The sequence below is a fragment of the Oryctolagus cuniculus genome, chromosome 3, assembly GCF_964237555.1.
Source record: "Oryctolagus cuniculus chromosome 3, mOryCun1.1, whole genome shotgun sequence".
NCBI lineage: Eukaryota > Metazoa > Chordata > Mammalia > Lagomorpha > Leporidae > Oryctolagus > Oryctolagus cuniculus.
Window position 1 is genome coordinate 20,497,607 of NC_091434.1, and position 116,112 is coordinate 20,613,718.

The 116,112-nt window shown below is 55.2% G+C and overlaps 3 protein-coding genes and 2 long non-coding RNA genes across 8 annotated transcripts; all 5 read right to left on the minus strand.

Annotated features, from left to right (window-relative positions):
- Positions 1 to 8,821: 8,821 nt before the first annotated feature.
- Positions 8,822 to 11,262, minus strand: CDK5R2 (cyclin dependent kinase 5 regulatory subunit 2). Its single transcript, XM_008259172.4, has one exon. It carries the CDS (start codon positions 11,070 to 11,072, stop codon positions 9,960 to 9,962), a length of 1,113 nt encoding a protein of 370 aa, XP_008257394.2. The 5' UTR covers positions 11,073 to 11,262; the 3' UTR covers positions 8,822 to 9,959.
- A 10,440-nt stretch (positions 11,263 to 21,702) lies between these two features.
- Positions 21,703 to 51,633, minus strand: LOC103348881 (uncharacterized). Its single transcript, XR_011387644.1, has 6 exons — positions 51,627 to 51,633; positions 49,244 to 49,442; positions 44,469 to 44,563; positions 42,743 to 42,973; positions 34,749 to 35,162; positions 21,703 to 21,713 (listed from the first exon to the last, which is right to left on the minus strand). It is a non-coding gene; the product is annotated as an uncharacterized lncRNA (long non-coding RNA).
- A 3,698-nt stretch (positions 51,634 to 55,331) lies between these two features.
- On the minus strand, positions 55,332 to 61,540 carry LOC127491561 (uncharacterized). 4 transcript variants are annotated; one of them, XR_007920279.2, is made up of 4 exons: positions 60,513 to 61,540; positions 59,974 to 60,215; positions 58,062 to 58,227; positions 55,332 to 57,948 (listed from the first exon to the last, which is right to left on the minus strand). It is a non-coding gene; the product is annotated as an uncharacterized lncRNA (long non-coding RNA). The 4 variants fall into 4 exon arrangements; XR_011387568.1 differs by having other exon boundaries at positions 59,974 to 60,064; positions 60,513 to 61,532; XR_011387567.1 differs by having other exon boundaries at positions 59,974 to 60,064; positions 60,490 to 61,532.
- Positions 61,541 to 62,394: 854 nt separating this feature from the next.
- Positions 62,395 to 73,994, minus strand: WNT10A (Wnt family member 10A). Its single transcript, XM_002712483.5, has 4 exons — positions 73,392 to 73,994; positions 72,150 to 72,412; positions 65,620 to 65,999; positions 62,395 to 63,424 (listed from the first exon to the last, which is right to left on the minus strand). The coding sequence occupies exons 1-4, from the start codon at positions 73,502 to 73,504 to the stop codon at positions 62,927 to 62,929; spliced, it is 1,254 nt and encodes a 417-aa protein (XP_002712529.1). The 5' UTR covers positions 73,505 to 73,994; the 3' UTR covers positions 62,395 to 62,926.
- A 7,005-nt stretch (positions 73,995 to 80,999) lies between these two features.
- On the minus strand, positions 81,000 to 93,800 carry WNT6 (Wnt family member 6). Its single transcript, XM_051848156.2, has 4 exons — positions 93,301 to 93,800; positions 83,757 to 83,977; positions 83,171 to 83,505; positions 81,000 to 81,779 (listed from the first exon to the last, which is right to left on the minus strand). Exons 1-4 carry the CDS (start codon positions 93,378 to 93,380, stop codon positions 81,318 to 81,320), a joined length of 1,098 nt encoding a protein of 365 aa, XP_051704116.1. The 5' UTR covers positions 93,381 to 93,800; the 3' UTR covers positions 81,000 to 81,317.
- Positions 93,801 to 116,112: the final 22,312 nt, after the last annotated feature.

Below are 116,112 nucleotides of genomic sequence, written 5' to 3' on the forward strand. Positions count from 1 at the left end.
TTGTCACCCTAACAACAGTCATATTGTCATTCCTGCGATAGGCATCTGATAGACACAACACATCTGAGTTCCTTTCTTTCTGTCTCTAGATGAGAAATGGAAATTCAGAGAGGAGGAATGACTATCTCAGAGCAACAGCCAGTAAACAGTGGAGGAGATATTAAACCTCTGACTCTTGTTCTGTACATCACATCACACTGCCTTTCTTTTTTAAAAAAAGATTATTTATTTATTTATTTGAGAGGCAAAATTACAGACAGAGAGGGAGACACAGAGAGAAAGGATCTGCTGGATCACTCTCCAAATGCCCGCAACGGCCAGAGCCGGGCCAATCCGAAGCCAGGATCCTGGAGCTTCTTCCGAGTCTCCCAAGGGGGTATAGGGGCCCAAGAACTTGGGGTGTCTTCCACTGCTTTCCCAACCCATAGCAGAGAGCTGGATCAGAAGAGGAGCAGCCAAGACTCGAACCTGCACCCACATGGGATGCCGGCGCTGCAGGCAGAGGCTTAGCCAACTAGGTGACAGCACCAGCCCCCATTTCTTTTTTTTCTTTTTTTTCTTTCTTTCTTTTTTTTTTTTTTTTTTTTTTTTTTTTTTTTTTTTTTGACAGGCAGAGTGGACAGTGAGAGAGAGAGACAGAGAGAAAGGTCTTCCTTTTGCCGTTGGTTCACCCTCCAATGGCCGCCATGGCCGGCGCGCTGCGGCCGGCGCACCGCGCTGATCCGATGGCAGGAGCCAGGAGCCAGGTGCTTTTCCTGGTCTCCCATGGGGTGCAGGGCCCAAGCACCTGGGCCATCCTCCACTGCACTCCCGGGCCACAGCAGAGAGCTGGCCTGGAAGACGGGCAACCGGGACAGAATCCGGCACCCCGACCGGGACTAGAACCCGGTGTGCCAGCGCCGCTAGGCGGAGGATTAGCCTAGTGAGCTGCTGCGCCGGCCCCATTTCTTATTTATTTATTTACTTATTTATTGATTTAAAAGGCAGAGTGATAGAGAGGGAGAGACAGAGAGAAAGCTTTTCCACCTGTTGATTCACTTCCCAGCAATAGCCAGAGCTTGGCCAAGACAAAGCCAGGAGCCAGAAACTCCATCCCGGTCTCTACTCCTGTGGTAGAAGAAATCCAAGTACTTGGGCTGTTCTCCTCCCACATGGGTGCAAAGGTCCAAGCATTTGGGCCATCTCCTACTGCTTTCTCACAACCAGCCGCTCAACTGACTGCACCACAGCAACAGCCCACACACTACTTTTAAATTCAGGGCATGAAAAGAAGTCCCAGGGAGACATCCAAGAGATTCAGCTAGAAAACTGAGCTAAGAATATTCCAGCAAGGTATAAGATCAGCACACAAAGGAACCTCTGCTTCTCCTAGAACACTGTAAAAGCAAGAAAAGTAATTGCAACCAGCAGGAACCCACACTGTGGTGAGGCAAGGTAAGCTGCTGCGTACAATGCCAGCATCCCACATCAGAGTGCTGATTCAAGTCCTGGCTGCTCCGCTTCCAATCCAACTCCCTGCTAAAGCACCTGGGAAGGCAGTAGAGGATGGCCCAAGTGCTTGGGTCCCTGCACCTACATGGGAGACCTCAATGGAGTTCCTGGATCCTAACTTTGATCTGGCCCAGTCCTGTGAGCCATAGGATGGGATCTCTTTCTCTCTGTCTCTCTCTCTCTCTATGTGTGTGTGTGTGTGTGTGTGTGTATACACATATATATCCATATCCATCTCTATCTCTCTTCTCTCAAGTAAATAAATGAACATTTTAAAAAATAATTGGGACTAACAGATTTACAGCAATAATAAAAATATGCTCCCAGATCAACCTAATGAAAAACATGGGAAACACCAAAATGAAGAAAACTCTAAATCTCCACTAAGGAGCATGAACGACCTGACAGTGTGGAGAAACAGCACGCTCTTAGGTGGAGTGACTCCAGATTGCAAAGCTATCAACTCTCTCCAAATCTGTAACACTGGTGCAGTCCCAGTCCAGGTGCCAAAGGAAGTTTATGGAACTTGAACTAAAGTTCTTGTGGAGTGTGATAAAGATGGAAAAGATAAGGTGAGCAAAAGAACAATGACCATGCTGCAAAACTAATTATCAAAGGTTTGGCACAGCAATAGTCTAGCAGGGCAACAGAGCAGATTCAAGCCTTGGAATAGATCTCTGTGTGTTGAGAATTCCATAAATAATAAGATGACATTCCCTGGGGAAAAGGAAGACTGTTCAAAGGTTGGCATAACTGCGGTTCATTTGGGAAAATGGTTATATCTCTACTTCTTACCACATAGAAAACTAAATCCCCAGATAGATTAAGGAATGAAATAAATACATTATGAAAGTACTGGGATAGAATTAGGAGCCAGCATTGTGGCACTGTGGGTTAAGGTGACACCAGTATCCCAAATGAGCTCTCGTTCAAGTCTTGGTTGCTCCACTTCTGATCCACTCCCTGCTCAATTGCCTGGGAAAGCAGTGGAAGATGACCCAAGTGTTTGGGTCCCTGTCATCCATATCGGAGACCCAGATGGAGTTCCTGGCTCCAAGCATCAGCCTGGCCCAGCTCTGGCTGCTGCAGCCATTTGAGGGGTAAACCAGCAAATGGAAGGCACATCTCCCACTCTCTCTCTCTCTCTCTCTCTCTCTCTCTCTGTAGCTCTGCCTTTCAGGTAAATAAAATAAATGTTTAAAAAAAAGAAAGTACTGGTACAAATTTTTTTAAAAAACTTTAATGTAAAAAAATCCAGAACACCTGTTCCTGAAACCCAGCATAAAACAAGAACACTGGCAAAAAGAACAGACAAATAAAAAACTTAAGAGTTAGTTTCCATAGCTTTGTCCTAAAGATTTAGCTGGACTCTTGTTAGCAAGGGAACCCAAGCATGGAAACTTTCGCTTTTTATTCATTAACTGAAAGCAGTGGGGCAAGGTCTGACACCTGGATGCTGCTAATGAGGTAGCTTGCACTAATAATCAAGATACAACCTGAGTAAGCATCAGCTCTCATCTCCTGGTGGCTCACTACATACAGGCACTATTCTGCTTCTCGCTGTTTACAGGGCATAAGCAAGTTAATACAAAGAGAAAAATTCCCCCAGCTTTATTAATGGCACTTATGAAAAAGAAGGGTCGTGTGCACCAAAGGCTGCTTGTAGGGGTGTGTGCTTTCCTGTGTGTGTACACACACACGCACACACACAGTGCTTGTCAAGTTAGATAGTGCCTGCATCCCTTATCCAGCATCGGACATTCTTACACCCTAGGGATTAGCAGGGGAGGGAGCAATGGGACTTGGGAGATGTGTGGGACGGGAGGGGGGGCGTCTTCCACTGCTTTTCCCAGGCCATTAGCAGGGAGCTGAATCAGGAGTAGAACAACCAGCACCCATATGGATTGACGACGTCACAGATGATGGCTTTACCTGCTACACCACAATACCAGCCTCTCTCAAATCTTGTTTTTATTGAGGGGAAGCAAAATTAAAATGTACCAAAAATAATTAGGTGGTGCGAGTGTTGTGGCCCAGCGGCAGGCTAAGCCACCATTTATCGCACCTGCATCCCATGTTGCTGTGCCTGCTAATGAGCCTGGGAGGCAGCATTAGTTCAAATGGTCAGGGCCCTGCCACTCATGGGGATATCTGGATAGAGTTTCAGACTCCTGGCTTAGGCCTGGACCAGCCTTGCTGTTATGGGCATTTGGGGAGTGAACCAGTGGATGGAAGATTCTCTCTCTCTCTCTCTCTCTCTCTCTTTCTCTCTTTCTCTCTCCCTGCCTTTCAAGTAGATAAAAGTAAATAAATAAACTTTAAAAAAATTTTCAGGCAGGGACAAGTGCCATGAAAAAAATAAGGGTATGTAATAGAGGGTGGCTTTTTTCTTCTTAATTTCTCTGATGTTCAAAAGCTTAGATGGAGTCAGACCAGTCAATGTTTTCCTTTCAGGTCTCTCTCCCCACAGAAAGATGCTCTCCACCCACCCAGGATGCAACAACAGCAGCAGCAATAGTAATAACAACAGTAAATAACCGGGGGCCGGCGCCACTTGGTTAATCCTCTGCTTGCGGTGCCGGCATCCCATATGGGCACCGGGTTCTAGTCCCGGTGGCTCCTCTTCCAGTCCAGCTCTCTTCTGTGGCCCGGGAAGGCAGTGGAGGATGGCCCAGGTCCTTGGGCTCCTGCACCTGCATGGGAGACCAGGAGGAGGCACCTGGCTCCTGGCTTCGGATCAGTGCAGCACACTGGCCGTGGTGGCCATTTGAGGGGTGAACCAATGGAAGGAAGACCTTTCTCTCTGTCTCTCTCTCTCTCTCTCACTGTCTAACTCTACCTGTCAAAAAAACACAACAGTAAATAACCTTATTTTCCTCAGGCCTTTTTATTATTTAATCACTGTCATATATTAATTACTATATTTCAATTATAGAAACAATATACCAACACATTTTTATGACAAAAAGTCAAATTGTACAGATAAAGTGAATGTCCTCTGGACATCAATCCAAATTCCTTCCCTGAAGTCATTTGTTGAGTGATGCGAGCTTTGTTTTTCTCAAGCTTCTATAAACACACACACACACACACACACACACACACACTGGAATTACAGTTTAGCTTGATTTGTTTTGCTTTTGCATAAATGCTATTGTACTGTGTGTATTGTTATGCAATTAGCTACATGTTTTGGAGCTCTTTCATGTCAGTACATACAGTATAACTCATTCCTTTTAACAGAATTCTGTAGTATTCAGTCATTTAAATGTATCAAATTTATTTAACCCTTCACCTACTGGTAGATACTTAGGTTGATTCCAACTTTTCTCTTTCCAAATAAAAATCCAATAAAAAATATTTGTCATGTCTCTGTACACATATTTAAGTATTTCTTTTTTTAAGATTCATTTGAAAGACAGAATTACAGAGGGGGAGAGAGAGAGAGAGAGTGAAATCTTCCATCTGCTGGTTGACTCCCCAGAAGGCCTCAATGGTTGGGGCAGGGCCAAGCCTAAGTGAGGAGCCAGGAGCTTCATCTGGGTCCCCCACATGGGTGCAGGGGCCCAGACACTTGGGCCATGCTCTGCTGCTTTCACAGATGCGTTAGCAGGGAGCTGGTTAGGGTTAGGGTTAGGGTCAGAAGTGGAGCAGCCAGGATTCGAGTTAGCACCCATATGGGATGCTGGTGTGGCAGAGGCATCACCCAGTACACCACAGCACTGGCCTTCAATTGCTTATTTTTTTAAATGTACGGGGCCAATGTTGTGGCATAGTGGGTAAAACCACCACCTGCAATGTCGGCATCCCATTATCCCTTCAATCTCTCTGTCTTTCTCTCTATCTCTGTCTTTCAAATAAATAAATAAATCTTAACAGAAAAAGAGAAGTATCCAGGAAAACAAGACAGAACCATGAAATCCCAACTGGATGGAAAGTTTTTTTAAAAAAGATTAATTTGTTAAGTCAACAACAGGAGTCACTGTGCACTTACTCCTCATGTAGGATCTCTGTCCTTAGTGTGCTGTACATTGAGATTTAATGCTATAACTAGTACTCAAACAGTATTTTTCACTTTATGTTTCTGTGTGGGAGCAAACTGTTGAAATCTTTGCTTAATGTATGCTAAACTGATCTTCTGTATATAAAGAGAATCGAAAATGAATCTTGATGTGAATGGAAGGGGAGAGGGAGTGGGAAAGAGGAGGGTTGTGGGTGGGAGGGACGTTATGGGGGGGAAGCCATTGTAATCCATAAGCTGTACTTTGGAAATTTATATTCATTAAATAAAAGTTAAAAAAAAGATTTATTTTATTTAATTGAAAGTCAGAGTTACAGAGAGAAAGGAAGAACAGAGAGATCTTCCATTTACTGTTCCACTTCCCAGATAGTTGCTACATCCAGCACTGGCCAGGGTGAAGCCAGGAGTCAGAAGCCAGGAGCTTCTTCTAGGTCTTTTACATGGATGCAGGGGCCCAAACACTTGGGCTATCTTCTGTTGCTCTCCCAGGTGCATTAGCAAGGAGCTGGATCATAAGTGGAGCAGCCAGGACTCAAACTAGCACCCACATGGGATGCTGGCATCACAAGCTATACCACAACACCAGCCTGTTTGTTCATACTGAACTAATCATTTTTTCTACCCCTCATCTAATATTCCTATGTCATGTGGGTTTATAGATGACCTCCTATGTAGGCGTATGGTAAGGTTCTATGAGGGACGGTCCTCATAGTCTTAAATGAAGATTTTTGACATGTTAATTTTTGCTGTCTTGAGGTCACTTAGAGCAAATGTTGTCTAAGATGTATAAATCGGTCAAGAACACCACTTAAAGGGGGTATTTTCAGATGGACAGGCCTGTAGGCGTGGTTTCCAGCTATCCCTGGCTGTGATCTGCCAGCCCTTGTAGAAATCCTCGGTAGGTGCCCATCTGGGTGCTTGAGGGAGGGTCCCAGTGGGGGGAGGCCAGAAGGTGTCCTCCTAGATACAGCCAGATGCTCTGGTTGCTGGGCACCCAGCCTGGCAGGAAAAGCGGTCACCATGACAACTCCCCGATCTGTGATTTTTTTTTTTTTTTGCATTTCTCTTCTTCCAATAAATTCCAAGGTATTCTAGGGACAGGCAATGATGGCTTTCAGGACACAATGTCCTCTGCCCCAGCAACAGGGGCAGGAAATGGGGGAGCAGAGATGTGTGTATGGTTGAGTGAGTGAACCCTTGTCAGTACAAGTGCATTTGTGCCTACTTCTGGGTTGAAACGTGTGCCTGTTCATGTGCCATGCATGTATCACGCCAAGGGATGAATCACTGTTAATCTGCCCCTTTTGCCCTCCTTCTTCTCGCCCCCTCTCTACTGCCCCTGTGCTGTGAGAGCTGCCCCAGCCCTTTGCAAAGGGAAGTGCTGAGTCATGGCTCCGGCTGTTTTCTGTCTCCTACCCGGCATCTCCCTTTTTCCCTCAGTCCACCCTTTGCCCTGCTGGGTCCTCTTGACCACCTTGTCACCAGTAGGACTCACTCTCCCCAGGTTCATTCCCTGGCAGTAAAGAGAAGGCACCTTGCGGTCTGTGCACTGTTCCCCCCGCCCTCCCACCCCTTGCCTTGCCTTCTCAGAAGACTGTTCCCGACCCTTCTTCTTTCGCCTGTCTTCCTTCTCAGGAAAACAGGACTCACCGAATTTAACTGGGGAGGCTAATTCTTCCATGTGTTCACGCTGAGCCTCCTCCAGTCTCCCTGCCCCTAATCGGATTATGGCAGCGGCTCATGCCTCGGGACAGGACAAGGAAAGTGAGATTTAACTTGACACCACTCACTGAGATTCACTGAGGCTTTTTTTCCTCCTCGTTCCAGTTCTCCAGTGCAGACCACAGGCTGTTGGAGGCGCGTGCGTGTGTGCATGGGTACTTAGTGCACCTGGAGGGTGCCGTGTCTATAGGGCAGGGAGCTGGATAGGGGCTTCCAAGGGCGGGATGCTTGGAGGTCTCTATAGGCTTTCGGGTCTCTTTCCCACTCCCTGTAGACTCCTCTAACTCAGAAACCTCCATCAAGTAGCTAGTCTCTAACTAATGCCAAACAAGGCGGACCAAGACTGTTTCCTCAGCCAGAGGTGAGGAAGCAGGGAGACAGCCCCGCCCGCGCGGTCTGGTTACTATGGCGACAGCCGCGGGGTGACCCGAGTGATCCTCGCTCCCTCCTCCCAAACCCTGAGAGATGACGGCACCGCGCTGACTGCGCCAAATTCCAGCCAATGGGCGGCTGCTCCCGCCTTCCCTTCCGCCAGCTCTCCCCCTCCCCCTCGAGAACTCGATTCACAAATCTGGACAGGGATTTCCGGCTCCCCGCCCGGTGCTAGGGCGCTGGGCCTTAGGCCAGGTTGAGAGCTGAGTCCGGTCCTCCCGGCACAAGTGGGAGCCGAAACTCCTGGGTTCTCGGACCAGACTTTGTAACTCGCCGCCAAGACAGAGCTCACCCCTTCCCAGATTATTGGAAGGCTTGGTTGAGGCCGAATCTTCAAGGTTCCCGCACCTGCAAAGCCCCTACCCTGCCCGAGCACGCCCGTCAGCACCACGGACAGCGTGCCGGGGGCCTGGTTGTTGCCGGCCCCTCCGGGTTCTCCCTGGATCCGCGCCGCCACTGTGGCGAACAGGGCCGGAGCCGCGAGCGCCCTGCTAAGGCCAGGCCTCCTTGGGCAACGAGATCGTAAACGGGTCGCTTAGCCATGAGGCAGAGAAAGCAACGGGGACGGAGAAGGGGTTCCATCTCCCTCAGCGACCTCTGTCCATATAGGGCCAGGGTCTGAGTCTCAAGCAGGATCGGACCTCCCAAGAGTATCCCGGGTGTGTGTGTGGCCCAAGAAGTCCAGTGCTGGTGGTAGTTGGGTGCTTAGGAGCGCCAAGTGTGGCCGTCAGGCCCACCTGGGAGTGGTAACCACAGACTCAGGCTTGGCTGGATTCTTGACCAGAGCGATGGTGGGGAGAGATGGAAGGGGACTAGAAGAGCAGCAACAGTGACCACTGCCTAGCTCTGCTACAAGGGGTCACACCACCAAAGAGGAACAACCAGTGTCCTCATCGCTCAGCCCCTAAGTGGCCTGGGCACTACCAAGGAGCTAGGAGGGACAAAATGGAGGTGGGGTGGAGGTTGGATTGAGTCTTATCAAACCTTGAGCTACCTCGCTTCACTCCGTAAAATGGAAGCCAATGGGGGTCAGGGGAGGGAAGAGTGGCAGTTCTCAGGGACTTGGCTTTGCCCACCACCTTGCCGTCCCGCACCCTCCTGCCAGTTCCACTCCCTTTCCCTCCCTCCCGGGACCCAAAGAAATGCCGGCGCAAAACCATCTGCAGGCGCTTCCAGCGCTTTATAGCTCTCTCCGGGACAGACCGACGGACAGACAGACAGTGCGGCCCGCGCCGTCGGCCCGCATCATTGGCACCTTGGACATGGCCCCAGGCCCAACCCAGTCCCCGGTACTCTCCTTGGAGGCTTCCGGTCGCGGCCAGCTCAGCACCTCGGACAGATCCCTGCCCACCCTCCCCTCCCCTCCCCCCTCCCTCCGGAAACAACCAGATAAATTAAAAGGGGTGTGTGTGGGGGGTGACAGAAAACCTAAGGATAGGAAGAAGGGCGCCCCTCCTCCTGAGTAAGGAGAGTTTTCCCCTCCCACCGGCCGCTGTGGTGCTGCCGCTGGGGTGGTGTCCTAGGCTGATTTTGCCCCCAACCTTAGGCTCCTGCAAGAAGCCGCAGCCCCTTCCCCCACGACTCCCGGCATGCAACACGTTGGAAAAGGTGGGGGAGAGGCGGTGGGGGTGGGGCGAGGTGGTGCCTGGGCGCCTGGGGCTGCAGTTTCTCGTCGCACCTCAAGCAAAAACTGATGTTCCTTTTGATCTGGGAGGGGGCTGCAGGGACGCCGTCAGGGGAAGAGATTCGGGGCGACACAAGCAGAGGGGAGAGGCAGACGGGAGGGGAGAGGCTGACACGTGGCCGGGAAAGGGAGCAAGAAGGGGAGGTAGGGACACAGGTGCAGGAGGAATGGGGCCCGGGGTGCACTCAGTCAGCTGGAGATGTTCGGTAAGCGGAAAGGTGGAGGGAGAAGGGGTGGGAAAGCAGGCAGGAGGAAGAACGAAGACACGGGAGAGGCGAGGAAACCGACACAACCACGGGGAGGCGGGCCTAGAGACACGCATAGCAGGGCAGGGGGCGACGCGTAGAGATGGAGATGGGGGCGCGGGCACGGAAAGGGGGAGGCGGGGGTGCCCTTCCCGCGCTCATCCCTATCCCCACCCCACGCCCAGCAAAATCCAGACGCTGCGGCCTCAGGCGTCCTAGCCTCCACCTTCCGGGCAGGGGCGGCTCCTCCTCGGCCGGGCCGTGGCGCGGAGCCGCGGTACCAGCGGCGGTGGCTGGAGGGTCCCGGGGATCCGAGTGTGTGTCGGGGGCTGGGGCGGGGGATGGGCGCGGTCCCTGGGTATCCCTAACGGTCCAGGTTCATAGTCCAGTGCTTGGGTCCGGCCGCGCAGCTGTCCCTGGCGGCCGAGGGGGCGGCGGGCGCGCCCCCGCTGGGTGGACCCCCGGCGCCCGCGGCGGCCTCGCCCTCGTTCTTGAGGTCTTGAAAGACCTGCGTGAAGAAGTGAGGGTCGGCGTTGAGCCGCAGCATCTGGGGGCTGAGCCGCTGGATGAGGCGCAGGCAGCGCTGCCAGAAGCGCTCCTTGTCGGGCTCCACGAGAAAGGGCTTCAGCGGGTAGGAGATCTCGTTGCCCATATAGGAGTAGGCGAGGTAGAGGCAGGTAAGGAAGGCGGCCTGCAGCTCGGCGGCCGACGCCAGCTCGTCCCCGCGCAGCGACTCTCGGCACAGCAGGTACACGAACACCAGGTTGGCGGGCGTGATGAAGGCCTGGTCTTGCCAACCCTGCAGCAGCAGCGAGCGGTCCACGCCGCGGAACCAGCCCACCAGCTCGCCGGGGCTCAGCTCCTTGAGGCGGTAGCAGCGTCGGCACACGAAGTCGCCCAGGCAGCGCAGCAGCTCGCCGGTGGACGCCTGCACGATGACCCGCCGCGGCGAACCGCCGGGCACCGGCGGCGCCGCCTGCGGGGCTAGGGGCGGCGGCGGCGGCGGCTTCCCCCCGCCGGAGCCTGGCGGCGGGGCGGCCGCACTGCCCCCCGACGGCGGCTCGCAGGTGGCGGCGGCGGCGGCGGCCGCGGGCACGGTGGGCACCGGAACGGCCAGGGGCTTGGCGGCGCCGCCGCCGTCGGGGGGGTCCCGGCCCTTGCGGAGAAGGTTCTCGCGGTTGCGTTGCTGGACCAGGGGGTCGGGGCCCGCGGACGCCGGCTTGGGCGTCACCTTCTTGCTGCCTTTCTTCTTCTTGGCGGACGCGGCCACCAGGCGCTTCCAGGTGAGAGCGGAGATGAGGACGGACGGCCGCTTGAGCCGGCTCTCGCCTTTGCCGCCCTTGCCCACCGGCGGCGCTCCGTAGCCCCCCAGCGCCTCGTCCCCCGCGGGCGGCGCCTTCTTCTTCTCCTCCGGCAGTCCGCCGGGCCGCCGGCCCTTGGCCGAGGAGGCAGGGGAAAGGGACAGCACCGTGCCCATCCTGCAGAGCGGGGCCGGCGCCCGGGCCCCGGCGGGAACCGCGGGCCGCGCCGCTGCTGCTGCAGCCCCGGGGGACCCGGCGGTGGGGGGCCTAGCCCCGGCCCGGGCGCGCGGACCGGCGGCGGAAGGAGGCTGCTCGGCTGCTCAGCGGCGGCGGCTCCGGGTCTGAGCTGCGCCAGCTGCAGCGTCAGCCCCACCCCTTGGGCCCCTTCTTTCGCTGCGCCGCGCCCCGCCTCGCGCAGCCAATCCTCGCCCGAGCTGCCCTCCTGACCGGCAGCCCTCCTGGCCAATAGAGTCTCGCAGGCTGAGGGACTCTCTGAAGTCCCGCCCAATCCCTCGCCCTCTGCCCGGGGTCCTTTCCCTTTACCCGAAGGGGGAGAGGGGGAGGAAGGGGCCTTCGTTCGCGGGACCCGCTGTGGATCAGAATGGTGGGCGGGGACGTGGCTGCTCCGTCCCATCCTCTTGGTCCTAGGGCCCTGGGTCAGCTTGTGTTGATGTACTGAATAGCAGAGAAGCCATGGGAACCTTGGAGCCGGTGTTGGGGGCCGCGTGGGCAGCGAGAACACTGATGGGGACGCCCCGGGCCCAGCTGGGTGGCGCTGCCGTGGTTCCTCTAATCTGGCGGGGGGGGGGTTGTCTCCCCAAGAACTCCGTTCCGTGTTCCTCCACTGTGGGGCGGGAGGAGGGGGCAGCCAGACCCTCAGACAATCCTGTTTGCCGGCCTGATTCTCTGCCACAGAGCCGTGGGGCAGACCCTGGGCGCGGGTCCTAGTCAGCTCCTCCCGGTTGGTTTTCGCCTCCCACGCGCACAGAAGGCGCACTTGGGTGGGTGATGGATGATGGCTGGACGAGGGCTCGGTTGGTCTTTTCAGGCTTGGACAGTGGGCGGGGCCTTCTTGTTCGGAGGAGGCCCAAGGTGGTGGGCCTCAGCCTCCCATACATCCTCGGGTCCAGGTGGAGGTGGCTTTCCATCGTGGAAGGCTTCCTTTCTCCAAGATCTCAGCTCTTCCCATTCCCAGCTCTAAGCCGTTGGGCTGGGTCTTGCCCGTTTCTCTCTGGGTCTGTTCCTTCCTCAGCACCCACAAGGTACAAGACAAGCTGCTACCATGCTCTTAAAATCACACCTCCAGGGCCGGCGCTGTGGCATAGCCAGTAAAGCTGCCGCCTGCAATGTGGCATCCCATATGGGCGCCGGTTCAATTCCCGGCTGCTCCACTTCCAATCCAGCTCTCTGCTATGGCCTGGGAAGGCAGTAGAAGATGCCCCAAGTCCTTGGGCTCCTGCACCGTGTGGGAGACCCGGAAGAAGTTCCTGGCTTTGGATTGGCGCAGCTGCAGCCGTTGCGTTCATCTGGGGAGAGAACCAGCAGATGGAAGACCTCTCTCTCTCTGCCTCTCCTTCTCTCTCTGTGTAACCCTGACTTTCAAATAAATAAATCTTTTAAAAAAATCATACTTCCTCCAAGAAGCCTCTTTGGGCTGTTTGGAACAGACCTGGTCCTTTTTTTTTTTTTCTTTTTAAGATTTATTTAATTTATTTGAAAGGCAGAGTTACAGATAGAGAGAAAGAAAAATATTTCCCATCTGCTGTCTTACTCCCCAGTGACCGCAATGGCCAGGGCTGGGCCAGGCCAAGCCCAGGAGTCTGGGACTCCATGCAGGTCTTCCACAGGGGTGCAGGGGCCCTAGCACTTGGGCCATCTTCTGCTGCTTTCTCAGGTGCATTAGCAGGGGGCTGGATAATCCTTTGGGCCTTACTGCAGCCTAGCTGATTCTGTGTGTCTCGTAGGGTATCTTGACCCTTCTTGGGGCCTATCTGTGGCTCCCTCAACACAGGAACCTGCCAGCTAGTTCTTTGGACTTGGGTCGTGGATATGGGTTTGGTCAGGGAGAGAAGTCCCTGTGTTGGATTCACAATAAAATCCTCAGAATTGCCCCTGGAGTCGCTTCCATGTGCCCCACAGACCAACACAGCCTCAAGGGCCCATTGCTACGAGGACTGGTGTATGCACACGTGTGTGTGTGTGTGTGTGTGTGTGTGTGATTCTAAGCAGAATGTTCCAGAAGGCACTTGGGCTGTGCCCCAGCTACCAGCACCCCCCCACACACACGCACACACACACTTTCTCAGCAATCCCACAGTCCCCACTCACTCACGGCCTCCTGGGGCCTGCCCTCTGTCTTGACTCCCCACCACCCTACCATAGACAGCTATGGCCACACAGGGACTTGTGCCTCCCACCTGGGCCCTTTCTCAGTAGGGTCCCTCCTGCTCCCTTGGATCCGAGCTCTGTTCTCCTGCAGCCCAAGCTGACCTGCCCAGCCTCTTATTCTTCCTGTCACTGCGGGGACATGTTCCCTCTTTTCAGCTCATGTAATTGCCCCCCCTGCCTCCTACAAGGCCTTCTGAGTCAGCCTTTATCTGACACGCGAGGAGCAGTCGGATCGGGGTCGTCAAGGACAGGCCCAAAGAGACTGAGCCGTGCTGGCAGGAACACCGGGCATGTGTTGGTCTGAACAGCACGTGGGTCCTCCCAGCTCTGTCCCCGGGAGTCCCTCAGTGACGTGAGGCCTATTGCAGGTGTCGTTTAGGACAAAATCCCCTATGCAGCACTCACGGACGTCACCATCACGGCACCTGTACGACCAACCCAGCTGTGACCTCCTGTTGATGTCTTGGTCAGAATCAAGAATTGCCTCCCCTACTCCAGGGCCCCCAAACCTGGTGCCTTTGAGGGTCTCACTCCCCCTTGTCATGGCCCCTCTGTCTGGCTCTGGTTATCCCTGCTGAATCTCTGAGCTCCTGCCACCGGGGCCAGAACCCTCCCTCAGCGCCACTCTACCTGCTGCCATGCTCTTAAAATCACACCTCCCCCAGGAAGCCTCTTTGGGCTCTTTGGAACAGACCTGGTGCCATTCTTTTTTTTTTTTTTTTTTTTTTTTTTTTAGATTTATTTAAGTTATTTGAAAGGCAGAGTTACAGAGAGAGAGAAAGAAAAATATTTTGCATCTGCTGTTTCACTCCCCAATGACTGCAATGGCCAGGGCTGGGCCAGGCCAAACCTAAGAGCCTGGAACTCCATGCAGGTCTCCCACAGGGGTGGCAGGGGCCCTAGCACTTGGGCCATCTGCTGCTGCTTTCTCAGGCGCATTAGCAGGGAGCTGGATACTCAAATCAGTGCTCATACGGGATGCCAGCATTGCAGGGGGTGGCTAAACCAACTGTACCACCACGCTGACCCCTGGTGCTTCTTCCAACATCAGCCTTTCTGACCTCTTCCCCTCAGCAGCAGCATCTGTGGAATAATTCGGTTACGGGCTGGTCTCTGGATCCCAGGCCCAAGATGAAAAGATGGGTGTGAGCTGGCTCTGTGGTGCAGTGGGTTAAAGCCCTGACCTGCAGCACCGGCATCCCATATGGGCAACAGTTCTAGTCCCAGCTGCTCCTCTTCCAGTCCAGCTCCCTGCTGGTGCACCATGGAAAGCAGTGGAAGATGGCCCAAGTCCTTGGGTCCCTGCACCCACGTGGGAGATTCAGAAGAAGCTCCTGGCTCCTGGCTTCAGATCAGCCCAACTCCAGGCCATTGTGGCCATCTGGGGAGAAAACCAGCAGATGGAAGACCTCTCTGTGTCTCTACCTCTCTCTGTAACTCTTTCAAATAAATAAAATAAAATAAAAAACAGAAAAGATGGTTTGGATGGGATCTTAAGGGGCAAGCAGACAAAGCAATCAAAGCAGATTCGTGAAGAGTGACAGCCTCGCTCTATACATGAGCAGGAGGCATCAGGGGACAAGGGAGGGATATTTTGTTCCGACAAGGTGGAGGCCAAAGGGGATAAATGTAGCGCAATGAGGACTTCCTGGAGGAGACAGGCTTCAAAGGGGTGGTGATTTCCCCTCCGCATCTGCAAGGCCAGGGTCTCTGTTCTCAGATTCATGTATCCATATCAGTTGCTCTATGTTGTTTCTTGTCTGTCCGGTTCCTGTGTGTTCCCTAGGGACAGCGCTGGTTGTCTTAGGTTCCCCGGGATGGGAACCTTCCCCCCCCCCAACACAAGGCCAGGCTCCTTGTCTGTCTCCATCATCCTATAGGTTTTGCCTAGAATGGCGTGTTGTGTAGATAGCTGGTTATTCCTGAAGGCTCTTTAAGGCAAGAATTTCTGGCTTTGATCAAGAACTGGGGGACCCAGAATGAGAATTTAGCCTGGATAGGATTACATTCTTTTCTTAAATATTTCATTTATTTATTTGAAAGGCAGAGTTTCAGGGGAGGGTGGGAACACCCTGATGGTTCACTCCCTAAATGGCCGCAATGGCTGAGGCTGGGCCAGGATGAAGCCAGGAGCCTGGAACTCCATCTGGATCTCCCATGTGGGTGGCAGGGGGCACAGCACTTGGGTCATCTGCTGCTTTTCCAGGTGCATTAGCAGGGGGCTGGGTCAGAAGAGGAGCAGCTGGGACTCGAACCGGCACCCATATGGGATGCCAGCATCCCAGGTGGCAGCTTAATCTGCTGTGCCACAAAGGATTAGTTATTGATGACGATCACCACCAGTTTCACCTTAGATGAGCCCACACTCCTCGACCTGGGCAAGTAGGCCCATTTTAAGGGAACGTCTCCAAACAATGCACTCAGACACTTCCTCTCTGTGGCCACTTGCTGAGAAGCCACAGCCTAAGGAGGCAGAGACAGTCTAGTCCATTGCCAGTTGCATGACCTTGGGGAAGTCATTTCATTTCTCTGGAGCCTCTGTTTCTTATTAAAATGCAGGGGTTCTGTAGATTTTACCTCTATTATCAGATTAAAATGACTATTTAAAACATTAGATAACATTTTAGGAATTGGACTGAAAGAGCATCCCTAAAGCCTGTTCCAATTCTACTGTTCTGATTCTAAATCAAATCTGTCCTGTGAATCTGTTTCGCTCTCGAGCTGCAGCCCTGTCTGATTCTCCCTAATCTGCGTCTGTCTGACAGGCTCAGTCTTTGTGTGCACAGCATTCGTGTGAGGCCCACACTTCCGCGGTTCAGCCCGGGAGACGAAGGGGAGAGCAGCTTGGGCTCTTAGCCGTGTAAATCTCCCTAGGATCTGCCAAGCTGGAGCTGGGGTTTCTGAAAGGTGAAGAAGCATAGGAAAAGAGGCCAAGATGAGGTCTGGAGCCTTCCCAGTAACACAGCAAGGCTGGAGGTCCCAGAACCCAAGGTCATTGCACTCCATGTGTCCAAGAGACTCCTTCCAAGAGGTTAATGACAATGCAAGCTCTTAAAGCAGCCAGAATGGAGACCCAGCCTAGGCATCCGGGTGCCTGCTCCCTGCTGCCCTCACGCCAGCTCTCTCACCAATCTAACACCCTCACCCCAGGGTCTCAGCTCCTGCAGTGTACAAAGGCAAAGAGTACACAGCAACCCAGCCCTCCCTCCGTCTCCTGGGGCCCTCACCCCAGGGAGGCTGATGTGGGGAGGAGTAGGCCCTGGGGAGGCTGGGGACAGACCAGAACCCCCACTCCGCTGGACTGCGGAGCATGGGGAGGGGGGAGCAAGCAGGAAGAGAGGAAGCTGACAGAGGAGGGCTATCTGCTGTCATTCTGTCAGGTTCCTTGTTAGAAGGACCTCATGTGGTGTCCCCAAGACAGGTTCTGTAGAAGACAGGTTAGGGTTGGGCCCAAAGGGAGGAACAGGATGCCCTGGGGCAGGGAGAGGAGGGACCGATGGGGAGATGAAGGAGATGGAGAAGGACAGACTCCTTTCCCTGCTGTAAACTCTGCTTCCTTCCTTGATGGAAGGGGGGAGGGGGCGTGTCTCCCTTCTGAGTTACCCAGGCCAGCCCTCCCCATCCCCCCCCCCACGCCCCCTGCCATCTATCCTCTCCCATCCTCATCACTGATCTTGGTTGGGGCTGCCTGGCTGCTGCCTCCACCTCCCTGTGCCGCCCCCTGAGGGCAGCTCTGTCTGCCCAGTCCCCCTGGCACGCGCCAACACCTTTATTTCTCAGTTCACTTTCTCCTGCCCTTTTTATGCCTCCTCCTCCTCGTCCTGCACCCCAAGTGTCACCCCCACCCGCCCCCTGCCTGGCCCTGCTGGCGCCCAGCATAGCGCTACAGATGCAGGAGCAGAGCAAGAAGGACGGGGGCGGCGGCTGTTGCTTTGCTGGGATATTCTTAGCCTGTCTGGGGGCTGGAGCTGGAATCAGCGTTTCCATCTCAACCAGGCAGGTGGCGGCCGGAAGCTGCCACTGTGACTTGGTCTCCGTGTAGCTCCGTGTCTTTCACCCGGTTCCCGGCCGCCTGTCTCTGTTCCACTCTGGGAGCACAGACCCTCTGAGAGTCCTGCCTCCCCACCCTTGAGTCCTGGGCTAGGATTTGCCTCTGCCCCTGGCCTAGCCCCAGGGGTGGGGGGGCTGCACACCCCAATCCTGTAGATTCTTTGTGAAAGAGAAGGGCCTTTGAGAACTCCAGCTGGGATGCTCCCTGGGGCAGAGCGTGGCCTCCTCTCTGCTCCCAAGCAGTTTTGTCTGCCCCCAACCACCCCTCCCTCTTACTCGGTCTCTGCACTCCAGCCGGACCGCGAGGGCCTTTTTTACATTTACTTACAGGAATCACACATGGGCCCTGCATTCTGGGAGCTGTCTCCCGACAGAGGCTGAACCCTGGGGTCCTGTCCTCCTTTGGGACTGAACAAGGGGTTTCCATGGAGGGCCCAGGAAGAAATCTGGCTCATCCACAAATAGCACAGCTAGCGTTGTCATCTTGAAAGAGACAAATAGTGTGGGGGTTCTTGTGTGGGTCCTGGGGTCACTTGGGTCTGAGTTCAAATCTAGCCCCTCCACTTACAAGCTGTGGACCTCAGGGCAAGTTTCTCAGTTCTGAAGTTTATCAAAATGACCCATCATCATAGCATGGTTGCAAGAGTTTATTTAATCGCAATGCTCACCAATGCATGCGTGTTACATATACATGGTGCTTGGTGTTTAAAAAAATGTTGTTATGAATTACATTGTAATTATTTTTACAGAGTGAGAGAGGTTTGCTTGGCCTGAACCATTAGCTTGCTGCTTGCTGATGCTGTTTTAATCTCATTAGTACACCCTTCATTAAAGGGCCAGGGTGGAGGCCAGTGTTGTGGCACAACAGATTAAGCTGTGGCCTGTGATGCCCGCAGTCTAGTTCTGTGTGCCAATTAAAGTCCCAGCTGCTCTGCTTCCAATCCAGCTCCCTGCAGATGTGCCTGGGAAGTTAGAAGATGGCCCAAGTGCTTGGGCCCCTGTACCCATGTGGGACACCTGGAAGGAGCTCCTGGCTCCTGGCTTCAGGTTGGCCCAACTCTAGCTATTGCAGCCATCTGGGCAGTGAACCAGCAGATGGAAGATCTTTTTGTCTCTGTCTCTCCTATTCTTTGTGTCACTTTGACTTCCAAATAAATAAATAAATCTTTTATTTAAAAAAGTGGCCAAGGCAATACTGTCATCTCTATTTTTTCTTTCTTTTTTTTTTTAAGATTTATTCATTTATTTGAAAGTCAGAGTTACATAGAAAGTTGAGAGGCAGAGTGAGAAAGGTCTTCCAACCATTGGTCCACTCCCCAGATGGCCGCAATGGCCAGAGCTGGGCTGATCCAAAGCCAGGAGCCAGGAGCTTGTTCCGGGTCTCCCACGTGGGTGCAGGGGCCCAAGGACTTGGGCCATCTTCTACTGCTTTCCCAGGCCGTAGTAAAGAGCTAGATCAGAAGAGGAATAGCTGGGTCTTGAACTGGCACCCGTATGGGATGCCGGTGCTTCAGGCCAGGACATTAACCCGCTGTGCCACAGCGCCAGCCCCTTTCTTATTTTTTAAATATTTATTCATTTATTTGAAAGTCAGATTTACACAGAGATAGAAGGAGAGGCAGAGAGAGAGGTCTTCTATCCACTAGTTCACTCCCCAATTGGCCAGAATGGCCAGAGCTGTGCAGATCCAAAGCCAGGAGCCAGGAGCTTCCTCTGGGTCTCCCACGTGGGTGCAGGGGCCCAAGGACTTGGGCCATCTTCCACTGCTTTTCCAGGCCATAGCAGAGAGCGGGATCACAAGTGGAATAGCTAGGACTCGAACCAGCGCCCATATGGGATGCTGGCACTGCAGGCGACGGCTTTACCCACTACGACACAGCGCTGGCCCCTGTCATTTCTTTTCATTTGGTTTCTGAGCTCCAGTGGTTACCGTGTGGAAAGCCACTGCTACTCAGACTGTTCCAAGGGTTGCTTGATTTTCTTCCTGAGATCACGAAGACCTCAGAGGATCAGGCACTGGTCGCCTTCTCTGGCCTCACTCATTTGGGAACCTCTGTGTGCCCGTGCCGTACGGGGCCCCGCGCTGGCCCCACGTTCTGACGGTGCCTTTCAGGAGGCGGTCTCTGGCTACCCTACCATCTCCCCAGAGCTCCAGAGACGCCGGGCAGCCTTGAAAGGGCTTTGAGAAACGTTCCGGGAAGTTACAAAATCCATGTGAGAAAATGCTATTTGAGAATCCATAGCTTGCGAGGTACTGGACTAGGAGCTGGGAACACAAAAAGGCACGCGCTCCAGCCTTCCACGAAGCTGCAGTGTAGATGACAGAGACAGAAAAGGAATAACAGTGGTAAAATGACCAGTGCCCTAGGATCAGTTACAGAGAATGGGATTGGACAGTCGGCTAATCCCTCCCAGCCCCCTCCGCCTCCCTCCGCTGCAGCTAATCCATCTCCAGCGTGTCCTAAATTCTCATGCACATGGAGCTAAAATCAGTTTTCAAATGAGGTCCAGTTTCTTCACCTGGTACTGTGTCCTCTCCATGTCCAAGTCCACAGTCTTCCTTGTCCGATGCCAAGCTATGCTGTGAGCACCTTTCCCAGGGGAGAGCCAGGCCCCAGCAACCCCCTGCTCACAGGTGTGCGGACTAATGGATCAGCCCTGTGTGCCGAGCCTGTTGGGCTCTTCTTACTGAGATGGGAGCCACTTCCAGTTTCCTCCTATTTGTCTAAGATTAAGGACAGGTGGAGGCTGAGTTTTTTTTTTTTTTTTTTAAGATTTATTTATTCATTTGAAAGCCAGAATTACAGAGAGAGAGGGAGAGACACACAGAGAGATCTTTCAACTGCTGGTTCACTCCCCAAGTGACTACAGTGGCCAGGGCTGGGCCACGTCAAAGTCAGGATCTCCCACAGGGGTGTAGGGGCCCAAGCACTTGGGCCATCTTCCACTGCTTTCCCAGGTGCATCAGCAGGGAGCTGGATCAGAAGTGGAGCAGCCATGATTCAAACCGGAGCCCATATGGGATACCCGCACTGCAGACAGAGGCTTAACCCGATGTGCCACAGCACTGGCCACCAGAGGCTGAGCTTTGAAACAATCCATTAATTTAGAATTTTTCTCTCTGGTTCCAAAATATAAATATAATTCTGATTTTTGTTTTTGTTTTTGAGAGAGAATAGAAATGCAGAGAGCTCCTGTCTTTTTTTTTTTAAGATTTTTATTTTATTTATTTGAAAGACAGTGTTACAGAGAGAGGTAGAGACAGAGAGAGAGGTATTCCATCTGCTGGTTTACTTCCCAGATGGCCGCAATGGCCGGAGCTGCGTCAATCCGAAGCCAGGAGCCAGGAGCTTCCTCTGGGTCTCCCACGTGGGTGCAGGGGCCCACGGACTTGGGCCATCCCACTGCTTTCTCAGGCCACAGCAGAGAGCTGGATCGGAAGAGGAGCAGCCGGGACTAGAACCGGCGCCCATATGGGATGCCGATGCTTTAGGCCAGGGCTTTAACCCGCTGTGCCACAGGGCCGGCCTCAAGAGCTGTCTCTGATTCACCCCTTCAATGCTCTGGACCTAAGAACTCCATCCCAGTAGCCCATGTGACTGGCAGGTACTCAGCTACTTAAGCCATCATGTGCTGCTCCCTAGGGTGCACATTACCAGGAAGCTGGATTCCTGCTAATGCACCTGGGAAAGCAGCAGGGATGGCCCATGTCCTGGGCCCCTGAACCCATGGGGGAGACCTGGAGGAAGCTCCTGGCTCCTGGCTTCAGCCTGGCTTAGCCCCGGGCCATTGCAGCTGTTCTGGGAATGAACAGCAAATGCAACACCCGCCCCCATAACTCTGACATTCAAATAAACAAAATAAATCTTTAAAAAAATAAGGGGGGGGGGTCTGTGTGTACTGTGGCATGGCAGGTAAAACCACCACCTGCAGTGCCAGCATCCCATCTGGGTGCCAGTTCAACTCCCAGCTGCCCCACTTCTGATCCAGCTCTCTGCTGTGGCCTGGGAAAGCAGTGGAAGATGGCCCAAGTCTTTGGGCCCCTGCAGCCGTGTGGGAGACCCAGAAGAAGCGAATGGAAGAAGCAAATGGAAGGCCTCTCTCTCTTTGACTCTACCTCTCTCTGTAACTCTGTTTTTCAAATAAATAAAATAAATCTTTGAAAAGAATAAAAATTAATAAATAAATATTTAAAAAAATAAAATAGTGGCTATTTCTGATGAGCGGCCTTGGCGGCAGGAAAGGGGAGGTTGTTGGGAAGGAAGGATGAAGGGGATTCCACCACACAGGCTGTGTTTTACCACTGAAGCACTCACATCTTTTTGTGCGCATCACGTATTACATAGCAATCTTAAAGGACCCTGACCCTCAGTAACAGCCTAGAGACAGAGGGAAGGCGGACTTTGAGGGCCCTGTGCACCAGGACGATGGATTCCCCCGAGGGCTGTGCTGCAGATCTTCCTCCGTCTTCTAGAAATATTGCGTAGCCCTTGGGAGGGGGACAGAGTCCCCGTGATAGCTAAGACAGGTCATCTCCACCTCGAAAGGATGAGTCTAGAAGTACGGTGCAGCTTAACTTAAAAGAGAAGTGAAAAGACACTTTCTTGCACACTCAGATCTGCATTGAATGGACGGTGAGTGGATGCCCTACCCACAGAATCACACAGAGTGGGGTAGGAAGATGGCATCCCAGTGCAGAATAACCCACCAGCTACTCAATAGTAAACAGAAGGGCAGGCATGATCACGTTGTAAGCAGGTTTTATTGCAGCCCCCAGGCACTCCCTGAGGAAGCTTCCCAAAGGCAGGCCAGGCAAGGAGTCCTGGAGTTCCCGGCAAGAACCCTGGGACAGGCCGGTGCTATGGCATATCAGGTAAAGCCGCCGCCTGCAATGTCTGCATCCTGTATGGGTGCCGGTTCCAGGCCTGGCTGCTCAGTGCTTGGGCCCCTGCACTCACATGGGAGACAGGGATGAAGCTCTTGGCTCCTGGCTTCAGCCTGGTGGCCCTAGCTGTTGCAGCCATTTGGGGAGTGAACCAGCGGATGGAAGACTTCTCTCTCTGCCTCTGCCTCTGCCTCTGCCTCTGCCTGCCTCTCTCTCTCTCTAAGTCTTTCAGATAAACAAATACATCTTTAAAAAAAAAAAAAAAAGAACCCTGGAACAGCTTCAAGTTCATCCTCCCTGCTCCCTCCTGCCCATTACCCCTCACTGTGCTGATAGCCCTGGTGGTGACCTGTGGCTCTGTGTGGTCATGGCTGCCTCTTACACTGGACACTGGCTGGGGCAAATGTGGTTCCGACACGTGATGGAGGATGAAGCCTCAGATTTCTGATCTGAGCAGGAAACTGCTACGGAAGGAACGCATCCCAGCAGCAGTGCAGGGGACCTGACTTCTGCACGGGCTGTAGAGAGGCGGCTTTTCCACTCCCTGCAAGGTTCTCCCTTGGAGGAAGGGTCGCTAGGAGCTGATGCAGAATTCCAAACACCAGCCGTGGTTGGGCCAGGGAGGTTTGAGGAACCCAGAGGAAATAGGCCTTGGAATCTGAACGCAGACTGTGGCCATCAGGATCACCCCTGGCTCAGTCATTCACTGACACCTGGATGTAAGGGATTCCTCTCCTTAGCCATCAAGGCCAAACATCGTTTCTCTGAAGTTACACATTTCCAGAAGGAAAATTTGGGGGTAGAAAGTCCCACCTGGTTCTTTTGTCCATGCAAGTATTTGGTTTGCAACTTGAATCACCTTGAGATTAGGGGAAAGGCCATGCGAGGCATTTATTGGCTTATAAGACTCCATGGGGTCCAGCTGGACCAGGGGCTAATACTGTTAGTAATTTTCTTTCCCTCTGGATTCTGCTTTCCTTCAAGTCACCTCTTTCTAATCAGTCCCCAGCAGCTCAAGGCCAACTGGCTCAGCAACTTCAGAGAAGGAAGGTGTTTGTCTCCCAGTAGTCCTAGTAAAACTCCAAGGATCGGGTGGCTTGGGTCTCCAGTCCACTCCAATCGCGAGCAGGGTGAGAGCTGACCAGGTCCATGTCGTGAATCTCCCTGTGTGGTTTGGGGGCAGGGTTAACCCATGTCAACCGCATAGGTGGAGACGGTGGAAGAAGCAGTACCCAAAGGCAAATGAAGGTCTTCTTAGCATGAAGCCAGGGGCCCGGTTCTTGGCCAACTGCATCAGAAGTGTTGCCCTCCAGAGAGAGCAGGTGGGACCCAGTCACCTCCACAGTTTCTGTCTAGGTTTTTCTCACAATGGTTTCATCTTGAGCCCACCTGTAGAAAAACCAGGATTCCATGGGTGCGAGGTAGAGCCCTGAGATGATATGCCTGCAGAAATCCCCCAGTGGTTGTGCTGGGCAGATTTGGAAACCAGTAATCGAGGGGACAGTCTTTTCACTTTCCCACTCTCTCCTCTAAGACTGAAGAGTGAGTATTTGTGGAGCTCCAGCTTACACAGTTAGCAAGGCCTTTCTACCAAAAATAGGTCAGCATAAAGAATTATCTTTGGCCTAGCAGTTAAGGTGCCAGTTGGGATCCCTGCATCTCTTATCATAGTGCCTATATTCAAGTCCCCTTCCTCCTAATTCAGATTCTTTTTTCTTTTTAACACTTATTTATTTGAAAGGCAGAGTAGAGAGAGGGAAGGAGGGAGAGGGAGAGGGAGAGAGAAAGTCAGAAAGTTTTCCATCTGCTTGTTCACTCCCCAAATGGCTGCAACGGCTGGAGCTGTGCCGATCCGGAGCCAGGAGCTTCTTCTGGGTCTCCCACGAGGGTGCAGGATTCCAAGCACTTGGGCCATCTTCTACTGCTATCCCAGGTCACAGCAGAGAGCTGGATTGGAAAAGAAGCAGCTGGGACTAGAACCGGTGCCCATATGGGATGCCGGCTCTTCAGGCCAAGGCTTTAACCCACTGCGCCACAGCGCCAGCCCCTGTCTACTTATTTTGAAAGGTAGAGTTCAAAGAGGAAGAGAGAGAGAGAGAGAGAGAGAGAGAGGTCTTCCATCAGATGGTTCACTCCCCAGTTGGCTGCAATGGTCGGAGCTGCACCCATCCAAAGCCAGGAGCCTGGAGTTTCTTCCAGGTCTCCCAGGCGGGTGCAGGGGCCCAAGGATTTGGGCCATCTTCCACTGCATACCCAGGCAATAGCTGAGAGCGGGATAGGAAGTGGAGCAGCTGGGACCTGAACTGGTGCCCATATGGGATGCTGGCACTGCAGGCAGCGGCCTTACCCACTACGCCACAGCGCCGGCCCATAGCCAATATTTTAAATGCGGTGTTTATCCTTTACAAAGATCTCTTTGTTCTCTGCCCACATACGTAGCTATCTGTGTAAGCAAACGTGCGTGTGTGTGCTTGATTGCTACAGAGCAAGTACTAGACCTGCACACGTGGAGACTTAGAGCAGCATCCGCTTGGTAGCTCACGCGCACGGCCAGATTCAGGTGGGCCTGACTCGGTCCTCTGCGTGGGATTTCACATGGCTGAAGCCAAAGGCAGGCCGTGTGTCTGCGGGCTCTGCTCACCAGGAGCGTCAGCAATCCCTCATGTTGCAGGGCTGAGATCCCCGCTTCCTTGCAAGCCATCAGCTGGGGGCACCTCACAGTCCCCGGAGGCTGCCCACACACCTCAGCACTTGGCCCCTCCACCTTCACGTCAGCAGCCTTGCACAGTTTGCCTTCTAAAGTTTACTCCCACTCTGCAGCCCCCAGGAGGAAACCTTTGGTTTGTGAAGGGCTCCTATGAAACGCTGTCGAGGCCCACCTTGCTGACCGCCCTAGTTCAAGGGCAGTTGATTGCTAACTTCAACTGCACCTGCAAACATCCTTTTTGCCAGATAATGGAACCTAATCACAGGAGCACATGGGGGTCAGGAGGCCTCTGGGATTTTATTTATTTGCTTGGGGGAGGGGGTTCCTCTACTGTGAATCATCTGCTCATCTCTCTTACTTATTTTCTACTGACCAATCTATCTTCTTTTTTAAACAGGTATTTATTTGGGAGGCAGAGAGAAAGAGCCCCAGTCCACTGGTTCACTCCCCAGATGTCTGCAGCAGCATGGGCTGGGACAGGGCAGCAGGCAGAACTGAAAACACAACCGGGTCTCCCACTGGGTGGAGGGAACCCAGTTACTGAGCCATCACGGCGGCCTCCCATGATCTGCACTGGCAGGAAGTCGCTGTCAGGAGCCAGAGCCGGAAATCAAACTCAAGATTTCCAATACAGGATGTGGGCATTTTTTAAAATTAAATTTTTTTTGGAAAAAAATTAATTTATTCATTTGAAAGGGTGATGTGGGGGAGAGAGAAAGAGAGAAGTCTTCCATTGTCTGCCTCACTCCTGACATGGCCACAACAGCCAGGTCTGGGCCAGGCTGAAGCCAGGAGCCAGGAACTCCATCTGCCTCCCCATGGGCAGCAGAGGCCCAAGCACTGGGCCATCTTTCACTGCCTTCCTGGCCTCATTAGCAGGGAGCTGGATCAGACTCTGGGCAACCAGGACTCAAACCATGGGCATGAAGAAACAATTCTTCCCTCACATCCAACAGAAAACAAGACCTAAAATTGAGCAGATAAACTCTAAAACTTTGGAGAACCTTCACTGTTTTGGGTTTAAGAGAATATCAATTAGAAACTTGTATTTATCCAAAGATAATTTTTTAAATGAAGTCAACAGAAGCCTGGGAGATGATATAAACTACGTGTAATTAACTAGCGAATGTAGAATTTATAAAGGCATTTTAGGGGGCCACTGCTGTGGTGTAGTAAGTTAAGCCTCTGCCTGTAGAGCCGACACCCTATATGGGAGCCAGTTGGAGTCCAGGCTGCTCCTCTTCTGATCCAGCTCTCTGCTATGGCCTGGGAAAGCAGCGGAGAATGGCCCAAGTGCTTGGGTCCCTGCACCCACATGGGAGACCAGGAAGAAGCACCTGGTTCCTGGCTTCGGATCAGCTCAGCTCCAGCCATTGTGGTCATTTGGGAGTGAACCAACAGATGGAAGACCTCTCTCTCTTCTCTCTCTCTGCCTTTGCCTCTTTGTAACTCTGCCTTTAAAATAAATAAATAAGTATTAAAGAGAGAGAGAGAGAGAGAGAGAGAGAGAGAGAGAGAAGGGGCCAGCGCCGTGGCTCACTTGGTTAATCCTCCGCCAGCGGCGCCGGCATCCCATATGGGCGCAGGGTTCTAGTCCCGATTGCCCCTCTTCCAGTCCAGTCTCTGCTGTGGCCTGGGAGGGCAGTGGAGAATGGCCCAAGTGCTTGGGCTGCTGTACCTGCATGGGAGACCAGAAAGAAGCACCTGGCTCCTGGCTTCAGATCGGCACAGCACCAGCCGTAGCAGCCATTTGTGGAGTAAACCATCAGAAGGAAGAACTTTCTCTCTGCCTCTTTCTCTCACTGTCTATAACTCTACCTGTCAAATCAATAAAAAACACTAAAAAAAGAGAAAAGTAGAAGGCAAAATGGAGGACAATATTAAAACTTGAAATGAAATTTTAAAAGGGCCAAAAAAGGAGTCAAAGAGAAAATGACTAACATTGAAGACATACTGTAACTATAGATCCCTGAAGGAGAAAACAAAGGCAAAGGCAGAGAAGGGACACGGGGGGAAGGCCCTGTGGTGGAGGATTGAGAACCACCAGCAGCAAGGAACTGAGGCCTCCTGCCAGCAGCCGTGTGGATGAGACGCAGTCTGGTCGTCAAAAGACTGCAGGTCCTGCCTTGTGACCTTCACTGCCACCTTGAGGGGGACTGAGCTGGGCCTTGCAGCCAGGCCACTCCCACAGTCCTGGCCTGGAGAGCAATCAACAGTCCTTGCGTAAGCCATTCCGTTGCATACTGATTTTTAAAGGTTTGTTTATTTATTTATACATCTACTTGAAAGGCAAAACCACAAAGAGAGAGAAGAGAGATCTTCTACCCACCGATTCATTCTTCAAATGCCCTTTATAGCAGAGGTGGACCAAGCTGAAGCCAGGAGCCCAGAAGTCCATCCAGGTCTCCCAGGTGGGTGGCAGGGACCAAGCACTGGGACCATCATCTGCTGGCTCCCAGGGTTCATTAGCAGGAAGCTGGATAGGATGTACAGCAGCAGAGACTTGAACCACAAGCTAATATGGCATGTGCCGCATTGCTTGCCCCTAGTTTTGGAGTGATTTTTAAAATTCTATGTATTTATTTATTTCAGAAACAGAGACACACACACACACACAGATGATAGAGAAAGAAAGGAGGGAAGGAAAGAAGAAAGAAAGGAGGCGGGAAGGGAAGGAAGGGAGAGAGGGAAGGAAGGAAAGAAAGAAAAAAAGGAAGGAAGGAAGAACTCTCCGCTGATTCACTTGTCAAATGCCAGCAATGTCCAAGTCTGGCTGGGGGCCGGACACTCGGTCCCATGTAAGTGGCCGGAACCCCATCATTTGAACCATCACTACTGCCTGCCGTGCCTGCCTCAGCCGGGTGTTGGAATGAGTAGCAGAGCTGAGTATCAAACCCAGGTACTCCAGTCTGCGATGCGGGTGTTTTAACCACGAGGCCACAGGCCCATCCCTGGAGTGAGTTTTTTAATGCAGCAGTAGGTAACTGATACAATTGGAATTAGCGTGGGCTGCTTCAAATATTGCTGCTATGCACATCTTGAGATATATCTTGTGGGTGAGTATGTGTGCGTTTCTGTTAGCTATAAACCTAGGAGTTTATACTGAGCTGAAGGAACCATGTTCGGCCTTAAAGGATACTGAATAGCGTTTCCCACAATGCTGATGGCAATTTCCACCCTCAGCAGCAGCATACGGGAGCTTGTATTGCTTACATTTTCCTCAACACTTGGCCTTTTTTTTTTTTAGATTTATTTATTTATTTGAAAGTCAGAGTTACACAGAGAGAAGCAGAGACAGAGAGAGGTCTTCCATCTGATGGTTCACTACCCAGAAGGCTGCAATGGTCGGAACTGCGCTGATCCAAAGCCAGGAGGCAGGAGCTTCTTCCAGGTCTCCCACATGGGTGCAGGAGCCCAAGCACTTAGATCATCTTCCGCTGCTTTCCCAGGCCATAGCAGAGAGCTGGATCAGAGTGGAGCAGTCAGGTCTCGAACCGGCGCCCAAATGGGATGCCGGCACTTCAGGCCAGGGTGTTAACCTACTTCGCCACAGCACCAGCCCCAGTAAATTTTTTTTATATTAGCCATTTTAATGGGCTGTAGTGGAATCTCACTGTGGCTTTAATTTACATTTTTCCTAATGTCTAATAAAGTTTGGTAGTGTTTCAGAAGCTTAATGGCCAGTTAGATGTCTCCATCTATAAAATACTTGTTCAAGTCTTTAATTCATTTAAAGAATAGAGTTGTCTTTTTTTTTCATTGATAAATTATCTTTACAATTCTGGAATTCTTTCTATGTTCTGAGTCCATCCTTTGGTAAATATTTCTTCTCCACACTTTTCCTTTCACTCTGTCAGTTGTGGCTTTTGGTAAACAGAAGTTTTTAATTTTAGTTTAGTCCAGTTTATTAATAATTTTCCATACAGCTTGTGGTTCTACACCCTATTTATTTTTATTTATTTGAAAAACAAGAGTTACAGAGGAGAGGTAGGCCAGGGCTTCAACCCACTGCACCACAGTGTGGGCCCCCTTTGCATCCTTTTTAAGAAATCTTTACATGGCCAGAATTGTGGTATAGTGGGTAAAGCTGCTGCCCAAAATATCAGCATCCCATATGGGTGCAGGTTTGCACCCCAGCTGCTCCACTTAGAATCCAACTCCCTACTAATGGACTAGGAAAAGCAGCAGAAGATGGCCAAAGTGTTTGGGGCCCTGCCACTCACATGGGAGAATCAGAAGAAGCTCCTGGTTCCTGGCTTCGGCCTGGCTCAGCTCTGGCCATCACAGCCATCTAGGGAGTGAACCAGCAGATGGAAGGTCTCTGTCTCTCCCTCCCTCTCTGTAACTCTTTCAAATAAATAAATAAATCTTTAAAAAGAGAGAAATCTTTGCCTACTTAAAGTCATGAAACTATTTTCCTAGGTTATTTAACTCTGCCTTTGGAATAAACAAACATATCTTTTAAGAAAAGGAGAAGGAGGTTCATTCAGTCTTCAGCCCATTTAGAACGAAATTTGCTGTATGGAGTGTGCGGCAGAGAGAAAATTTACAGATTACTCCACCACTATTTATTTTTATTTTTTCTTATTCATCCCAAATGGGATGCCAGTGTTGCAAGTGGCAGTTTAATTTGCTGCTCCACAATGCCAGCCCTTAATGTGGGCTGAGCTACACATCTGCTGCTTATCTTCTGTTTTTATCCCTAAAATTTCTTTTTTTTTTTTTTAAGATTTATTTATTTGAGAAGCAGAGCTATGGACAGAGAGAGGGAGACAGGAGCCAGGAGCTTCTTCCAGGTCTCCCACAGGGGAGGCCCAAGGACTTGGACCATCTTCCACTGCTTCCCCAGCCCATAGCAGAGAGCTGGATCGGAAGTGGAGCAGCTGGGACTTGAACCGGTGCCCATCTGGGATGCCGGCACTGCAGGCCGCGGCTTTACCTGCTACGCCACAGTGCCCGCCCCTCTACTCCTCGTAAGGCATTATCTGCCATGTTAATTCACTCCAGTGTTCTTCCAATTTAGTCTTCCTTGTTAAAATTGCTTTTCCTTTCCTTTTTTTTTTTTTTTAAGATTTATTTATTTATTTGAAAGGCAGAGTTACAGAGAGAAAGAGACAGAGAAAGAGAGAGGGAGAAGGAGAGCGAGAGGGAGAGGGAGGGGATTGGGGAGGGAGAGGGAGAATTTCCATCTGCTGGTTCACCCCCCCCCCCCCCAGATGGCCTCAACAGCCAGGGCTGGGCCAGGCCAAAGCCAGGAGCCAGGAGCTCCATCCAGGTCTCCATGTGGGTGCAGGGGCCCAAGCACTTGGACCATCCTCCACTGCTTTCCCAGGCCATAGCAGAGAGCTGGATCTCAAGTGGAGCAGCAGGGACTCAAACCAGCACCCATATGGGAGACGGGCACCACAGGCAGCTACACCACAGCACCAGCTTTTCTTTTCGTGTCAAATTTTTTTTCTGATTTCTATCACTACATTTCAGAGTTTTTCAAATCTGATCTGTGTTGTTCTTTCATGTCTTGTGTTATTCTTAACATCTCTCATATTTGTTTAAAACCGTCAGGGTTAGTTGTTATCTCTTCTGTGAGCATGCTTTCTTTGCTATGGATAGTGTTTCCTTATTCTCTTATAATAACTGCACATGGACCTTGGACTCGAGATTTTCCTGTTGCTTTTTAGATTACTTTTTTATTTATTTAACTTATTTGAGAGGGAGAGAGAGAAAGAGAGAAAGAGAGGTGTCTCCCATTCACTGGTTCACTTCCCAAATGCCCACAGAGTCAGGGCTGGACCAGGCTTGAGCCAGCAGCCAGAAACTCAATCCAGTCTCCCACATGGGTGAAAAGGACCCAACCACTTGAGAATCACCTACTGCCTCCCAGGTGTCCATCAACAGGAAGCTGGGACTCAAATCTAAGCATTCAAATATGGGATGAAGCATCCCAAGCGGTGTCTTACATGCTACACCAAATGCCAGCCTATCACTTACTTTTACATGAGATTGACTTTTCTGAACTTTGAGCACAGCTGTGGTTCAGGGTACTTTTTTTTTTTTAAAGATTTATTTGTTTTTTGAAAGGCAAAGTTACAGAGAGGCAGAGAAAGAGAGAGATAGGTCTTCCATCTGCTAGTTCACTCCCAAATGGCCAGAATGGCTGGAGCTGCGCCTATCTGAAGCCAGGAGCCAGGAGCTTCCTCTGGGTCTCCCACGTGGGTGCAGGGGCCCAAGGACTTGGGTCATCTTCCACTGCTTTCCCAGGCCATAGCAGACAGCTGGATGGGAAGAGGAGCAGCCATATGGGATGCCGGCACTGCAGGCTACTACACAGCACCAGCCCCCAGGGTTCCTCTTCTAACTTAGAGAATTCCCCCTGCTGTTACTTCCATCTGCTAATAAACAGAGCAGCTTTCTGAGATTTCTTAGCTCTACTTCCCTCCCCAGGCCTTGGCTCTTCTTTATCTTTGCTGTCCAATACCAATGCCTAGACCATGCAGGTCTTGCCTTGTCCTTATGTGGGGGTCTTCAGAAAGTTCAGGGAAAATGTGTACCTTCAAAGAATTGCACTGGAGCTGGTGCTGTGATGTAGTAGGTTAAGCCTCTGCCTGCAGCACTGGCATCCCCTATGAGTGCCAGTTCAAGTCCCAACCACTCCACTTCCAGTCCAGCTCCCTAATAATGAGCCTGGAAAAGCAGCAGAAGATGGCCCAAGGCTTGAGCCCCTGCATCCGTGTGGGAGATCTGGAAGAAGCTCCTGGCTCCTGGCTTCCGAAAGGTGCAGCTCTGGCCATTGAGGACAACTGGGGAGTGAACCAGCAGGAGGAAGACCTCTCTCTCTCTCTCTCTCTCTCTCTCTCTCTCTCTGCCTCTCCTTCTGTAACTCTTTAAAATAAATAAATAAATTCTTTTTAAAAAAGAAAAAGTCAGAGTAGCTGTAATTGTGCACCTGTTGAACAACTATTTAACTCATTGCCAGCTCCTCCTCGAGAATGTAAGTCCATAAAAGTGAGATCACTTCAGTTTTGCTGCCGTATCTCCAGGACCCAGCAGAGTACAGGGACAAGTATTTATGGTTCCTGGATGAACGGACAAGTGAGTCCTTAAAATTTAGGACAAGTGAGTCCTAAAAACCCACATGGGAGACCTGGAGGAAGCTCCTGGCTCTTGATCAGCCCAACTCCAGCTGTTGTGGATATTGGGGAATGAACCGGTGGATGGAGGATCTCTCTCTCTCTCTCTCTCTCTCTCTCTCTCTCTGCCTCTGTCTCTGCCTCTGCCTCTCAAATAAATAAATAAATATTGAAAAGAAAAAACTGTACAGGATACTAAGAGGACAATATGGGCTGTGTGGCAAGGTCTGAGACCATATGGTTGAATGCAAAGCATTCTCAGATTCACAGTCAGTGCAGCAAGTCTAGATTATCTGGGTCCTCCTTAGGCAGAGTGGGTGGTTCAAGTTCTATATTATAAGGTTTGATTCTGGCGTCTGTGGCATTGTCCTCCTGTGCCCTGACTGCAAATAACATCGTGCCAGGCTTTTAAGCTTGTGCTCTGATGAGGTTGTATGTTAAAAAGAAGCCAGGGGGCCAGCACTGTAGTGTAGCAGGTAAAGCCACTACCTGCAGTGCCAGCATCCCTCGGGCCCCTGTACCCACGGGGGAAACTCGGAAGAAGCTCCTGGCTCCTGGCTTCGGATCAGCGCAGCTCTGGCCATTGCGGCCAACTGGGGAGTTACAAGTGGATGGAAGACCTCTCTCTCTCTGTCTCTCCTTCTCTCTCTCTGTAACTATTACTTTAAAATAAATTAAAAAAAAAAAAAGAAGCCAGACAAATTGTATCTCTTCCCTTGTTGCGTGGTGTGTGAGCAGCCGCTGCTCTGCAGTTCCCAGCGAGGGACACCAAGAGGGGGAAGCATCTGGGGTGCCCACTAGAGTCACCATGGGGCAAACAGGAGAATCCCACAAGTCCAAGAGCTCACTCCTTCTTATGCATTATTCTGGGTCTATACACAGAGGCGACCCCAGACCCCAGGACCGCACAAACCTTCAGCTGCTCTGACCACGGCGGCACCAGGGGGCTGTGCTGACCACAGGTGGATGAGGCTCCTGCGCTTCCTCGTTGCTCTCCTGCCTGGGTTATCTGAAGATGCTTATTTCTCCCATCACCAAAGTGTTCGCTCTGACCCATTCCCGAGAGCTGTGGGAGCTTGGATTCGGGAAACACAGAGCAGCCCATCTCCCGGCTCGTGTCCCTGCCCCACATCCAGTCCGTGGCTGCCCCTCCTGCCTGCCAGGTGCCCCTGCTTGGATGAGGCCCAAAAATGTCCCATGGACTCACCCATGCCTTTGCCCCATGAACTCTCAGGGAAAGCGAGGTCACCCCCAACCCCAGAGATTCTGTCTTCTTTTTATTTATTTATTTACTCTTAGGCAGAAGGCCCTAACTATCAGAGCTCAAAAGTGCAAAGGGCTTCAGTTATCGCATGTTGTTTGCCAATATTTATCTATTTATTTGAAAGGTAGACAGAGATCGCTCATCCACTGGTTCATCCTCCAAATGTCCCCAATAGCTGGGGTTGGTCCAGCTCAAAGCCAGGTGCCAAGAATTCAATCCAGATCTCTCACATGGGTGGCAGGGACCCACGTACTTGAGCCAACGCCTGCTGTCTCCCAGGGTGCACATTAAAAGGAAGCTGGAATTGGAAGCAGAACCAAGACTAAAATCCAGGTACTCTGATATGGGATGTGGTCATCCAAAGCAGTATCTTAAAAAAAAAGAAAAGATTTATAGGGTCATTGCTGTATCATGGTGGGCTATGCCTCTGCCTGTGGCACGTGGGAGACCCAGAAGAAGTTCCTGGCTCCTGGCTTCAGATCAGCTCAGCTCCTGCCATTGCGACCATTTTGGGGGTGAACCAGTGGATGGAAGACCTTTCTCTCTGTTTCTCCCTTTCTGTGTGCCTCTCAAATAAATAAATAATTTTAAAAAAGATTTATTGACTGATTGATTTAAAAGGCAGAGCATCAGAGAAGGAGAGATAAATGATAGATAACATAGATATATAGATGGTAGAAAGATGATAGACAACATAATATATAGATGATAGAAGATAGATATATAGATAATTAGATAGATAGATGATAAAAAATATATTTCCATCTCCTGGTTCACCCTTCAAATGGCTACAGCAGCCAAGATTGAGCCAGGTCAAAGCCAGGAGTCAGGCACTCTATTCTGGTCTCCCATGTGAGTGGCAGGTGCCCAAGTTCTCAAGACATCATCTGCTGCTTCCCAGGTACATTAGCAGGGATCTGGGCTGGAAGCAGAGTAGCTGGGAGCAGGTCAGCACTCTGATATGGATTCTGCCATTCCAAGCAGTGGTTTAACCCACTTCACCACAACATTCCCCTCTGGCCAAGTAGTATCTCAACCATTAAGCCAAATGCCCACTTGAAACTCTGTCATCTTACCTTCTCCTGCTGGAGCCAGTGCTATGGTACAGTGGGTTAAAGCCCCTGTCTGCAGCACCAGCATCCCATAGGAGCGCCGGTTCGAGTTCCAGCTGCTCCACTTCCTATCCAGCTCTCTGCTATGGCCTGGGAAAGCAGTAGAAAATGGCCCAAGTCATTGGGCTCCTGCACATGCATGGGAGACTAGAGGAAGCTCCTAGCTCCTGGCTTCACACCAGCGCAGGTCTGGCTGTTGTGGCCATCTAGGGAGTGGACCAGAGGATAGAAGACTTTTCTCTCTCTCTCTCTCTCTCTGTTCTGCCTCTCAGTAACTCTTCCAAATAAATAAATAATTTTTTTTTAAAAAAGTAGCTACTGCTGATATACACTCTCCTTACTGAATTCATTTTGTGCACATTATAAACAATATATGATAGAGGAATCCAGAGTGTTGAAATTGTTTTTAAAAAGACTAGAAGAGGGCCGGCGCCACGGCTCACTAAGCTAATCCTCCGCCTTGCGGCACCGGCACACCGAGTTCTAGTCCCGGTCAGGGTGCCGGATTCTGTCCCAGTTGCCCCTCTTCCAGGCCAGCTCTCTGCTGTGGCCAGAGAGTGCAGTGGAGGATGGCCCAAGTCCTTGGGCCCTGCACCCCATGGGAGACCAGGAGAAGTACCTTGCTCTTGCCATCGGATCAGTGCAGTGCGCCGGCCGGGGCGGCCATTGGAGGGTGAACCAACGGCAAAGGAAGACCTTTCTCTCTGTCTCTCTCTCTCACTGTCCACTCTGCCTGTCAAAAAAATTTAAATAAAAAATAAATAAAAATAAAAAAATAAAAAATATTAGAAGATAGCTAACATAGAAGATAGCAGGAGGTTGGCTCTCTGGAGGAAAGGGATATAATTGTAAGGGCCTATAGGGTATAGGACACTTTCATAATAGTTGCTTCTTTTTAAAAATTAATTATGTATTTATTTGAAAGGCAGAGAGAGAGAGAGAGAGAGAGATCTTTCATCTACCAGTTCACTCCCCAGATGGCCACAACAGCTAGGGCTGGAACAAGCTGAAGCCAGGAGCCTGGCACCCAATCTGGGTCCCCCGTGTGGGTGGCAAGGACACATCTACTGAGCCATCACCTGTTGCCGTGCAAGCTGCAAATGAACAGGGAGCTGGATTGGAAGCAGAGCTTGACTCAGGGACTTGATATGGGATGTGCACATCCCAGGTGGCAACTTAACCCACAGGCCAAACACCCAGCCCAATATTTGTTTCTTAACCTGAGTAGTGTGAACACAGATGTTTATGAACTACAGATATTTAAACTGTACATATATATTTAATACACTTAAGTGTACATGATGCATTTCATACTTTTTCCTTTTTTTTAAGATTTATTTATTTATCTGAAAGGCAGAGTTACAGAGAGGCAGAGGCAGAGAGAGATCTTCCATCCTTTGGTTCATTCCCCAAATGGCTGCCAACGGGCTGGAGCTGGGCCCATCCAAAGCCAGGAGCCAGGAGCTTCTTCCAGGATTCCTATGAGGGTGCAGGGGCCCAAGGACTTTGGCCATCTTCTGCTGCTTTCCCAGGCACATTAGCAGGGAGCTGGACTGGAAATGGAGCAGGACTCAAACCAACACCCATATGGGATGCTGGCACTGCAGGCAGTGACTTTACCAGCTATGCCACAGTGCCAGCCCCCATAATTTTTCTATAAAGAAAAATATTGTAAAAGAAGAAGGAGGGGAAGGAAGGAGAGAGGGAAGGAAAGAGAGAGAAAAAGGAAGGGAGTAAGAGAGGGAAGGAAAGATAGAGAAAAAGGAAGGGAGGGAGAGAGAGAGAGAAAGAGAGGACTGGACTATTTAACAGGAAAGATTGTATCAATATGCAATCCCACGTGTAGCTGGCGTTATCCAGCCTCCAGAACAATCATCTCAACAGTTACTCAGTGGATTCGCTGATTTCATTTAGGAAATGTGCAGTTAATTCATGGTCAAATCAAACATTATAAGCTACTTTCCTGTGAATCCCTCCCAAACCCAGATTATCTACGTCACAGTTACAGGGGACAGAATTTTCCGGGGACTCCTGGCTCCCTTGTTGGGACAAGAAGTGGGGCAACCATACGTCAGGCCGGGATATGAGCCAGTTCTTTCATTTCATCTTAAAACTGGCTCTATCCAAAAGAAAAGGGGGCAGGCACTGTGGCACGGTAGGCTAAGCCGCCGCTTGGGTTGCCCACATCCCATATCAGAGTTTGAGTCCCAGCTACTTGGCTTTGCAGCCAGCTTCCTCTAATATAGTTGGGAGGCAGCAGAAGACGAGCTAAGTCCTGGGTTCCTACCACCCATGTGGGAAGCCTGGATGGAGTTCCTGGCTTCTGGTTTCAGCCTGGCCCAGCCCCAGCTATTACAGGGATTTGGGTAATGCACCAGCAGACAATATCTGTTTATTATCCCTCTCTCTCTCCCTCTCTCCTTTCAAATAAATAAATCTTTCTTAAAAACTCAAAACAAAGAAAAATATTAACTCTACCACCTATAGGACTCATTATTTCAAGTAAGAGATGCTCTCGCTGACCAGTAACACAAACTGTCGCTCCCTTAGCACCAGGATTCTCAATTTTGAATTATTTTCAACCGTTGCTAGACAAAAGCCTCGAAACAAATGGTACCCCCCACCCCAACGCCAAAGCTTAGAATCCATGGTATGTCCACTGCTCCTTCCCAAGGCAGTTTCTTAAACATGGATCTCCATCTCCATGCTGTTTGTACACTACTCAACCTTGCCCTCCACACTCCTCCCCAGGATCGGGCACCTACCCAGTGGGGACAGTCTAGCAGGGGGCCAGTGGCCTGTGCACAATTACTAAGTCAACAAGCAGAGGCTGTGAGGTGGCCCACACAGGACACCGACCAAAGGGACGGTGTCTGAACTGAACCAACCAGATTCTCTTTCTTGTGGAGCTGGAAGTGATATGAGAGGTGGGAAGGTGATGACAGGGGAGGAACTGAGCGAACGCACAGAGAGGTGGCAGGTAGAAGACGCCGTGAGGCTGTGACAAAGCAGAAGCTCCGAGTAAGCAAAACCAATGAACAGGCAAACAGCATTTGGAGAAGAGGGTGAATGGGGGACAAAGTCTGCCAGCAGGAAGATAAGAGAAAGACCCTACTGCTGAGTAGCCATCATGGCGGGGAGGTTGGAAGCTCTTAGGAAGGGCTGGAGAGGACAACACAGCCCAGTCACAAGTTCTATCTCCACACCTAAACCACTGTTTAGTTCTCAAATTATGTCCCAGGCTGTGTAAGGATTAGCTATCCTGTGTCACTGATGAAATGTATGCTACCTCTTTGCCTTGGAATAAACTGCTACCATCATAGCAAGCCTTTGTGTTTGGGGGGAGGGGGGAGGATCTTGCCTTGTCATGGGTTAAGCCACCACTTTCAATGCCCACATCCCATACTGGAAGCGCTGGTTGGAGCCTCAGCTTCTCCGTTTCCCATCTAGCTCCCTGCTGATATTCCTGGAAAAGCAGCAAAAGATGGCTCAAGTGCTTGAATCCCTGAACCCATGTGGGAGACCCAGAAGAAACTCCTGGCTCCTGGCTTCAGCCTGTTGGAACCCTAGCCATTGTGGCCATTTGGAGAATGAACCAGTGAATGGATGCTCGCTCGCTCTCTCTCTCTCTCTCTGCCTTTCAAATTAAAAAAAAAAAACTCTAAAACAAAGAAGGGGGATCATAGGAAGGATATGCCTGTCATTGAGCCATCTCACAGATGTAGGAGGCGCTGCACTAGGTGTGGGAGTCTCTGGGAGTCTGGCCTAGAGGAAGGGCACATGTTATAGAGCAGTGTGACAAGTGATGCCACAGAGGGTCACCTGGGGGCACAGGTGGAGGTACAGGCTCAGAAAGCATGCCAGGGGAGTGGGCAGGAGCTGAGACGGGCCCCAAATGACTGGCTGTGTTTAGGGAGCCATCCTAGGTACACAGAGAGAACCAGGCATGTGGGAAAGACGGAAACGGGCACAGGAGCTCTGCTATGATGGAGCGCTTGGATCACAGCAGCCTCCACTGAAAACAAACACGAAAGCGAGGTGAGCAGCACCCCGCGGTCTGCCTCCCTGCCTCCGGCTCCAGCAGGGCTTGCACGAGCAGCCCCGGGAGCCCTGCCCGGCAGCCTCCTCTGCCCTCCACTCTCCACTCCAGCCCCGCCTCCAGAACCTCCATCTCAGCCACCTCCATGCAGACCAGCCCACACCCTCCCTATCTCTGATCCGCCAGGAGCTTTCCCCGGTTCCTCAGAATTATTCCCCCCAAAGTGGCGGCCACCCTCCACCCAGGGACAGTTTATATCTCTCTCCCTGGGCTTCTACCTGGATGGCCACCACGCAGCTCCGGAGGGTGTGGGCCACTGCCTCCAGGGAGGCCAGGCGAATGTCCCTCCCCAATGCCCCCTTGCAGCACGACTGGGAGCCTGTGTTTTAGTCACCCTGGAGCCTTCTCTCAAGCCTTGGAACAAATGGAAGTAAGCTCTTTTCAGGGGAAAAACAAAACAAAAACCTGGATAAGATATTAAATCACAGTTGTTGGACAACACACAAGAGCAACCAAGGCAAGCAGGGCCTGGAAGGCCAAGTTCCCAGGGAGACACGTAGACAGAACGGAAAGCACCAGAAAGGGTAAGCTTGCAGGTAAACGTCAATAATAACTATTAAGGCAGACTCTGGGAGGCTGTAAATGTTGGCTCAAGTAGTTGGGTCCCTGCCAGCCACCTGGGAGACCTGCACTGAGTTCCTAACTCATAGCTCCCAGCTTTGGCACAGCCCAGTTCCAGCCTCTGGGAAATCTGGGGTGGAAACAAGTAAATAATCTGTCTCTCCCCCCACCCCACTGCCCACCATCAAAAAAAAAAAAAAGTAAAAGAATAGAAAAAAAAAAAATATATATATATAGTACTATAATAAAAGAATTCCCAGGGCCAGCATTTTGGCACAACAAGTTAACTCACTGCTTGGGATGCCAGTATCCCATATCAGAGTACCAGTTTGATTTGGGTTCTGGCAGCTCCACTTCCAATCCAGCTTCCTGCTAATGTACCTGAGAAGGCAGTGCAGGATGGCCCAGGTGATTGGCCTCTGCACCCACATGGGAGATCAGGATGGAATTCTGGGCTCCTGGCTTTGTTGTAGCCATTGGGGGGGGGGGGGTGAACCAGAGGATGGATGGATGCTCACTCGCTCTCTCTCTCTCTCTCCTTCTCTCTCCTTCTCCCTCTCTCCCTCTCTGTCATTCTCCCATTCAAATGATTCTTATAAAAAATATAAAGAGTTCTGGAACGGCTATTTATAATGGACAAAATAGATTTCAGAGAAAACAAATACAATCAGGAATAAAGAAGGGAATTTTACAATGACAAAGAGATGAATTCATCAAAAAATATAATTATATGCATTGTGGCATAGCAGGTAAAGTCTCTACCTGAGACACAGGCATCCCATATGGGCTCAAGTTTGAGTCCCGGCTATTCCACTTCAGATACAGCTCCCTGTAATTCACCTGGAAAAGCAGAGGAGGATGGCCCAAGTCCTTGGTCCCCTACACCCATGTGGGAGATCTGGAAGAAACTCCTGGCTCCTGGCTTCACCTGGCCCAGCCCTGGCCATTGTGCCATTTGGAGAGTGAACCAGTAGATAGAAAATCTTTCTCTCTCTGTCTCTTCCTATCTCTCTCTGTAACCCTACCTTTCAATAAATAAAATAAGTCTTTAAAAAATGGATATAAATCTAAATGTTTATGCTTCTAAAACCAGTTTCATAACTCATGATGCAAAAACTTATAGGACTCAAGGAGAAACAGACAAATCTGCAATTATATTTAGAGATTTCTGTATCCCTCTCTCAATAATTGATGGGTACAAGTAGACAGAAACTCATAATGCCATGGAAGATAGGAATGACCCTATCAGCCAGCTTTGAAGTTAGAAAGTATTTTAAGTTAATAAAAATGAAAACTCAGGGGAGCTGGCATTTAGCTAACAGTTAAGGCACCACGTCCCACATCAGAATGCTGGCGTTCAAGGCCTAGCTCCCTTCCCAGTTCCAGGTTTCTGCAAATGCGGACCCTTGGAAGCAGCAGTTAATGGCTACAGTAGCTGGGTTTCTGCCACATGGTGAGAGACCTAGCCATATGACCTAGCCATAACCACTGTGGGCATGTGGGGAGTGAACCAGTAGGAGGGAGTCAGTCTCTCTCTCTGTCTCTCTCTCTCTCTCTCGCTCACCTTCAAATATATACATAAAAACTTTTTTGAAAATTAAAAAATACGACACATCAAAATTTGTGGAATGTTAATAGCAGTACTTAAGAGAAATGCTTGCCTAGCACCTAGAACCTATATTAAGAAAGAAGAGCCAAACAAGTAGAATTGACTTTCAGTTTAAAAGATTAGGAAAAATGGTGCCGGCACTGTGGCGTAGCAGGTAAAGCCGTGGCCTGTAGTGCGGGCACTACAGTCTCAGCTGCTCCACTTCCGATCCAGCTCTCAGCTATGGCCTGGGAAAGCAGAAGATGGCTCAAGTCCTTGGGCCCCTGTACCCACATGGGAGACCTGGAAGGAGCTCCTGGCTCCTGACCTCAGATTGGCCCAGCTCCAGCCATTGCAACCATTTAGGGAGTGAACCATCAGAGGGAAGACAATCTCTACCCCCCCACCCCCCCACCCACGCTGTTACACTGCCTTTCAAATAATTAAATAGATCTGTGGGGAGCAACTCGGACTAGACTAAGTTACTGGAATTAAGACTTATTCTATGCATCTGCTCTCCCACAATATGGCGCTGAGAAGGGAGTAACAACTTCTATGCAGCTGCCTCTCGCCAACTTGAGTGATGACCTGCAGGAGCTGATCCTGCTCCTGATTGGAGGAGAGCAGCATACTCGGCGTGTGGGTAGCAGAGTTGGGATTGGTGGAAGAGGACTATAAAGGAGGAGAGAGACAACATGCACCAGGAACACCTGAGGAACATCTGAGCAGCCCCTGAGAGAGCCAGCCCGCGGTGTGCCACTCCCCCGCGGAAGTGGGGAAAGTGGCAGGGGGAACCGCCCTTCCACGGAGGTGGAAGGGTCGTAGCCAACCCGGGAAGAACCAGCAGCAAACCCGGGGAGGGCAGAGCAGACAAAAGAACAGCGCAGGGTCCTGTGTCGTTCCTCCGCGAAGAGGGGGAGCGACAGATCTTTTTTTAAAAAAGTGAAAATGCATTCAAATAGTTTCAATTGATTATAAATTCAGCCAAAATTTTTTAAAAGCAATAGAGCAACCCAAAGAAACCAAAAGTTGTTTCTTAGACACAATCCTTGAAATCTATTCATCACCAAAGTTTTCTAAGAAGGAACAGAAGACCAGAGTCTCTCTACAGCTATTAAAGAACTTGAACGTGGGGGGTGGATGCTGTGGCCCAGCAGGTTACACCACCCCTTGGGACACTCACATCAGAGTGCCTGGTTCAAGTTCTGGCACTCGGTGCTTCCAATCAGCTTCCTGCGCACGCACCTGGGAAGCAGCAGATGATCGCCCATGAACTTGGGTTCCTGATACCAGTGTGGGGGACCCCAATGGAGTTCCTGGATCCTGACTTCCATCTGGTTTGCCGCAGATTGGGGGTGAACCAGCAGTTGGAAGATTCTCATTCTGTCTCTCCCTCTCTCACTGGAACTCTTACAAATAAATATATGTTTGGGAATGAACCAGCTGATGGAAGACTTCTCTCTGCCTCTGCCTCTCTGTAACTTGGCCCTTAAAATAAATAAATAAAAATTAAAAATAAAAATAATTAACAATCATTATCCACATTCTCTTTGCTTCCATTACCCAAGCTTTCATTGATATATTATTTAAACTGATGACTCTTTTTTTTTTTAAAGATTTTATTTATTTATTTGAGAGTTAGAGTTACAGACACAGATACAATGACCAGAGCTGTGCTGATCTGAAGCCAGGAGCCAGGGGCCTCTTCCAGATCTCCCATGCATGTGCAGGGGCCCAAGTGCTTGGGCCATCTTCTACGGCTTTCCCAGGCCACAGCAGAGCTGGAAGTGGGGCAGCCGGGACTGGAACCAGTGATCATATGGGATGCCGGCACTGCAGGTAGTAGCTTTACTCACTACGCCACAGCACCAGCCCCAACCCATTTTTTTTTAAATAAGCAAATTATTTAAATAGATGGTCATCCAAAGAGGGCATCCAAACAAGCACGTGAAAAGATGCTCAACTTCCTTTGCTTCAGGCTTCACACCCAGCTGGCTGCTTACAATAATTTTTAAAAGATGGAAAATAACAAGTGTCAGAGAGCAAATTAGTTTGCTAAACCTACCGTAACAAAGCAGCACCAACTGAGCGGCTGATTTACTTAGTGTTCCATGGTTCCGGAGGCTGAAGTCCAAGATCAAAGTGTCCGCAGGGCTGCACTGCCTCTGAAGGCACAGGGCAGGGTCTCCTCTGGGCCTCTCTCCAAGCTTCTGCTGATTCCTCGGCTGGTGGCAGCTGCTGGAGCTCAGCAAATGAGCGTCCAGACAATGGCACCGTGGCTGCTGAGTGCTTTGAACTGAAAGAGAGTGTTAGGCGTCAGAAAGTTAAGTCTCTCCCTGACTTTCTCCTGCCCCTCTTCATTCTATCCTCAAGGCAAGCCACAGACACTAGAATTCCTCTTCCCAAGGTGTGTTACAGAAACTAGACCCCCTTTTCCCCAAAGCAAGCCATAATGCCTAAAAATATCACTCAGACCGTCCCCACCTCCTTTATCTGTGTGACAGCTGGCCATAAAGAAATTAAGACCCTCATTCCAGAGGAGTCCTGACCTATACCTGGGAGGAGAAAATGCTGTAACAGGCGGCCAGGGAGAACCTGGACAGACATGCATTAGCTCAGATCCTTTTCATCCAATCATATTTCCACCTGTTGTCCCTACTTCCTCAACTTAACCCTAAAATTAGATAGCTTTTTCCTCTGTATCTTTGAGTCTTCATTCCGAAGGCTCCTATGTCGTGTAAAAATACGTTATGCTTTTCTCTTGTTAACTTTTTTTTTTTTTGACAGGCAGAGTGGACAGTGAGAGAGAGAGAGAGAGAGAGAGAGAAAAGTCTTCCTTTGCTGTTGGTTCACCCTCCAATGGCCGCCGCGGCTGGCGCGCTGCGGCCGGCACACCGCGCTGATCCGATGGCAGGAGCCAGGCACTTATCCTGGTCTCCCATGGGGTGCAGGGCCCAAGGACTTGGGCCATCCTCCACTGCACTCCCGGGCCACAGCAGAGAGCTGGCCTGGAAGAGGGGCAACCGGGACAGAATCCGGCACCCCGACCGGGACTAGAACCCAGTGTGCCAGCGCCACAAGGTGGAAGATTAGCCTAGTGAGCAGCGGCGCCGGCCTCTTGTTAACTTCTTATTGTGGGTGTGTGCTGTGATCCTTTGGATGGCTGAGAGAAGAGTCTCATCATCTCTTTCCTGCCCTGCACAGTGTAACTTCCTCCTTCAGATGGCCTTCTTCCTGCACGCCCCTCTGCATCCAAACTTCCCCTCTTTAGAAAGGACACAGTCATGGGGCTGGCATTGTGGCATAATGGGTTAAGCCATGGCCAGCAGTGCCGACAGCCCATATGGGTACCGCCAGTTCAAGTCCTAGCTGCTCCACTTTGATCCAGCTCCCTGCTGGTGCGCCTGGGAAAGCAACAGAAGATGACCCAAGTCCTTGGGCCCTTGCACCTATTTGGGAGACCCGGATGAAGCTCCTGGTTCCTGGCTTCAGCCTGGAGCCCTGGTTGTTGTGGCCATTTCAGGAGTGAACCAGCAGATGGAAGACCTCTGTCTCCCCTCTCTCTATAACTCTCCCTTTCAAATAAATAAATCTTAAAGAAAAAAATATGGTACACCAACTGACTCCAGGATGACTTCATCTTAACGTAACAATTCTATCTGCAATGACCCTATTCCCAAATATACTCACCTTCTCAGGTTCTAGAAGTTAGGACTCAACATACAAATGGGGAAGGGGGGACCCAATTCAATCTGTAACAGCAAGAATTGGGGTAACTGGAACTCTCCTACCTTGCTGGTGGGAATGTAAAATGGTGCAGGCACTTGGAGAAACAGTCTGCCATCCCTCGCGATGCTGAACATACGTAAGATCCAGCAACTCCACTCTGAAGTACATACCCAGGAGAACAAAAACATGCACAGGCACACTATAGGAGCATAATTCATAATGACCAAAAAGGAGAAACAAACCCGCATGTCCTTCCATGGCTAAATGGATGAGCCAAACATGGTATATTAGATATACCACGTGTATATACATGGTACATCATACCACAGGATATATGTGGCAGTAAAATGAGCACAGAGCAGCAGCATGCGTCAACCTTGCAAACGTCACAGTCAGTGAAAGAAGCCAATCACCAAAGACCACAAATGCACGACTCCACTTATAGAAGTATCCAGATGGATGGACTCACAGAGACAGAAAGAAGATCAGGGACCAGTGCTGTTGCGGAGCAGGTTAAGCCGCTGTCTGCAGTGCCAGGATCCCATTTGGGTGCCAGTTGGAGTCCCAGCTGCTCTACTTCCAATCCAGCTCCCTGCTAATGCACCTGGGAAAGCAGTACAAGATGGGTCAAGGGCTTGGGCCCCTGCACCCATGTGGGAGACCTGGAAGAAGCTCCTGGCTCCAGGAGTTATTTGGGGAGTGAACCCAGGATGGAAGATTGATATCTCTCTCTCTCTCTCTTTCTCTCTCTGTAACTCTGCCTTTCAAATAAATGAATCTTTTAAAAAAAAGATATGATCTTATTATTAAAAAAAAAAGAAGAAGAAAGAAAGAAAAGAAAGTCAATTAGTTGCCTAGGGATGGGACGATTGGGGAAAAGTGGAAGTGACTACTAATTGGTACAAAGTTCTTTCTGGGATAATAAAAAGTACTCTAAAATGTATCATGGTAATGGTTATAAAACTGAATTTTTTAAGATTTTATTAACTAAATAAATAAATCTTTAAAAAAAAAACTTTTAAGGGGCTGGCACTGTGGCATAGCAGGTTAAGTGGCCACCTGCAGTGCTGGCATCCCATATGGGTGCCGGTTCGAGACTCAGCTGCTTCACTTCGATCCAGCTTTCTGCCATGACCTGGGAAAGCAGTAAAAGATGGCGCAAGCCCTTGGGCCCCTGCACCCACGTGGGAGACCTGGAAGAAGCTCCTGGCTCCTGGCTTTGGATCAGCCCAGATCCAGCTGCTGTGGCCAATTGGGGAGTGAACTAAAGGATGGAAAACCTCTCTCACTCTCTCTGCCTCTCTTCTCTCTGTGCAACTCTGACTTTCAAATAAATAAATAAATCTTTAAAAAAAAAAACTAAAAAAGATTTTATTTATTTATTTGAAAGGTTGTAGTCACAGAGAAAGAGAGAGAGAGACAGAGAAAGAGGCCTTCCATCCACTGGTTCACATCCCAAATGGCCACAATGGCCAGAGCCAGGTCAATCCGAAGCTAGGAGGCAGGAGCTTCCTCCAGGTCTCCCACATGGATGCAGGGACCCAAGGACTTGGGCCGCCTTCTACTGCTTGCCCATGCCATAAGCAGAGAGCGGGATGGAAAGAAGAGCAGCCAGGATACCAAGCGCTGTCCATATGAGATGCCGGCACGGCAGGCAGAGGCTTAGCCCACTATGCCACAGCGCCGGCCCCACAACCCTGAATATTCTCAGTTGAGTCGTGTGTTTTATATGGGATAAAGTCTAAGGTATATGAATTATATCTCAATGACACCACTATTTAAAAAATAATAAATAATCCCCAACTCCCTATCATTCAAAAACAAACAATGGCCAAAACAAAACAGAGTAAGATGCCAGCAAAAAACAGCTGCTAGAAGGGAGCCACAGCATGGCAGGGATTTTTGCCTGCTGTGGTCGCTTCTGCTGTTGGCCTCTCAGTACCAAAACAACATCTAAAATCGTGGTGAAGCAATATACATGCAAAGGCGCATCAGAAAAGAGCACTGGCCATCTGAGAGGAAAAATTAGCACATGTGACCTCAAGGACCTGGTGAGGGCTGGGTCCCACTGCTGAGCCTTAATCCCCACTGCAAGGAACCACTGAAGGAGTTTAGGCAGAGGGGTCAGGTTCACACTTGCAAAGACCACTGGTGGCTGGGGAGAGCCGATCCAGATGAGAGCTGAAACGTTGGATTTAGCCACAAAGAAGTCATTGGTGACCTTGGAGAAGTCAGTCCAGGTGGAGGGACGAGGTGACTAATTTGGGGAATTGGAAAGGAAGTGGAGCTGGCAAAATTATACTACACTTGGGAAGGCCTCTCCCGATTCCCTATAAGTCTCCAGGGAAACAAGACCAAAAATACACTTGGCTTGAGCAATAACCAAAGCCATGTTCCCATGCATATTCACACACAGCCGGCTCCCCAGCGGCTTCTGTCTCTGCTCAAGGACCGCGCACACCTGACACAGACGGAGGACCCAGGGCTACAGCTGTTCAGGGGTCACTGCCCACCGCTCGCTGGCCCTCTTTTGTCGCTGGGCGAGGAGCGGGTAGGAAGACATCAACAAGGCTTTACCAGGCCTCTCATCTGGACCACGCACAACTCAGAACTCAAGGCAGGCCAGCCTGGCACACCCAAGCCCTGCCCATTGAAGACAGTGAGAGGTTTGGGAATAGGGCACTTGCCCCTGGTGTAACCACATGTCTGAAGCAAGAACCAAAAGAGCTGGGTTTTAGTTCTCTCTCTATCACAGTAGCAAGGGTATGGGCAAGCGACAGTGTCTCAGGGCTCCCAGCTCCTCATCTCAAAAAGCAAGACAGGCCAGCATCCTGGCTCACTAGGCTAATCCTCTGTCTGCGGCGCCAGCACACCGGGTTCTAGTCCTGGTTGGGGCACCGGTTCTGTCCTGGTTGCTCCTCTTCCAGGCCAGCTCTCTGCTGTGGCCCGGGAGTACAGTGGAGGATGGCCCAAGTCCTTGGGCCCTGCACCCCATGGGAAACCAGGAGGAAGCACCTGGCTCCTGGCTTCAGATCGGCACAGTGCGCCAGCCGTAGCAGCCACTTGAGGAGTGAACCAACAGAAAAAGGAAGACCTTTCTCTCTGTCTGTCTGTCTCTCTCTCTCATTAACTCTGCCTGTTAAAAAAAATAAATAAATAAAATAGAAAACAAAAATAAAAAAAAGGAAGACAGACCCAGTGTTGTGGCACAGCGGGTTAAGCCACCACCTGTGACAGCAGCATCTCCTTGAGATGCTTGAGACTCGGCCGCTCTGCTTCCAATCCAGCTCCCTGCTAATGCACCTGGGAAAGCAGCGGAAGACGGCCCAACTCCAGCCCCACCTGCAGCCATGTGGGAGACTTGGGGGGAATTCCAGGGTCCTGGCTTCAGCCTGGCCCCGTCAACCCATCATGGCCATTTGGAGAGCGAACCAATGGATGGAAGATCTCTTGTTCTCTCTCTCTCTCCGTGTCTCTCCCTGTCTCTCTGTAACTCCGCCTTTCAAATAAATAATAAATAAATATTTTTAAATTAAAGAGAATTAATATACACCCTGCCCTGTTCAACAGGTCAAGGAAGAGATAATAGGCATGCAAGGGCAGGTCCAGGTTTTTCAGGCCTGAGCACATACAAACATCATTTCATGGGGTTCCTTAAGAAAAAGATTATAAAATTTAAAATATATAACGAGGTCCAAATGTGAAAAAGAATTATATCCAGATACAAAATTTCAAAAGCTCATACATACCAAGAACATGACACAATTCTTTAAAAATAGTATATTTGTTAACTTAACTAGTTACTAGTGCTAGTCAGTTTCTCAACTCTATTTTTGGATGGTTGTCAAATTTGGGAGAATCTCTATCAAGCTTCTTTACGAGCTATAAGATTTCAAAGAATTTCACACTGTCTTGTGCAGTGACTAATCTTTAGTATCTCTCAATCTAGACAGGGGAACATCTGAGGATGTTGGTTCACTCCCTAAATGCCAGCAATGGCCAGGGCTGTGCCAGTCTGAAGCCGGGAGCATAGAATTTCATCCCAGTCTCCCCCGTGGGTGGTAGAGGCCCAAGCACTTGGGTCATCTTCTGCTGCTTGCCCAGGCACATTTAGCAGGGGGCTGGACTGGAAGTAGAGCAGGCAGGACTCGAACCAGCGCTCATATGGGGCCCTGCTGTCCCAGGTGGTGTTAATCCCGTGAGCGGGACTCCCACACTGGGAAAGCTAGCAGTAACTTGGTATACACATGCATAGATGCCACTAAATCACAGAAATACACGGAACCACACGAATACACCCCGCTAAACCCCTGAGAACCCTCTGCTCCCAAATGCTTAATGTCCACAGCCACTCCGGCTTAGCAAATTTAGGGTGAAATAGCTTTGGTTTTTGCTAATTTTATACAAACACAATCATGTGAACACGCCGGCAAGATCCCTTCCGGTCTGGCCCGCCCATAGTAGCTGCCCAGTGAATGGGGGCGGCCAAACGCCAAGCAGAGGCCTCTGCTGACCCAGCGCACCCCTCCTGCGACCCCCGCCCTCCGCTGGCCTCAGTCTCAGGTTCCAAAACGAGCGCGCTCCCTCGGGCCCGCGCCGCACCTGGGGCCTGGAAGCCCGAGGTTTCGCGAGATCTCGCGACAGCGCGAGTCTCGTCCGCCCAGCCGACCCCGGAAGACAGTCCCGCCCGGCTGCTAGCGCGGCGTCCTCTCGCGGTGTTTGGGGCGGGGCCTGTACGCCTGACCTTTCGGTGGCGGCGGGGACCCAGCTATGAAGGCATACTAGGGTATTTAGTCTGCCCGACTCTGAAAGTTACGGTCGGGAGGCGAGGGACCACCTGGAAGCCGGCGCCCGAGGCTGCGCGGGCCCTGGCCGGGGTCTGCACACGTGGGTGATGAGGACCCAGCAGGGCCAGCGACTGCCGGTCCTAGGCTGTCGCTCCGGGCTCCGGGCTCCGGGCTCCGGGCGCCTTAAAGGCGTGGTTGTCCTCCCTCGGTGTACAAATGGAGAAGCAGGCTCAGGGGGAATGGAGGAGCCTGCGGAGCGTCACAGGAGAGGGTGTGGCCCAAACTATTCGTAACCCGAGTAGAGCAATCTGTCTACAGGTCCTTCCACCCCAAGGTTCCTGGAAGACCCTGGGGCTCAGTGAAAAGTACCTAGGCTTTGGATCCACAGAAGCAGGTGCATATGAAAAAACAGACATTTTCTTCGCTGTGTGACCTTAAGCAATTTGCTAGCCTTTCTGAAACGCCTTCAACTGACATTTGGGGCTAATACCAGGGTTATTGTGAGGGTGACAGGGGTGTTCAGTGCCTACTCCACACTCAGCTCTAAGCAAATGGAAACGGCTGTAATTAATAACAATCTTTGTCCCTGTCGGTGAGTACAGTGTTCAATATGGAGGGAGTTGTTAAACGTTAAGTGAATTAATGAAGGAATATGCAGGAAGAAATGAAACGTCTAGCCAGAAACCAGGCAGTCCTTACCCCCAGCCCACTAATCTCTTGCCCACTCCCCCAACAGAGGTGCCGTCTCAGAGGGCGTGAGATGGGAAATAACCATTCACCCTCGATTTCCCAAGTTGTTGGGTGTGAGTGTGTGTGTGTAGATTTATGTATTTATTTATTTATTTATTTGAAAGGCAGAGGGCGGGGGTGGCGGGAAGAGATCTTCCATCCACTGGTTCACTCCCCAAATGGCTGCAATAGCCAGGGCTGGGCCAGGAACTCCATACTGGTCTCCAAAAAGCCTAAGCACCTGGGCCACCTTCCGCTGCTTTCCCAGGCGTGTTAGCCACGACCTGGATGGCAAGTGCAGCAGTCAGGACTTGAACTGATATTTCAACATGGGACGCCGACCTCACAACTAGCACTTAAGCACTTAGACCACTGTGCCACAGTGCCAGCCCCGTGTGGGTGTGTGGGGGGGGGGGGTAAGTTTTACTTATTTACTTGAGAGGCAGAGTTACAGACAGGGAAACAGAGATCTTCCATCCACTCCACTCCCCAAACGGCCGCAACCAGCCGGAGCTGAGCCAATCTGAAGCCAGGAGCCAGGAGCTTCTTCCAGGTCTCCTACATGGGTACCAGGGGCCCAAGCACCCAGAGCATCTTCCACTGCTTCCCCAGCCCATCAGCAGGGAGCTGGATCAGAAGTGGAGCATCTGGGAAGAGAATTGGTGCAGGTGGATGCCACAGCGCCAGCCCCACCTTTGTGTGTGTGTGTGTGTGTGTGTGTGTTTTGACAGGTAGAGTTACAGACAGTGTGAGAGGGAGAGAGAGAGAGAAAGGTCTTCCTTCCTTTGGTTCATTCCCCAAACAGCCACAATGGCCAGAGCTACACCGATCCGAAGCCAGGAGCCAGGTGCTTCCTCCTGGTCTCCCATGTGGGTGCAGGGGCCCACGCACTTGGGCCATCCTCCACTGCCTTCCCAGGCCACAGCAGAGAGCTGGACTGGAAGAGGAGCAACCGGGATTAGAGCTGGCACCCATAAGGGATGCCGGCGCCGCAGGCAGAGGATTAACCTAGTGCACCACGGTGCCAGCCCCCCCCCCCGAGTTCATAAGTGTTTTTTAACATGTAATTGAAGTAACAGGAAAGTGCACAAACCTTCAGTTCACAAATGAACACAGTGGTGAGAGCAGGCCCTGGTGAAGAAGGAAAATGTTGCCAACCCCCAGGAACCCCTGCGTTTCCTTCTAGTCGCTGGTTCCCCTGCACAGGTGCCCACCATCCTGCCTTCCAATGGCATTAATTTGTTTTGCCCGTTCTGCACCAGGTGCAACTGGAAGCAGACAGCGCGCGTGCTTCTGTAACTTCCCCAATCCCCATGTGTCCGTGGAAACCTGAGTAGCAGCCTGGCAGTTCCGTCCAGCCACATGGTCAGGACTGCTGCCTGAAACCACCCATCTCACCATCACCTGCTGCCTCTCAGCCTGTCCACAGGCCCAGGGGCCCCCATAGCTTCCTGGCCCACCTGTCTTTCCTCCTCTTCCCTCTCTGATGGGAAAGTATCTTCTGCTTCTTATTCTCAGCTCTTTCCCCAGGAGACCCCACAACAGAGATGTCTGGGTGCTTACCTTGCCCTTACAGTGCCCCAGATCTTTCCTTCTCCACTGGGAAGGCCCTGAAAGCCGAGGAATGGATGTGCCCTGAGCCACAAGACGGTCCTGCCCAGCCTCTGCTCTATTCCATGCCGTCTCAGCCTCTGCTGTTCCTACCTGCCATCTGTCACCACGTTCCCAGGGCACTAGGCTTGAGCCCCAATTGTGGACATCCTCAGGATCCTGATGCCATGCCAGTTAAGCGACACGGCCTAAGGGTCTGGACATTCTACCTTGAGGGGACAGTGCTGCATAGCACCACAAAACCGCCCAAAGAAACCCCATTACACATGCTACTTGGGAGGCCAGCAAGGCCCAGAGATGAAGTTATTTGTCCAAACCCATAGAGTTCATTAGTGTTGGGAATAGGACCTCAGGAGAGCCCTTTGATGCAAGTCTACATGTCCTGTATCAGCTAAAGACCTCCCACCCATCCATGAGACAACATGGACCAGTCACAGATATTTTACTCTAGGAAATGGGTGTTTTTCTTTCCATTCAGCAGATGCAGAAACTGAGGTCTAAAGAAATCAATTAATTTGCCCAAGGTCGCAAGGATAGTGAGACTAAAAGAGGATTCAGCTCCAAGCCTAACTCTCTCCTCCACACTGTGCCACCCTCAACATACAGATTTTGACAAGTGAAGCTGTGGGTGGGCACCTGGCTGGCATCGGACAGTGGGGGACACTCCAGAGAGAGCAAAACATGAGCTACGAAGGAGGCTGTTTGAGTACTGCGTTGCTGAACAAAGCACCCCCAATGCGGTGGCATTGAACAACAACTTATTACCACATCTCACAGTCCTAGGGAGGCTGCCCTCGGCCGGGTGGTTTGCACATGGGAGGCTCTCAGGTGAGATTACAGTCTGACAGGGGCTCGGGCTGACATCACCTGAGGGCTCAGTTGGACTGGAAGTCCAAGATGACTTTTCTAATCACAAGTCTGGCACCTCATCCCGATTGGCTGGGACAGACAGAGACTGGCCAGGCCTGCCTTCTCTCCATGCGACCTTCCCATGTGGCTTGTTAGGTTTCCTCACGGCATGGTGGTGCCCAGGTGGACAGAGCTCCTCCATGGTGGTTGGCTTGCCCCAGGGGGAACATACCAGGAGACTGAGGCAGAGCTGCACGACTCCTTCTGGCCTGTCCTTGGAAGTCCCGCAGCGCCACTTGCACAACATGCTGTCAGTGAAAATAAATTGTGGGACCAGCTCAGAACAAAGGGGAAAGGACAAACCCCGTGGAGCAGGGGTGTTGCTGAAGCCAAGACAGGAAGGAGCAACACTGGACAGTGTACAATTGTGCTTCAGGATAGCGTGGTGTGCTAGCGGGAAAACTAGACATGACACGCTGTGGCAGGTGGTGGAGGGCATTGGTGACATGCTCAGGAACCCGTATGTGGAGGTGCACTAGGGTCTTTAGTTGCCCTGCCTCTGAGCCCTCTTCCTATGTTGGTAATCCTCCTCAAGCCAGTCTTAATGGAAAGTCAGAAACCTGGCAGGAAGGTCAAGTTCAAATCAGTGCTCCTGCTCAGCTCTTTGAATCTTCAGTAAGGGACCCAAGGAGAAGGGGATTGTTTGGAATCCACCCCAGGGGAAGCAACAGCCAGTGCGCAGGGAGACAGCCCCCAGAGCCAGAGCAGCAGCCCCTAACCAGGCTGCTCTGGGACAGGGTACGATGGAAGTTCTGACCATCTCGCTTCTCTTGGTTCTTGCCTACTAACCGAGCTTATTCCTAAGGCTGTCAGTTCTGTAAGCTGCCCAATATCATCCCTGCCAAACTCCTCTCCTACTTAAGTGAACCAGAGTCCACTTCTGTTGTTGGCAATTTAAAAACCTAATTGGTACAAAGATCCATTGAAAGCTTTAGTCAGAGGAAATGACATGATTAGAGCACTTTATCGGAGTTAAAAATATAGAAACCTGATAGAGATGAATCGATTTAAAAGGGCGAAAATGTGGAGCTGGCTTCGTGGCATAGTGGGCTACACCGGCATCTCGTGTGGGTTCTGGCTGCTCCACTTCTGATTCAGCTCCCTGCTAATAGCCTGGGAAAAGCAGAGGAAGATGGCTCAAGTGTATGGACCGCTGACACCCATGTCAGAGACCCTAAAGAAGCTTCCTGGCTCTTGGCTTTGACCTGGCCCAGACCTGGCCATAGCAGCCATCTGGGGAGTAAACAGTGGATGAAAGATCCCTCTGTCTCTCCCTGTCTCTCTGTAACTCTGACTTTCAAATAAATGAGAGAGAGAGAGAGAGAGAGAGAGAGAGAGAGAGAATAGAGGGGCCAGATGAGGGCTGGCACCGCGGCTCAATAGGCTAATCCTCCGCCTTGTGGCACCAGCACACCGGGTTCTAGTCCCGTTCGGGGCGCCGGATTCTGTCCCAGTTGCCCCTCTTCCAGGCCAGCTCTCTGCTGTGGCCAGGGAGTGCAGTGGAGGATGGCCCAAGTACTTGGGCCCTGTACCCCATGGGAGACCAGGAGAAGTACCTGGCTCCTGCCATCGGATCAGCGCAGTGTGCCGGCCGCAGCGGCCATTGGAGGGTGAACCAACAGCAAAAAGGAAGACCTTTCTCTCTGTCTCTCTCTCTCACTGTCCACTCTGCCTGTCCAAACAAACAAAAAAAGAGGGGCCAGATGGGAGGCTATTGTGGCATCTGGGATGGATGCTGTATGCCAGGCACTGTGCGAGGCATTGAAAAAATTGCAATGAACAAAGAGAGTCCCAGTCCTAAAACTAACATATAGACACATAAAAGGATGACTCAAGGTAAAAAATCTTTAGTTTGTGGGGCACAGACACATGGCAAAACACGTCTAGTTGGTAGCCAGAATGTCAAGAAAAGTTGTAGGAAGGAAGGCTGAGCCTGAAGACAGAGATGGGCAGTTGTTCCCATGGACAATCATGCATTCATCCATTTATAGTTAGTTAATGCCTACAATGTATCACTACCATTTTGGGCATTAGAAATACAGAACAAACCACAGTCTCAGCTCTCATGGAGTTTCCATTATAGAGCACAAAGGCAGACAGTAAACAAACACACAAATATGTCAAGTGTGTGACACAGACTATAAAGAAAAATAAAAAGGAAGAGGAAGTTTGCCATTTTCTAAGAGTTGTTCTGTAAAGCTCCCTCTCATAAGGAAATATTCTAAGGAAGGAAAATCTATTGAGGAAATCTATTTCAGGCAAAGGAAATCATACTTGCAAAGGCCCTGAGGCAGGACGGTGTTTGGCTTATTCAAAGATCTCCTGGAAGGCCAATGTGGCAGAAGCACAATGGATGAGGAGGTGAATAGGAGATGAGCTGAAGGGGACAGCAAGGAGGTTCTGTGTAAATCACTGTCAGTATGTGGGCTTGTGTTCTGAGGAGATAGGAAGACTTTGGAAAATCCTGAGCTGAGAAGGCAACTTCATGGCTGACAGTTCCAAAGAATCAGACTGGGGGGTTGGGTGTGAGGGCTCAACTTGGAGGCAACTGTAGCCAATCAAGGCAAGAGAAGACAGTGGCTTGGACCAAGATGGTAATGAAGGGGCTGATATATGATCAGATTCAAGATCTACATTGACAAGGAACAAACAGGTGGATTGGCTATCAAGTATCGGAGAAATAATAGAGTATGAGGACAGGGACAACCGGAAGAGCTATTGCCACTTTCGGAGGAGAGAGTAGTGAGAAGTGTCTCCGAAGCTCCAAGAGTAAGTGAAAGGGGGGAGGGAAGTGGCGGCGGGGGCGGGGTGGGGGGTAGCCACAACAATACAAAAGTTGCACTTTGTAAATTCACATTTATTAAATAAAAAAAAAGAGTAAGTGAAATTGTTTCCAGCCTTCCTACCTGCCTGACTTCCTTTCTGAATAATGTCATTCAAAGGCCATCATGCAGGGTCAGGCGAGGCAAGACATCCCTCCAGTCAGGCTGCCCTGGGCTATATCAGAGACAAGAAGGAGGAAGACAGTGCCTGCAAGGAGAGTGTGGACAGTAGCAGCATGAGTAGGGGTCGGTCACATAGAAAGAGATCAATCCAGAAAGAAAGGAGAGGTCTGGAGGCAGGAACACTTCAAGAACAATGAGCACATCCTGCACTCAGATTTTGGTTTCTAAGTATCATTCTCCATCCAAAGAAGAGAGAAATGGCTGATGCCAGGGCTGGGGCAGAGGAAGTACAACACCAGCCTGAAACATCTTGCTGTGCCAGACAGCAAGGAGGTGCTCAGAGAACTATAGTGACAGAAGCCAGCTTGCCAGGTGGACCAAATCTGGGAAAACTTGAGCATCAGGATCAATAATGTGACAAGGAGGAAAACAACATCTGTAATATTGCTGCCAAAACCACGTAACACAAACCTAGTCATGAGGGCTGAAAAATAAACCCAAATTGAGGGACATTCTGCAATATAACTGGTCTCTTGTATTCCAAATTTCCCTGGTTGTGAAAGTAAAGGCTTAGGAAACATCTCTGATGGAAGGAGACTGGAAAGACCTGATAATTGAATGCCATAGAGAATTCTGAGCTGGATCCTTTTGTTGAAAGGACATCCTTGGACCAATGGATGAAAATCCAATAAGGCCTGTGGGTTAGCCAGGGCTAATGCAGCAATGTTAATGTCCCAATTGTGAGCATTGTATTAGGTTAGGGTGGAGAATGTCCTCATTTGTGGGAAATGCATACTGGAGCATCCTGTAGGCAATTAACTCAAGTGGTTCAGGGGAATGTGGACTTTCTGTGTCTTTGAAATTGTTTCAAAAGAAAAAGGCAAGGAACGAGTGAACGGAATCTCTGCAGCACTGTGAATGGGAGGAGGACCAGGCAGTGCACCATCAGCTGTCAGCCACCCAAGGGTGATGTGTGCCCGAGGGGAGGACAGTTACTCAGATGTAGGGTTGCAGAGACTGAAGAGGATGAAGACTGGGCAAAAGGTAATAACCTTTATACAAGCTTTCTGTATGGTAGATGATGGCAGCGTCTTCATCCATATGAAAAGCAGTGGAAAATAAATAACCTACTCCATTCACAAACAATACTGAATGCACACATGGATTTCAGGACCCTTTTAACAACCTTTTGGCTTCTCTGAGCTCTGAGAGTCAGAGATTGGAAACCCATTCTTACTGTAAACCACTCCAATTCTGAACAGAAAATCCCAACAACAGTCATATTAATGCTTGTCAGGAGACAGATCTCCCAATTCGTAGTTTTAAAAAGGATTCTTTGTAAAATTTAGTATATTTGGTGTGAACACTTGGCACAGTGCTTAGGACACCACTTGAGGCACCTGCATCCATTCAGAGTGCCTGGTGTGGAGTCCGGCTTCTGCTCCCAGTTCCAGCTTCTCATCAGTGTGCACCCGGTGGGGCAGCAGGTGATGGTTCCAGTAGTTGAGTCCCTGTTTCCCACATGGGAGACCTGAATTGAGTTCCTGGCCCCAGGCTCATGGCTTGGCCTGACGGTGGCAAGCATTTGAGGAGAGGACCAACAGCTGAAACCAATCTCTCAGGGCTGGCATTGTGGCACAGTGGATACAACTGCTGCCTATGATGCCAGCATCCCATGTGGGCACTGGTTTGAGACCCATTTTGAGTCCTGGCTGCTCCACTTCCAATGCAGCTCCCTGCTAATATGCCTGGGAAAGCAGAGGAAGACTTGGGACCAAATACTTGGGCCTCTGCACCCAGGTGGAAGACCTGGAAGAAGCTCCTGACTCCTAGCTTTGCAGGCAGCTGGGGGTGAACCAGCAAATTGAAGATCTCTCTCTCTTCCTCTTTCTGTGTAACTCTTTCAAATAAATAAATAAATATTTAACAAATAAAGGAGTCAATCTCAATCTTTCAAATAAGTACCATTTTAAACATTTTAAATGTAGTATATTTGTATTGTATAACTCAATGCTCACATTGAGGTCAAAATGGTCTGAATACTGGATTATTACCATGTCCAGCTAACACATGTTCATTATAGAAAATGAGAGATGCAGATTAAATTGAGAACAACTTGCAAACCACCTGTAATCCCCCACCCAAAAATACCGTTAGCATTTCAATGCCTGTTTTAGACTTTTGAAATTCAAATCACGTCTATACATTTTCGCTGCAGTACAAGAGGGCCCCTTCGCTGCGCTGTGCTGTTCTGTATTTTCCAAGATCCCTCCCCCACGTAGAACAAACACTGCCTCAGTCACTAAATATACCTCAACCACCTCATTTTTAAGGACGCGGCGAGGAATTCCATTGAGCAAATGGGCGGTGATTTATGTAACCGTGTTCCTTATTTAGGACTTCTACATCGGGCGCTGAGAGATGGCGCCGCACAAGCAGCGGCCGCGCTCGGACGACTGGCCATGAAGAAAGTGGGGACAGCTAGGTCGCCGTGCAGGGTTTTAGGAGCAGGGCGACGGAGGGGACAGGGTCAGCAAGGCAGCAGCCGGAGAAGAAGGAACCTGTGGAGTGAGATTTGGGAGGAATGCGAGACCGAGGGCGGGCGGTATTCACAGGCAAAGGGTATCGAATGGGTGGAACCCAAGACCCACCCAACCGGGGCGAGCCCCCAGACCTGATGTTGCGGCGGGCAGTGCAACCCGAAGCCGGCGTTTCGAGGCTCTGCACCAACAGAGGGCGCCGTGTCCTCAGCAGTTTGCGGTGGGCGGCTCCCAGCTGCTGGCCAGATGCGGACAGCTGGACTGCGGGAGGCGAGAAGCGCTCCTTGAGCTCCGGCAGACCTGCCGTCCGCGGGAAAAGCACGAAGGGACATCAGGGGTCGGGGAGTGGTAGTGGATCATCGCACTCGCAGATCGCCTTCCCTTGTGGGCCAAAAAGGGGGAGCCTCCCGCCCGGAGGGGGCGCCGTTTTCTGTTTCCCACAAAAATGCAGAACGGGCTGGCTCAGCAAGATAGATCTGGGGCCACGGGGTCGGGCGCAGGGCCAGGAGAGACCCACGAGGCAGCCTGAGGCGGGAGAGAGCCGGCCTCGGGGGCCTTGAACTTTTTGGAGTACCCTGTTGTCCACTCCAGACACTGCAGCGCGCGCGCGCGCGCGCGCACACACACACACACACACACTCCTGCAGTCTCTCTGCCCCAGGCGCACTGTGCGTTCGAGGAGTGAGAAACTGAGGCACAGCAGGAAGAAGCACGAAATAGACTCCTCCCTGTAACCTCCAGAGCCGGGAAAAGACGAAAGGGCCGCAGCCGAAGCTCCAGTTAAAGACCCTGGGGCCAGGGACAGCCCTTGCCCTGCCGGCTGTCCCCACCCCGGCTGCTCCCCGGCTCCGAGGTAATCAGCTGCTACGCGCGGCTGTAATTGCCGGTGCAGACCCGCCTGGCGGAGGGCCGGCGGGCGGCACAGGGGCGGGTGAGGGGCTTAATTGCAGGGCTTCAGCCTGCAGTCTGGGCTGCAGCTCCTCTGGGGGGAAAGGGCGCGCCCCTTAAGTTCCGTGGGTCTGGCCTTGAAGAAAGCCAAAAGCCCTTCAGGTCGGTAGTCAGGTCCCTTCTCCGAAATCGGGGGCTGGGGGGTTGAACCCCAGAGAACGGTGGGGGCAGCTGGAGGCCCCGGGAAAGCTGTTGGGGACCGGGGCGGGGGGGGGGTCCTATTCCTAACTCCTCACATCCACCCTAGAAGCCTTGGTTCGTCTGGTCCGAAACTCCTCCCATGTTCTGACCAGCACCCACCCCCTCCCCTGTCTGCCGCCCCCGTCGCCCCCCTTCTCGTATCCCCAGGGCGCTCCCACCCTGGGGAAGAATGTGCCCTCCTTGCGCACCCTTGCCATGGTAACGGCACACCCCCACCCCCGCGCTCGCAGCGGCGAAAGGGGGGGGCGCCTCCCAGCCCTGCGGACACACCTCGGCTGCCCTGGTTGCCACAGCAACGGGGCTTTTCTGAGTGCGCAGCCGTGAAGCGGCGAAGGGCTCTCCTCGCCATCCCTAACCCCTACAACCCACCAACCGAGGACCCTGCAAGAGTTACCCGCACCCCCCCCCCCGCCCCGCGCGCCGACTCCAAGGACAAGGTCCAGAGAGGGATCGCGAGGCCATCTCTGCTCCCACGTGGGCGAGCCTAGGGAGCCAAGGCGGCCGGAGGGCCCCCGGAGAGCACAGATCCTGAAAAGGGATGCCCCTCCCCCAACAGAGCCCAAGGGGGGCGCTGGCAGCAGGAAGCCGGGGAAGGGCCCGGAGGCGTGCAGGCCCCACAGCGGAGCGGTGATTACAGGGACCTGTCCCTCCCGCCCCCGGCTCCCACTCTCATTAAGTCATTTTTTCCCCTGTTGGAAAGTCCCCGTGCCTTGAGCACAGGGGCTGCGGCGACCGCAGGCAGCTGCCGGCAACCACATAAGAGGGGGGGTGCTTCTGGGAGAGGGGAGGGACCGCGACTGGGGCCTGGCCACTCTCCAACGTGGAAGGCCCCCTGCCGGAGGCTAGCTGGGGGCGAAGGAGGAGGAGTGGCCAGCTGGCCCTGACCCTTCTTCTCACCCTCCTCCGGGGCACTCCTGTAGCTCGTTGGTCCACCTTTGCACGCCTGCGCCTCTGCTCGGCTCGCTTCCCAACTTCGGCTCCTGGGGGACTGAAAAGCAGGATGCCTGGGTTCTGACCCCACCCCAGCCTTAACCTGCTACTGCCTGCCGATCTGTCCACCGTCCTCATCCCGTTAGCTCCTCGGCTTCCCGCCACCGTGGGGCCACGAGGGTTCCAGTAGCGCCCAGCACTTCTTCCCCCTACCAGGAGGTAACAGGTGACCTTCAGGTGAAAGACGTTGGGGGTGGGAGAGGCCCTCTCCTCCTCCCAGTGACCCCTGCGCACCTTCTGTTCCCTTGCCTGGCCCCTGGTTCTCCCCTTGCTGCTGGCAGCTTCCCCCACTCCCACCTCCTTTCAGCCCATTTGCCCTACTGCCAAACAGCAGGTTCATCAGGCTTCAGCCAGTGTGCATAGCCCAGTGCCCCTTATCATCTCCACATGTCTATGTAGGGCCTTTACCAAGTCCCAACACACCTCTTTACAATTGTGGGTTCTACCTTTGGTGCCAGCACTCCGGTCAGTTTCCGGCCCAGGGAGAGGACAGTGGGTGGGCGACCCCTTTCGCTCCTTCCCCACCTTTTCCTCCCCTCCTTTGCAGGTCGGATGACCAGGCCTTGACTCACTAAAATGTGTCCCCTCCCCTAGCCCAATCACCACCCCCTTCTCTCCGGAGACAGCCCTGCTCTGCAGTGTTGCTGCTCCACCAGGGTGTCCCGGCTTCATCCTGTAACTCTTCAGTCTCCCCTCCGCCGGCTCCATCCTCTTTAAGCCTAGAAAGCAGTGCGGGGGTGGGGGGAGCCCAAGGCTAGTGCTGTAGTGGACAGTGCTGGGGGGTGGGAGCACCCCCCCCCCCTGCATTCTCTCCTCTTCACTGGAATGGGAGAGGGGAAGGGGGTAGGGAACCCAGCCCCCACAGCTCTCTCCCGGGTGATCAAGAGGAAAGGAATGAGGCAGGTGTGTCTGGCTGCTCCCGCTCACCCCTCCTCCCCAGGGACTCTCACCCGCCCGCCTATGGGGCTGTCTTTTGGGGGATGGGGAGAAAAACCCGGTTCTAAGTGGAGGCAGCCCAGCCAAGGATTTGCAAGGTCCTGCTGCCCCAGGCATGCCTGGGAGCGGCTGGGATGCAGGCAATCAGAGGGAGGGGGCTGAAGGCAAGCCAGTGGGGACAAATCTCCCAACCGTTGGGTCATCCCGGGTGCCACCCTTGGAGGCCTCCTTTCTGTCTCAGCCCCACCCAGGAGTAGGGGGACACAGGACAGGGGAGGGAAAATGGAATTCGTGCAGGTGGGCAACTGGGGACAGGAACAAGAACTTTGTCCTTGTCTGGCTCATCCTGACCCCACCTCCCTCTCCACCGCCCTCCTCCTAGGGGGTCTGTTTCAGGAAAAACATCAGGTCTGGAAGCCAAGGGGAATGCAACCCTGGGCCCAGACCGCCAGCTCCACAGTGTCCCTATGGGCATGTGAGGGCGCGGTGGGATCACTGACCTGCAAGGGGGCTCCCCGAGCTGGGAGCCTACAGGCACAAGAGGCCCAGGAAGTATGCCCCTTCCCCCCAGCCTCACTTGCCTGCCCTGCCTGTCCTGCCTGGACTCAGAGAGACCAGAATCCAGACAGTGAGTCTCCGGGCCCTCCCCCGCCCCCTCTTCCCAGCCGCACCTCCTGGCCCCACCTGCTCCCCGGGGCGCTGGGCTGGGCTGAGCTGGGTCTTGCCCAGGATTACTCTTCTCAGAGTGCCTGCTGTCTCTGCCGACGGTTGCTGCTGGGCAGGGCCACTCGTCCTGGCTTGTGGCAGAGGGCTCAGGCACAAGGTGGGCGGTTAGAGAGTTGGCACCGAGGGCGGGGGCTCCAGCCCCTTCTAGACTTCGCCACTGCCTCCACCCAGTTCAGGCCTCATCTCTGGTTAGGTGGATGGTGGTAACCCCCTGCCTGGCCTTCCAGTGGTCATCTCGTCCCGTTCAGCCCGTTCCACCTGCAGCAATCCATGGGGGAATCCGACCAGGATTGTCCCCTGCTTAGGACATTCCTCTTAAATAACACCCCTACCCCCTTGACCTGCAGGGACAGTAGGTGTGACCCCTGCCCACCCTCTGGGCTCCGCTCCTGCTGGCCAGCCCCTGGTGGCTTCAATCACAATGGCTTCTTTGCTGTGCCTCCCAGGAGGCAGAGCTGTTTCTCACCACAGCCCTTGCATCCGCTTGGCGTCAGCCTGGAAAGCTGTTACCCTCAATCCCTCCCTCCCATCTGACAGGTCTCAGCATGACTGTCACAGCTCTTCGAGGCCTTCCCTGACCAGTGGCTTTATCCAAAGCGCCCCCTCCCCGCAAAACAACTCTACATCCAGAGTCCTGTTTTATTTCCTTCACAGCACATAGCACCGTTTGAAATGACCTTGCGTGTTTACTTGTTTATTTGTCCCTCTTCCTCAGCAAGAATGTAACCCCCCAGTGGGCAGGCACTGTGTGTGTCTCTCCAGTATCCACATCAGGGTTTTCAGTGCCCCTCATCCCCGGACAGAGGGCCACGAGAGTGCAAAATAAATATTTGTTAAATGAACCATGAGGGGAATGTTTATGTCCATTTCTTCTCTTTCCCTCCGCTGCAGGGGAAGGGGCGGGGGCGGGAGACTGAGGCTGAAAGGAGACAGGCTCAGGAGCCACCTGCCTGACGCATGTGCGAGGAGATAGGGCCACCGTTGGCCCAACTGAGCTGTCGCAGAGCCCACAGGAGTGAGCAGTCCTGGGCTGTCCCGCGACTGCAGATCCGCAGAGCCAGGAGGGTCCATGTTGGTCCAGCCTCCTCTCCAGGAGCCAAGAAGGGGGCTGCCCTGGCCGAGCTCGCTGCGGAGGGCCAGGGCCGGGGCTCTCGAGGGAGGCGTGGGGTGGGGGTGTGCCCGGGGAGCCCCGGGCGGCTCACTTGCAGACGCTGACCCACTCGGTGATGCGGCACTCTTCGCAGACCACGAAGCAGCACCAGTGGAAGCGGCAGTGGCAGCGTTCGCTGCGGGTCTGGCGTAGGATGTTGTGGCCGCGGCCGCAGCACATGCTGCCGCAGCCGTCGGGGCCCGCGCTGCTCTTGTTGCACAGGCGGCCCACGGTGCCCGCCGAGTCCAGGCGCGGCTCGCGCTCGCAGAAGTCGGGTGACTTCTCAAAGTAGACCAGGTCGGCGGGGCTGGCCCGACGGCGCGGCCCGGGGGTGCCCGGCGCTGGGGACGGCGCCCCCGCCGGGCCGGGTTCCAGCTGGCCGCCGTTGCGGTTGTGCGGCCGGATGAGCGTGGCGCGGTGGAAGCGGTTGCGCAGCAGCGCCCCCACGGCGCGGAACTCGGGCGTCACCTGCCAGCACGTCTTGAGCTGGCAGCTGCCCGACGTGCCGTGACACTTGCACTTCCGCCGCATGTTGTCCATCACCGCCTGCGGAGGGAGGCACCGCCGTGAGGGGTGGAACGCTGGCCGTCAGCGCCCCCCTGCCCGCCTGCCCGCTGAGACTAGCCAAGCCACTTCCACCGTACAGAGGCAAACGCTGAGGCCCCAAGCAGAAGCGGGGACCCCACGGCACCGGCGCCAGGTCTTTCCTCCGGTAGAATTCCTCTGCCTGCTTACTGCTGTGCCCCCATCCGCCTCCCACCAGGGTCGGCCCCCTCGGGGGAATTCCCTCCTTCCGGCTCCCCTAGCCTTTTCCGCCGCCGCAGCTGCAGGGGGCTCTTGGGACTGGAGGCTCTTGCTTCCTGAGGGGGGATCCCAGATCTCCAGGGGAATTCCCTTGCCTTCCATCCGTCCCAGAGGGACGAGGAGCAAGGGGGTGCAGGCTCTGCCACAACGGTCCCAAAGCCTCTGGCCTCGCTCCAGGCTGTGAGCCCCCGCTCCGCCAGGGGTGGAGGGGTAGGGGGGTAGGCTGGGAGCCAGTCCACCACTCCCACTCCCACTGGGCCTTGCCGTCCTTTCTTGGGGCTGGGGGTGGGATTCCTCCAAGGAAGTGAGCACCCACTAGGGGCCAAAGCTCTACCGGAAGACAGAAGATAATGAAGTCCAGAGGAGGCCAGGGAAAATGGCAAGGGTCTTCACCCCATACCTAGCTCTCAGCATGCCCTAGGACTGCTGCCCAGAACCCCTTTGGCACTAGCCTCGCCACATAGCCCACAGGACACTGCACGCTGCCTCCTTTTCCCCCAGTCCGTTCCAAAGACACACACTGGATCAGAGGGACCAAGGACAGGGCCCTCACAGCTGGGCCATAGGGGCTGGAAGGGAGGGATCCTGCCCCTCCAGGTCTTAAAGGGCTGCGCACTCCTCTGCACAGCCTGTGGTGTCAGCACCACGTGGGAACCAGCCTAGAGCCTTCCCAGGCCCACAGCTCCAGAACATGTGCTTCCCACAGGCAGCAGCCATTAATTAACCAGTTTAACGAGGAAGAGGAGGAGGAGCAGGCGCAGGGGGTATGGGCCAGAATGGTATCTTGAAGTTGGGGGAAAGAGTTGCATAGACAAGGGCAGGGCCCGGGGGCTGGGGGAGGAGTTGGGTGATCTGAGGGCAGGTGTGCCTCAGTTTACCCCACCTCTAAGTCAAGAAGGGAACAGCTGCGTTGGTCTTTGTGGAGGAAGAAGATGCAACAGTGGGGGCTCAGAGGCGGAGAGAAAGGGGAGCGGGGAAGGCACCAGCCAGAGTGAAGGGAGGCCAGGAACGGGGCAGGATTAGGAGAAGGGATGTGCAGGGAGTCAGAGCAAGCAGGGCCTGAGTGGCCGTGAGGGCCAGCAAGCATCGTGGTGCAGACCAGACCGGACCTCGGGTGCTCTGTGGGGGAAACTAAAGGGCCCAGGCTCCGAGCTCAACCGCCTCGGGGCGAACGCTGCCTCCACCACTTTCTCCCCCTTGCAACACCTTGGGCAAGCTTCTTAGTCAATCTATGCCTCAGTCTCCACATCTGAGCATGAGGTTAATAACAGCATCCACCTCGGAGCGAGTTGTCGGAACTAGATAGGCTGAGAGGTGGCGCAGCGGTCCGCACAGGGCTGAACGCCCAGTAAGCACAAGGCTGGCGCAGGCTGTGGTCCCCCACTCCTCCCCGCCCCCCTAGTCTTCTGATTTACATATGCATTTACTTCTTTTGCATGAATGACCTTTGAAGTAGCAGGAGCATTTGAAGGAGGAAGGTGGCAGGCAATGGGACAACCTTTCCAGCATGTCCAGTGGACGGCACAGGAAACCCAGGGGAGGAGGTCACAGAATCACTGGCCAGGGGAGCTGGGAGGTGGAGATGGGGGGGGGCTTCCCCTGATCCAGTTCAACCTTCTTGCTCTACAGGGGAAGAGCAGGGCGGACGCCTGAGGTCCTGACTGTCAGCCCAGCCCTTTCTCTGCCATCGGGAGGAAAAGGAAGGAGCAGGTGGCTCCCGCAGGAGGTGGTGGTAGCCCAGAACCAAAGCCCTTTCAGCCCCGGGGGTCCCTGGTCTTAATCTACTCCCTGGTACTTGATGCATGTTTGTTGACTGAATTTAGAGAGGGCAATGAGATGGGGGAGCCCTGTGGTCCCCAGAAGAGAAGAGGCGTGGGGAATGGGTGGGCCCCCCCGGGGGGGGTCTGGCGCAGACCCAGGGGTGATGGGACTCTCACCTGCCTACCGACCCGGTTGTTGTGGAGCCTCATGCGCGCGTGGATGTCTCGGTGAGGCTCCCGGGAGTCCAGAAAGTCCTTAGAGAAGCGCTCGCCGAAACCCACATCCGGGCTGCAGCCGCCCCACTCCCAGGAGTCCTGCAGGCCCGGGCTGGCGGGGGGCAGGGCGGGGTGCTCCGGGACCCCGTGGCTCAGGCCCTTTCCACGTTGCAGCGCGTCCAGCTGCAAGCGGTGCAGCTTCCGACGAAAGGCCTCCTCATCCCCGCGCCGGGACGCGTCGCAGCCGCACGCCCGCAGTTTGCCCAGGGCGCACGCGTTGGACACGGCGTGCACCACACCGGCTGCCGCGATGGCATAGGCGAAGGCGCTCTCTCGGAAACCTGCGGTTAGAGACCCAGAAAACACAGACTCTGAAGAGGCCTCGATATCCCATCGCCCTGGCTGCCCTCCCCACTTCTCAGCCCATCGAAAGGAAATAGAGGGGGCGGGGAGGAAGGATCAGGTTCAAGGGTAGCAGTCAAAGCAGGGCAGGAGTCTGGCCAGCGCACTACCCTCCCAGTTTGATTGACAGCATCCTGAGCCAGCTCTCCATCTCTCCTGTAGGGCAGCAAGTATCCACTAAACCCAGATCCCTCTCGAAGTGATGCCTGAAATTTTAAAAATATGCCTCCAGATAGGAGACATTGGTTAACCTGAAGAGTGAATGACCAGTGGCCGGCGCCGCAGCTCACTAGGCCAATCCTCCGCCTTGCGGCGCTGGCACACCGGGTTCTAGTCCCGGTCGGGGCGCTGGATTCTGTCCCGGTTGCCCCTCTTCCAGGCCAGTTCTCTGCTGTGGCCGGGGAGGGCAGTGGAGGATGGCCCAGGTGCTTGGGCCCTGCACCCCATGGGAGACCAGGAGAAGTACCTGGCTCCTGCCATCAGATCAGCACAGTGTGCCGACCGAAGCGCGCCGGCCTTGGAGGCCATTGGAGGGTGAACCAACGGCAAAAAGGAAGACCTTTCTCTGTCTCTCTCTCTCACTGTCCACTCTGCCTGTCAAAAAAAAAAAAAAAAGAGTGACTGACCAGTGATGGAATTCTGGGCTGCAGGAGCTGTCCGTAACAGGAGGAGGTAGTTTGCTCCTAAAATTCTCTACCTGCCTGGTGTGTGCCCACCACAGGTCTCCCTGATGACCAGGCTCCAGAGGCAGAACAGAGAAGCAGCAACATGTCCCTTTCCTTGTCCACATGCCTGAAATGGACACTCTGCCTGTGGCCCCCCTGGGTCAGTGGCACAGGTTGTGTGAGGGATGCTACAGGTGGGTCAAGCGGTTTGCAGGGAGTACGGCATATCGTATTTTGAAAATTGAGAGGGAAGGTCAAGCGGAGGCAGACCCTCCCCCTAGATTCTCAGGAGGCACAGAGCCTCACCCGCACCCAGCCACAGTCAGGGACCCGCACCTGTGCCAGCCTGGTCACTGACTTATCTACCCTGCCTTCCCTCGTGGTGCTCCTGACTGAGCTATCTTCTGGGCCTATGACAAGAGAATCCATCTGTGGCAAGGGCTCTCGTGGGAGAAGCCCAGACCTAGGAGGAAGCTGATGGCCTTGGGGGAGACCAGAAAGTGACAGCAAATGAGAAGTCTGGGCCCTTCCACCCCAGTATCAAAGTCAGATGTCAGAGGGGCACAGACCCAGGAAGGCCAACCAGGAGTGGACAGTGACGCCAGGCCAACCAGGCCAACCAGGCCAAGTGTACTGCAAATCCTTGCTCCCAGTGCCACAGATCCCTGTCCACCACTTCCTGCCCTGGCAAAATCATAAGAGGAGGAGGAGGAGGAGGAGGAGGAGGAGGAGGAGGAGGAGGAGGAAGAGGAAGAGGAAGAGGAAGAGGAAGAGGAAGAGGAGGAGTTAAAAATCTAATCTTGGGAGCCAGGTTGCCTGTGTCCAAATTTTGGCTCTTCCACTTCCCAGCTGTTAACAGCTATGTGGACCTTGGCCAAGTGAGCGTCACCACACTGTGCCTCGGTTTCCCCAAGATTACTACTCTCTGCCTTGCTGTAGTTCCAAGAAGCAAACAAGTCAGTAAATGTGAAGTGCCTGGAATAATGGCCCAGTCAGTGCGCACTGCGTACCCATTAGCTGTGCTTGATCCTCCCTCCTGACAGATCCGCTGCATTTTCAGGCCTGGCTTCTTGTTTCGCTCTGGCCAGGGAGAGTTCGGCTTATGACTCATTCTAGAATAGACCATGGAGGCCGCTAGAAGCCCAGGAAGCAGACTGTCCTTCCTTAGCGTCTCCTTGCGCCTCAAAGCATCTCAGCACCTTTCCCATAGGAAGCCCCGCTATGAGCAGACAAGAAGCCTGGGGATGGCACCTGAGCCTTCAAAGGGGATGCTGGGAACTGGCAGGGGCAGAAACTGCTCGGCTGATGGGGCCTCTGGGGAAGGAGGGTTGACCCAAGTCCCTGGGAAGTGCACCTTGCTTCTATCCCTGGCCTCTTGAGCACTTCTCTCATTGCTGGCAGAGTCTCCAGCCTGCTCCTAGGACACATGGCAATACTCAGTCCTCCAGAGGCAGCCCAAGCCTCAGAAATCACCCGCCCCTACACACGCACATGCACACACACACATGTACACACACGCACATGCACACACACAGTGCAGAAGAGGGGAGCCCGCGGTCACTGGCCTGGCAACTTCCTGCTGCAGGACATGTGGCTCTAAGTCACCCCACTGCTGAGAAAGACACCCTGGTAGTCCAGTGTCCAGTTCCCAGGGCCCTGTCTGCACTTGACAGGAGGAAAGAGCTAGCCGTGGTCCAGAGGGAAGCACAAGACCAACCGACCGACCACCATCTGCCAGGCTCTGTCATATTCGGGGCAGTCTGGTGAGTCTGGAGACATGTAAGACAGCACCCCTACCCCAGGCAGCTAAAGATGCCTTCCCCTGCGGCATCCCATGGCCTCTGACAGCTGTCACAGGCACGTGTCAATGAGGGCAGGGCGAGTGTCGTCACCCTCTGGTCCAAGCATCCAGGCCTCAGCGAAGTCCAGCCTACTGGGTCTGCGCCGGCTCCCGTTCAGGGCCCCAGTTTCGGTCCTGGCCCCGACTGTCTGGGGTAGACGCAGGCACTGTGCCATCTGGCCAGCTGGAGGGGGAGTAGGGCGGGGCCGTGGCCAGCTGGGCTGCCCCCGAGCAGGGTGGGGGGGGCTCGTTAAGACGCACAATTAGCCGCTCTGCCTTTGATCTGGGACAGGGACTGCCAGCCTCTAAGTGGAGTCAGCTGCTGCTACAGGCCACAGCCAACGACCAGGAAGGGGCTGGGAGGAGGCTTGGAGGGCAGGGGGGTGTGGAGGAGAGAGGATTCAGGAGCCAGTGGGAACTAGGAGGGGCTAGAGAAGCCAGAGCCCAGTCAAAGAGAGAGGGAAGGGGAGAGGCCTGGTCCCCATTCCCTCCATGCACGTAATCTGTGTGCCTAAGCAGAGAATTGTGTCCATGTGGAAACTCTTCAGCATGACACTGGATGGGGCCACACATGTGCACAGACATGTGTAGGTGTGTGCATGTGTGCATGTCAGCTTCATTGCTTGGCAGCCATGCCCACTGCACCAGCTCACCTCTGGGCACTCGGGGGGAGCTGCTATCAGCGGTGTAGCAGGGGGTTGGGCGCAGGCTCTGAAATCAGCAGACCCTATTTAATTCCTGGCTCTACTGCTCACTTACAAGCTGTGTGACTAATGGCAAGTTACCCAACCTCGCTCAGCTTCATTTGTAAAATGAGGATAATAATAGGACCTGCCGCACGGGGACTGTAGAAGGAGGCTAAAGCATGGGTAAAGGGGCTGTAGAACGGTGCCTGACATAGAGCAAGTGCTGGCTGATTTACTGGGTGTCATTAGAATAGCAGGGACTTAGGTGATCCTGGATATGATGGCCTGTGCCTCAGTTTCTCCACCTGAGTGCTGCTACAAACTCCAAGCCCTGGAGGCCTAGGTATAAAACCAAGACCCCAGGATGAATGTACAAGGGGGCTGGGAGAAGGCGCAGGGCCCTGGAGGGCAGAAGCTGCACACCGAAGCTGCCAGTTTCTGCTGGCTTGCTCAGGGCCTCACGCCCCCCCTTTCCTTCCACTCCAGTTAGGTCTGGGCCTTAGGAAGGGTAGCACCTGGACCATGGGGGGCCTCCTAGGTCTTGCTTCGTGAATCCACTGCATGCCCCGCCTAGCCTCTCACCTCCTCTCCACTCCAGTGCCTGGGCCCAGCGCCCAGCAGCCTCTTCCTCAAATCCAAGTGGGAGAAGGAGGGGTCCTCATTGCAACAGATGTCTGCCCAGGCACCAGCCACCTGGGTCCCTAGCACACACAGCTGGGGTTACCCCAGTGCCCTGGGCACCCAGGTCCCTGCAGCTCCTGCGCTGGGCAAAGCAGTGAGCCTGGGCTCAGGGCCCTCCCCCAGCTGATTCCGGGTGGTCCCTAACCCACCTGTAAGAGAAGCCCCTGGGAACCCTGGGTCAGAAGAGATATCAATCCACCATACTCCATTTGGGGGGCAGGGAACTGAGGTCCCTGACCATGCGCAGGGAACAACTAGGGGCTGACTGCCACCAGGAGTGGCTTCGTGGAATTCCAATTCATCTAGTCTTGGAGGAGATGGGCCAAGATGGACCAGGAAATGACCCCGAAGAAGAGTGACCCCGGATGTGTGTGGGGGAGGGGCGCAGGGGTGACCAGCGGAGGAGGGAGCCGTGGCTTTCCCTCCAGAGGTCCAGAGTCCCCTCCAAAGGGGGAGAAGCCAGCTGTCCTAACTGGGGGCACAAGACACAGAGGGTAGGGTAGGGTGGTGTGCCCAGGCCCGGGAGGGAGCCCCGCCCCCGCCGCAGCCCCGGAGCTGCGGTCCCGCCCCCTACAGGCGCTGGGCACCGCCCCGCCGCGGCTAGCCCTGGCAAGCCTCCCCCTCCACCCCTAACCTCTCCCCCACCCGTCCCCCCAGCTCACCTCCCGCTTATTAAACTGCAGGTGAACCCGGGAGCGCCTGGCGCCAAGCCAACCCCGCGTTGTTCCCCGCTCCCACCTCGCCCCCAGCTGCAGAGAGAGACCTCGGGTCCTTCACCCCAGCCGCGCTGGCCGGTCCCGGCGCCCGATCAGGACGCCTGGGTTCGCTCAGACTGGAGGGCACCGGAAGACGGGAGGGGACTCCGGGGCCGGGGAGCGGGATGGAGGACTTGCCCTGCCTGGCTTCACCCGAAGCGCGGGGTGAGAGCCTCAGCATCCGCCTTGGCCCCCAGCAAGAGGACACCGAAACGAGGACCTTGGGCTTGCGGGCAGTGCGGGCTACCTGGAAACCCGAGGGTGGGAGCAGGCTCGCGCGGCGGGGAGCCCCGGCCCGGCCTGGCCAGGGCCTGTCACTTGGTGTCGCCGAGCGCGCGGCGGGGCGGGCGGGGCGCACGGGGCGGGAGGAGCGGGTGGGGCGGGCGCGCGGGCGGCTGGGGCCGGGAGGCGGCTGGCGGCCCGCGGGGATTAGCTGGGGCTGCAAGCCGCCACACGCGCGGGCTGCGCTCGGCGGGCAGAAACGGCGCCCCGGGCCGGCGCGCGGGGGAGACGGGAGGGAGCGCGCGGGCGGGGCGGGCAGCCGACGGAGGCTGGGGTGGCCCCTGACTTGGGGGCCCCGCAGGGGTCCTGGTGCAAAGGGAAAGGCCCTGGCCTTCTGAGTTCTTTCTGAAGTTGGGGTGCCTTGAAGCCTGGCTCCCCCAGAAGCCATGTGCCTAAAGGCTACAGGGGATATGAAGACCCCTCCTCCTGCACTGTGCACCGAGGACTGGACATGTCTCAAGGGACCAGGAGACATACCCAGAGAGACCTATCCAGGAGGCAGGACCAGGTCTTTTCCCAAAGACCTGAGCACCACGGCCTGAGATACCAGGTCAGGAGGCGGATAGGAACAGAAGGGAGTGACCAGGCCTCCTGCATCTCCAGCCTCTCTAGCCCAGGCCACTCTAGGGGTTGTCAGGGTGAGCCCCGAGGTCACCCCAAAATCAGGTGCAGCTTCTCTGAGCTTTTGGGGGCAGAAGGGTGGGCAGGGCCTGCAGGCCTGCTGGGTAGGAGCCTCCAGTATGGCTCAGGCACGCGCACTCCCAGTGCCTCTGATTCAAAGAGGGCTTTTGGAGGTGGCAAGGATGACACAGACCTGGTGGTGTATCCTCCCCACCCCCCAGCCCCCAAAGAGCTTCAGCAGAAGTGTCCGTGGTTCACCCGCCCACGCTCTGGCAAAGTCCCCAGCCCCTTCTAGTGGCTCTTCATCCTCAGTGTGGTTCACTAAGTGGAGGGTAAACTGAGGCAGGTGACGGACATGAGGGTTTCCTGGGTCTGAGGGGGGTGGTGTCAGTGTAAGAGCACAATAAGCCAGGAGCGCCACCCTCATGCAATCCATTTCTCTGTGCCCCACGGCCTTTCTGAGCCCAGGAAGAGGCAGAGAAATCAGTGTGTGCAGCCCCTGGGGAGGAAGCATGGCTGTGGTGGAGGTGGGGGACCAGGCAGGGCTTGGGGCGACTACCTCTGCTGAAGATGGGGCTCTCGTAGGGGATCTTGTTGCGAGTCTCGAGGCTGGAGCAGTTCCAGCGCTGGTCCCGGAACTGGTGTTGGCACTCGTGGATGGCGATCTGAATGCCCTGGATGGCCGAGGCGGCCACGTCCGGGTGGCGCACACACACCTCCATCTGCCGCCGGCTCAGGCCGGGCAACGTCAAGCACACCGTGTTGGCGTTGAGCACGGGCTCCGGGGGCAGGCGGAGGCCGAGGATGTCGTTGGGTGCTGACCTGCGGGCACGAGGGGCGGGGTGGGTAAGTGTTTGGGGAAGCTGGGAGGGGCCTGTCTAAGAACACAGCCGTCCCAAGGCCAGAGGCCCTCTGGGTTCCAACCCTTGCTCTGAAGTTGGGGCCCATCTGTACCTCTTAAACCTTTTTTTTTTTTTTTACTTCCTTACCAACATCCCCTCCGATGCAACTCAGCCGGCTACACACACACACACACACACACAGGTAAGCCTGCACCAATGCATACATGTCCACCAGGCCTGCACACACAGGGTCTCACCCGTACCTCTCTGGGCACAGAGGCCACAGTACACACGGGGTCCGCCACGAGCCCACTCACAAAGGCACATTGGAGACCATCACATTCACACAGACGCATGCACACCGCGTGGGGGACAGACAGACCCAGCAATGCGATCCACGTGCACACGCCATCATAGTTACAGACACACGTGCAAAGACACCCGCACTTATGCCGGGATTTGTCTTAACACGCAGGGACCCAGGAGCTCTCACATCCACGCACACAAGCACTCCAGGGCCGCTCAGCAGCACAGCTGGCTGGGCTCGCTCAGTCACACACACACCGAGCCTCTCCAGCTGTCTTCCCTGACCTCACCTGGGTTCCCCACTTCCCACCCCTTCCCAGGGGCTGGGGTGATCTCAGAGGTGGAGGAGGTCTCCTGGGGGTGGGGTGGGGGTGCACTTTCCCAGAATGGCAGGAGCTCCAGGCTGGTCCCGCTCCCTCCACGTCTGCCTCCCCTCCTGGTTGCCATCACTCTCCTGGACACTGCCCTACCTTCCAGGACTTGCCCAGGTTTTGTCACCAGTCTAACCCCCTCCTGAGAGGGAAGCTCCCTGACTTTCCATGTCCCTCCCTCCCTCCCGGGCCCCCTTGTCCCAGCGGGAGAACCAGAGGCCCCCCGGGGCTCCCCGGGGGTCCCAGCGCTCCAGGAGGGCGGAGCATGAGGTGCAGGCTCACCTGGGCACGGCAGCAGCCAGCAGCAGTAGGAAGAACAGGAGCGCCCAGAGCGGGGGCCGCGGCTGGGGCCGGGGTCGGAGCCGCAGCCAGGGGCGAGGGTGGGCGCTGCCCATGGCGCGAGGGCCGGGACGGCGGGGGAATGGGGGGGCTCACAGTCCGGTGGGACTGGCGAGCCGGGGGTCGCGGCGCATGATCGGCGGGGGTCGGGGCGGCTGCGACACACAGCTCCGACTCGGGTCACGGCTCCCGGAGCAGACGGCGCCCGCCTCCCCGCTCCATGGGGCAGCGCCCCCGGGCACCGCCCTCGGGGGTGGGGTGGGGAGCGGGCGAACCGGGCACCTCCTGGCACAGGGGTCCGGGGAATTTCCCGAGGCCCCCCTGCGACAACTCCTGGTGCCTCTCGAGGGTAAGGGGGGCCCAGAAGTGCAGCGGGCTGGGGACTCGGGGCTGGGGTGCCGGGGAGCCCCCCCAGCGCCGTGCTGCGAGCCTGCGCTTCCCGAGGGCTTGCGAGACGGCCGAGGGGGGGGCGGCGCTGTCTGTACCCGGCCCCACAGCCCGGAGAGCGAGTGACTGTCCCAGCTCGGGGAGCGCTGCCGCCTCCCCTTTCCTCCCCCCCCCCATTTGGTGTCTCAGGGCTCTACCCCACGTGACGTCACACGGGGGTGTGGAGGCGTGTGCGCCTCCCGAGGCGCCGGCCACTGCGTCCGCTCCGGACTGGGTGGGAGCGATCGTGGCGAGGGCGGGGGAAGGAGAGGTCTCTAGGTCTGTGCCCCTGAACAGGGGCGCGCTGGTTTGTGTGGGCAAAGCGTGTCGAGCGAAGTGTGTGTACCCGGCGGCTGAGATGCAGCTGTTGGCGAGCGCGCCCCCACCCCAACACATGCACGTGCAAGGGAAGAGCTGGCCCCTCTACCTGGGGCGAGGGTGGGGTTGGGGGGGGCTTCCCTGGGCCTGCCTAGTGAGGGGGCGTGGGGTCCTGCACAGGAGCTTGGTAGTCTCTGGCTCTTCCTCACTGTTGCTGGGTGCCCTTAAGCAGGTGCCTCCTGCTGGGCAAGACAGCTCTGCCCCTTTATGAAATGTTAACCGAGCCGCGTCCCATCTGGTCATCTAGCCAGTGAAGTAATGATGGCCAAAGTGCCTGGCTCCGGGCAGGACTTGCTATGAAGCTTGGCACCCTAGGGTGGCCCTCTTGGGAGGAGGGCGTAGAGGACCTTTGAATCCTCGAAGTGGATTTTGAGGTCATTTCACTGAAACCCCCCCTTTTTTTGACAGGCAAAGTGGACAGAGAGAGAGAGACAGAGAGAAAAGTCTTCCTTTGCCGTTGGTTCACCCTCCAGTGGCCGCTGCGGCTGGCGCGCTGCGCTGATCCGATGGCAGGAGCCAGGTACTTATCCTGGTCTCCCATGGGGTGCAGGGCCCAAGCACTTGGGCCATCCACCAAAAGAAAGAGGCTTCCCACAGGTCAGGACTGGCTAAGGCCACACAAATTAGTGGAAGAGCCGGAACTGACCCCAGCGCTCCAGACTCCCTGCACGGCGGCTGCACCCCCACCCCGAGTGCTGAGTGCCGCCTGCCTGTGCACACGGATGCTGCGGGTCTCGCCCTGGCTCTACCCTGGCCCTGCGTGCACATGGCCTCCTAGGAGGTCCTCAGCACCACTGCCCTCTGGGACCCCTTCTTGTCCCTCCCCTGCTGAACACCAGACTCTCCCCTCAATACAGGGCGAGTGCATAGTCCAGGCAAGGCTCGGAGAGCCAGCGGCTTAGGGCATAGAGGCTCTGGCTTCTGGTTCCAGTTCTAACCTGGGGCCAGACAGTGAATGCTATTTCTGCTGTGGCCTCAGCATCCCCCTCTGCGAAATGGGCACGGGCCTCCCGCGCTGTACACACGCATTCCTCCAACTCCTCTTCTCTCTCTCTCTCTCTCTCTCTCTGAAATGAGCCCCTCTTGGCTAACAGAACTTCTGGAGCCTCTGGGCTCCGAAACAAAAGGGGCCCATTCCTGGAATCGCCCATCCCAGGGGAACTGGAGGAGAGGGGTGGGACCTTCCTTGTCCCCAGACTGTCAGGTGGTGGGGGTGGCCCGAGCACTGAGGAGGCTGAGGCATAGCCCCCGCCCCTTTCCCCCATCTCTGCCGGCAGCCACCGCAGCTGTCAGGAATTAAGGGCTTGAGGCTGCTGGGGGTGGGGGTGGGGCAGTGGGGGGGGGCAGTCTGGCTGGACAGCAGGAAAACAGCCGGGGGCAGGAAGCAGACTGCGTCAGCCAGAGCCTTGTGTGACCCCAGCCACCCCCTGGCCTCCCCACTCTCCCCGTCCACGCGCAAGCACAGGGACAGCTTGAGAGACTGGAGTTTGGGGTGAGAACGGGTAGGCACAGGGCAGGATCGCACTCAACACAGGAAGGAAGCAGAAACCCGGGGTGGGAGAGGGCACCAGCGGGGCAGAGTCTCACACTCCCATTGGCTTCTGGGGGAAACTGAGGCCCGAAAACCTTTTGGAACAGGCTCAACTCAGCACAGGAAATGGGTTCACAGCCAGGTTGCAGGCCTCCACTGCTCCCTGTCTGGCGCTCACACGCGTGTTTCCCACGCTTGACGTATCCCATGCATCCCCTGGGGGTGGGCTGCTGTGAGAAATACGGGTTCCAGGTCGCACACACTGAGTCAGCCTTCCCCAGAACAAGGCCTGGGGCTCTGCATTTCTGACCAGTGGCCCCGGGGTCTTTGGCACTCGGGAATGCCCACCTAGTGGGGAGGCTGATGGCTTCCTCTGGCCTCTCTCTGATGGGGGCGGGGGGGGGCCCTTTGCTCCCCACCTCCACTGTTATGAAATAGAGGGGTGCCAAGGGGAGAGGGCGGGGGAACCCTGGAAAGCCCAGGAGGCAAACAGTGATTCTGCAGGCTGGCACTGGGGTGCAGGCCTCCTCGGCCCCCGGCATGGGGCCCCTCTCCTGGGGACGTGGACGCAGGCACAGAGCCTTGGCACGGATGAAAATGAGGCCCAGAGGGCACAGCTGCAGCTGCAGCCCCAGCCCCGTCTGACCCACGCCAGGGCCAAGCCCCTATCAGCAGCCCCCAGTCCCCGCCCTGGACCTGCCCTGGGCCCTGGCCCTGAGCCCAGCCCCAGCCCCCGCAGCCGCCGCCCGAGACCACAATTACAGGGGCCACTGGGGGTGGGGGCCGCACCAAGGATGAAAGGCAGCTTGGAGAATGGTTCCAGCTGTGGCCGCTTTGGAGGCGGTCGCAGGGAAGGGGGCTGGGGGAGGCACCGGGGTGAGAACAGGTGGGACTCTCATGGCCCAGTCTGGCTCAGTGCAGCCCCGGCAGGGCCCTGGTGCTCAGCGGGAGGCGGCTGCTTTGGTGGAGAAGAGAAGGAAGGCACCCCCGGCCAGTAAGGGGGCTCCTTGTCCTGTCGTCCAGCTGTCAGGGACCACTGCCCCACAGCCAGGTAAGGGGCGGTGCTTCCCACTCCAGGCTCCCTGAGCCCTTGATGTGCTTGGTCCTTGAAGGGAAGGCGATGTTCTCTGAGGCTGTGGCCTCGGGCTGATCCCAGGCCTTCTCCCCGGCCTCCTTACCCCTCTGCCTGCATGCTGCCTGTTCCCGACGTGGTCACATACACACACACACACACACACACACACATCTAGGCGTGGCTGTGCGCCTGCCCGTCTCCCCACTCCTACATGTCCCCTGCCACTCAGCCAGCGGGAACCCTGATGGTTCAGACTGTGCCTGGGGCTGAGCAGCCAGGCATGGGGGTGGGTGGGGGCCACTTCTGGGCTCTGCTTCTGCCTCCTTTCCAGGCAGCACTGTGAGAGCCCAGAGCCATCTCTGGGCTCAGACAGGACGAAGCCAGTGGTGTTTCCTGGGCCACTGCTGTCACTCTTCATGGAAGGCAGTGGCCAGACCCCTGTGGGACTTGGCCACAGAAGATGGGCCTCTAGCGCATGACCAGAATTTTGTAAAAGTCAAGTTCATTCTCACAATGTTCAAAGAAGCTACCAGAACCCCCTCCCCGAGACTGAGGCCCAGACAGATTGACCAAGGTCAAGGCTTTTTGCATTGTAGCACATGCTTCCCGTGAGCTCCTTGTAACCTGCTTGGTCTGGTATTGGCCATGCCACTGCCTCAGTTTCTCCCTCTGGCACCAGGCGCTACCATCTCAGCCCCAACTCAAACCCGGCAGCAGAGAGACCAGGGACTGACTTCCCTAGGTCTGGGCCAGCCCAGAGGTCCCAGACAGTCTGGCGCCCTAGCAGCTTGACCCAAGCTGTCCAGAGGTCTCCCTGCTCCTCAGTCCCACCCTCTGCTGCCCACTGCTCTCTCTGGCTCCAGATGTTGCCAGGTCCTGTCTGTAGCTCTATTACGGGGAAGTTGGGCTCTGCGCGCTCTCTGGTGGTCTCTTTGAAAACTGCAGGCAATTTTTCCCCCAAAAGGTGAGTGCACAGCTGTTGGTTAGGCGGAACTGTGCATATAAACCCTGCCTTCAGGAAGCTCCGATTGTCCACTGTGTGGCCTACAGTGCCACTGCCGCTGTCCTGCTCGATGAGTTAACAGACTCTCCTTCGGCCTAGAGGCTCTGAGTCCAAACTGTCCATGGCAATCCCTGAAGCCCAGTGTTGGACCTGAGGAAGCTGGGAGCAGGCAGAAAACCCCAACTACCCCTCCCTGCCCACTGCAGCCTGACACCTCCTCCCACTGTGGTCCTGGAGGACTGAGCCGGGCTGGGCCACAGGATGGACCCAGGGGCCCTGGGGGGTGGAGGGACAGAGGCCTGGAAGCCAGGCTTGGGATCTGCCCTCCTCCCTGTGTTGTGCCCCCATTCCCTGGGGGTGCTGGGAGTTGCAGTCCCAGTCATGGCCAGACGTCACCCTGGACACAACTGTTGGCTCAGGGTTTGGCACGTGACCACGGTGAACTAATCCAAGTGGGCTCCGGGGCTTCTGCTGCAGGTAAGGGGGAAGCCATGGGTTTTAGGATCAGCAGCACCGGGAATGCAGGAACAGGGCTGTGGTGTGGAGGTCCTCAGGAGGGGCAAAGGAGGGCAGTGTGCAAAGGGGCAGAGGTTGGCAGGGAGGACATCGTCCTAACCCTGGGTTCAGCTGTGCCTGACCTTAGACCTGACCCTGGACCTGCGAGCCTGACCTGACCTGACCCTGGACCTGCGAGGGGGGTCATTCATTCCCTTTAGCCTAAGCTAAAAGGGGGTGCCTGCACTTGAATTAAGGACCCGCCCACCAAGCATCATCGCCTCACTCCCATTCTCACAGCAACTACCCTTATCAAACACATTCTTTTTGTGTCACATGCTGTGCTGAGTGCCTCCTCCCCACCCCCAAAGATGTCAGGTCTCTCTTAGGCTTTGCATTTGTTTAAAGATTTATTTATTTGAAAGGCAGTGCTGGAGGGAAGGAGAGTCAGAGAGAAGGATCTTCCATCCACTGGTTCACTCTTCAAATGCCCTACAACAGCCTGGGCTGGGTCAGGCTGCAACCAGGAGCCAGGAGCGCCATCCGGGTCTCCCACATGGGTACAGGGACTCAAGTACTTGAGCCATCGTCTGCTGCTTCCCAGACACATCGGCAGGAGGCTGGATTGGAAGTGGAGCAGCCAGAACCCAAACTGGCCCTTTGATGTGGGAAATCAGTGTCCCAGGCACTGACTTAAATCACTATGTGTCACAATGCCCACCCCAAGTGGTGCTTTTCCTGTCTCACAAGGAAACCCCGCCCTCCTCCTCCATGCCATGGGGATTTGAAGTGGGTTGTGCTGTCTGAGTGTTCTTGGCCACTCTCCTCCCTTGGAGGGGTAGCCTGGTTCCCCACCCACTGAATTGGGGCTGGCTCTGTGATGCTGTGTGGCCACCAAGGCTGGACCTTAGGAAGGCTTCTGCCTTTAGCCTGGGCACTCGGGGAACGCAGGAATTCCAAGCTTCCTCCCAGGGGCACAGCTGGTAAGGCGTTCACATTCACGTGGACGTGAGCCCGCAGAGACTCTGAGACCCTGCACGTCAGGATGAAGCCTGCGGGGCCGTCCAGCTCAGCCCAGGCCAGCCCAGGCCCCCGCAGATCGCAGCACGGGGATGACTGCAGCCCCCATGGAGCAGACCCAGCCAGCTGAGTCCTGAAAATCCCTGTCATAGAAGTCCAAGAGTTGGGGCCGGCCCTGTGGCTTAGAAGGTCAGGCCTCCGCCTGCAGAGCTGGCATCCCATATGGGCACCTGTTTGAGTCCTGGCTACTCCATTCCTGATCCAGCTCCTTGCTAATGGCCTGGGAAAGCAGCAGAAGATGCCCTAAGTGCTTGGGCCCCCACACCAGTGTGCGAGACCTAGAAGAAGTTCCTGGCTCCGGCTTTGGCCTGGCCCAGTCCCAACCATTGATGCCATTTGGAGAGTGAACCAATGGATGGAAAATTCTCTCTCTCCTTCTCGTTCTGTATATCTTCCTTTCAAAAAAATAATATTTTTTAAAAAAGACTTCCAAGGATAATGGGGATTATTTGTTACACAGCAGTGGATGGCTGAAGCTGGGTTACATCCCCACTATACAGGAAGGGAAACTGAGGCTGGGTTGGCCCATGTTGTAAACTAAGCAGCAGCAGCAGCAGCTTCAAGCCTAGAGTGGCTGAATTCAAAGCTCACTCTTTGTTCTGCCTCCCTGGACAGGAGGTCATGCCCCACTGGGAGAGAATTCCAGCCCATGGACTCTGCCCTCTCTCATTTTCTCTGGAGGGAGAAGGAGGCAGGAGCTTGGAGCTGCCTCTGTGTCCCTTGCCCTCACTGTCAGCTTCCCAGAAACCACAAGGAAGTGGCTGGGCACCAGGAGAAGCCCTGGGACAACCTTGCTCCCTCCATCAGGGTAATCAGCAACACTGGCCTTGGGGTCAGCTGCCCCACTTCCCACCCAGCCCCTTGCTAATGCGCCTGGGAAAGCAGAGGAGGATGGCCCAAGTGCTTGGGCCCCTGTACCCACACAGGAGACAGGGATGGGGTTCAAAACTCCTGGCTTCAGCCTGGACCAGCCTCAGCCACTGTGGCCATTTGGGGAGTGACCCAATAGATGGAAGAGTGCTCTCTCTCGCTCTCTCTCTCTCTCTCTCCCACTCCCTCCCTCCACCTTACAAATAAGTAAATACATCTTAAAAATAAAAAGTACTAGACTAGGTAGTCCTTTTTGTGTTAATGGGGTGAAGTGAGTTTTGGTTGCTAATTACACATTCTGTCACACTCTACAGTTTATAAAGTGCTCTAATCCTAGGCACTTGGGGTGGCCCTGAATTTCCCAATGCCACGGAAACAGACACAATCCCCTAAACATTCAGAACAGGGCTAGCTGGAGGGTGGAGCCCACCGCCCCAGCTTCTAGGGGAAGTTAAGCGCTCTTCCCCAGCCTGCAGATCCAGGCCCTAGATGTGTGACAAGAGCGAGCAGGAGAACGCCAAGGAAGGGGGGGAGGGTCCGAAGAGCCGGTCCTGCGGGAGAGGGGGACCCCTGCCTGATGACCCCTTAGATGTTTGCTTCTGCCAAAGCCACCTCCCTCCGTGCACCCTCCGGGAGCCTGGCCCTCGGGAATCCCGCAGCGGGCCAGCCCCTCCCAAACGGTGGGCCCAGGGCTATTGGTTTAAATATCTTTATTGATGCTAAATTCACCCCCCAGCCAGTGGTCCACAGTTCTGAGCAGCCTCACCTGCAGAGGCTACAGACTGGCCTTCTGGGTACCAAGGAGAGGGAGGGCCTGTGTTGTCTGTCCCATCAACGGCCGGGGCGCCTTGCGGGGTGCTGGCCTGCTCCCAGGCCTTCGTGGGCGGGCGTCCATCCCAGGGCCGGGACCTCGCAGTCCCGAGAGGCCCGGAGAAGGGCTTTTTTCGCAGGGAGCGCCTGGGCCGGCGCAGCGCCCCCTGCCGGGGGAGCGGCGGTTCTGCGCAGTCGGAGTCAGAGGCAGAGGCTGAGCTCTTTGCGCACGCGGCAGCGGTGGCACTGCACCACGCAGCACCAGTGGAAGCGGCACAGGCAGTTCTCCTCGAGCTGCACGCTCTCCTGGCGGTGCCCGCGGCCGCAGCACAACAGGTCGCAGCCGCTGAGGTCCGGGGCACTGCTGTTGCAGGCGCGGCCGCGCGTGCCCGGAGAGCCGGTGCGCCGGTTGGGGGCGCAGAAGTCGGGCGAGTCGGCCGCGTAGAGGAGGTCGGCGCGGCCCGGGGGCTTGAGCGTGCGGACGGCGGGCAGCAGGGCCTTGCCGTCGTTGGTGCCCATGACGCGCGAGGCACCGTGGAAGCGCTCCAGCAGCCGCGCGCCCACCTCGCGGAACGGGGGCAGCTTCTGCCAGCAGGTGCGCAGGGCGCATGAGCCGGACAGCCCGTGGCACTTACACTCGGTGCGCGTGTGGCTCCGCACGGCCTGCGGGGAGCAGAGGAGAGGGCAGATGGCGGAGACCGTGGGGGTGAGGAGGTCCCAAAAGTAAGAATGGGGGCTTGGGGGGGGGAGAGAAGGGATAACAAAACAGACCGGAAAGTTTGAGCGCAGGGTGGGGAGGAGGCCACGAGGGGCGCGCGCGGCAGCTGGGAATGGAGGAAGGGTAAGGACAGAAGAGTCGGAGAAGCTGGGGGTAAGGGGCTCAGTGTGCAGCACAGATTCCAGGGTCCAAAGCCAGAAAGCAGAATGGCGCTCAGGGGCGTCTCCCTGGAGGGCGGGGGGGGGGGGTAGGGGAGCGCAGGGCGGTGCAGGGAGGCAGCTGTCGCAGCCCAGCCCTGCTGCCAACCCGGCCTCCTCACGGCCCCCCGGGCGGGCTGCGAGGAGAGGAGACGAGCCGCAGAGCCAGCCGCCTGGGCGTCTGTGGCAGCCACCCCTCCCCAACCCTCTCGACAGGTATGTGGGCCTGTCCGGACATTCCTCCGCCGGCCCCCTCCTCCCTGCCTGCCCGATTCCTCAGGCCCAAACCCTGGAGGACACAGGATATGTGTGTGTGCGTGGGGTGGGGGGAGGTCCCTGGAGCACGCGGGGCAAGGGGTGCAGGAGGGCCCAGGAGAGCCCACAGCTGCCGGCAGCCCAGGAGCCTCGCCTCAGTCGCTGTTGGAAGCCTGGACCCACTAGAGATTTCAGGGTCAGATAAAGCAGGAAATTCATCTCCAGTCCAGGGGTCAACTTGACCTAAAGCCCTGTGTCCACTTTCCACCCCCTCCCTGGTGTCTCCCCCGCCTGTCTTTCTGGAACCTTCCACCTGCCCACCCCACCACCCCCAGCCGCGGGCTTCGTGCCCCTGCACCGCAGCTTCTGGGTCCTTCCTCATTGCGGGAGGGAGAGGAGGAGAGGCTGCCATGGTTCTGGACAGGTGATACCTGCCCTGGGCTAGCTGGGCATCCAGTTGGTGACCAGGATCAGTCAGAGCTATCCTGGGCTCAGCCTGACACCCTCGGCCCCCTGCCCGGATGGGCCCCTGGCCCCTGTGCATGTCTGTGGCCCCTTGGATCGGCTCACCCCATTCTTTTGTTCCCATTTCTGTTCTCTCTTCCACCCCAGCGTTGTCTCTCTCCCTGGCACCCAGATCTCTACCAGCCTCCAGCTTTGCCTTACCTGTCCTGTGTCACGGCTTTGCCCTGCCTACCTGGGGCCCCTAATGGCCCTCCATCCTGTTCCCTGCATGTCCTCACCCCCATGGGACCATGCAGCTTCAAGCCCTCCCAGTTCCCCAAGCCACTACCTCTCCTAGGCCCATCCTCCCGAGTGCCCTCCCAGGGTAGCCCAAACACGCTCCTCCACCACGCACCACGCCTTCCCGCCCCTGCACGCACCAGCCGGCCCGCTTCGTTGTTGTGCAGCTGCACCAGCGCGCGGATGTCCCCGCGGCCCCGCTTGTGCTGCGCGTCCATGAAGAGCCTCGATTTCTCGTCCCCGAAGTCCACGTCGTCGCCGCAGCCTCCCCACTCCCAGGCGGCGCTGGCGTCCGCGGGGCCCGCGGGACCCGGGGGGCCCGGGGTGCCTGGTAGGCCGGAGGGCCGAGGCGGGCCCCGCCCGCGGGGGGCCTGGCAGCCGCATTGCAGCAGCTCGCCCATGGAACAGGCCTGCGTGACCGCGTGGCTGGCACCTGCCGCGGTGATGGCGAACACGAAGGCCGTCTCCCGAATGTCTGCGGGGGCGGGGAGGAGCGGTCAGCGTGGGTGCCCGGTGGGGGGCGCGGAGGGGGCTGGCGGTGGGCCAAGTGACGTGGCACCGGGAGGGGCTTGCAGGGCAGGGTCTGCGCAGGGGGCAGAGGGTGGGCCAGGAGACTACTGAACGCACGCACGGGGAGGTAGGACTCACCCAGCCTAGCTTCCCCCCCACCGCCCGCCTGCGGGGAGAAAGCAAGCCCCCTCCCGCTGGCCCCCTCCGCACACTGACCCTGCTGCAGGATTCGGCCGAAGGCCTTGCTGTGGCTGGAGCAGTTCCAGCGGCGGAAGCGGAACTGGAACTGGCACTCTCGCACCCCGAGTCGGGCGCCACGGGCTAGCTCTGCCACCACTTCCGGCTCGGCCTGGCACAGCTCTGCCTGCCGCCCTGCCAGCCGCCGTGCCTTCCTGCAGATGCTGGTGGGGTCCATGACCAAGGGGCTGCCCACGGCCCTGGGGAGCAGAGAACAGCAGATGAGGGGTGTCACTCAAACCAGGCTTGGTGTGGGCAGGGAGCCGCCACCTGCCCCCACCCACCCTCCCCTCGGCTGAGATGGACATTGTCCTGTCTGGGCTACCATTCCAATCTGTGTCCCCTCTTAACTAGACTAGGCAGAAAGTTGCTACAGAACACATCTTCCTTAAAGCGCCCCCTATAGGAAGTCAACTCAAGGTGCAGCTGGCACTAAGTGGGCCTAAGTTCAAAATCTTCCGGGTCAGCCCAAAAAGAGAGACAAGAAAGAGATCCGCAGAATGATCTAGAAGGCTGCTAAAGAGAGCAAGTGTCAAAACAAGCAGTACCAGGGAAGGGTCGACGTTGCACCAGCTGAGCAGCACTGATGGGGGGGGTGGCGATCCCAGGGGCATGGACACCCACGAGATGCTGAACTGGCCAGGTAACAGCCTCCCTGATGAGTCGCACCCCCCACTCCAGCCCAAACTTCTGCAAGCCGCGGAGGCTGCACTCTGACCTTTGAGGTGAGTCCTTGCACACACTTCTATCGCTTCCCAGAACTGGGCGGCAGGAGGAAGGAGCTGGGGACTGACTCGCCCGCTCCAGGGTCCAGCAACCCAAACCCTGAGCCCTGTCCTGACGTCAGGGGTTGGGGAGGGGCCTGATGTTTGGCGTGGTGGGGAAAGACCTCGCGGGAAGTCCCTCACTGCGTGGACTCCCTCCACTCCTGGCCTTCCCTGCGCCTGCGGAGCGGCGGCCACTGGGTTTTCCTGAAGGTAAAGTCAGTTAGGCGTTCACCCCGCGGGCAACCGCTGTCATCAGACTGCTTCTCTCTGCTCATGGAGCTGTCCGGAAGGAATGAGCAGGCAGAGCACCTGGGAGCTGAAGGTAACTTGAGACCACCCCAAAGCCCCTCCGCAGAGGGAAGGAAAGGTGGAGACGGAGCAGCAGGAGACAGAAGTGTAGAGCAATGGAGCAGAGGTGCAGGAGGTCAAGGTGGCCTACTTTGGAGTTTTGCTTTAGTGCACATCCACCCCACCGTCCCCGTTTGTTCCACAAGAACAGGCTGCCCAGGCTCGCTCCGGCTGCACAACAATGAGATGGAAGATCTGGAATAGCAGCAAAAGGAATTCAGATCTTAAGGCAGAACTCCCAGCACTGAGAGGGGTGCTTGGAGAGGCCGTTGCAGGAGGATGTGTAGGCTCAGTCCTTCAAGGTCTCCTAACATGCACACAGAGAGACACAGACACAGACACACACACAGAGACACACGCGCACAATCATGCACACAAAGACACAGAGACACACACAAGCATATACACACACACATGCACATACACACAGAGACGCACACAGATACAGACACAGAGACACAGAGACATACACACATACATGCACACAAAGACACAGAGACACACACAAGCATATACACGCATGCACACACACACGCACACACATACAGAGGCGCACAAAGATACAGACACAGAGAGAGACATACATGCACATACATGCACACAAAGACACAGAGACACACACACACATACAGAGGTGCACACAGATACAGACACAGAGACACAGAGACATACACGCACATACATGCACAAAGACAGAGACACACACAAGCATATACACACATGCACACACACATGCACACACACAGAGGCACACACAGATACAGACACAGAGACACACAGAGAGACATACACGCACATACATGCACACAAAGACACAGAGACACACACATGCATATACACGCATGCACACACACACAGGCTGCTGTCATCACCCGAACTCAGTCTGGGAACCACACATCTCAAAGCAAACACTCACACTCCACCCCTTCCTTTCAGCAGCTTAGGGGTCTCCCAGCCTCAGCCCCAGCCCTTAGAGAAGCCCTCTGCGAGTCAGTCAGTATCTATCCATCCTCCATCTGTGGCTCTCCCTCACCCACCTGTCCCACCTTATTGTAAAAAGGGTTTTTTTTTTTTAAAGATTTATTTACTTATTTGAGAGGCAGAGTTACAAATAGAGAGAGAGAGGGACGAGAGAGAGAGAGAGGTCTTCCATCCGCTGGTTCACTCCCCAAACTGCCACAACGGCCGGCGCTGGGCCGATCCAAAGCCAGGAGCCAGGAGCTTCTTCCAAGTTCCCCACACTGGTGCAGGGGCCCAGGGACTTGGGCCATCTTCCACTGCTTTCCCAGGCCATAGCAGAGAGCTGGATCAGAAGAGGAGCAGTCGGGACATGAACTGGGGCCCCTATGGGATGCCGGCACTGCAGGCGGCAGCCTAACCTACTATGCCACAGCGCCAGCCCCTGTGGAAAGGGGTTGAGGCAGCTTCCAGCATGGCTGTGCACGGCCAGTGCACGTGGTCAGGAGCAACTGGAGAGTTACGCCTGTCCCACACTCCTTTGTCTCCCGGTCAGATTTTCCCCCTATTTCCCCAATGTTCATTCTGACAATGTGCTTGTTATGAGTCCTATGTATGCACACAATGTAACACATGTTTTTGAAGGTGTGAACCAGCCACCTAGAGAGAAGACCCTCACTGGAGTCCAGGCCCCTGTCCACATGTTACTTCCTAAATCATTTCCATGGGGCTGGGAGGCAGCGAAGAAGCTGCTCTGGGGATGGGCAGCTCCACTCCCCGCACCTGTGTGGCCAGGACTCTCCCCTGGGGCCTGGGTCTCCACCAACTCCTCGCCCCCACCCCACTGCCCCGGCTGCTGAGTTCTGCAGGGGCCCTCCTCACCCCCTGCTGCTTCCCTGCTTTCCCAAGGTTGACTGGTCTTATCTTCCCAAGGTCACTCTGCCGCATCCTCTCCCCTCCCTAGGAAAGCAGGAGGGAGTAGGGACAAGCAAGAGGAAATGGTGAAAACTCTTGACCTTGTCTGCTTCCCAGGGGCTGGAGATAGGAGCGGAATCACAGGAGCAGGAAAGGCAGGGCCCTCCAGGAGGTGTGGCTGGCCCTTCTCAGGGTTGCAGGGCTGCCCCAGAGCCCGTTTCTCGTCTGGGTCTGGCTTCCCAGGCTGGCCGGCTGCCTGGGAACTGGACTTGTTTACGAGCTGGTCAGGAGGCGGGATGGGCAGTGGGAGCACCGAGGGTCCCCAGGGACCAGCTTGCTGCCTGCCCTCCTGTCCCTGCTCCCATCCTAAATTCATGGAAGTGAAACTCCCACAGGGGGCGTGGCAGGCGCACTCGGGTAAGACACCAAGCCTCCCTTGCAACCCTGGTTTCTGTAGGCTCCGGGCAAGCTGAGCCGCTCTGGGCCAGTCAGTGCCCTTTGTGGGCTTCAGGAAAGCGCCAAGTGAGCACAAGAGGCTCCCATACCCTCGCTGCTCCCATACCCCCTGCAACTCCCCCTCCCTTTACTTTCCTCCCACCCCTTCCTCCTTAGGGAAGGAACTCTGCTACTGGGGCCCCTGGGTGAGCGTCAGCTTGGGGTGAGCCCGGAGCAGCTGGGTCACTTAGGGAGAATTTGCCTGGTGGCAGAAAGGAATATCGGGTATCTGGGATCTCAGATCCTAAGCAAAGAGCCATCCCTGGACGTAGACAACAAGAGGACAGCTCTGAAAGAACTCAGTACACAGGCAGCACAGGACAAGCCTCAGGCCGGCCACTCTAAGTGGTACGGCCTGCACCAAGATCTCCCTCCCCAGGGTTATGGTTGGTAGGACCCGTATGAGGCGGCATCAGGGACTGGCCAGTTCCCCATGCTTGTTGACAAAGCCCCGGAGGCTCCAGGGTTCTGGACTGACCTACATTTCCATCCCTGGTTCAGAGAATCAAAGAAAATTCCAGAAATTGTCTAGTCTGACTCCACCCATCTCCACCCCCCAGCCCCCACCCATCCCCTCTCCCCCCATCCCCTGTCCCATGGATGGTCAGCACAAGAGGAGAGGTGATGGACCGCAGTCCTCAGTGGAGGAATCCCGGGGCAAGAAAAGTTAGAAATAAATATTTTTAAAAACTCAAACAATGCTGGATGGAAATGGTGCATCAGGAGACCGCTCCTGCCATCCTCCACCCTAGCAGTGCTGGCTAGCTCTGCATCCGTCCCAGACCACACCACTGAATATCTGGCCCCAGAGCCACTCACCCCCTTCACACCTCTCGTCCTCAAGATCATAGCCAGCATCTCTCAAAGTCCCCCCCCCCCGCCCCGCAATGACCTTCCCCTGCTCATCCCCCCACCAGGTGTCATTGTTTTGTGGGTGCGTGGTATCCTGCCAGCAGCATAACTCTTCTTCATGTTTGCTTGTCTTATCTTTCCAGATGGCTAGAAAACTCACCCAGGACCAAGCTCTCACCAGCGGGCATGAGCACCTCCGCAGAGCACAGAGCTTCAGGGGCCCACCAGACCTGGGGCTGCACCTGACTCTGTCTGCTCGCTCCGTCATGGTGGTGAGTGGCTGGGCTTGTGAAGTCACCACTTACTTGGCACTTGTTGAACGGATGATGAGACTTAATCTTCTGAGCCTCAGTTTCCCCAGCTGTAGGATGGGAACCTGCCTGCCTCCTAGCCAGTGTGCTCCAAGTGTTTCTCGTCTCCCTGGGAGCCACACCTTTACTCTGGTCTGAGAACACCCTCTCCCCGACTCTGCCCCTACTTCTCATCAGGGATCCCCGTGTCTCCTCCTCCAGCCAGCCCTGCCCAGGGCCCGCTAGGACCCCTCCCCCTCCCCAGCAGCCACTTCAGGGAGCTATTGACCCTCAAGGATCACAGGCCCTCAAGATGCCCAGCCTCATCTCCAGGGTCTCCTACCTTGCCTCCCTCTCTTTCCCCACCCCCCACCCCAAGGTCCCTAACTGACCCCACCTCCCAGGAGCCAGCAGAGGGAGCCCTGAGCCCTGGGGCTGTGGGTGGGGGCTGCACAAGGGTGGGGGAGGTGGATGGTGGAGAAGGGGCAGAAAAATGTTGCCTGGCGGCTGCTGAGGCTGCGGGCCTGTGCCCGCCCGCCCGTCCTGTCCTGCTCTGTCTAACTCGGTAATTACTGCTCCCCCTCCCCCAGGCCCTACCCCCACCCCAACCACCACATCAAAAGCCAGTGATGCCCCAGCTCCATTAACCCCTGCCTCCCCACTGCCCACGAGCCCCCAGCCACCCCTCCCCTGTGCCCCTCGGCACCCTCGGGAGAGGCACGGTCTCTCCTTCCCTGACACATGCCACTGTTCAAAGGGGTTTCCCACTGGTAAGGGCCATGAGAGGCAAAGGAGTGGGCAGCCTGGTCCTCCACTGGACGCCGTGAGGACACACCTGTGCCTTCTGACCTCCCACACCGGGAGGGAGGATGCAGAGGCACAGAGGGGCCTGGACCCCTTTGCTGAGCTCCCAGCCCCCATGGTGCCAAAGGCACTGCCAGCTCTCAACTCCCAGCCTTCTGAGTGGCACCGGGCAAGTCACCTCCTGTCCGTGGACCCGGCTGCCCTCACTGGCTCTGTGAGGATATTGGACCAGGTGATCCCTGAAGCCTCTCTAGATCTAATTTCCAGATTCAACAGCCGGCTCTGAGCTGGCTCCCAGCTGCTTTCCTCTCCCTAAGCTCCTGGGGAGAAAGGGGGAGGGGCAGAGCTCGGGCAGGAAGGGGGTGAGGGCTAGGGGGCGCTCTCACCTCCCCAACCTAGGGGGCGCTCTCGTGTCCACAGCGGACAGGCGCCTGCCTTTCCTGAGCATCCTGCTGGCCGGGTGCCCTGCTGCCAGCCCTACCCTCTCCTCATCCCCTCCGCATCTAAGCGCACATTCTGGAATCCCCCTCTCTGGGCCCTGGTGATCAAACCTCCCATTGACCTCCCCCCCACCAGCTCCTGGCTTAGGATGAGAACCGGGACAGGAGGGGCCGCACCCCCAGGACATGTCCCAGTGCCAGGACTCTGGGGGGCTCGGGGCATGCTCCGGCCTGGATCGAGCCGGCCTCCTTTTGCCCCTGCCCTTTTCTGCTCACAGCCTCATTGTCTCTCTCCAGGGGAAGCTGCCAAAGAGGGAGGCCTGGCCCGGGGTTTGTGGGGGGGGGGAGTTGGGGGGTTGGCCACCCCACCCCCACCCTACCCCACCCTGGAGCTTGGAGGGGGCCCACACAGGGTCAGGGCCCCCAGATGAAGCCAGGGTAGGAAAGGGTGGTAGCTGGGAGACCTGGGTGCCAGCAGAAGGAAGCCTGGCTTCTTTCTCTGCCTCCCTGCGGGGCCAGACGGCGGCCATGGCCATCCCGGGCCTCTGGTTCCTGTTTCCTGTCCATAAGCGAAGCGGGGGTGGGGGTGAAGGGCAAGATGGGCTGGGCAAGGGAGGGGGTCTGGGTGGTGTTTTCCCCAGTGGAACAAGGGGAGGGCGAGTTTCTTTCATAGAAAATATAAAACAGAAAGAGGAGAGAGGAAGAGGGAAGAAGGGAGATGGATTCGGCTGTTCTATGGGAGCGAGTTATTTTCTACATCCTCTGATTGGAGGTATAAATAAAGATGGGTCAGACGTGGGGAAGAACTTCCTGGGGGCGGGCGGGGGGAGCAGAGCTGAGGGGGTGGAGCTGGCGATGGGGAAGCGACAGCTTCTCTCTGTGTGTGCCTCACTCTCTAGACTGTCAGGGCCGGAGCACTGGCTGGATCGCCTAGAGGCAGGGGGCTGGACCAGGCGACCTCAGGACAGCCCGACCAGTATCTTGGAATCTGGAATTCTTCGATTCACAAAGATAGGGTCCCAGTTGGGAGAGACACAGAGAGGCTGCACTGGCGGGGAGGAGGAGTTGGGGGAAGAAGAGAGTGGAAGGGAAGTCTCTCTGGGAGCTGCAGGCAGGTCCCTGAGCCGATTCCCAGGCCTGGGAGACCCCCTCCAGGTCCCCCCTTTCCCGACCAGGACAGCCCATTCAGTCACGGGTCCTGGGGTCCTCTCGGCTCCCGGCCTGGCTGCAGCGGGCTGCTACAGGTTCAGCTGCTCCAGCTCGGGAGCTCTGGCCTGGCCCGTGTTCTCTGAGATCCAGAGATTTCAGGGAACAGCCTGCAAGGTCCAGGCTGAAGTGGGGGTGGGAGGCAGGGGCCCAGGGGGTGGCAAGAAACCGTAGACCCATAGAGTACTCATCAGCCCAAACCTGACCTTGGAGGGCGGCGTTGGAGGGGGCAGGTGGAACAAGAGGGTAAGCAGAGTCGAAGATCATGGGAGAGGGAGGCTGGGCTCAGACCAAAGGAATGAAGTGTCAAAAATAGACACAGGAAAGCCAGGGGCCAAAGCAGGTGGGAGAGGCAGGTTCTCGCCGAGACGCATCTGAGTGAGGCAGTCACCAGCCACCTTATCACGCCAGCCGCTCACTCTTCACCCGGCTGGCCCAGCAGCTGCAGCCATGAAGGCCTCTGTGTTCTCCCACACCTGCCCTCCTCACCTCCTCCCCCACCCCTCACTTCCCGGCTTCAGGGTCAGCCTCCAAGGGACTGGCCCCTCCTGAACAAAGGGACCCCTCCAGACACAAACTCCGGAGAAGAGAAGCGAATCCACCAGCTCCATGCCACTCCACAGCCCTGCCTCCAGCCCCGGGTCTCAGGGCCTTAGAGACAAGCGCTCTGCCTTCCAGGAGCAAGGAAGAGAGATGGGAGGAAGAGACGGCTGTCAGTGCTGTGCAGTAACTGCTGGCATGGCTGCCCAATGCACCCGCACAGTGTGCAGTGAGCAGCAAAGGGAAGACCCAGGGACAGCTTCATGGAGGAAGGGCCATCTGAACAGCAAGAATGAGAACCATGTAGACAGATGGGGGAGGGGAGGGGAGGGAACAGCCTGCCCCCCACACCCTGTGAGAGGGCCAAGTTAGGAAAGGTGGGTTTGGAGACCAAGAAATCCCTTTACAAAGTCTTGCTTGGGACCCTGCATTTTCAGTTTAACTGGATTCGACCACCTGGGGATCCTGGCCTGGAGAAGCTGGGTTGAGGAGAGTACCTGCTAGTATCTGATCACATTCTTGGTCTTCCCTAATCCTGCCAGCCACAGGCCTGCCAGGTAGGCAGGTTATCTCCACAGCTGAGATGTGGGGGGTGGGGGTGAGCAGGGAGGGAGTGCCTTGCCCAAGGTCACAGATTTAATGGTCGAGATTAAATCTCAGGTCTGTCTTTGTCAAAGCTGCTACTTGCATTATACTAAGCCAGAACCCAAGGATGCATGCTTCCAGCTGGGACCAGGGTCGTCCTGGACTTGTCCCCTCACTGACATCGGCCAGCGATGCCTCTCCCACATCAGGGAAAAGGGTTAGCGGCCAGCAACTCCCTGTGTGGGCATCTTGCTCACTGTCCTCACAAGAGAGGGATCTGCCTGCCCCACCCCTCCTTCCAAATCCGAGGGGTAGAAGAGGAGAGGAGTGGAGGGTAGGAGTCCAGCCAATGACGTGACGATATGCAAATAGACAAGACCCTGCCTTCTCAGGATTGGCGGATACAGCCGCGTTCTTGTCCAAGTCTGTCCCCTCTAAACTCTGAGCTATTCCGGGCGGGTGTTTGCAGCTCTGCAGACTGAGAGGAGAAATGTCTTCGGGATCAGGGTCTCGGAGCTGTCCCGGCCGGGCACCCACGCTCTCCGCCCCCGCAAAGCTCCTGCAAGCAACCTGCGCGGCCCAGGTGTCCCTTGGCCCGCTCCAGGTCCGGAAGTCGAGCCCATCCTTTAGCTGGCCAGGCCCCCTTGCCTTCCTACAGGACCCTCCCTGGTTCCCATTTCTCCCGGGCTGCACACGTTTGTGTGTGTGTGTGTGTGTGTGTGTGTGTTTCTTTTCTCCATCCATTAGCCCTGCGTCTGGAAGGGTCCGGCGACTGGGTCTCTTTTCCGCCTTCCTTCCTCTTTCCAGCTCGAGGAAAAAGAGGTAGAGAAAGCCAGGTCCTGACTCAGTTTCCCCTACACCACCCACTCTGAAGGACCCCGGAGAGCATAGAGTGGGCAGAGAAAGGGCAGCTGTTTGACCCTGCCTTCCTCTCTTCCCCCCAAATCCAGCCCCCAACCCCTCACTCCAGGGCCCTCGACGTATCCCCCCCCCCCCAGTTGGGATGTGTAACCACGGATTTCGTTCCTCCCGGTCTCCCCGTGGCCCTTCCCATCCGCCGCCAGTTCCCTGGTGATCTGCCGGGAGCGCAGAGCTTTGAGGTGGCGGAGAGGCACTGGAGGAGGAGCGTGTGCTGGGGTACCAGTGAGCTAACTGGCACCTCGGAAGTGCCCCATGAGCCTCCTCCCATCACCCGCTCGCCAAACTGCCTCGCGGCTGGGTTTCGCCAGCAGGTAGAGCCCAGAAGCAGCGGGATTGCCGCGCGCGGAAGCCCGGGCCCAGTCCCGGGGTCCCCTGCGCCCCGAGCATCGGGAGTCGCACTCACCACCAGAGTCCTCCGACGTGCGCCGGACACAGGAGCAGCAGCAGCAGCAACCCGAACCGGGAGGGCGCGGGCGGCAGCATCGTGGCCGCTCTACGGCCGGCTGGTGCGGGAAGGGGGGCGAGGCTGCGGAGAACCCGGTGCGTGCGGGGGCCCGGGCGTCAGCGAGAGCGTGGCAACGGAGGCGGTGGTCGGGAGGCGATGGCTCCCGCGGCGGCGGCGGCGGCGGCGGCGGCGGGGCCCATCTCGGGCGAGGAGGGCGCGGCGGAGGCGGAGAGCGGACGGGGCAGCCAGCGCCTGTGTCTCCTGCCGAGCTCGCTCGGGAGAAGAAATCAGAGCCGGGGGCGGGGGTGGGAGGGGAGCGGGGCCGGGGCGGGGGCGGGGGGCAGGGGGGCCGTGGGGGTGGCAGTTGCGACAGTCAGGCGGCGGGACTCTCGGGAGGGAGCTGCGCGCCCCGGGGCGGCGGGCGCGGAGCGCCGGGGAGGGCGGGCGCGGGGTGCCGGGGCGGGGCCCGAGCGCGCTCCAGGCTTCGGGACGCGCTCGCCTCGCCCCCTCACCTCGCCTCCCCGGGACTGCCCCCCGCCGCCCCCGGCCGCGGGGAATCGGGGAGGAAGAGCGGTGGGTGGGGGGAGGAAGAGGAGCTGAGGAATGGGGGACGGGCTGGGAGACGTTTGACAGGTTTGTTGACTGTAAAGAGAGAAAACTTCCCAGGAATGAGGGAGTTTGGGGGGGCGGGGAGCGGTGCGCAGGGAGATGCAGGCGCGGGGGGCCCCCCGGGGAGGAAGTTGGCCCGGGGCGCGGGGCGCTCCCCGGGAGGGTGTGGGACTCCCCCGCCAGAGCCGCGGACCCGGGAGGGTCACCTCCTGCCGTTGTCGCCTCCGCGCCCCCCGCGCCGTCCTCCGCCTCTCCTGGAAGCGAGGAGGAAGCCCTAGGCCTCGGATCTGGCTCCCCAGCCGTCCCACCTCCGCAAACCCACGTTCGGGGGCGGGTGTAGGCGGGAGAGGAGACCGCAAGAGAAGCCTCTGGGGCCTGCGCTCCTGCGCTCGCACGTGTGTGCGGGCGGGAGGCGGTGGGGCCCAGAACTCCCACGGCCGGGCCTCGCGTGTCCGCGGGTCCTGGCCTCGAGTTCCTCCCCTGGCTTGGCCCGGATAGAAGGGGTGGGAGAGCCAGCTGCAGGTGAGATGGCGTTTATCTGATTCTCTAATGCCACAAAAATGTCTTTGATGCCCCTGGCCCCCTCCCCACGACGGGGAGATCAAAGCCTCTGAGGGCGGGGGCGCGGGGGACAGCTCCATTCATCACGCTGAGCGGCTGGCAGCGGGCGGGCAGCAGCCCCTGCGCCTCTGGCCCAGGGCAGAGGCCCCCCGACGTGCCCCAGAAGTGCCGAGGGACAGGTGGTGTGGGACATTCGGAGCAGGGGCCAGTCTCCCTGCTACCACCATCTGGAACAGCCAGAAACCTATAAGAGTGTCCTGGGGTGAGGGCAACAGATGGAGGACTTCAGGTCCATGTGGCAGAACCTTTAGGAACCCCAAGAAAGTTACTGGTCATGGGGGGCCACTTGGAAGTGGGCAGTGAGGCCACTGTCAAGAAAAATCAGACCCCTGTGGAGCAGAGAGAAGATGAGATCCCAGGGATAAGTGGATCAAGATGAGACTGGGGATCTCTTCTCCAAAGCAGGGGGCCACAGGGCACAGACACCTGCACCCCGGGAGGAAGCAGCTCTGGGTAGGAGGAATGAGCAATCAGGGAAGAGAGGGAAGAATTGGCCCAGGCCCTAGGTTTTGTGGGAGCCCCACCCTGGGGCCCTGGTATCCAGGCTGTCAGTCCTGGGTACGAGGAGCTGAGCCGCCCCAGAGACGTGGAAGGGAGGGACTGGGGGACACAGCGAGGGGGCCTGCCCCTTGAGCTACCCTGCCTCCTGCCGGGGGTGCGTCCCAGTGCCACGCGCAGCTCCCGCTTTCCTGTGCCGGCACCCAGGCTGGGCAGGCAGGCACGTGCTGGGGCCAGATGGTGACAAACAAGCAGCGAGAGGGCTCTGGGGGTCCCTGGAGGCTGCAGGTGGCCGATGACCACCCCCCTGGGAGCTGCTGCCTGCGTTCTGAACCCCCTTCCCCCCAGCCCCCCACCCTGCTACTGTTATTACAGATTAGGAAATGTTCTCCCTATCCTGCATTCTTCTCTGAGGCAAGAATTTTAATGTATTTGTCTTTGTCATCAGGGGACCTGGGCTCTGGGACCGCCCTGCCTCTGCCTGAGCAGGGAGCGCCCCGATTCTAGTCCCTGCTGCCTCTAGACCCCCCGTTTCTCTCCACCACTGCCTCTCCCCCCTCGCCCCAGCCCTGCCCCTCGCCTCCCCCCCTCCTAAGACACAGGCTCTCTGTGGGGTGGATAAAAATGATGTTATTGAAACAACAGAATTGGGAGCAGTGGCAGGGAGCAGGGATCAGTTCAGGAAACTGGGGCGTTTGCCAAGAAGCTTTCTCCCCCGCAGGCGGCCTTTCGGCCCCCACCCCCCACCTTGCCTACAAACACACAGAGCACGCCCCACCCCTCCCGCAGCGCTCACTCTGGCCGGATGCTGCAGCCGCCTTGGCCATCCCTGGACTCCCCAAGCCCTGGCCTTCCTTGCACATTCCTAGTCCAGTAGTACCTGTGGGGACTTCAGGCCAGGAGGGTGGGCTGAAGTCTGTGCTGGGCAGGCTCGGGTTCCAAGGACAGCCTGTACCTGCACTCACACCCCTTTGCATCCTCATGTAGAGGTTGGCTGGCATCTGGGCAGAGCCGCAACTGTGACTTCTGTCCTTATGTCCCCAGCTGGCCAGGAGAGGAGCTGGGGGGGGGTTTCCACCCACCACTGTCACCTTAGAAGCAAGCAGAGCCGGGGACTGGAAGACACAGGCCGAGAATGCGTGCACAGCCACACACACACACACACACACACACACACACACATGGAGACACAGACGGCTGGGCACGAGCTCACAGACGACACTCCCAGGGACAGCAGAGTCCCCTGGCCGCCCTAGACAATGCTGTGGGACTTGCACCCAGTGGTGTAGACAGACACACAGATGGGCTGGCTGGGGCTGAGAGCTGTGCCTGCCTCCCTGTGGATCACAGGGATGTTCACACACACACACACACACACACGCACACGCACATGCACCCACACACACCCCACCTCTGCAGAGGAATGCTCATGAGAGTCTGAGCAGCCCAGCAGTGGGCAGCACGCATGGGGAGGGTCAGCCGCACCCCCTCTCTAGCCTCTGGGCCCTGGCCCCCCCTCCACCTCCGTCCTGAGGCCCTGCTGCACCAGTGAGACAGGGAAGGAGAGAGCCGGGTGTCTGGCTCTGGGGCTGGAGAGGAAGGAGGGGAGTGGAGGGGGAGAGAGGCAGCTGGAGACAGATAACATCAGCATCGCTGCAGGCCAAAGCAGCGCCCTCTGTCTCTGTCGGATTCTCTCGTCTTTCTGGGTTTTTCACGTCTCCCATGGCCAGAAGTTGGTCTCTGTGTCTGTCTCTAAATCACTTTCCCTGTTTTCTTGTTTCTCGGAATGACTGAAGCTGCAGGAGCCCAGGAATTTGGGCTGGTGACCCTTCCGCTCCCAATCACCTCCTGCTCCTCCTCCCTCCCGCCTCCCCTCCCTCCCCAACCACAGGACCTCACTCCCATTCCTACTGGGAGGTGGCAGGGCTGCAGAATGGCAAAGAGCCCTGGGTCTCTGGGTCCCAGGAGAGCAGAGAGGGGAAAGATTGACCCCCTAGGGAGGTGGGGGGAGGGGTGGGGGTCTATCTGCCTTCATTGTCCCAGGGAGCTCTGCTTCCTCTCCTCCTCGAAGCCACCTGTGGTCCTGGGGAGGCGCCCTTCCCACAAGGGTCCCGGCTTTTGCCTTCCAGGCCAGGTTCCCTCTGAGGCTCCCTCTGGGTCTTTGTCCAGGGAACCCCTCACCCAGGTCTGCACAGAGCCCACCTGCCTTGCGTCCTCCACATTCCCTCGACCGGGTCCCTGCTCCCAACCCTGCAATCACCCCATTTGTCAAGGGAGGAAGAAGGCGGCGGGGTGTGTGTGTGGGGGGGGCACTGCTAGTCCACCAGGGCTGGGCTGGAGGAGAGCCAACAGATACTGGTGTCTACCTAGCTCAGCCCGGCTCCCAAGTGGGAGTCTCTCCAGCCCGCCGGCCCAGGCTGCCTCCTGTGGGGCGGGCAGAAGAGTCTGGCATGGCCTCGGTTCTGGTTCCGGGGAGGGAGCCCCACCCTCTGCTCTTCCCACTGCTCCATTGTTCTTTGCCTGTCCTGCTGGGTCAGCGCTCACCTGAGCCCGGGTGTCCAGGCCTAGCCTCCCCTCTGATTGTGTTGCTGGGAGCTGCTCTCTCTTCCTCAGGCAGCAGTCAGCAAATCTATAATCAGTCACCTACTACGTGCTGGGCCCCCAGCGAGAGTGTGGGAAGACAGTGGTGAGCAAAAGCGGACAAAGCTGCTACCTTCACGGAACAGGCAGTCGTGGATCAAAAAATAACCCGCAGCCTGGCCTGGGAAGAAGGGCGGGGCCTGTGAGAGCCTCCATTGGGAGACTTTTCCAGGTTAGGGAAAGCATTTTGGAGAAGTGCGTGCTCTGACTGCAATGTAGAAAGTAAGTTGGGGGCCGGCATTGGGGTGCGGCAGGTTGAGCTGCCACCTGCTATGGTCATATTGGAAGGCTGGCTCAAATCCTAGCTAGCTACTCTGCTTCTGATCCAGCTCCCTGCTGATGCACCTGGGAAAACAGTGGAGATGGCCCAAGTGCTTGGGCCCCCGCATCCACGTGGGAGGCTGGGCTGGAGTTCCAGGCTCCTGGCCTCAGCCTGGCCCAGCCTCGGCCATGGCGGCTCTTGGCAGAGTGAACCAGCAGATGGAAGATCTCTTTGTCTGTCTGCCTGTCTGTCAGTCTGTCTCTCTCATCACTCTGCCTTTCAACTAAACACATAAATAAGTCTTTTTTTTTTTTTCAGGCAGAGTGGATAGTGAGAGAGAGAGAGACAGAGAGAAAGGTCTTCCTTTTTGCCGTTGGTTCACCCTCCAATGGCTGCTGCACTGATCCGGCAGGAGCCAGGTGCTTCTCCTGGTCTCCCATGGGGTGCAGGGCCCAAGCACTTGAGCCATCCTCCACTGCACTCCCTGGCCACAGCAGGGATCTGGCCTGGAAGAGGGGCAACCGGGACAGAATCTGGCACCCCGACCGGGACTAGAACCCAGTGTGCCGGCGCCGCAAGGCAGAGGATTAGCCTAGTGAGCCGCGGCCCCAGCCATAAATAAGTCTTACAAAAAAAAAAAAAAAAAAAAAAAAGAATAAAGAAAAAGTGAAAAGCAAAGCCTGATGGGAGATCAGGCTGGAGGGATTGGGAGCTCAGGCAGGGTAAGGCCTTGCAGGCATGGGAGGGAATCATGCTTTCTCATTTTACTTTTTTAAAGATTTATTTATTTATTTATTTGAAAGTCAGAGAAAGAGATCGTCCATCTGCTGGCTCAATCCCCAAATGTCTGCAACGGCTGGGGTTGGACCAGGCCAAAGCCACGAGTCAGGAGATGTATCCAGGTCTCCTTCATTGGTGACAGGGCTCCAAGCACTTGAGCCACCTTCCACTGCTTTTCCCAGGCCATTAGCAGGGAGCTGGATTGAAGTGGAGCAGCCAGGACTTGAACCAGCACCCTGAAACAGCGTCCATGTGGGATGCAGCTTTACCTGTTATGCCACAACCCCACCTGGTTTTCCCATTTTAAAAGAACATCCCACAGAACAAAACCATCACAAAAAAGGAAGAAAAGAGATAGAGGGGAATCTCTAGATTAAATCATAGTCAGATAAATGAGAACAACACGAAACAGGCAAAGCTGAACTACAGTATTGAGGGCTGCATGTTTGCGTGACAACCTAAAACACAGGTGCTCCTTGATTTACATGAAGTTAGATTTGGATAAACCCACCCATCCTAAGTTGAAAGCATCCCAAGTCAAAAATGTATTTAGGCCGGCACTGAGGCTCACTAGGCTAATCCTCCGCCTTGCGGCGCCGGCACACCGGGTTCTAGTCCCGGTCGGGGCGCCGGATTCTGTCCCGGTTGCCCCTCTTCCAGGCCAGCTCTCTGCTGTGGCCAGGGAGTGCAGTGGAGGATGGCCCAGGTGCTTGGGCCCTGCACCCCATGGGAGACCAGGAGAAGTACTTGGCTCCTGCCATCGGATCGGCGCGGTGCGTCGGCCGCAGCAGCCATTGGAGGGTGAACCAACAGCAAAGGAAGACCTTTCTCTCTGTCTCTCTCTCTCACTGTCCACTCTGCCTGTCAAAAAATAAAATAAAATAAATGCATTTAGTACACCTACCCTACCGAAAGCCAGCAGCTTGTGCCACCTTAAATGGGCTCAGACGCTTAGCCACTAGCCTAGGGCAAAATCGTCCAGCGAGCCTATTTCATAATAAAGTGCTGAGTAGCTCGTGTGATTTATGAACACTGCACTGAATGGCTGTGTGGGGACGGGAGACACAGAGGAGGCTCTTGTAGGCATTTGGAGGGGTTGCAGAAACGCAGACCGCCACACGCCCCACACGCTGGCTGGCCACGCGATGCACGCAGCGCCTCCGTGGGTTCCCCTTGCGGGAGCAGCGCCGATGGGGGGCTGTGGTTGCTCCCTGCCGCTGTCCTGCATCTCAAAAGAGTATGGCACACAGCCCAGGACAGGATCAAAATTAAGAATTGAGGGTAGGCTTTCCACCGGATGCTTGCTGCTTTTGCACCATTGGAAAGACAGAAATCTCACATCGCGCCCTAAGGAGATGCTTACCATGAAAGCTGCTCTGGGTGGGAGGGGGGCATGGAGGCGGGTCTACTCCGAGAGACACACAGGGAGGGATGGCTAGCCAGATTCTCTCTCATGGCAGTTCCCTGGGCAAGTGTTCAATTGTACGTTTGTTTTATGCTCTTTTCTGTATTCACTCTTTTCATTTATTTGAGAGAGAGAGAGAGAGAGAGAGAGAGGGATCTTCCAATCACTGTGGCCTCAGCTAGGATGAATGGCAGAGGAAATGGAAAGAAACAGACGGTTCGGATCCGTGGCAGGTGGACTTGGGGGTGCGTCGGAAGTGGGACTGAGCAAGAGGCGGGTGTCCAGGCTGCCTCCGAGGGTGTCTCCCTGCTGCAGAGGGTGGTTGCAGGCTGTCCTCCACCAGCGAGGAGCACCAGCAGAAGGCAGGGGTGGCGGGACACAGGGGCGGGTGGGGGGAGTCTGGGACAATGAATTAAAGATGCTTCCGAAACAGTCAAGGGGAGCTGTCAAGGAGGCCGTTGGATATATGGGTCTGGCGCTCAGGGGCGAGGCCTGGGCTGAGTCATCTTGGCGCAGGGTGTAATTAAGCCAGGATTGCTCAGGGGAGAGTGCAGGCTGAGAGGAGCCTTGATGAAGTGCAGAATTGAAAGGCTGGCGAGGAGGGAGAGGCTGCAGTGGAGGCAGAGGCGGAGGCCGAGGAGGGGCCGCGGAGGAAGGGGAAGAGCCTTGTGGTTTCGCGGAAGCCCGGCAAAGAGAGCACTGGGAGATGAAGGAGGTGGGGAGCCCCACCAGCCCCTCCCGAGACATCAGGTGCAGAGAGAAATGAGCCCACAGATCACGAGAGGAAAACCAACGACTTCGCGAAACCTCAGGCTAATTTCACCTAAGCACCAACATGATCCCACCACTTTCGGGCTGTCAACCGCCCATCAGCACACCTGTGCTTGCAAAATAAATCTGCCCCAGCCCTGGGCCTCAGTGCAGTGTGGCGCTAGCCTGTATTCCCAGTCTTGCCTCCTGCTTGGCCTGCAGGACAGATCCAGCCTCACAGTGGCTCTTGGTCAGACCCCAAACCCTGGGCAAGCCTCCCTCTCACCACTCTCTGTCCTCGCTCCACGCTCCAGCCAGCCCAGCTCAGCCCCCACCTCCTCGAAGATCCCAAGTCCCAGTGGCTGGAGGCATGGCCCCAGTTCCCAAGGGCTCACAGCATTTGGAGAGGGTGGGTTTTGTTGGTGTGGTTTTTATCCACTTGCTTATAAGAATTTGGAGGGACATGGAGCATGTCTGGCCGGCAGTGGATACTTGATGAACTTGGGTTCTGCTGAACTTGGAGGGGCAGACGTGGCAGGTGGAGCGGAACCACCTCAGGTGAGAAACTGGGGTTGCAGGGGAGCCCCCACGATTTCCTGGCATCCTCTCCCCTGGTACATATACCCCCAGTACCCTGGCTTCTTCTCAGGGCAGCCTAAGCACAGAGCCACAGCGCCATCTCCTGGCAAAATGAGACACTGCTCCTCAAAACACTGAGACGTTGTCTCGGAGACAAATACAGGGAGAGGGAGGGGAGGGGTGGAGAGGGAAGGCGAGGAGATTGAACTTAAAATATAGAACCAGGAAGAGCGCCAACGTGCGAGACTATCATTTTAGAAGGCATAAACCTCAAAACTGTCAGAAGTGTGGAGACACCTTTGCGTATTGCAGGTGCAACTAGATGTTTTGTTTCTGAAAAGCATGCCAAGAAAATTCATTACACACGCTTTGCAGGACACCCCAAGGAAGTTAGTGAAGAGAAAAAAATCCTACTGTATACATAAAAATATAACCATAAGTGTATTTTCTATAGTAAGGAACAGCCAGAAACCTGTGCAATCCCCAGTTGACAATAGAATGTGCTTAAACCAAGTATGATTTGGTCACGCGAAAGAATATTGTGCAGGTATTAAAATGACCGGTGTTGAGGCCAGCATTGTGGCACAGCAGGATAAACCAGAGCCTGCAGTGCTGACATCCCATGTGGGTGCCGGTTCAAGTCCCAGCTGCTCCACTTCCGATCCAACTCCCTGCTAATGTGCCTGGGAAAGCAGTGGAAGATGGGCCGAGAGCTTGGGCCCCTGCACCTGCATGGGAGACCCAGAAGAAGCTCCTGGCTCCTGGCTTTGGCTTGGCCCAGTCCTGGCTGTTTTGGCCATTTGGCAATGAACCAGCTGATGGAAGAGATCTGTGTGTGTGTGTGTCTATGTGTGTGTGTGTGTGTAACTCTGCCTTTCAAAATAAATTTAAAAATCTCTAAAAAAAAGTGTAGACACTGTGCAACAATACGGAGCAGGAGAGGACTGAACATCATAAGCAGCTGATGTGATTGTCAAGGTCAGACTATTAAATCAAGGGAAGAACGCTGGGTTTTTGCTTGTTTACCCTTTGGTTGCGACTTGTTTTTATTGTAGAAACAGCAGCTAGTCTGCGGAAAGAAATCCAGACGGAGGGGAAGTGGTTAGGAAACTGCAAAGCTCATGGGCCTGGGGGGCAGCCCACAGGCCCTCTGCAAGGCGCTTCTCCAAAGCACCGCCCACTCTTGCCAGGAGCCTGGCTCGCAGCGCAAGGGTCTGCAGAACCCGGAAACGAAAAGGATGCCGGCCGTGCAACCTCTGCCTTCTTCCTTGCCGCCATTCTCCACGCGAGGAGCCGCCCTCAATCGCCCCTCAGCCTTCTGCCTCGGAGTTCTGTGCCGTGGCCTTGGGAGACCTGGTCGGGCACAGAGGCTGCTGCCCACGGGGCTCCCTGGGTGCCTCCACCAAAACGAATGCAGGGCCAGCGGCAGGCAGCTCCGGCGAGCGAGATGCTTCCCACGTTTCTGGCTTCATCTCCAGCGTCGTCCCAGCAGCACCCGGGCTCCTAACGTGGGTGCGTCTCCCCCAGCCGTAGACAGACGCTGAGGTGCGGCTCAGCAGGATGGGGTAGACAGAGCCTCTGCCAGCCCGGGGAGCCTGGCGGGGCTGGAGGGAGTCTCGCCCCGGCCGGCCGACTGCGCTCGCTCGTCAGCCTTGTGGGCAGCCCCGGGAAGGGAAGGGTGGGTGCTCTGGGGCTGAGACCGACCCCGAAGGAGGGGCCAGCTGAGACCGTGGCTGGTCAGCCACTCTTCCCGGAAGGGGAACCTGGATGGGACAACCGTGTGTTCACCACGGGGTCGTTTGGCAGCCAAGGAAGGAAACTGAGACAGCGTCCTTGATGCTCTTAAAGGACCCAGCGGGGCCACGGGGCACCCAGCAGGGTCAACGACGTCACCGTCAGGATCCAGAGTGCGCCTTCTTCCCCACCCTCCCCTCTCCATCTTTACTCCCCTGAGCATGCGTGGATTTCACAAGTTCATGCCCCAATCACTCTTTTTTATTTTTTAAAAAAATTTTTCTTTATTTATTTGAAAGTCAGTTACGCACAGGGAGAAGGAGAGGCAGAGAGAGAGAGAGAGGTCTTCCATCCGCTGGTTCACTCCCCAGGTGGCCGCAAGGGCTGGAGCTGCACAGATCCGAAGTCAGGAGCCAGGAGCTTCTTCTGGGTCTCCCACGCAGCTGCAGGTTCCCAAGGACTTGGGCCATTTTTCTCTGCTTTCCCAGGCCATAGCAGGGAGCTGGATCGAAGTGGAGCAGCCGGGACTCAATCCTGCGCTCATGGGATGCCGGCACTGCAGGCGACATCTTTACCTGCTACGCCACAGTGCTAGCCCCTCTCTTTTTTAAAAAGTGGATTGTTATTTGAAAGGCAATATTGCCTAGAAAGAGAAGGAGAGATAGAGAGAGATGGTCCATCTCCCCAAATGGCTGCAAATAGCCAGGGCTGGGCCAGGCCGAAGCCAGGAGCCTGGCACTCCATCCAGGTTTCCCATGTGGGTGGCAGGGACCCATGGCCTTTGTGAAGTGTCCCTGTGCACCTGGACACCGCACCTTGCGCTAGTCTCTGTGGCCCGTCACACTGTGTTCACGCGCCTACTATCCCCCTCCTCCCACACCCTCGGTGCTGCTACTGTGTCCTAACCACAGCTTCACACCATTTTAATTTCAGAAGGCAAGCAAGACCCTTTGAAATTTGAGCCCCATCCAATTCGGCTGAGCCACTTACTATCCATGCAGCCCTGGGCTGTGGCCCCCGTCTCCCACAAGGATAAGAGTGCCCACCCCACAGAGCCGTGAGGAGGAGTGAGCAGCGTGGGAAGGCGCAGTACGCTTCACGCGCAAGGGCCATTTTCTTCCCCTTGACCAATTCAGAATGAGGATCAAGTCTTCTTGCACGAAATGGGGACAATAAGGGCACAAAGATGATTCCCAGGAACCAGGATATCCATGGATCATCACCAGGGCCAGGACCATGCATTTCCTCAATTTTAAAATAAAACCAGGGGCGGGGCCAGCGCTGTGGCACAGCAGGTTAAAGCATCGCCACAGCACCAGCATCCCATAAGGACGCTGGTTCGAATCCCAGCTGCTCCACTTCCAATCCAGCTCTCTGCTATGGCCTGGGAAAGCAGTAGAAGATGGCCCAAGTCCTTGGGCTCCTGTATCCGCATTGGAGACTTGGAGGAAGCTCCTGGCTCCTGGCTTCAGATCGGCCCAGCTCCAGCTGTTGCAGCCATCTAGGGAGTGAACCAGTGGATGGAAGACCTCTCTCTCTCTCTCTCTCTCTCTCTCTCTCTCTCTGTAACTCTGCCTTTCAAATAAATAAATCTTTAAAAAAAAATAAAACCAGGGGCTGGGGCTGGCATTGTGGTACAGGGGGTTAAGCTGCTGCTTGCAATGCCTGCATCTCATGTTGGAGCGCAGCTCGCATCCCAGCTGCTCTGCTTGCAATCCAGGTCCCCGCTAATGCACCTGGGAAGGCAGCAGCAAGCTGGGTGTCTGCACCCTTGTGGGAGACCCAGATGGAGTTCCAGGCTCCTGGTTTTGGCCTGGCCCAGCCCTAGCCCTTGGGGCCATTTGGAGAGTGGACCAGCAGATAGAAGATCTCTGTCTCTCCCTTTTTGTTTCTGCCTCTCTATGTCTCTCTGGCTTTCAAATAAAATTTTAGAAAATCTTTTTAAAAAATGGAACCATTTAAAGAACAATGCTATGTGATAATAGTCTGGGTGGGACAAAGCTATGGCAAAATATACCCAGGGGCCTGCAAATGATGGCATTTGGGGAAGCATGGGGAAGCGTCCTTAAACTCATCCAGGCTCTGAGCAGAGCAGCAAGGTGTGCCAGGGAGGGCGGCAGCGCCCACGGCCCTGAGCAGGCGGAGGTCCGGTCCAGCGGAGCTGCTTCTGTCCTCTACCGGGTGGAGCTCGTGAGAGTTCTGTCCTGTGTTGCAAAGCGCAGCCCCCAGGCTCACGGTCCGGTCTGGCGTCTCCTGCAATGCGGGGGAGGATTCAGAAGGCCCAAGTTCTGGTCCTAGGAGGTGGTTTGTGTTCTCGAGCAAGTCACGTTCCCACCTGCTGCTTCAGGGTCCCCATACAACCGTGAAGTGGGGAAATGCACGCGCCTTCGATGCAGCGGAGGTAGCACACAGTCCTTGGGGCCAAGAGTGCGGCGAATCCAAGCAGCCAGCAGGGGGCGCCCGACCCTAAGGAGCAGCAGTGCGTCGCTCCCGCCGTTCCCGTGTGGGAGAGAGGGCTGAACCTCAGACTGAGTGTCTGGGGTTGGGGTGGAGGGGTGCTGCCGCGAGCCACGCACCTGCTCGGGAGAAGCAGCTCCGTGTAGGGCCGGAGAGAGCCAGTGGGGTGCCGGGCCTGGTTCCCCGCAGTGACCCTTAGAGACCAACCCTGACATATTTATAAGTGAAGTTGCCTTCCACATCGCCGTCTCTTGGGGAGCCCCACGGGTGCTGGTGGCGGGGGTGTTGGTGGGAGTTGAAGTTGAGATTTTCTCTTTCTGCTTACAAAGATGTGAGTGTTTTCTTCCTTCAGTATTTATTATTTATTTATTTATTTATTTGAAAGGCAGAGTTACAGAGAGAGAGAGAGAGAGAGAGAGCGCGCGCGCCTCCATCCACTGGTCCACTCTCCAAACACCCACAACAGCCAAGGCTGGTCCAGGCCCCAGCCAGGAGCCAGGGACTCCCTCCAGGTCTCCCACGTGGGTAGCAGGAGCCCACTAGTTGAGCCATGCTGTGTGCATTCCCAGGCATATTAGCAGGGAGCTGGATCAGATGCAGAGTAGCTACGACTTGAACCAGCGCTCCAGTATGGGTCCCGGCAGTACAAGTGGCAGCTTAACCCACCACAATGCTGCCCTAACTGCTGACTTCCCATCCACCCATGTTGTTGTATTTGAAGCAAGTTTCCTATAGTTGATATCTGGGTGGTGTGGTTTGTTTTTTTTTTTTTTTCAATCTTTTAACTTTTTTTTAAGATTTATTTTATTTATTTGAAAGACAGAGTTACACAGAGGTAGAGCCAGAGAGAAAGGTCTTCCATCCACTGGTTCACTCCCCAAATAACCGCAATAGCCAGAGCTGAGCTATTGATCCAAAGCCAAGAGCCAGGAGCTTCTTCCAAGTCTCCCACATGGGTGCAGGGGCCCAAGGACTTGGGCCATCTTCTACTGCTTTTCCAGGCCACAGCAGAGCTGAATTGGAAGTGGAGGAACCGGTGTCCATGTGGGATGCTGGCACTGCAGGCGGTGGTTTTACCCATTATGCCACGGTGCCAGCCCTGACTAAGCTATCTCTTGGCACATATTTCTTTGTTTAGAGTTGTCTCCCCTTCTTAAATCTGAGACTCATGCCTTTTTGCCAAATTCGGGCAGTTAAAGGGGAAGACGGTAATTGTAGCCGTCTCTTCAACACGCACTCCTTTCCTGGGGAGCCCTGCGGTCACCATCCCTTCCTCCCATGGCAGCTTCTAGCATCATAGATTAGTTTTGTCTGATTTTTGAAAGATTTATTTCTCTATTTGAAAGGCAGAGTTACAGAGAGAGGAGAGGAGAGGAGAGGAGAGGAGAGGAGAGGAGAGAGAGATCTTCCATCTGTTGGTTCATTCCCTAGATGATTACAATATCCACAGTGGGTCAGGCCAAAGCCAGGAGCTTCCTCTGGGTCTTCCATGTGGGTGCAGGGGCCCAAGCACTTGGGCCACCCTCCACTGCTTTCTCAGGTGCATTAGCAGGGAGCTGGATTGGAAGTGGAGCAGTCAGGACTCGAAGTGGTGCCTATATGGCATGCCAGCACTGCAGGCGGCTGGCTTTACCTGCTATGCCACAGTGCCAGCCCCACAGGAGCGTATCTCTGAGCTCCGGGACATTGGCATATCCACTGCCAAACCGACACTGTTATCATCAACAGGTGATATCCAGCACACAGGTCAATCTGGCTTATTTTTGTCAATATTTAGTTGATTTTGAACCAGAATCCCAAACGTCTGGTGGATATTATAATTTCCATCTGATCCACAAGGAAACTGAGACTCAGAATCTACCAGGTGACCCAGCAAGAAGCGATCCTTTCATTCCCCTGCCTGGTTGATTTTTAAATGCAGGTGCAAACGTGTAACAGGCTTGCTGGCAGGGCTCGCACACCCGGCAGAGATCCTGGGCTTGCCACTGGGTACAACTGGGTGAGGTTTGCGTGGCCCTTCTTTTAGAATGGAGGGAATGCATTTTATTAGGTGTGGCCTTGTTGATGTTGTGTGCAACATGCCGCAGAGGGTGTGTGTGAGAATACGGTACAACTAAACGGGAACGCTGGTCCTTTTCACATCCCGTCCACTCCGGCTTGTTTTGTACCAGCCTTGCAAGGGGCAGAATCGATCCCGGTCCAAAAGGAGCTCTGATTAGTCTGAGTCAAATACGGTGCTCCCTCGCGGTAGTGGAAGCCGATCCTGGAATGGGCGCACAGCCCACTGAGGGCTTTGCGAGATGCTTCCTTCCTTAAAGAAGGTGCCGAGAAAGATGGCCTCTGTTCTGAATGTCATGGGCGTGGCTAAGGGGAGAGCTGCTACGCCACCTTGTACTGGAAGCTGGCGCTAGAGGACAGCAGAGCTAAGTCATCGGGGAAAACGTATCAGACACTCGATCCACTGGGGGCCCACCTAAGGGAACCAATACATTCCCAGATTATGTCGGCCAAGCTGCACAGATCTGCCTACTGCTTGTGGCTGTGGTTACCCGGCTGCCACAGCCTGCCTTCAGAGACAGTGGGTCTCAATCCGGGAACTGCACTCCTGGGCTGCCCTGGGCGGTGGTGTCCGGGTCTCTGCGTATTTGGGTTAGGCTGTGTTTAATCTGTGGCTACATTCATCTATTCCTTTTTTTTACTTTCACCTCATTTTCATTTCTAGACATTGTATTCCCTTGCTCCAAAGCTGCTCTGTTGCTTTTCAGAATTTCCTGTTTACTGCATATTTGCCCAAACTCGCCTTATATTTCTCTAAGTACAAGAAGTACGTCATTAGAAGGTGTCTGATCACCCCGTTCTCCAGTTGACGTGGGTCCCTTCCTGATGGCTGTCGGCGCTTCTGGCTCTCACTCAAGGCTGTGTACCGTTATCCTCCCGTGTGCTGGGTCTGGCCGAGCTCATGTGTGGCCCTGGAAGAAGTTAATTTTCTCTGGAGAACACTCATGTTCGCTTCCACCAGGCACGTGGGATCAGTACTGACTCAGCCCTGCGCCCCTTGCACCAAGGTTAAGGTCTGACACTCCCTGCACGTTCAGAGACATGCTTTGTAAACACACTAACAGCTGGTTTGTTTCTAGGTTACCTTAACTCCGAGGGTGTAGTCCTGTGATATTCCCCACAGAGATGGGGTCCCCGGTCAAACTCCCAGCTTGTGTGAGTCCCAGCCCCCATCCCAACACATGGCTCTCGCTAGAACTGGCAGGTGCCCTAGGCCAAAGTCCACTTCTTTTCTCCCCAGTGCTGCTGTGTGCCCATTTTCCTCTCAGTTAGGTCCACTAAGTCTTTACGATATTATTTTTCAGTGTTTTTAAGAAGATGCTATTGAGGGGCCGGCGCTGTGGCACAGCGGGTTAAAGCTCCAGCCTGTAGCACCGGCATCCCATATGGACAATGGTTTGAGTCCCGGCTGCTCCACTTGAGATCCAGTTCCCTACTGATGCGCCCGGGAAAGCAGTGGAGGGCGCCCCTGCACCCACATGGGAGACCTGAAGGAAGCTCCTGGCTCCTGGCTTCAGATCAAATCTGCTCAGCTCCAACCATTTGGGGAGTGACCCAGCAGACAGAACACCTCTCTCTGTAACTCTTTCAAATAAATAAATCAAATAAATCTTTTTTTTTTTAAAAAGATGCTATTTATATGTTATCTAGTTTTTTTGTTTGTTTGTTTGTTTGCTTGCTTTTTTAGTGAAAGGCTTTTTATTTCAACCATCATTTTATTTCAGTGATCCATCCATGTAGCCACAAGGTCACTCTGTACAGAGGAGAGAAAGGTCTGCTGGGTCACTCCCCACATGACCACAACAGCCAGGGCTGATCCAGGCTGAAGCCAGGAGCCAGGAACTCCATCCAGGTCTTCCCCATGGGTGGCAGGGCCCGAGCACTTGGGCCATCCTCTGCTGCTTCCCCAGGTGCATCAGCAGGGAGCGTTAGCCGGGATCGGAAGTGCAGCAGCCGGGACTCAAACTGGAGTTCTGAAGTGGATGCTGGCGCCCCAAGAGGCGGCTCAACCCACTGCGGTTCTGCGCCAGCCCTGATCAGCCCTCTCTCACCAGCCTCTGCAGGGAGTTGGCATGGCAACTTCATGGGTCCTGGAGGGGTGCAGCCACACCTTCTTTTTGCCACCGTGAGGAACCCTGGAGGGACCTCTCTGAGTACCCCGGCCTGCGGCTGTGGCAGCGGAAGGACAGAGGTGTTTGCTGACGGAGTGGCCCGCCGCAGTGTCCCAATCTTGCACGGTACTCTTTTCCCTCCCGGAAGGCGCCACCCTTGAAACGGAAAACCCGGCAGCAGGTGCACCACTTCCTGCTGGAGGCGATGAACAGGGAAAGCCTCCCCTCCCCTCCTCGACCGGCTTTCATTTCAACGTAGGCTGCTGGTCCCGGTGCTGGCACATGCCGGGGCTCAAGGACTCCCTGCTGGTGATTTCCAGACTTGGCTTCCTAGGAAGCCTCCCAGAAAACCTAGCCCCAGTCTCGTCCGCCATTTTCACTGAGCAGCACCGCCCCCGCCCCCTTGGTTTACGCTAATTGCCTTTCCTTTTTCATGTTGTATTTGAAAGGCAGAAAGAGAGAGATCTTCCATCTGCTGGTTGTTCTCCCCAGTTGCTGATAACAAGCCAGGGCGGGCCAGGCCAAAGCCAGGAACCTGGAACTCAATCCAGGGTCTCCCATGTGAGTCGCGGGGTCTCAAGACTTGACCAACTTCTGCTTCCCGAGGTGCACATTGGCAGAAAGGTGGAATGGGCGAGCAGAGCTGAGACGCAAACCCAGGCAGTCTGATAGGAGATGCGGGCATCCCAAACAGGGTCTTTACTGCTGTATCAAAATGCTCACTCTCCTTTTTCTCTGTCTCTCCCTCTCTCTGTCTGTAACTCTACCTCTCAAATAAATAAATAAGATCTCTAAAAATAATTAATGCTCACCCTTTGAATTGTTTTTCAAATGCCCCCTATATCTTGAGACCTTGCTGTGGCTGAATTCACACCCCACGTCCCCAGAGCCTGTGCAGGTGCCCAGGCCTCTGTTAACTCTGATATCAATGAGAACTCTTTGAGCTGCAGGTGACATACGTCCCAATTCAAACAGCACTAAACGAGAAGATTCTGTGGGTTCCTGAACTGAGAACCCCGGTGGGAGGTCTTCAGGTACAGTGTGACCCAGGACTGCAGTGAATGGCAGGAGGACCCGGTCTTTTTCACCATGGCTCTTTGCCCTCTGTGTTGGCTTCGTCCTCAGGTTGCCCCACTCCGCACGGTAACCCCTAGAATCTCCACACCTACATCCTCACAGCTCCCGTTCCAGTGCGAAGGAGTTCCTGGTAGCAAACATCTCGGGACTTGCCCTGGGTGGACTGATTCTGCCAATGCCCCTCCCCCTCACTGTAACCAGGGGCACTTGCTGTGCTCACTGGCTCAGTCTGAACCAGAGGAATACCTCCTGGAACCCCCCACGGAACTCCTTCCCACAGCACTTGCTCCAAATCGTGGTTCCCTAAAAGGGAAACCTAGGAGCTTCCCCCCAAAGAAGAGTAAAGGGATCCTGGGGGAGCAAATCAACTTCTGCCCATACGACTCCCCACCCCCACCCCAGCCCACAGAACGGAAACCGGTGGAGCAGGGCTCGGGGCAGACAAGACTGCATTAACCGGCTGTGGGTTCTGTCCAGGTCCTGGAGACGCTGGCCCCGGCGCAGCTCTGCGCAGCCGCGCACAGACAGGGCGGGAGCCGAGGCATCTGGGTGACAGACAGGAAGACTTGCGCTCGCCGCCTCCCAGCTTCTCTGGCACGCGAGACTTCGCTTATGATTTATCAGCTATGGGTCCCCTCCAGGCGGCTCCCTTGGCCTCTGCAAGCTGTTTTTCTCCGTCTGATATAAAAATAACACCTAAACAGGATCCCCAACTCGATGTCCCAGGCAAATCAGCTCCCCGGAGGCGGCAGCCAATCCCGCCGTGGGGTCAGGATGCAGGGCCCCGATTACACAGCCTTCAGGAAATACGATCGCACGGCCACAGGCGAAAATCAATCACCCACGGAGGATTGGTTACCCGGCTGTGGCCAGTTGCGTCTGTTGATTCTTGCCTTGCCAAAGGGGCTGGGTGGGGGCCCGGCTGGCGGCGAGAGCAGGAGGGGAATTCCAAGAATCAAAGGACAACACAGGGCAGGGCCGGAACTGGAAAATCGGGGCGCGCGGGGCGGGGGGGGGGGGTCTCAGTGTAGAGCAGCGCCACTGTCAGCCCCCAGCCCAAGTCCTTCCAGACCCTGAACTTGAGGACAACCTACGCGGCTGGAGGTGTAGCAACACTGGAAGCAGGTGGCCAGGTAATAATAATAGTAACCACTTACTGAGCACATATATTTTTTGCATGATCTGTGCTTTCCATAAAGCCGAGCGGTTAAGTTGTGGGCACCAGGCAGTCCAGGCAGCCCGGGGTTAATGCTTGCTCCATCTCCCTAGCTTTGAGATTTTGATCAAATTACTTACTCTATTTATGCCTCGGTCTTCTCATCTGTATCACTGCAGTAAGAAAAATATTTACGTCCTAGGGTTGCAAGGGATCGAGTGGGGTATCGCATGGAACGTGGTGTGCACGGCGTCTACTCAATGCCACGTGCTGCATAGACACGAAGGGTCTTCATTTGCACAGCGCAAAGTGGATGTGTGAATGAAGAGAGGCTAGATGAGACAGAGGCTGATTTTTTTTTTTAAGATTTATTTATGTATTTGAAAGAGTTACACAGAGAGAGGAGGAGAGGTAGAGAGAAAGAGAGAGGTCTTCCATCTGCTGCTTCACTCCCCAGTTGGCCACAATGGCCAGAGCTGTGCCAATCCGAAGCCAGGAGCCAGGAGCTTCTTCCAGGTCTCCCACACGAGTGCAGGGGTCCAAGGACTTGGGCCATCTTCTACTGCTTTCCCAGGCCACAGCAGAGAGCTGGATCGGAGTGGAGCAGCTGGGACTCGAACTGGCACCCATATGGGATGCCGGCACTGCAGGAGACAGCTTTACCCGCTATGCCACAGCACCAGTCCCAGAGGTTGATTTCCCTTAGCAATACAGGCTAGGTGGGCAAAGCAGAGTGGGAGTAGGGGAGTGCTAGGGTTTGTAAGTTCTTATGTCAAAAGCTTGTCCCCAAAGCCACAGAGTTGGGAGATGGGTCCTTGCAGAGGTGACGTGGTACGGGTGTCTGCCTTCACAAATGGATCCAAGTAACCATGACGGAGCAGGTCCTTATCACGGGAAATGGGTTCATTGTCGTGAGAGTGGGTTGATTACACACGAGAACTCGAGACATGGGGCAGTCAGCCTGCCTTTAAGTCGTCCACATCCTGCAATGCAGTGCCCGGGTTCGAGTCCCAGCCCCGGATCCTGACTCCAGCTTCCTGCTAATGCAGACCTGGGAGGCACTGGTGGTTGCTCAAGTAGTTGGGTTCCTGCCACCCACGTGGGAGACCCAGCTTGAGTTCCTGGCCCCCAGCTTCCGCCCCCAACCTGGCCATGGTGGTCTTTCTGTGTCTCTCTGTGGCTGTTTCCATCCCTGCCTCTCAAATTTTGGAAAAAAAAAATTTAAGGTTTATTTATTTTCCAATTCACTGGTTCACTCCCCAAATGGCCCAACAAATGGGCCAGGCCGAAGCCAGGAGTCTGGACCTCCATCCAGGTCTTCCGCATGGGTACAGGGACCCAAACACTTGGACCATCCTCTGCTGCTTTCCCAGGGGCGTTCAGAGGGAGCTGGACTGGAGGTGGAGCACACGGGACGCTGGCGTCTGGTGTCGCAGGTGGCGGCTTAACCTGCTGTGCCACCGCACTGACCCCTAAACCACCTCTTCTAACCGAGCCCCGTGCCTCCAGCTTGTAGGACTTGGCTGGCCGAACCAGGCAGCAGCCAGCACACACCAACGGCCTGCGGCTCTCCGGCCAGTTTCCGTGAGTGCTGTGTTCCTGAAACAAAGCAACACTCGCTTCTTACTCCCCGCTCTCTGCTCTCCAGTCTCTAAAGCAGGGTCACTGTTTCAGGCTCTCCATGTAGCACCACTTCAGATGCGGCATCCTGCATGTGTTAGGAGATGGGTGTGACTGCCGAACCAAAGGCGCGGTTTAAAGATGTCTTCGAGAAGAAAACTTCTCACTGCAGGCATGGAGAGCCAAGGCACTGTGGCAACAAAGGACCTACACGAAAGATCTCTGCGAGTGGGATCCTAGCAGAAAGAATGGGCCATCAAAGGAGGAGGTGCCTTTCTCTGAAGGGAGAACTTCCACTTTGACTATGACCTTGTCTAAATAAGGTCGGAGCTTGTGAACTCAAGAGGCTTCCACAGCCTTGGCAGCTCATGACAAGAGCCTCGGGTGATTACTGATGCCATAAACAAGAGTGTCAATTGTTAAATCAACAACAGGAGTCACTGTGTACCTGCTCCCCGTGTAGGATCTCTGTCCTTAGTGTGTTGTACTATGAGAATTAACAGTAAAACTAGACTTCAAACAGTACTCTATACTTTGTGTGTCTGTGTGGGTGCGATCTGTTGAAATCTTTACTTAGTATAGAGCTGTTCTTCTGTATATAAAGATAATTAAAAATGGACCTTAATGAAGAATGGGATTGGAGAGGGAGTAGGAGGTGGGACAGTTTGGGGGTGGGAGGGTGGTTATGGGGAGAAGAACTCCTATATTCCAAAAGCTGTACCTGTGAGATGTATATTTATTAAGTAAAAGCTTTCTGTAAACACAGAAGAAAGCTGATTTGTCTTTTACATAATAGTCTGTAGACTGTAAAGCTGGGAGACTGACTCAGGAACCCTTCACAAATGTTTTCCAACTTGCGTACAAGGTAGATGCCTTAGCTCCTGCCATCACATTCGCATTCCAACCACCAGAAAGGGAAAAGGGAGAGGGTAACTCATGCCTCTTTTGCTTCAGGCCTGACCTGGAAATTGCTTCCACCCCTTCTACTCACATCACATAGGCCACACTTGGCTGCACGAGCACGTTTTGCTGCAAGGCAGGTTGGGGAGCTAAGTCTTTTTATGGGGAATGATTCCAGCTAAAAGTCACACAATTCTGTTACTAAAGGAAGCAAAGAAAAACGGCATTGGAGGGCGACTGGCAGTCTCCCTCACGGAATGTCTGCAACCTCATAACGTGCTCCAGGAAACAGGCTCAGAGAAAACAAACACTTTCCAAGGCTGTGTGGCAAGCACACAGGGAAACTGCTTCCACTGGGTCTGTCTGCTCTCAAGTCTGGCTTTTCATCACAGCTAGTCAACATATTCTGGCCACATAAATGCTGCCTGGCTCTCCACAGAGATGGGCACTATCAGTGCAGTTGGAGAGATGCAATCCGGGAAGACTTCCTGAAAGAGGAGGGCCTGCTACTGGCCCTGCAGCGTGGAGCAGAGAGAATGGAATACAGCAGGGAAAGGCAATTGTGTGCACCACGCCTGTTCTGTATCTGGTTGGCTATGGAGGGGGCCCAGGGCCTAAGGGGGCGGGCTGGGAGCTGGGAGTGGGGGCTTTCCAGGTCCTCTCCATCATGACCCCCAGGGTGGTCCCCTGGCCTTCCCACTGTCTGATCTGTCCCCACGAACTCTGCTTTGGAAGTTCCATCATCCGGGGCCAGACAGGGACAGGCCACAGAGATCCTATCCCAGCCGCAACAGGCATGAGAAGGCACAGTGCCCTCCTTCTCCGTTCTCCTCCACGCCCCACCCTGGCCCCCAGGCAGCCCAGGCGCATTGAGGGATGATGGGAAATCTGCTCAATACATTCAGCAAGAACCCGGCGAAACCTGGCTGGGGTGGCAGGAGCTGGAAGGAGGCGAGGAGGGGAGGGGCGGGGCAGCGGAGCCAGAGCAGCTGGGTCAGCAGTCCCCATTTGGACACTGACTCAGGCCCCAGGAATGCCAAGGAAGGGGGCGGGCAGCCACCAGAGCCAGGCTGGGATCCCACTGGCACCAGGGGATGTAGGAGCCATCCGCCCAGGCCGCTGGGGGCTGGGGCTCCTGCACAGCTGGGCACGCCTCCCAGCCACAGAGACACAGGTGCCTCTTCCACTGTGGACAGGTGCAGGCCCAGAGCCCCCTCCCCCTCCCCCCCCGCCGCCAGCTCTCCACCTCCGAGACAGGGACACACTCTCGGGATGCCAATGGAGACACTGCCGGCTCTCCCAGCCCCACCCTCCCAGCCCCCGTCTGGCCTTGTCTCCAGTTGTCCCTGCAATTGTCCTAACTTCAGCACCAGCCTGGTTGAACCACACACAGGGGAGCAAATGGAACTCAACCACCTCCACTTCCCCGCCCGCCCCAGCGAAGGTGGGAGAGGGCCTCCTCCCAGCGCCCACAACCCCACAGCACGCCAAGCCACCTCCCTCCACAGCAGGG

Coding starts and splice junctions, on each gene's coding strand:
- WNT10A (XM_002712483.5), bottom strand. CDS start 73,504: ATGGGCAGCGCCCACCCTCGCCCCTGGCTGCGGCTCCGACCCCGGCCC. Junction 66,000..72,149: donor GAGCCCCATCTTCAGCAGAG/GTAGTCGCCCCA, acceptor CTCTAACCGCAG/GTTTCCGAGAGAGCGCCTTC. Junction 63,425..65,619: donor ACAACCGGGTCGGTAGGCAG/GTGAGAGTCCCA, acceptor CTCCCTCCGCAG/GCGGTGATGGACAACATGCG.
- CDK5R2 (XM_008259172.4), bottom strand. CDS start 11,072: ATGGGCACGGTGCTGTCCCTTTCCCCTGCCTCCTCGGCCAAGGGCCGG.
- WNT6 (XM_051848156.2), bottom strand. CDS start 93,380: ATGCTGCCGCCCGCGCCCTCCCGGTTCGGGTTGCTGCTGCTGCTGCTC. Junction 83,978..93,300: donor CACGTCGGAGGACTCTGGTG/GTGAGTGCGACT, acceptor TCTGCTCCCCAG/GGCCGTGGGCAGCCCCTTGG. Junction 81,780..83,170: donor ACAACGAAGCGGGCCGGCTG/GTGCGTGCAGGG, acceptor TGCTCCCCGCAG/GCCGTGCGGAGCCACACGCG.